The sequence below is a fragment of the Amphiura filiformis genome, chromosome 20 (assembly GCF_039555335.1).
Source record: "Amphiura filiformis chromosome 20, Afil_fr2py, whole genome shotgun sequence".
Taxonomy (NCBI): Eukaryota; Metazoa; Echinodermata; class Ophiuroidea; order Amphilepidida; family Amphiuridae; genus Amphiura; species Amphiura filiformis.
This window is the reverse complement of record NC_092647.1, coordinates 37,013,723-37,157,901: the sequence shown is the minus strand read 5'-3', so window position 1 is coordinate 37,157,901 and position 144,179 is coordinate 37,013,723. Positions and strand designations below refer to the sequence as shown.

General features: G+C 38.1%; 3 protein-coding genes across 9 annotated transcripts; 2 read left to right on the top strand and 1 right to left on the bottom strand.

Moving 5' to 3' along the window:
- The first annotated feature begins 18,801 nt into the window (after positions 1 to 18,801).
- On the top strand, positions 18,802 to 25,722 carry LOC140142783 (retinol dehydrogenase 12-like). The gene is made up of 7 exons (XM_072164781.1): positions 18,802 to 18,927; positions 19,171 to 19,229; positions 20,924 to 21,067; positions 21,302 to 21,493; positions 23,554 to 23,850; positions 24,621 to 24,834; positions 25,462 to 25,722. Exons 2-7 carry the CDS (start codon positions 19,193 to 19,195, stop codon positions 25,559 to 25,561), a joined length of 984 nt encoding a protein of 327 aa, XP_072020882.1. The 5' UTR covers positions 18,802 to 18,927; positions 19,171 to 19,192; the 3' UTR covers positions 25,562 to 25,722.
- A 10,370-nt stretch (positions 25,723 to 36,092) lies between these two features.
- Positions 36,093 to 64,663, bottom strand: LOC140142782 (translin-like). Its single transcript, XM_072164780.1, has 6 exons — positions 64,477 to 64,663; positions 46,188 to 46,281; positions 45,707 to 45,803; positions 42,610 to 42,725; positions 41,482 to 41,561; positions 36,093 to 39,835 (listed from the first exon to the last, which is right to left on the bottom strand). The coding sequence occupies exons 1-6, from the start codon at positions 64,543 to 64,545 to the stop codon at positions 39,596 to 39,598; spliced, it is 696 nt and encodes a 231-aa protein (XP_072020881.1). The 5' UTR covers positions 64,546 to 64,663; the 3' UTR covers positions 36,093 to 39,595.
- Positions 64,664 to 64,884: 221 nt separating this feature from the next.
- LOC140142780 (uncharacterized) lies at positions 64,885 to 143,738 on the top strand. Of its 7 annotated transcripts, none has more exons than XR_011857579.1 (7): positions 64,885 to 65,011; positions 76,729 to 76,866; positions 90,065 to 90,201; positions 112,784 to 112,921; positions 120,103 to 120,239; positions 136,336 to 136,880; positions 143,389 to 143,737. XR_011857579.1 is itself a non-coding variant. In XM_072164776.1 (3 exons), the coding sequence occupies exon 3, from the start codon at positions 90,341 to 90,343 to the stop codon at positions 91,946 to 91,948; it is 1,608 nt and encodes a 535-aa protein (XP_072020877.1). In that variant the 5' UTR covers positions 64,885 to 65,011; positions 76,729 to 76,866; positions 90,065 to 90,340; the 3' UTR covers positions 91,949 to 95,878. The 7 variants fall into 7 exon arrangements, 2 of the variants coding, with proteins under 2 accessions (XP_072020877.1, XP_072020878.1); XR_011857578.1 differs by having other exon boundaries at positions 136,336 to 136,522; positions 143,389 to 143,734; XR_011857582.1 differs by lacking the exon at positions 90,065 to 90,201 and having other exon boundaries at positions 136,336 to 136,522; positions 143,389 to 143,738.
- The last annotated feature ends 441 nt before the right edge of the window (positions 143,739 to 144,179 follow it).

Here is a 144,179-nt window from a genome sequence, read left to right as displayed (position 1 = left end):
TTTAAATGCTGATAAATCGTGGTTGGCTGCCCATATTATATGTTAAATTCAACTTGATGTTTTATGAATATAATTCTACCACGCCGAGGGGGTCACACAGCATAATTTCTCACTACACGATTTAGCTAGATTTGGAGCTCTGCACTTCAAATTCACGTCAATTTCAAAGTTTATACACTTAATATATTTAATATACTTATTTGTTTGTTATAACAAACTGGAACATGAACTATACTAGCTTATTACCTATACAGAAAGGGGATTTATACACATTCACTCAGCAATTTGACATGCCTGGCGCATCAAGACATTCTCTGTCTGGATAACATGACTGTCACCCTCAATACGTCTGGGCACAAATTTAAATAACAATACGCTATTTACATATGAATGCGGCCTCATGCTAATTTCTAGTGACGCTTCCAGGTATTGTTCTATGGAGTCATGTTATTGATCCCGCTATTTCAGCTGATTTGCAACATCTATATAAATAAAAGGAAGGTGTACCAAATTTTGGCTCCCTCTCGCAATAAAACCACGCTATTATTCAACTCCATACATTTTTTTCCATTTGTAGCTTAATATGACTTAAAATATAGGATACTTTATTTGTTATGAATTAAGGAGTAAGTCATTAATTAATTAAGTTTAATACAAAGGTCAGGGAACTTTATGAGTGTTAAAAGTTCATTGACAGAGTAACAAAAACTAAACATATCACTTCTCACATCAGACAGTTATACATGTATGTACATGTAGTGGGGTTTATAATATGTCAAACATAGGGGTATTCCCTGTTCTGCTTTTATAGTATATATAGATGGAATGTCAAATCAGAGTTGCTTAAAAAGGGACATTGGTCACGTTATACAAGACATATAAATCAGTTCTATTGCACAACCTTACAACATTGTCACTGATTATATCAGGAACAGGCCCATACTATTATTAAATGCATTGAACAACTACAGAACCAGGAATGTTGGTAACAGAGCTTTTAATATGTGGGTTATATGGTTATTCCTCCCAGATCACTACAGATTGCCCAACAAGTTGAAACAATAGAGGAAATTTTTGTTTTAGAGCAGGGATGTGAGTCAGAGTAGTTCCTTGTACTGAATAATTTAAAATGAGGGCAATCATTTTAACCCCAAAACAGTGATGTAGACAGGATCACAGTTTTCACTGGGGGGGGCGCAAGGGGGGTAATAAAATTTGTTTCAGAGGTGGCCTGGGCAAAGGGGGGGTGGGCAGAGAAATATTTTTTATATATTACATTACATTCCCCAGTATAGGCCTAAAATGAGGACAATCCTTTAGCCCCTACAGTTTTGTAGACAGGATCGTAGTGTTCAGAGGGGCCCCACAGCAGGGGGGGGGAATTAGGGATATATACATTTGTTTCAGAGGTGCCCCAGGGAGGGGGGGGCAAGGAAATATTTTTATTATTACATTATATAACCCAGTATTATTTTACATTTCAAATGTCGCACCTTGAATATAAAACAGTGACATGCACAATTGCACATGATGTGCGGTCGTAACTTCCAACATGGGGGTCTGGGCGAATTGAGGGAAGACCTTACGGGGGAAATTCTTAATTCTAAAAATGTCCAAGTAATAAAATTATTATAGGATAAATAATCTATCTACACCACCAAGACACAATCATTACCATCACCGTTTACCATAAACCACTCCCGTTTACTAACCGCTCCATTTCAATCAACTAGCGGGGACCCGCGCGAAGCGCGGGTCTCCCGCTAGTTATAAATATTGAAGTGGTAAAAACACAAAGGCTGTATTCTTTTATAAATCCTGTATTGATGGTACCTTTCAGATAGAAAAAAACCCTGCTTAAGGTTATACGAGGTATTGTTGGTCGAAGCAGCCAAAAAAAAAATCATTGTTGTTAATAAGTTATGTACGTTTTACAAAAGTGTTGTTGTTTCAGCCCTCTTTACAACATAACTCAAGAACCACAGGACCTACAAAAGTATATCTGTGATATTTGAATTCTTCTACACCATGTACACGCTCGCTATGAATTGAGCAATGCAATTTTTGCTAAAGCTCACTACCATTCGCAAAATGCTGTGAACTACATTTTTGTTGTTGTGAGAACAGTCATAAATTCATCAATACATTTTTTTTGCTGCTTCGACCAACAATACATCCTATATCCTTAAAATACGCTCATTCCTCAAAAGGGCAAATGCTGTTTAGGATATGTTTGGAAAATCTCTAGTCGCCCATCATCTAGCTTTTTTGACTCTGTAAACGCCATTAGTGAGATTCATTCTTGGAAAAGAACCGTTTTTCGAGTTTTTCTAGCCACGCATGAGCATAATATATGGCCCTGTTGTTGCTTGAGGAATGTTTGAACAATATTTTAGAATGCATACTTTCACGTTAACCCGAAGAGAAAGGTGTGAAAAATTAGAAAGATTAATTGATGGTTGATTTTATCAATTCATACCCAGTATAAGACTGAGAGTTTACTTTTGGTCATTCTAAACAACAATGCTCTGAAATGGTCCGAGAATGGTTCTATTTCTATCAGTGAAGCGTGAACGGATTTTGCTAATTTGTGCACCATTTCAAAGAAGAAACGTCATGGTTTTTGAATCTTTCAAAAAGTTTTAATTTTACTGACATCATTTTAAGTTAAATCCCCCAATTAACAGTGCCTATTTTTTTAGACACCCTGTATAGGCTACATCAATATATTTACGAGTCCAAATATGATAGCGACTTATTTGGCCATCATATTTGCCCTAACTCACGAATCATTTTGATTGATTATTCCTTTATTATCTATACATTTTGCAAGAATACAGTGAAAAACATAATATAAAAAAGCACAACAACATAACAATCTATACAGATAGAACAAGAACAATTAAATGAGAAAAAAAATCAACATGAATAAATGTGTTTTTACAAATCTCCATGGGCATTAGTAATATTATAGTGGGTATAGAGTTTGCAAAATCCATAGCAACATATGGCCTAGTGTAACATATACATTGCGAGTCCAAATATGATACCGACTTATTTGGCCGTCATATTGGCCCGATTCATTGGACCTACTGAACCATCATTATTTTGAATTTCATGATGGAGTACTAAGATGCACATAGACGTTTTGATTAAAACGCTTTGAATACAGCAAATGTCAAAGCAAGTTATAAAACAGGTTGTTGACCATGGACATGACCTTAAGGGAATCAATAGACGTTAATTACCTGAAAAATATCACTCATGCAAACTTAGGTAAATGACAAGACCAATGAACCTATCCTTCTAATGATTTATTGATAGTGTCAGTGTTCAATGTTTCACGTTACGAGTTGATTAGATTTGAACTGTATAAACAAAGGACTGGATGATGAAGAACGAAAGTTTCAAGAGATATTATAAACAAAATTTGCCGCATCGTCATTCACTTACATGATGGTTATCAGAAAGTACACGCTTAAAATTATTTTACTTAACATGAGTAAAAAGGTCACAACTCAACATAATGATTAAAAAATTACTCAAATTGAGGAAATATTACCCAACATTGAGCTCATATTGATAACCCAACATTGAGGGTATTGTTTTATTAATACGAGCTTAATGTTGGGTATTATTACCTCAATCTGAGTAACTTTTTACTCAATTTGTTTAGTTGTGATCTTTTTTACTCCTGTTCCTGGTGAGGAAATATTACCCAACATTGAGCTCATATTGATAACCCAACATTGAGGGTATTGTTTTATTAATACGAGTTTAATGTTGGGTATTATTACCTCAATCTGAGTAACTTTTTACTCAATTTGTTTAGTTGTGATCTTTTTTACTCCTGTTGAGTAAAATATTTTTAAGAGTGTATTAGACATCGATACAATCTCCTGGTAGTCTAATTGAGATTAATATTCTAAATATATCAATGCATGGAAAATACCAAATGGAGAAATGGCATTACAAAGTCATCTCCAATCTTTGCGGATGGATATTTACAATACTGTTCACTGACGCTAAGGCCAAAAAAATTGTTTGTTTGTCCATAGAGGCTTATGAAACAGTTGGGTCGGTAGGTCGGATTTTTTTTACAGATATTGCACTTGAAACTGACAATTTGAAGACTGGTAAATAAGTCAAAACACACAGCACTTTACTGGTTTAACTCCTAAGATGGTTCTGCATGTTATACTGTTCATTTTCTTTACATTTTCTTTCTTTAAATTTATACTAACCACTGTTTTACTAGCACATTCAACGCAAATTAAAAAAAAATTTCATTAAGTCACAATGTATCTGAAAAAATTCCTTTCACGATGTTTTCTGCACAAACACCACATGAACACCCTTATCACTATGAAATTTTTACACTGAAAATCACACTGATATCTGTAATGGACACTGAAACTTTAACACAATGAACAGCACCACTGAAAATAACACTGAAATAGTTCTTTTGTTATTCTGTATGCAAATAACCATTGTCCAACCACACTGAAAAAAGGACTGAAACACCTCTGAAAATCATTGGCCAGTCATAAATCCCACTGAAATTTATTTAATCCCACTAAAATGGATTTAATCACACTGAAATGAGCTGGCCTGTTCTATTGTTATGGAAATTAGTGCCCTAGATCCAAAGAGCTTTTAAATAGAAATAAGCTGTGTTCACACATGCACTTATTACCGGTAATATTTTATCTAGGCTTATGTCCGATCGAATTAAATATTTCCGCTAATCCCTTAGCGCGTCCACATTTGTCGGCAATAGCGCTATACGCTGTCGAAGTTACGTAATAATCGGATTAACTACCATAGCAATAGGTGAATCATGATGATTACTTGCACCTGTAAGATTAGTATCTTTGAAAAGACCAGTATTGTATTCAATCTATATGTTCAAAATTGTTTTCACCTATTGCTATGGTAATTAATCCGATAAATTGCGTAACTTCGCCAGCGTATGTCCGACGTGTTATGTCCGATAAGCCTATTACCGGTCATAAATCCCTCCTTTCTACATGAGCATCATCAGAAAATTTAACCCGATTTTAAATTTTTTCACTGAAAATTCACTTTCAATAAACGCCCCTCTGTAGAAAAAATTACAGACAATGCGGTAGGTATGTCATGTAAGAAAAATGCAAATTCAAAAGTTTCAAAATTCAGACCAATTTTGTATTTATATAGGTTCTATTATTATTATTATTATTATTATTATTATTATTATTATTATTATTATTATTATTATTATTATTATTATTATTATTATTATTAGTTTGACAAAGTAGTCCCATTTTACAGTAGACTTATATTAGCTCTATATCGAATTTTATACATGTAGGCCCTACATGGTGGACATCTTTGGAAAAAATGAAAAAATAAAAAAATAACAATGACTCCCATCATCATGCTATTTTTTTCTGGGTGGGGGGGTCCCAAATTTATAAAAAGTCGGTTTCAATAAAGATTTTATGACCCCCCCAACCGTTTGCACCCCCCCCTCCAACAGGCATCAGTCTTTTGGAATAAAATAAACACACTATCTGTAGTCATGTTGTGTTGTGACTCCCTTTTGGTCATCAAAAATCTTTTATGACACCCCCTATTTTTCTTTCCGTATATTTGGGACCCCCCTAATCATCTTATAAAATCCAATTACATGCCTTTCTGTTATCATGCTTATGGCTTAATAACTGTCATCTCCATCTACTTCCAGGGCCATACTGCCCCCCCTCCGAGCCCTCTGGAGGGTTTACATTTGCTACCCCACCCCCTAGAAACTCGTGTAGGTCATCCCGATAAGGATGGTCAATTGCTCCTCCGCCTGAACTTTTTACCCTATCATGGAAGGTGCGATGGAGAGTTTTCAGTGCCTTTATCTTAGCATGTATCTGCTCCCCGACCGTATGGGGAATCCCCCCTTGTCACGTAATAGCGTGGCTATCTCCTCCCAAATACTTTCCGTGTCTCTCCAAATGTTGAGGATAGCCAATGTTCCCTTGTCATTCCAATTGACCCCTCTATTGCGTTTATTTATATTAATATTTGCAGCTGCAGCCATGATGACATCACGCAGTAAATTACTCTGCTCAGTGGCGTAGATTTCTTTTTGACATTTGGGGGGATGGAGTTGGAAAACAAATTTCAAGTATAGTCAATCCAGCACCTTTTGGCGACAGAATAAGTTTTTGCTTTAATTGTGCGCGAAGCGCGCGAATAATTTTGCTATTTTGAAGCTAAACTGATGAAATAATGGTGTAAAAGTAGAATAAATGCGCGCGAAGTGCGCGAAAATTTGCACTTTTGGGGCAAAAAATGGGCAAATATGAGGTTAATTTGGTCAGAAACCCATTATGAGGCGTCAACATTGGGGGGGGGGGGGTGATTGTATGGATTTATCCCCCCATCCCCCCGGGATCTACGCCTATGACTCTGCTTAAAATTTTGCGCGAGTGATATACTCACAGTTATATCCGACAGCCCAATAGTGCTGCATGTCCACACGTAATTACTATTACCGGACGTAACGTTTCGATCGGTCTTAACAGCTCTTAACCCTGGTCATCTTCAGCCTTAAATTTTCGGATTTAAAACACATTACGTCGGATATAGTAATTTTTTTTATATCCGACGCTCATTCACACTGCCATTTATATCCGATACTATTACCGACGTAATTTAAGTCCGACTGTGTGAACAAATTGTCGGATTTAAAGCACATTACGTCGGATATAGTTATATCCGACGCTAATTCACACTGCCACTTATATCCGATACTATTACCGACGTAATTTAAGACCGGTAATAAGTGATTTAAGTCCGACTGTGTGAACACGACTTAAAGCAGACAGATTTACTACATGTGGTACATGTATATACATATAGGGAATGTGTGTGAGTATTACCTAATTATAATAGGGGCGTATCCAAAAATGAATTCACGCCCCTTTCAAATGTCGAGACAAAGTGCAGGCCCTATTAAATAAAAAGATATAATAAAGACAAGTAGATAAATAGAAATATGAGGAAAATGATGGGAATGAGAGAGGGAGGGTGAGAGGGGACAATGAGAGCGAGGGAGTGATAAAGTGTAGGCCTAGGAAAGAATAAGTACAGAGAAGGGAAAAGAAAGGAATGATGAATACATTTAATAATAATTATTAGGCCTATATAATAACTAAACACATAACAGCATGCACTGGGCAGCCATTCGATGATGTCAATGCCTTTATTCGTTATACGTAATTAAAACGCCCAGTCAGATGTATTTCACACCTACCAAACACAACTCGCCCAATTTCGCAAACTGGACGTTGAATGTACACTCTCATGAATATTGATTGGCGACATTTTCCAATATGTCAGCGCTCTAATCGGAAACAATAGAACAATAGACCCTGCAGAGCGTTGCCTAGATCATTGCTCATTATAGCAGACAATAACCACTTGATATACCACTGAAAAATACACTGAAATACCACTGAAAACCATTTCAGTCTAACAATTTCTTTTGTTCTGATGATTTTCAGTGATACCCTGTCATTTTCAGTGTGATTTTCAGTGTAAAAATTTCATAGTGTATAAGCTCTTATACCAGGTACCGCGAAAGTAGGTGAGGCGAATTTTAATTCAAATTTAAACAGTAAAGAAAATCAAACATTAATTGAACTTTCAACACATTTTGATTCAAAAAACAAACAAATTATGAAAATTGACACATACATACCTAATTCCGGGTGTTTGGAACACCATTATTACCTTATTAATAAAAACAAACAAACAAACAAACAAACAAACAAAAACAGGCTGGAAAATAGAGCATTCAATGATCTGCAATAAATTTTTATTCAGAAAAAAACATGAGCATAGTTTCTAACCATGTTCGATTGAATTTGTTATTTGAACAAACAAAATAAATTGTTAAAAGCGACACATCAATATTAAATAGGTAGAGTGCTTTTTACGCTCTGTTGTAAAGGATTACGTTATGGAAAAATCCTTGTGGAATGAACAATAGATGTAACCCTCTATACGCTATTATTTCTCTTTTATACAACATTAAATTATAAATATTTCCTTAAGGGATCTGGAATAAGCGTTTTGAGCGTTTCGGCAGTATTTTTGTGGGACATGAGAGCACATCAGACATATCGAATTTCTGATATCAAATCATTTTCATTTCTTGAAATTCACGATATAATACAAATTTAATGACAAATTTTGAAAATTTGATATTTTTCACATTTTTGATATATAACAGCCCTCGAAGTAAATTTTATAAATCTAATGACATATTCTTAAAGTGTATGTAGCTGGGACGAAAAGCCGACGATCAATTGAAAATTTTGACCTTTCATATTGAAGATATGGATTTTTTTCCCAAAAAGACCTAATATTTTTTGGTGTTTTGGGAAAAAAGTCCATATCTTCAATATGTAAGGTCAAAATTTTCAATTGATCGTCGGCTTTTCATCCCACCTACATACACTTTAAGTATATATCATCAGATTTATAAAGTTTACTTCAAGTACTGTTAAATATCAAAAATATCAATTTTTAATCATTTGCCATAAAATATGTATTACAATGCGAATTTCAAACAATCAAAATTATTTGATATCAGAAGGACATTCTTCGTATTCAGAATGCAATTCGATATGTTTGATGTGCTCTAATGTCCCACCATAAATACTGTCCAAACGTTCATACCCCATCCCTTAAGAAATACACCGTAGTTAAACCGGAAATATATGTATGGCTTCTGTCACCCCACTCGCACTTTGCATCATATATTTTAGAAACCATTCAAATCTGAGTAAACCGTTAAGTCATAGACACCAAGAATTGCGCAATAATTATTATCTTAAAATTGCTTTCTGATTGAAAAGCAATTGCTAAAATTCAAAATTTCTGTGGCAGATAAAAGAAGAGAACACTGCAACATACGAACATACGGTATAACCCTTTATTCTAGGTGTTCCTAAATGCCAGAAATAGTAACGTTGGGTACAGATAATGTTGACTAACTCTGTATTTAAATCGTCCTATTAAAATGTGCCGTCACGGAATAGCACTATAAGAAATAGCTGTATTGATTTGAGAATAATAGACATAAAGAAGATAATCTAGAATCTAGATATTTGAAATATGTTTGGAGTTATAACCAAAATATGAGAAAAGAATTTCGTAAGGCATGACAACATCTCTTAAGGGAAAAAGCAGGGAATCAAAAGAAAACCAGCGTAGGATTAAATAGGTTTGGAAATCAATTGTGAGTGTAAGGAAACGTTTATAGACCAAGAGACAAAAATAGGCACGGATTGAAGAAATGAGAGCAAGTTGACTTATCAGATGCAGCGATCACGTGAAAAACTGAAACCCATTTGGAACGGCCAAAGTTATTTGGTCTGTTTAAGGCAAGCCGGAGCCATCAGGTCGTATTTTCCCACTTTTGGTTACTTTGTTTAAATAAAATATTTCTGCAGAGTAAGACATTAATCATATTGGATATGAGCCACTGGTCACATTCAATATTTCGCCCAAAATTTGCAATTTGAAAGTGGCGTGTTGCTCCCAGATTAAATTTCTCTGAACAACTTCTGCGAGCAGTATGAACATTAGAAATATGCAATTCGAAAATATAGACTTTTGCTCCCAGATAAAGCGCTGTACAATTGCCAAGAAGAAGAATTAAAATTATCAAATATGAACATTGAAGGGGACAATGTGCACGAAATCTGCAATTTGTCGGCTAAAAGATTAGCCTATGTAGTCAGAAACACTCATTTGCATAACATAAAGGGGGGGGGGGGGGATTGCATGGACTAGCCCTACCCCCGGGGGCCTACCCCAGGTTCTTGATTCCTCAACTGACTTTTTACTGTATCTTATTTGCTTCCATGCAGAAATGTGCCCGATATAAGGCGAAATTTTTAAAACTTTACATTGAGTAGCCAAAATCAATTAGAGGTTTGGGTTCCGGGTGTGGGTGTATTCTTGCGTAAACGTTTCAAGCCTAATCTCATCGTTACATGTAGCGGCGAAATTTATCTTCCATTTGGAAGAGTGTTCCCGCCATTAAGCTGCATTCCCCTGGTTTCTCATGATCATTATGGCAAAAGCAGACAGTAACATAATTCAAGTGAAATATTTATTAGAAAGTGCGGATCAAAGGCTGTCTTGTATCGTTAATGAGCGTTTTTTTTTCTTTGTTTTTTACGGATCCGCTGCTTTCTTTTGAAAAGAGACATGGACCCATAAAAGGGAAGGAAAGTAGACCATAGTGGGCCCGTGAAAAAGCAAATAGAAGATACCATGAGCTCGTAGAGTAAAAAAGCTTAAAAAGCAAAGAAAAGATACCTTAATGGACACGTAAAAAGGTAAAAAGAAAGACACTAGAGGACCTCGGGCCCGGATGTAACGTACCCCCTTATCCCCCCTTGTCGGTGGCACTGCTTGGGACACGTATTGAACCCGTCCCTTTCCCTATGAATGTACATGGGCTTTAATATTCTCTATATTTTGAGCACAAACACCGCTAGCTCAGGCATCACTCGCCTTAAGGCATCTTTTCATTTGCAGAAGCCAAAGAAAAACAAAACTATTTACAGCATCTCACATTTAAAAACACCTTTATCAAATTGGGTCAACAAAATATGGTGAAAAAATGTCTGAAACTTTAACATCCTTTCTGGGTAGTACATGTAACTCGGTTATATTATCCTACACATCAAAAACGGCTACGCTTACATATAGCGGAACTCAGGGGTTATCTCAAGTCTATCTGTGACGTAAAAAAACCGGAATCAAGACTTCGCTATGATTTACGCTGATCATATTCAGTAATAAGTTGGAAATCAGATACTACTATCAGTAATAACAAGTTTTTACTACATGGTAACATCCATTAAGTTCACGCCTTATTTTATTTACCTTACAAAACAAAATTTTCACAAAAATTATTAGCAAGTTCAGCAAATGAGTCACAATCAGGGTGAATATTGTACCACCAACATTCATTATCTGCTTTATAGAGGTTGTGCATAATGACGTATCATCCCGTAAATATGGTGGACTTCTTAAATACATTCAACAAAGCATTGCAATCTACCGCGACAGTTCGTCTCACACACATAAACAAATGCACTACGATCAAATAGCTTGATGACAACATTTGATTGAATGGACTGCATTGATTACGGTGAAGGACACCGGTTCAAATCCTCTGTTTGGAGCCAATCGATAAAAGCATGCAGGGCCTCTATACATATCCTTAGAGCTATTATAGTCAACACATTTATTGTTATAGTATTGAGACTTTTTTTCAATAATGACATTAGAGCAGCACGCTTTGCATCTATGTACATGCATCTGGATAATTAGCATCCAAGCAGATCTTTCTCCAACGTCTTTCATAACTGGGACATATGGAAGAACAGGGGAATACTTAAATTTTGAATTTTGAAACCTGAATATGGACCCAGTATAAAGAAGAAATAAACAAACAACAAACAAACGACGTCTTTTAATCACATCATCATTGTGCCATTTGGGTTTTGTATCCCAAACACTTGACACGAATTATTATAACCTTTCATAAAATGTAAGGAATAGTTTATATTATTTGGCTAAATTAAATTTCAAATAAATGAAAATAGCGCCCTCAATTTTCACACAAAATACATTTTTGGATAAAAATTACCATAAAAACAGAAAAAGATGATTACTTTAATAAAGAAACAAAAAGCTATCTTTAAAATAGCTAAAAATATTAGCGTGGTAGCTGTTGGTATTGTCCAGGTCTAGAATACATTATATAATGTTTTGTAAGAAAATTTAATAAATGATCACATAACACAACCGTGACGATTGTCCACAGGGTAAAAAAAAAATTAAAAAATGCTCCGATTTTGATCAAAGTGGCCTTAAATTGTTTGGATTGGAACAACATTGTAAACAAAGAATAGTTTGCCATTGTTCAGGTGTTTTGTTTAATACCTGGGTAACATCACAAAATAGGTCAAGGTAAACGATTCAATGGAATTTATCTTTTTTGCCCTGTATAATATGTTAATATGGCCTGTTTTTTTTTAAAATTCTGTAAACAAGGAAAATTGCATGGGAAACCCATCTGTTCTTAATAAATACCTGTTTACATTACCTTCTTTTACACTTAGGTTTCGTAGGTGATAAAAATAAGCCAATTGTCGCTACAGGTCTTATGAAATTTGTTTACCCTTTTATAGCAATACCGAGTTGTTGCTCTTTTGAAATGTCACGTGTATATCCTATAGACTGATGCCATACCGTGTGGATCCTGTCAGCCTAGGGGGAAATATTTTTACTCATCATTTGAAAACATATCTGACTCAGAAATAGAACGCAAAACATTAGAAAGGCACGGATTGGACTATTCCAGGTGAAGCCCGTACACCCTCAGTGTAGTCTGGTGCCTAAGCCAAAAACCTAGAAGTAGCGTCCGCACAATGTTTTTTGGACCTACTGGTTCAGAATCTGGAGGAATCACCCTGGCATCCTTGAGGATTTTAAAATAAATGACCCCAAAATGACCCCATAAGGTTATAACGGGGTCAAAAATGGAAAGTGTTCAAACATCACTTCAAGGTATATCACATTATTCATCTAGACACAAGGATCACAAATATATATATTTTTCTCAATACGACCTTTGGTTCAGAAGTTATGTACCGCAACAGGTCAAGGGTCAATTTCCAATTTGAATAGGGGTCAAAAATTAAAGTTCCCAGCAAACACAAAAACGTTTTAAAAACATTTTAAATAAGTTATATTTTGGCTTTTGGTTTAGGTAAAAACGTTTTAATAACATTAAAATGTCGGGTCATAAGTTATATAAAGGTCATGATAACGTTTTTAAAACGTTATTGAAAATATTTTGGGCAAACATTTTTCGCAAAATATTTTTTTCATCCCCCAAATAACATTCTGTTTAGAATGTTTTGTATCAAGTTTTCAAGAATGTTTTTGGAATGTTATTAAAACGTTTTATACCCTTTATATAACCCGACATTTAAACGTTTTCTGTAAAACATTTTTGTTTGCTGAGCAGTAGATGATCAAAAAATGTTTTTTAAGGTTATGAAAACGTTTTATACTCTTAATATACCCTTTATATAACCCGACATTTAAACGTTTTCTGACAACCTTTTATAACCTTTTGCGAATGATGTCGAAAACGTTTTGTGTTTGCTGGGTTGCTCCGAATTTCGTGAGAGTTGTTGCAATTTGTTTGTATGAAAGGAATTAATAAACTTGATATAACTTGAAGTGATATTTGAACACTTTCAATTGTTGACCCCTGTATAACCATATGGGGTCATTTTGGGGACATTTATTTCAAAATCCTCAAGGGTGCCAGGGTGGCATCCCCGGGTGGCATCCGCCAGATTCTGAACCAGTAGGTCGCAGAGATATAGAAACCACCAAAAACGTGCGGACGCTACTTTTGAGTCAAGACCTATTTCAGCACCAGACTAGTGGAAAACATTACCTTAATCTCCCACACAGGGGGTATAGATTTCAAAAGAGTCACCAATTCAGGTAACCCATTTGAAATTCACACCCCCTGTGTGGAAGAGTAGTGTAAAGTCTTTCATAGGTGGTGTATGGAATTCAAATGGAATAGCATATTTTTTCCGGGATTGCGATATAAATATGATATGCTTTCTTTGATATTAGAATATTATGATATAACATTTGGTTGGATTTTTTTCCACAATGGAATTATAGTATACCTCTCTTGGAATTTGATTATGGGACCCTTTATCTTTCTATATTTATGCCAAATTAATCATAACGGCTTTGAATTAATAGAAATATATAAAACTGTTAGGATTAACCTAGATTTTTTCAACTAGATTCATGTAACAAATACATCTAATACGTGACACAATTATTACCGAAATACTAGTACATGGATGTTAAGTTGTAACATGTCTTGAAATCATGCAGAGTTGAAATGATACTTCAACGTACACTCTTTCCAGTTGCAAAATATTGTAAAATATATTCTACAGAAATAAGATATCTTATTTTTATTTCATCAAGTCTTGTGATTCCTGAAAATGTTGTTAAAAGAAGGAAAGAACGGGAAAAAAAAAATTAAAAAAAAAGTGGACAATTAATCTTAACTCCCTACCCCGATACTGTAATGCTTCTACCTTTGCAACTCTCTCGTCCTGTCGCGGCAAATGCTCATAAAAGAGCAGGCAGATTGGGAGAGAAGACTACGTTCCAGGCCCCAGAATATAAAGGCTGATATATAACCCCACCATCTTTTGAAGGGAGTGAGACCCGGAGACACGGACACACACAGAGGTCCTCGAGGAGATTACGAGGCTGGTGGCGCACCCCTATGTAACACTGTTCAATCTCACTTGACTAGGAAGTCAATGACCCTGTGCCCAGTAAGTAGATTCATGTCACTGCTACCGGGCACTGCTATTACGAATTCTAACTCCTAACACCCCCCCTCCTTTATGCCTTGCCCCAAATCCCGGTGGCTGTTCAAACTCACTAACACACCCCTGCTAAAAAACTGACGTATAATTTGATGCCACTTCAAAGTCACAAGATAGATGAAAACACAACTACAGAGATACATAATGCCAACAAAATGTCAATACGAGACAAGAAGTAAGCTAGCTTAGCCTAAGGTGAAGACAATCTGGGAGCAGGGCATTGGGATATACTCCTAGAAAAAGGCAGATGATTTGAGGTAGACACCGGGGTTTATGCGAAACTTACCTGACTGGTTCGTAGACACTCGAAACCAAGATGATAATACTACGGTATCCTTTTATCCATCAGAACAGATGGTATCGACAGAGATCTATAAGATTGTTCAGCTTGGTAAAATAAATGCACTCAAATAACGAAAATGTCACACTTACGGCGATGCTAGAAACTGTAAGCGAGTGCTCTGTTCTACTTCAAGTAGTGAACAAGATTCCGTCGGGCGGGGTTTTTAGAATATTGATAGAAAGACAGTGATGGGCAACATCTTCAAACGTTTCATGGGATGTTGTTAACTTTACAAACTATATATCAATTTACTTTGTGTTTGAAATAATGCACACCGAAATCTGAAGAAGGAATTTTCATTTTTAGTTTCTTACGTAATCTTCTGATCGCTATTATTCCTGGTTAGAAGTCAGTTTATCAAAGAAGACAAAATTAAAATAAAAAAATCCCGCAGTGCAATATTTGTGAGCAGAGAAAACTAACAGGTACAGCTACATTTGTAAGTTTGGTGTACATGATGAGAGCACAACGTAGATTAAGATTCAATGTCCAACTACATACATACATACATACATACATACAACGGATAGAATTACGAGTTGTTAATGACTCAATGCCAAAACACCTTTACCCCCAATTCACTTCAGAATTCACAACAAAACACGCTGTTTAATTAAGTTAACAATATCTGAATCTAATGAAAAGTATAATAATGATTTGTAATGATCTGATATATAAACATAAATACATGTACTTAAAATAATCAATCAACTACATAGGTTAGGAATGTTACTTAACCAACAGCCTTTTTCTTGTTGTTGATTACAAAGTGCTGACTCACTCCATGTGTTTGGACTACTGATGTATATCCTGATTCAGGATCCATGTCGACAGAAGAATATATTCCTTTCTTGGAAGAGGTACGCACTTTGACGTATTTCAGATATTCTCCGTTATTACTGAGAGTACTACATTGACTACATAAGATATGGTTCGCAATTATCTTTCTTTGAAGGCATATGGACTGTTAGCGTATATAACCTAGCCCAAAAATCATGTTTACATTGTCTTATATACTAAACACCAAAATTTTCCATTACATTAATAGCCCATTACTTCATTCACACTTTAACAACATGTGATGTAATCTGGAATTCTCAAGCCTATAGTTATAAACATTAACCTTTCACATTACAACACTTCAAGGGGAATTTATTTATCATATCCACTTTACATTCTAGGAAACACCCAATCCACATCTAGTCCTGACTCTGTTTACTGTGATTACATGGCAAAGGGGATTCCCAATTTTCATGAAATAGCTTAAATTGGAAGATAAATGATCAAATTAAATTACTCAGGGCACATAACAATAGGCTAACTCTATTCAGAACATTTCGATAACGGCATATTTCTCTAGCTTTCTAGCATTGTTAGCTCCAGTTTTCGTGATTTGTAATTACTATAAACAACAGAGACACCAAAACTGAGAACTTGAAAGGGCCCATTGTATTGTCTAATATTACAAATTATAATGGTTATACCAAAGTCAACCATAGATTCGTGTTAAACTGACGCCATCGCATATGCTTCTGGAACAATAGCCTTCTTCTTGTTGTTGATTACAAAGTGCTGACTCACTCCATGTGTTTGGACTACTGATGTATATCCTGATTCACTTGTCCTGCACAAATCACTGTTCAGCGAAGTCCAATGTTGACTTGAATATATCCTTTGCGTAAGAAATCCTCGCACAGATGATATTTTCCAAAATGGGGCAGCATTCACCAATCACTCCCTTTCTCCAGGAAACAGGCTTTTCCTTGTACTGATCCAATTTATTGACAGTTGTTTTGTTTCATAAACCAGATTTCAACAAGTCGATAGAAGAATAATTATATTCCTTTCTTGGAAAAGGTACGCACTTTGACGTATTTCAGATATTCTCCGTTATTACTGACAGTAGTACATTGACTACATAAAATATATCTGGTTCGCAATTATCTTTCTTTGAAGGCATATGGACTGTAAGCATATAAACTAGCCCAAAAATCATGTTTACATTGTCTTATATACTAAACACCAAAATGTCCCATTACATTGCTTCATTCACACTTTAACAACATGTGATGTAATCTGGAATTCTCTAGCCTAGTTATAAACATTAACCTTTCACATTACAACACTTCAAGGGGAATTTATTTATCATATCCACTTTACATTCTAGGAAACACCCAATCCACATCTAGTCCTGACTCTGTTTACTGTGATTACATGGCAAAGGGGATTCCCAATTTTCATGAAATAGCGTAAATTGGAAACAAAGATAAATGATCAAATTAAATTACTCAGGGCACATAACAATATGTTAACTCTGTTCAGAACATTTCGATTACGGTATATTTCCCCAGCTTTCCAGCATTGTTAGCTCCAGTCTCGTGATTTATAATTACTATAAACAACAGAGAAACCAAAACTGAAAACTTGAACTTGAAAGGGCGCATTGTATTGTCTGTATCACAAATTATAATGGTTATACCAAAGTCAACCATAGATTCGTGTTATTAAACTGACGCCATCGCATATGCTTCTGGAAGTAGTATGCTATCTTTGAAAGCTTAAATTTGGAGGGCGTTCATTATTATACCAAATTGGTCGTACGGGTAGGTGATGCAGCTTGCACAACCTAAGCATGTGGTTCTCTAATAGGCATGCAGAATCTGCAATAATTCTTTACTGTTCTTAATGTCAGGAACACTATTTGAGGGTTTCTTCCTGGAAAACACTTTAAGAACCATTTTGGAACCTTTTTACGGTATTGGGGACAGTGGTATAAGACAAAAGTGAACAAGTAACATATTTATCAGTATAATGTTTGATTATATCGACATCTTTTACATGTGTTTTAAAGTCAAATGGTATTTTTTCACGGCAGCTATCCCGTATCAAAACATTTAAAAAAAAAATAAAGATGTTACTCAAAAATGGTTAAGTGCACTCGGCACCCAAATGCAAAAAAATGGATAACAATAAAAAGAAGTATGGATTGATCGTTTCAAATGACTATTTTGTGCCGAAATTTTGACTTTCACCGCTTGGAGGGGGCGCCGAATTGATTGTTTTTTATCCGGCATTTCGGCGCCCTCTAAATGTGGCCCCCGCGCCGGGGCACGTTGCCCCCTTGCCCCCACGGCTCTTGAGCTAAATGCAATAACTCTACGGTCTCGTGCGATTATCTTGACTAATGCACTCTGCTCAGTGAATTATCCTTATCATCATCAAGTGCCGATCAAAGGTCTATGTCTACACAGACCACGGTCAACAAAATAGAATGCGTTAATCACATAATTAATACATAACTAGGCAAAGTATGTAACAAACAAGTTCAGTCAAAATCGTGTATTGGCACTCTCAAAAAGAAACAAGATTGAAGCGATAAGTGGTAACTGATGATCATTATACACTTTAATACTCAACCACTTGCATAGAACATGATGAACTGGTTTTATACAAACTCATTGCATAAACAACAATCAGGCAAATAGATAAATTAATTGAATTAATTAACCATTTTTTTTTTTATCCCGAAAGAATCTAAAACATCCTTATACAAGGAAACCCACTTGTTAGACTTGGTTGCTGAGGTTTACAACTATCTGTGTAATTATATGTGGTATTGTGGTTTTGCGCTTGTGTTGGTGTGCATTCTTGTTTTGTTACGCATGGCTGATCAAACCTTGACATAATGTTAGCTAATTTTTGCCCGGTTCATATACTTTTTATTCGTCGTCGAATATTCGATGCAATAAATATTCATTTTATTTTATCTTATCTTATGTTGATTCCAAAATATGGTTATGAAAATTTACAACCCTGAAATTTTAGATTTAAAGCAAAAATTGGAACTAAAAATTGTCGTCTGCAAGCTTTTGCAGTCGACACGATACGCGTGAAGAGAGAACAGTGAACTTTACAATTGAACCCGAATTGAACCACACAGGACGGTGGGTCATATCCTGCATGCATCATGTTGTTTTCTACACGGTTTAGCACATACAGTCTGCCGTAATCATGTTGGGTTTACATTTCTAGCTATTTCTATAATTATTAAATAATACTACATGTACTATATTTGTGACCGTACAGCACGAATGAGCCGTAAATGTCCTCAATTGTATTCTGAGTTACAGTGTAAAATGGGCATGAAGGTCATATTCATAGGTATTTCAATTTGGTGCTACGTGTATCTCATTAAATGAGGTACACGTAGCACCAAATTGAGGTACCTATGAATACGACCTTCATGCCCATTTTACACTGTAACTCAGAATACAATTGAGGACATTTACGGCTCATTCGTGCTGTACGGTCACATTTTGTATTTAGAAAAGAAATAATTATGAAGATTGTGGTTACTGCCATCAGCGTTGGAATAGGTAAGCCAAATTTCAAATTAAGGGCTAGATTAAATAAGCTTTCTTACCTTCACTCTCTTAAGGGCTGGGTAAAGGGCAAACTTTAAGTACTGTTCATGTTTGTTTTAAATTTTGGGGCGTTTTTTCCGAAATTTGATATTTTGGTGATATTTCAAGAAGGCGACATGCCAAAGACAAATCTTTTTGCACATACTTTGTTATTGCTAATACAACTCTTTTCTGCATACCTACGTTACAATTCGTTTTGGTGACTGCATTTTGGCGTTTTCGATGCGATTTTAGATTTACCGGGAATTAACGTTGATTTATGGTCCTCCTCCTTTTATAATTTTACTTTGATCGTCGGCTTTTGCAAATAACAGAATGTAGATTGGCTCTGAATAAGTATCGTAGTCCTCTCGGTGGGTTTTTTCATGATATAATGACTTTGAATTCCATGTAACAACCCAAAATTTACCTCTGAATTCAGGGTTCAAGGCTGCTTTCGGAACAGCCGTAGACTCAAAAAAGTGCACGAGTGGCGAATATGGTTTTATACTTCCCGCATTGATGATTGCGTCAACGCCTAATAATATACTTCTATGTCAATGACCTCTATATATTTATTCGGTTAGTATGACTTCAAGGGATAGACCCTTTATGCACCGTGCTTTTCTATTACGTAGGATCTTTACCTACAAGCATGTGTCCGACGTCTGGGGCATGTGCCAATATTGTGTAACGCTAGAGGTGAATATATTTCTTTGATATGGAGTAGGTTGTATGGTTCGGTGGCCGAGCGGTCTAAGGCGTTGTGATTTCTTAGTTGCTGTTCTGATCGTCGCTTGTTCGAAAACTTACTATATGCCATATTTTTTTTCTGATGCTGCTTTATTTATTTATTTATTTATTTATTTATTTATTTATTTATTTATTTATTTATTTATTTATTTATTTATTTATTTATTTATTTATTTATTTATTTCCATATTCATTCCCATATTCATTTACATAATGACGTTTTGGTGGTCGAGAGAACTGACATATTTCTTTCTTTCTTTCTTTATTATTTGAATGACGTGATGATTGAGTGAGTAGCTTGATCGATTGTTACTTTAGTAGGACATCATACATTAGTATTGATTTTTTCTGTTAAGCATTATCAAGGATTAATATCGAAGGTTGTAGAGCAGATATGAAGTTGGTTTAGTGGTATTATCCGGGCTTCAGAACCAGGAGGTACCGGGTTCGATTCCCACCTATGCCTAATTTTTTTAAAGACCAGGAAAATTACTACAGTAAGTTTATTTTGGCTCGCGATCTCGGTTATTCATTTTCTGATGACTGTGCCTCTTACAGACACCCACCCTCTGGAATCCAAACCACGGTTCGCTCTTCTCACATCCCTTAATGAATGAATTATTATCTGAGTGTAATTGTTCCTTGTTATTATATTTGTATGAACGGTGCGACGTAACAATAACACACAGTTTTACAAAAGTCTTCCAGTCACTGAATCACCATATTGCATTTTCAGCCATTTAGTTTAGACTCGGGGTGCATTTTCAGCCATTATGGTTTGTTGGTGGCCCTTATAATTTCAGGAAAATTTGGTTTGAGATAGTGCTGATATTTTATCGTTTTTAAGCGAAATTTGTGTCTGTTTTTGGTCACATTTAGTTTAAACCCCACCCGTTTGATTTTTACCGATGTAGTCGCTGTTTTAATGTATACATGGGGACAATTTACAGCAAGTTGTTGGTGTGACAGCAAAGCCAGATTAGACGGGAAAACGGTGATTGTGACCGGCTCGAACACAGGAATAGGCAAAGAGACAGCGAGAGACTTAGCCAGAAGAGGTATGTGATGGATATGGGTTAAAAATATGGGTTGCCATGGTAACGGAGCATGTTAAACAACAAACGTAGCTCAAAAACGTTTGTCAAAACTAGGGTTCATGGGCTAGAATAATTATGGCACAGGCCTATAAGACATATCGGCTATGTGGTGAAGTTGTGAAAATCAAAATGATCCCAAACATCTTCAACTGGATGTATGGCAATGACTGCATACTGATATCCTCTTCATTTCAGGAGCAAAGGTCATCTTAGCTTGCCGAAATATAACCAAAGCAGCAGCGGCAGCAGAAGACATCGAAAGATCCACATCCAATGGCAAGATTGTCGTTCAGAAACTGGACTTATCTTCGCTGGCGTCCGTGAGGGAATTTGCTAAGAAAATAAATCAGGAAGAGGAGAGACTGGATGTGCTTATCAATAATGCTGGTATGTATAGATATACAAGAAATGGCCTTGCCACACTCAACAAGAATTTATATAGGAGTGCCAATGTGATGCGATCAAGCAAAATTCGAAACTAGGCAATATTGATTTTGAGCTACTACACAAAAACTTTTCTCAGTCTTAAAAAAAAAAGGTTGTGAATATGCAAATGCAATACACTGACGAATACAGTTGTTATAGGTAAACTTGGTTTACATAGTTAATTTACAAATTAAAAACGATGATTATAAAACCATTAAGGATGAACTATTTCTTTGTGTTTTTGTCTCTTCAAAATACAAAGGAAATATTTCTCCCGGGATCTTTCCTTTTGTTTCCTGTAGTTTTGGCAACTCTTTTATTGCTCATATCTTTGGAACTGGTTGTTCAATTCCAATGGTGTTCTCGGCAAAATCCAGATTTGTAAATGCTTTTTACTATCCTATAAGAAAATGAAAATTTTATATTTCCGAGTTCCGACTGATTTTGCTTGATAGCATAACAAATATGGAACATTGCATAATATACCCTCCCAGGACAATAGCTGCTCTGGCCGGGTTGTTAATATCATTATCTTCTCACGCGGTGGTCGGCCTGGCTGGATAGGAAATCCACAAGATCAGAACAGTCTTATACACTGTCCCGTGCATGTCCTATCCTTTACTGTGTGAACTAATAACCTTCTTGTTGGTCAAATTTAATTCGATTGGACCCAGCCAATAATATTACACAGCCAATATCCAAAAACAAAGAGGAGAACACATATAGTCATCCATATTAGCCGTACAATTGATCTTTTCGGTAAACCCCATATTTACTTGCGTAAAACTCCAGATGTCGAATTAGGGATGAAATTAATACTCGACCGGTAGTTGACTGCCGGTTCCTTCAGGTTCCGCCCGGTTTCCATTGTTTAGTACAATAGAATCCGAATGGAACCGGACGGAACCGGTGGTCAACCGCCGGTCGAATTTTGATTTCATCCCTTATGGGATTTACCGAAAAGGTCACTTATGTCTTATTATGTTCAGTTTCCCATTAGATCACAACATGCTACTGCATAGCCAAGGTCAGACGCCTTATTTACTTTCCATTCCATATGGCGTTGTTCTGAGACTGCTGAGGAAGAGAGTGTAAAGGTACCTCTGTCTCTCTATGTCGGGCCCGGGATGTCAGGTATAGGTTCAGGCTCGCCAACAAAGGGGTGGATAACGGCCCACACAGGGTAACACACTCATTTCATACAAATGTTCTTTTAATGGATTATCTTGGTGTAAAAATATGGGTTAGTTCAAATGTTTAGCTGGATACATCCATGCACTATGCACATCAAACAAAAGAGAATGTAGGAGGTTCCCAAAGGAGCTAGCGACCTGAGAGGGGCAGACACATTTTATCGAACATGACTTCGTTTTATTTTCCCAAATGCACAATCTCTGTGGATATTTTCTCAACACAAAAGCGACTTTTCGAACATTTTGTTTGGTAGATAGTGTATCATCTGGCTGATTAAAGGATTCAATCGTGTTTCACTTTTGTTCATCACCGTTTAACAACGATGCGTCCTCGTCGTTTCTTTGCGAGGGCAGCTTCTAAAGTAAACCACGCAGACGAGCTGTTTAACAACTCGCGTCCGAGCAACGGTGAAGCATGATTGAATCCCTTTCAACAGCGAAAAGAAGCAATGAGATCGTTGAATTCATATCACTCTACTTGATACTCAACAATGTCAACATCACAAGAAGATCGATGATTTCAATATGAATTCAACACGTAAGCGCGTAATTCTACTATTCTACCTCGAAACTAAAAGAGCGTTTTAAAGTCACGTTGAGTGCATTTCCAGATAAATGGTAAAGAATGTTGTTATATCCGTGTAGTTTCAATGCAGTTCAAATCCTTTACAGCATTATTTTAATACCATGAAATTTGCACAGAGGGTGTAGATAGCACCTTGTAGCAGGAATCGACACTATCATATTTTCATGATCTTTTTCATGACCCTTTTTAGTTACAGCTGTCTTACATCGAGTTTTTCAATTTCATTATCTGAATATATACAGGTGTTGTTCAGAGTCCAAGAAAAGAAACAGAGGATGGTTTTGAAATGACATTTGGAACCAACCACTTAGGTCACTTCCTATTAACCAATCTCCTCCTAAATCTTCTGAAGAAATCGGCTTCTAGTCGTGTAATCAATGTGTCATCTGATGGCTACAAATTTGCTTGGTTATTCGATTATACGGGGATTCGGTTTGATGATATCCATCTCAAAAAAGACTTCAATATATGGTTTGCGTACGGTCAGAGTAAAACGGCCAATATCCTGTTTACGCTTGAATTAGGCAAGCGTCTAGAAGGTACTTTTTTAAAGCTTCAAGCTAGCTAAGTATTGAATTATTATACTCTCCCCTAAATTCATCTCTCACCATCACTATATGTTTCCCTTCTCATTGATATTAGTTTGACCTTGAGCAATAATTGGCCATTTGACCGGTCCCTTTATATTCCCCTACATGGGAAGAGGAAACTTACAGTATATCCAGCACCTCCTGAGAGATACTGAAGGGATGCTGCAGCCAAACAAAATGGTTTCGTTTGCCCAAGATCGCAATAGTTGAAGAAAGCTTGTAGTCGCCTTCTCCGCAGCCGACTGATGATGATGAGTCATGTTAGTGGCCTTAGAATAAGACAATCTTTTTTATCATATTTGTATTTGCCACGTTTCCCCGTTCCTCATTACTAATGTCAGCCTTTTTATAGAGGTTTGGTGCTGCACACAGTTGGTAAAGACTTTTTGATTTCGCCAGGATTTGCCATAATGACTGGACCATAATGCACGCACTTTCCATGGTTCTCCCTATTAGGATGTGCGCTTCTTAGCTGCAAGTCCCTTGGTTAATGGTTTGTGGAATGTGGAACGATATGGGAACGTAATGGTCAGCGACAACCCAAACTGTAAAGTGTGCTGGGGCTTGTTGATCTATGTCTAGACGTTGTGCCTGTGCGTAGCGCACTATAAATCACGCGTTTTTATGTTCAATTTCCTTGTCGGGCTTTAATTATTGTAAAATGTACAATCGCAATCTCTCTATAAATCTCAATGTTTCTCTAATTTGCACTATTATAGGAACTGGTGTTACCTCTTATTCGCTTCATCCGGGTACCATCAATACAGAAATTAATCGTCACGCCCACACATTCTATCCACTGCCAACGATCTCTGTACCAGTCGCCAATTTTCTTTTTAGGTTGCTGGGAAAAACGATAGTAGAAGGAGCTCAAACGACTATATATTGTGCTGTGGAAGAATCTATTGTTACATCATCCGGAAGCTTTTTCAGGTAAGGGATTGACTTTTTCAATATCTAATCACTAAAAACAAGTGTTAATATATTTCCACTATTTGAGAAATACTTTCTCACAAAACATTATTCGTCGTTCTGTACAAATCATACGAATAACTGTTTGACGCGGGGAATTCATACTATCATCAAATCCATATTTTGGTGACATACCTTGTTACAGTTTCATGCTCCTACACGGCACTTCATCAGCAATCGCTTACAGAAATAAATAAATCTGCTATTACAGAGCACGTTACACAAAACAACCATGTCATAGGTTGGGAGGACGCGATCCATGGAAGAACAACAGGATCAGACAGATTTGAGAGGCAATTTAGATCAGGCGACGAGGGCAAAACACCATGAACAGAGATGAAGGGAACTACATCTTTCTTAACGAATATTTTCAACCAGCTTCTAGTGCCGCCAACTGCAGCAACGTCAGGATGAAGAAGCAAGGTTACCAGTCTGATGAAGTGCTGCGTAGCACCATGGAACTATAACAAGGTATGTCACCAAAAATGGATTTGATAGTATGATTCCCATCAAACAGTTATTATTGACAATCTAGATGAACCTAATACAACATAACAAATATTTTCCTTGCATTCATTTTCATTACAGAGACTGCGCGCTTCAAGAAGTGTGGCCTCATGCCCAGGATCAGGATGTTGCAAAAAGACTTTGGGAGTTTAGTGCCGAATCAGTTGGGCTTGAAACGTAACTGTACTGATTTCCACTAGAGATGATACGTACACACTATGGGTCTTTTTATCTGTTTGGTTTCGGTTCCTGTTTCAGTTTTCGGTTTCAGATCTGAGCTTAAGCTGATTGGTACTTCAAACTTCAATGAATTCAAATTAAAGATCAACTCAGATAATCCCTAGCGTTTTCGTTTCTGCACAATAGAGCTCACGAGAACTGAAAAGGTAAAAAGACCCTTCGATGCTAGGCTATTTCACGAGCCACTCCCGCCTAGGCGGAAGTGACTATACACCAAACGCATATCAATTGAAACCGTACAACTTATCGCAAATTTAAGACTGTAGGTTTCATGTCAAAAATTAACATAACTCGACAAACCGAAAACAGAAATTCTCCTTGTTCAACTTTTTAGTGAGCAACAAAAGACTAGAATAAAAGGATTGTTCACACGTACCATGCTAACACTTCAAAATAACAATGAGATCCGAAACCGAAACCGAAACTGAAAAGATAAAAGTAGTCCTAGTCAAGTGATGAGACATTGACTGAAATAGTTTGTATATTTTGCTTATACGATTTAGGCGAACACGGTGCTATGATTTTTAACCTGTACATTGCAAATGGCAGCCATTTTGAATATTTCAAAGTCAAGTGATGAGACATTGGCTGAAATTAATCAGTTTGTATATTTTGCTTATACATTTAAGGTTGAGGTGCCATTTCCATCACATAATTAAGATGTCAAAATATGTTTCTAATGATTTTTAATCTGTACAGTACAAATGGCAGCCATTTTGAATATTTCAATGTCAAGTGATATGACATTGACTGAAATTAAAAAGTTTGTGTATTTTGCAGACATATGGATACATTTTATAGGCGAAAATTGAGGCCTTTGCTTTACACAAATATGCAAAAACAAGTTTTTATAATGATTTCTTGTACATTTGCTTATTTTGGGCGCCATCTTGGATTTAAAGAAAAAAACGAGGTGGCCCCTGGGCTTATTTTGTTTGTATCATCCCAAGTAACATATGTGCCAAGTTTGGTTCTGGTAGGATTTTGTGGTAATTTTTTCCTGTGATGTAACTGCATGTACCTGCCTACTATATGGCCATTGGCCATATGGCAAGTTCATGAACAAAGAGCAAATAAATAATACCTGAAAATGTCGTAGGCATCAACACTAAATTTGTGAAATTATGGACACAATTGCTACCCCTACCATATATTGGTGGGTGACAAGCTTGTCACAGGTTTTTTAAACTTAAAAGTGACTATGCGCTTAGTGAATGTAGTTGTAGTGGTAGAAGTAGTTGTAGTTCTTTCTTGGAAGATGACAAAATCACCTTGTTGCAGTCTAACTAACAAACAAATAAAATCAGCTTGTTACACTAGCAAGTGCCAAACCGTTGCAATGGTCCATCCGGGGTGATGTAAGGCAGCAGGCAGGACAAGTGTATAGCTATGAAAAGTGTCGATGAATTTTCATAGTATAGTGGGTCTCTGGACTTAGGACCAGACTTTGGCGGGTTAACCGGTTTATGAGCTCAACCTTCCCCATTCCCCCAGTGCACAGCGATGAGCTGTTGGAGGCAGTGTCTAGGATTGGTTTTTCCCCCTTTGGGACTCCTAAGGCAGCTAAACACTTGGTTAGTGATGTGTTATAGAAGCCTCTACTTCTACTGGGAAGTAAAACACAGTCCATCCTCTGTTTTCACATTCGGCTACCAGGTCTTCGTATTTACACTTTTTCTTGGCTTACGCATTGGCCAGGTTCTCCTCCGATGGTACTGTCAATTCTATGATGATAACATGTTTGGTGATGGCTGAATAGATCGTAATCAGGCCGCTTGCCATTTTTTGCTATTTCAGGAGGGAACACTATTGGCTTGTGCTCCTCATCCATCAGGAAGGTCCAGTCTCTACCCTTCTTCCGGATTTGTTTTTTACTTCTGTCTTTGGAGTGCGTAGAGCTGGGTTCCTGTATGTTGTGCCATCGGCTGTACGGAAAGCAATGGTAGGGATGAAGTCTGCTGTTGTTAGCCTCATCAATATATGGTACCAGGCCTGATGCTATTTTTCGTAGTGTGTGGTCATGACGCCAGTTGTACCTTCCATTCTCAAGCGAGTAGCTAGCTGCAACAATTCAGGATGTGGAGCAGAGTACAGTTACGGTAGTTGCAGAGTTGGCACAGTCCAATATTGGTTTTCCCCCACAGTTTCAGATTAGCAAATGATGGAAGTTGGTCATGGATGGCATTGATATGGAAAGACAGGAGCTATGGTGTCCAGACATATAGGAGCTTCTTCAATTCCATGAGGTGTCAGTCTGCATGGCGGCGTCCCATTTCAACTATTGTCCTTGTTTAGCACATCCGTAGAGGTAGACCAGCATATCTTCTTCATTCACTTCTTTCATCAGATTAGTGAGGCATTTTCTGTGCTCTTTCTGGCTCATGTCCATAAGCTTTTGGGTTTTCTTGAAACCCAGTCCTGCCCGGTCAGTTTGACTTCGGCTCATCTCATTTAAGATGAGGTTCGAGCTCTTTAACTCCATTCCACCTCTTCTTGGTTTTCTTATTTTCCAAACAATCTCTATAATAGTGTTTGGGTTTTTCCATCTCTGGAGTATTTGTTTACATGGTATTTGATGACCTGCATGCATTTGACAGCGGTGGTGAGTTATTTTTTCAGCTGTAGGCCATGTTTTCCTTTACTTCTGTACAATGCACTATTGGTGGTGTACCTGCTAATGCCGGCCCATCTCTTCAAGTACTTACTACAGGTTGCCTCCAGGTGCTCGATGTAGGTTTTTGGAAATTGTATATAGTGAACTCCCATGTCAATTTGGGGATAATCATATGCTTTCCTAGGAATCGCATTTGCTGGGTGTGAATATAGGTGATCATCTGTCCGTCTATTTGTAGCTGAGGATTGTAAGCTACGTATTGGGTCTTGTGGCCATTCAACTTCTGTTCTGCGTTTGGAATTACTTTCTTCATCGCATGAGATCTGCGTTTGGATGGTTTGGCCTTCATATTTCTTGTCCAGTTGAGGAAGTTGTTGACAATGTTAATAAGTTGCTGGCAACTTTCTGGGCTTCTTGCTACAAGGGTCAGATCATCTGCATATGCCTTGTTTGACGATGTAAGGTCTGGGCTACTCACGCGGTATCCAAGATGGCTGGATTGGTCGAGAAGATGCAGACACAGATGGAAGACTGCTAGGAATAAGATGCAAGATAATGGTCATCCTTGGAAGACACCAGTACAACATTTAATCCAGTCTGTGGTCCAATCTTCAGTTTTCACTCATCGTAATAATTGAAGATGGTCTTTCTAATGTGTTCTGGTACATGGTACCATTCCAATGCAAACTGTATAAGATTGTGTGGTACAGTGCCATATGCATTTTGCAAATCTAGTCAGGTTGTAACAATTGTCTTGCCGTTCCTTTTGGCATCTTAGAGCATTTCAGTGAGTGCTTCTGTGTGTTCTACACATCCTGATATCTTCTCCATAAAACCTGAACAGCATTGTCAATATATTTTGTTCTCTGTCAGGTACTCGACTGTCCTTTAAGAGAGCAAGAATACCCATTCCAAGGAATTCTTCAGAGTGATAGGTCTGAAGCATGATGGATCATTGGTTTTCTCTTCCTTGGAGATAAGAATGGTTTCACCTATTCTCCATGTAGTGGGTATTGATGTCACAGACAACTTCATGAAGGGAAACGGTTGGTTCCAGGAGCACTGTCATTTCTACGCTTTTGGAGATAGGCATTGAACTCTGACAGGCTTGGTGGTTTGGTCTTGAATTGTGTTGTTGGTTTTGGTGGTCTTTTTATGCCCTTCATAGGATGGTATTTGTATTCTCGCCTTTTGTCGTTGTTGACATCTTTGAAGTATTTCTCAGCAGCTATTTTACTGAAGGATGGAGTCCTGCGATCGTTTTACATATTGGTAAGGGTTTTGTCGGAATTGTTGTTGTGCTTTGCTTGTTGATTTCTTCTCTTGAAGTTTTAGCTCCAACTTTCTGACCTTGTTGTGTAACCTGACCAGCTTGAGAAAGTCCTTCTTAAGATTTGCAGCTTCTGTCTTGTCACCGTCTTTGAGGGCTATTTTGTATTGGTGTTTAGCGTCCTTTTCAGGCGTCTGAGTTTTCTTTGTTGTCTTGAGGCATGCTGTTTTTTGCCAGATAAGCCAATTAGATCATGACCTCTTTGATGGATATCAACTGGTATCATTATCAGCATGGAGGAATAGAGCAGGCATAGCGGTGGGAGGTGTTGGAATTCTAATGAGTACCAAGGCAAAGAAGACCCTTCTCTCCTGCAATTAATGCTTAACTCCAAGGATAATTAATGCTGCCTTTGGAGGAAGGCCCAATCTATATCTATACTATCATATAAGAAACTGAAAATTTCCGAGTTCCGACTGATTTTGCTTGATCGCATCACATATGGTACCAGGCCTGTTGCTATTTTTCTTAGTGTTTGGTCATGGCGCCAGTTGTACCTTCCATTCTCAAGCGAGTAGCTAGCTGCAACAATTCAGGATGTGGAGCAGAGTACAGTTACGGCAGTTGCAGAGTTGGCACAGTCCAAGATTGGTTTCCCCCCACAGTTTCAGATTAGCAAGTGAAGGAAGTTGGTAATGGATGGCATTGATATGGAAAGACAGGAGCTCTGGTGTCCAGACATATAGGAGCTTCTTCAATTCCATGAGGTGTTAGTCTGCATGGCGAAGTCCCATTTCAACCATTGTCCTTGTTTAGCACATCCGTAGAGGTAGACCAGCATATCTTGTTCATTCACTTCTTTCACCAGATTAGTGAGGCATTTTCTGTGCTCTTTCTGGCCCATGTCCTTAATAAGCTTTTGGGTTTTCTTGAAACCCAATCGAGTCCTGCCCGGTCAGTTTGACCTCGGCTCATCTCATTTAAGATGTGGTGGCGCTCTTTCTGTTCGAACTCTTTAACTCCATTCCACCTCTTCTTGGTTTTCTAATTTTCCAAACAATCTCTATATAGTGTTTGGGTCTTTCCATCTCTGGAGTATTTGTTTACATGGTATTTGATGACCTGCATGCATTTGACAGCGGTGGTGAGTTATTTTTTCAGCTGTAGGCCATGTTTTCCTTTACTTCTGTACAATGCACTATTGGTGGTGTACCTGCTAATGCCGGCCCATCTCTTCAAGTACTTACTACAGGTTGCCTCCAGGTGCTCGATGTAGGTTTTTGGAAATTGTATATAGTGAACTCCCATGTCAATTTGGGGATAATCATATGATTGGATATACACATTTTCATGATTCCATTCAGTTGACTTTTATCAGTAGTTTTTAGCATAGCTGACAGTTTCTGACTAATCATTTGTCTGATGCCATCATCCTTTAGATCTTCATAAATGAGCCTTCCTAGGAATCGCATTTGCTGGGTGTGAATATAGGTGATCATCTGTCCGTCTATTTGTAGCTGAGGATTGTTAGCTACGTATTGGGTCTTGTGGCCATTCAACTTCTGTTCTGCGTTTGGAATTACTTTCTTCATCGCATGAGATCTGCGTTTGGCTTTCATATTTCTTGTCCAGTTGAGGAAGTTGTTGGCAATGTTAATACGTTGCTGGCAACTTTCTGGGCTTCTTGCTAGAAGGGTCAGATCATCTGCATATGTCTTAGCTGACGATGTAAGGCCTGGGCTACTCATGCGGTATCCAAGATGGCTGGATTGGTCGAGAAGATCCAGACACAGATGGAAGACTGCTAGGAATAAGATAAAGATAATGGTCCTCGTTGGAAGACAGTGACACCATGTTTACAACATTTAATCCAGTCTGTGGTCCAATCTTCAGTTTTCACTCATCGTAATAATAATTGAAGATGGTCTTTCTAATGTGTTCTGGTATATGGTACCATTCCAATGCAAACTGTATAAGATTGTGTGGTACAGTGCCATATGCATTTTGCAAATCTAGCCAGGTTGTAACAATTGTCTTGCCGTTCCTTTTGGCATCTTAGAGCATTTCAGTGAGTGCTTCTGTGTGTTCTACACATCCTGATATCTTCTCCAGAAAACCTTTCTGAACAGCATTGTCAATATATTTTGTTCTCTGTCAGGTACTCGATTGTCCTTTAAGAGAGCAAGAATACCAATTCCAAGGAATTCTTCAGAGTGATAGGTCTGAAGCATGATGGATCATTGGTTTTCTCTTCCTTGGAGATAAGGATGGTTTCACCTATTCTCCATGTAGTGGGTATTGATGTCACAGACAACTTCATGAAGGGAAACGGTTGGTTCCAGGAGCACTGGTATTTCTACGGTTTTGGAGATAGGCATTGTACTCTGACAGGTTTGGTCTTGAATTATGTTGTTGGTTTTGGCGGTCTTTTTATGCCCTTCATAGGATGGTATTTGTATTCTCGCCTTTTGTCGTTGTTGACATCTTTGAAGTATTTCTCAGCAGCTATTTTACTGAAGGATGGAGTTCTGTAATCATTTTACATATTGGTAAGGGTTTTGTCGGAATTGTTGTTGTGCTTTGCTTGTTGATTTCTTGTCTTGAAGTTTTAGCTCCAACTTTCTGACCTTGTTGTGTAACCTGACCAGCTTGAGAAAGTCCTTCTTGAGATTTGCAGCTTGTCTTGTATTGGTGTTTAGCGTCCTTTTTCAGGCGTCTGAGTTTTCTTTGTTGTCTTGAGGCATGCTGTTTTTTGCCAGATGAGCCAATTAGATCATGACCGCTTTGATGGATATCAACTGGTATCATTATCAGCATGGAGGAATAAAGTAGGCATAGCGGTGGGAGGTGTTGGAATTCTAATGAGTACCAAGGCAAAGAAGACCCTTCTCTCCTGCAATTAATGCTTAACTCCAAAGATAATTAATGCTGCCTTTGGAGGAAGGCCCAATCTATATCTATACTATCATATAAGAAACTGAAAAACCACAATCATTGTGATTGCCAACTAATGTGTCGGACGAGAAAGAGTCAGAAGAACATTTTATGTACATGTATATGCTACTGGACAAAATCATCAAACAAGTTCCGGCTCACAACTTCATGACCGGCTTACTTCAATAAAGAGTCGGCAAAGAACACTACACGTTAATTTCCCTACAGAACTGGAAAATTGATGCACACACTGGCAATAGAGAATAATCTGGAAATAGCTAATGTGAGCTTCTACAAGACAAAATCGAGATTATGTACATATACGTTACCATCTGGTTTTAAGAGCCAATTTGCCTACATCCTTATACACAGAAAGTGGAGGAATAGCATTCTCATTGTTTCAAGTCATTCGCAAGCATTGGATCTGATCACCGTGTTGTTACAGCTAAAGTACGTCTCAGCTTGAGATCGAACAGCAAGGCATCCACACTGAACTTGAGATCAGGTACAACTGTGAGGTTTTGGCACAAGACACGCAACTACAAGACTTGCATGCTGTTATAAGTACAGAATATATTCAGTGCCCTGCAACAACATGAAAATGAGTGCGACGAAGATGCTACGTACATCCGCATATCAATGCTTCATACAGGCAAACAGGGAGGTTACAGAAGAACTGATACTTAAGGCCCCCAGACGCCATAAGGGCACAATCTTGACAGATTCCAGAATTGAGAGTGCCCGGAATGAAGTGCTTGAAGAATGCCCACGAATGCACTAGTGTATCAAGATCAGAACTGCAAACAAGGAAGAATAAATAAAATGAGACAAAGTAAATCAAGAAATCCTGGAACAAATGATCAGCCTGGTAGAGAGACAGAAACAAAATTGACAGCAGAAAACTTCCTGGGACCTAATATATTAGATCAGTGGAAGGAGAACTGCCAAGAAAGGCCAGATCAAAGAGGACACACAGACAGAGTGAGAGACTACATTAATCCAGTAGCTATTGGGAATCCACCAGTCATCACCAATGAGAATGAATTGATAGAGCAGGTGCATCTTGAATTTGACAAGTGAACAGATGCCCTCGATCAGAAAGAGTAAGAGGCAGCAAAGAACGTCATCAAAGAAGGAAAAAGTGTAGGCGACAATAAAATCTCACCAGATGTTGATGCAACCCTGATGATATCATACTCCCATTTGTAACGAGGTTTTGCTGCATAGTATGAAACCTGAGCAGTGGTCAATCTCATCCCAATTCCAAAAAGCGGTGATATCAGAGAGCGCAGGAACTACAGAGGCATCTGTTTATCCCTAGTGGTAAAGACCTACAACAGACGACAACTCAACAAAATTCGTCCTTTCCTGGATTATGTACTTAAGAATGAAACAAAATTGCTTTTGCCCTAGAAGGTCAACAATGTCACAAATAATGACCATGAGAATTATTGACGAGATAAACAACAACAATAACAAACAATAACAAACAGGTATTTAGGACGCTATTCACAAGGTACCATAGCGTTTACAACAAATAAATGAATTAAAATCGGGATTAAAATAGAAAACAATCTGCAAGCAGCCACTTGAAATTTGAGCACCAGAGAAACTCGTGGCGGCTATTGTACACGAATCAGTTGTAATAGCTCATTCGATACTGCTAACCAAATGATCTTGAGTTAGCCTTTAGCTATTAATATCTACCAAAAAACGTTTCAAAACGTAAAAAGGGGCCAAGTTTAAAAAATCTTTCCTGTGTGGCTTTTCACCCTTTCTTAAACTTGGTCCCATTCAGTAAAGTAGTACCATAATAACATGAAGAATGAGTCCTAATTTCTACATGCAACAATTAGGTTTAAGACTGTTCGAAAGCGGTGCAATATGATGTAGGCTATGTATTATCAAAAACATTTGAAGGTTTATGTTTCATTATATTGCGTGTTCATAAAGAGTAGTAGAGTATTATATATACTTAGAAAATTGACTGTCTGTCAACCTGTTACATATTATAGGCCCTACATCTGTACATAAGGCGCAGAATCGCACAAGACGATGAAGAATTTAACAAGTGAGTTAAAGTGAGTATTTGCTACTTTTGCTTAAATCAAAATACATTAAAACGTCTTTACGGAAAAACTTCAATCAAAATGAACACTGACAACTAAGAAAACAAACAAGTAGCCTAAAGATGACTTCGTATGGGTCTTTAGAAGCTTTCATAAATGGGACCAAGTTTAAAAAAGGGTAAAAAGCCACACAGGAAAGATTTTTTAAACTTGGCCCCTTTTTACGTTTTTATTTTATTGTTGTATGTATTTTCCTGTCATTTCCTGCAAACCTAATAAAGATATTTTGATAATTGAAAATAGTCTGTATCATAAATCGTAGAGGTTGAAAGAATCAACAAGCGTCAGAAATTATAATTTGCCATGGAACTTCGGTCATATTTTATCTGAAATATAACTGGATGTTAGGGTCTGCATGCATGGTATGCATAGTATGATGATATACAGACACTGACCTTTCCCTAAAACTATTAATAATCAGCTAGTAGTGTATCACACCCATCATGGGTTCGAACCCCATTAGTGTATTTTATTGTTAAACCTGAATAGCGTGATTACTTTTGAATGAGCGGCAGCACACATATTTCTCCTTTTTCACATCTATCTCCTTTTCCTCACATCTTCTCTGTTGTACAAAGCTGTCTTTTTATCTAGTGTTTAGACAATGTTTACTCAGCCATTGCTATCAATGGATGTTGCCATTTTTGACGACTATTTGCGGGGATATTTGGGCGCGATTACAAAAAATTACAAAATAAATGGGCACTTCTGGGTTGGGTATCTATAGAGGCCCTGCATGAAATTATTGATTGGCTCCCAACAAAGGATTTGAACCGGTGTCCTTCACCGTATGGCGGACTACAGTCCATTCAATCAAATGTTGTCATCAACATATTTGATCGTAGTGCAGGGTTATGTGTGTGAGACGAACTGTCACGGTAGATTGCAATCATGCTTTTGTTGAATGCATTTGAGTAGTCTGCCATATTTACGGGATGATACGTCACATGCAATGCCTCTATAGATTCTATAGAATTTAAGTATGATATATTTTCGATGGTAATATATTTTCGCTTTCAAAGTTTGTAGTTTTCATAATTGCAATTTCTGAATATTATATAAAAAGCACTAATAAGTCTATAAATGTAAGAGTATCGGATCATTTTGAATGTTAATAAATTCGAAACCCCGGCGGTAGACACCAGCGATATCAGGGATTGCCGCGATTCTTGCAGTAGCTTTTATGAATAGAATACAATAGTGGATACAATATCGAACAATAGAGCTCTCTTACGGGCAAATAAACCTCGTCGCGTTTTGCTAAATTTCACTTCTTTTTCATGAACTAACCGTTATTTCATTAAGTAGCCGTTATTTTTTAAACTTGGCAAAACCTTGACGCGAGGTTTTTAATTCGTTGGCGATTTGGCATAATCGAAGTATTAAAGTTAAACAATGAGTAAAGGTATGCAAGACCAGGTTGAGATTGTATTTGAACGTTATCATCCAGTTACAGAGACATCATTAATGATGTGTTTAAATATGAGTACACTTAAAAAAAGAGTCTATAACAGCAAGCTATAGGTGATGTTTCACTTTTTGCTTTATTTTGTAAATAAAAAAGTTTTTAAACCTTTCATGGTTTGAACAGACTCGATACACATTCAGAACTTAATGACTTTAGAATACACAGACTATGGATAGAAACTGATATATTTTTGTTGGTTTTAACGGTAAACAATTTTATTAAACCTAACTCAAACCAGTGAAATACTAGCCCAGCTTTTGAGACTAGATGAATCCTCAATTAACATGATTAAGTTATTATCTTTAAAACCATAATGAAGTTAAAACCATGATTAACCCTCTGTGAGGTGTACTGGATAACATCCAGCAGATAGTGCTCACTTACAAATATGTCATGATCAGGGGGATGGAGCAGTCTCCAGACTTCAGTGCCCAAGTCATTAGACTGGACTTAAGTCATATCATGAACACTCTAAAGAAGAGCTACCGGGGTATAACATGATGCATATCAAGTTTCATACGAGGTGGTGCATTGAAAGTACATCTATGTACCCAATGTTCAATATCATACCATATATGAGAATGAGAAACTCTGCAAAAGAGATCCTTCTACTGTTGAGAAAAATCCAATCATATGCTTCCACTGGCATTGTTGACATCTCCTGGAATCTCAATCAAACGAAACAAAGCAGACAAGCATATGCTTTATCCCAACCAAAAGAAACAAAGCAAGCAGACAAGCATATGCTTTATCCCAACCAAAAGAAACAAAGCAGACAAGCATTATGCTTTATCCGGATATCATTGACTTGTGAATACAAATTTTAGATATAAACTATAGTTAGTACAGAATGGGCTGCACATCGAAACCAAAACATGTTAATGTACAAACACCTCATACACTGAAACATGTACCCATACACATATAAAGATATATTGTACATACTCACAACCACATTCTTTACACTACATAGGATTACATCCTTTTGTTTTTGATCCATGCTTTCAAGTGCATGCAAAGAGATTAATTAGATTTAAGGAATCCAGACTCTGTCATAAGTGTATCGCTCATGGAAGCCTAAGGGGGCTTCAAGTTTGGTTTGGGTAGGGGTGTGTCGCTGAGAATTTGAAAGCATCAATATACCGATTTTTCAAGAAATTTGAACCCATCGATATACCAAAAGTCAACAATTACAGCCAAATTTAAAACAAATTGTCTTAGTTTTTCAAATTTTTTCCCTCAAATTTTGAAAAACTTGAAAAAAGGACCCATCCATATACCAAGATTTGAGTAGAAAAGGGGGTCATTGATATACCAAAAGGATGAAAATGCTACCCATGTTTGCGGTACGTCCCTGTATGGTCATTTGCACTGAGTACCCCCTCTGGAGGCTAAATAGTGTACCTTTTGATAGTTTGCTTTGATATAAAGTACTGTATAAGTGATAATTTTTACAAAGGTTTTAAATATAGGTTAACCCTAATGCTGAAAGGGCCTTTTGGTCCTGAGAAAAAAAGGAGAAGTAAGTTTTAAAGAAAAAATATGAACAAAGAAAAGTTGTTTGTTTCCCCCAGGATTCCAACCCCATACCACTGGGTGCCAAGTACGCCATCAGCGACTGGTAGCCATGGTTGTTTACTGGCCTGGCCAACAAAACCGTGTGTATGACTTAGTGTGATTGCATCATCACATCATGTGTGATGTATGCAAACAGAGTTTTGTAAGATTTTACAGCATTCAGGTTATAACAAATGGGTATCACTTGATTAGTGAGATATTGGACTCAATAATGAATGTCACTGTGATGTTGATGTGCAGGGCTCGTACATTGGATGCATCAACATCCAGCCCAATGAATTATTGTGTCCAATTGCTCAAGCGTCAAGGAATCTGCAAGTGCCATTTCATACAAGACAAAGTATTCTATTTCTGCTAATTTTTTATAACAAACAAAATACTAAAAATATTGAAAAAGTTGAGCAATATCAATTCACCCACCTTCAAGAAAAATGAATCAATCCTGCAAGATGTGAACGCACAGTACATATGTGACCCTACAGCACGAATGAGCCGTAAATTCCCTAAATTGTATTCTGAGTTACAGTGTAAAACGTGTAATGAAGGTCGTATTCATCGGTAACTTAAGCTGGCCCGACATCTGTCTCATTTTGATAGTCGAACACCAATCAATAATCCTATTATTGAAATGGATAATAAGCTTCTACCTTAGATGGCTATAGAATTTTTAATAGCGCTGGTCTTTGTTTGTTTTGGCTAAATCCTGTTCAAGTGGTGGGTTAACAGGCAACGTATTTGTATAGGTATGAGCTGGTATGTATAACCAACAATTAACAATGAGAGAACTTTCGTAAACCACGTTGACTTGGGGATGATTTGAAATGACCGCCAATTATGACTGTTTGATATTTATTGCCAGCAATGTGGAAAAAGAGACACATGTAGAAACGAAAGAAGCTACCATTTTGTTGAAGGAGGAAAGTTTAACAAACCATAACCCCGCTTCTTGATATCGTTTGAAGTTAAATGATATACCATTTTAAAGCTTATGATGTGTATTTTCTAAACACAAAATAAAACAAAATTGACCGGGGGAGGAATTAATGGCTCATTCGCCGTGTCGGGTCACATATAGCATGTGAGTGCAATTATACAATATTTATGCTCTCCACATATTTTCTGATTGGCTATATGGATCTAAGAGTGTATGAAGTGATTATTTTCCCAAATATTGTGAAAGGAGTTCCACCCGCGATATTAACTCCTTGCGAAAATATGTAATAATGTATATAGTAGGTATAGGGCAGGATTGGGCAATTAGGAAAATAACAAATTCCTAAACGTCTCTCTCACTCCGAATCACAATCAGAATTTCAGCGACAATCCAAGAATCGATTCTTGTAAAGATTCTCGTAAACAGAGTTGCGTGAATCAATGTTGATTATTGCAAACTTTTGTAGTGTACACAGAAGTTGATCCCACAAATTGCGTCTGCAAGAATCAAGATTGATTCCCGCACAATGGAACAAAATTCTGACCCTGATAACTACGCAAAAATTATCACTTATTCAGTACCGGCATATGTGCGTGCTCTATTAAAGAGCTGCACGCATAAACCTTAGTTTAAAAACGGCAAATTAGCACTATAGAAAATATTTAACTTGTGTACATCGTGGAACATTCAACTATGCTTGTTACTGCGCGACTAATCATGCTAATACACAAGCGTACAACGCTATTCTACGCGTCCATATTAGTGAGGTTATCTGCGTACAACAGCTTACTATGCACAGCCACGCAAAGAGTATGTTCCACGATGTACACAAATTAAATAATTTTTCTACAGTTTTGGGCTTTTGAGGATGTATGCTGAAGGTACACTATTTTAGTCTCCATGTGTGACAAACCAACATGGCAGATTTACCAAAGTGTTACACACTACACTATTTGGAGTCCGGACTCTTCAAATCTTCTCTCTTTGAGTACATCACATCAGATAATAGGCCTATACATCTACTGTCCACTTTTGAGGCCTATAACATCTACTGTCCACCTTCTGCCTGCTCTACTTTGGCACTTGGTTTCAGTCCTCTAATTGTTATGTCATAAACAACCTCTTCAACTTTCTTGATATCATACTTGAGTCCATCAAATCTTTTCCTGAGGTTATCGTTTTTGAGGTTGAGAAGACGAAACCCTGCATCTATTTCTCCCATGAAGTTTGAGATGCGAAGAGGTCTGGTGTAATCTCCTGCTGTGACACTGTTGACAGCCAATCGTGACTACGGTAAAAATACAACAAATCAAAAGAATTACAGGTAGTGAAATGTTATCATTATGAATTTTCTCAAACACAATTTTTACCAACTTTTGTGGTTCCAGGAACCCTTCCTTCATACAGTAATTGACACTACATTTTTCCGGGCATTTCTCTACAGAACTTATACAGACTATAGACTTAAAGTTAACACCAGAATGATTCAATTGGCTATGTACAAAATTGATGTTGTAGTTTGTAGCAGCAGTAAAAACAACAATTCTCCAAAATTTCTTTGATATAATTTTTAAACAGAGAGAATAGATTCCTCTGGCACAGTGACCATGTCTGATCAAGTTCATGCTAAAATGGTGGATAAAATACAAATACCCTTTTAACAGTTCTGACTTTACAGCTTTCAATAAGTATGACATTAAGTCATGACAGATAATGTGTGGGAAGAATTAATTCAGCTGGTACGATATGTCTTCATATACCAATTCTTCAACAATAGCTTCAGGCAACTTCTATTTAATTTCATGCAGAGCCAAGACATTGGAAAAAGCCAAGACTTTCTATGCTGCCATGAGCAATATTATGTCTTTTCATCAACTCTGTTTATACACAACACAAAAAGGAAGTCTTTATATGTAACCTGTCACAAATCTGCACCTGAGCATGTTATGACAATTTATTTGATAAGGTCATGTGCAGAAACTTGTTAGCTCCAATTTGGGATAGTTGACAGGGGCTCATTGTGGGTAAACGATCACACCTGACAGTGTGACCACTTAATTTGCAACTTTTGAAAATGCACCAAATTTCAAACACTGGAATCAATCTTTGTTAGAGCTTTTGTAAGCAATGCGGTATCAAATTGGAGCTAACAAGATACTGCACACGATTGTATCAATTAAATTCACCCAAAATAGTTTTAGTAACTGTCTGCCACACCTGTTCCTGATGCTACATGTAGTGGCATGGCTAGAGATACCAGTGTCAGGGTGACTGATCACTGTAAGACAATCTTCAGCAAATTCTGACAAGTCTGAATTATAGTAACAAGCTTGTGTTGGGGCCCTTCTTTGACATTTACTCAAGAACTGCAAAACTTACAACATAAGTGCAGCATTTCAATTCTTTAAAAGACTACATTTTTGTACAACTCATATACACAACCCTGTGGTTCTGAGAACTTTTAAGTCTATATACTCACCAGAACTCTGTACACATATGTAGACCTGAATATGAGCTTAATCCAAATTCTAGCCTAACACTAGTTCTAACATTCAACTTCAAACACAGTTCAAACCTACCTGTTGCCTGACAATTGAAACACGTACAATTGAAGACCGAATGAAAAACGACTAGTTTGTGTCTGATGTCATGGCAACCTGACCAAAAATCCCGTACTGCGCAGATCAGCAACCAATCGCCGTGCTGTTGCCCTGATGTCAGATGCAAACTAGTCTTTTTAATTGGGTCTTCAATTAGAACCTGCATATGGTTTTGAGCATCCTGTACTAACCAGGTGCAGGTGCTAACAGTCTATCTCTGGTGTGAAGTTGGCCTACAAGTCTAGCTAGCTTCCTCAATCCTCATCCTATTGTAAGAAACATGACGCTTACTGGGCAAGTAGGTACATGGAGGTTAAGGTACTATGCTACTTACCAACTCATTGGCCATGGTCAGAAGTCCTTGCAGATAGTCATCCAAGTCAATGTGAAACCCATCCTCTCTCTTCACAGAAACTAAATTGGGGAAGAATAAATACCAAATATATAGGTATGAGTAATTTCAGAAATACAGTTAGTGGTTCATTGATATAATTGAGGTCATGATATATGGTTGATCTCCTGAATCAGGCTTAGTGTTCTCCTGTCCATTTATTTATTTGTTTGAATCAGTTTATGAGTGAATGCCAATGGATTTACGGGGAGGGGGCTGGTGTGATTTGGTAGTTCAACTGTCATATCATATTTTCATCAAGTGTCACAGTGTAATAGCTTGAGTTTTTCTGCAATTAGTATAGGAGTGTATCAGTGGATGGGGGTGGGTGGGGGTGTGTGGTATGGTGTTACAGTGAGTGCGATTTAGTATGAACTAAAATTTGAATTTTGGTTTTGATAGTATTCCACACACAGAGTTTGTATCATGCAATGCAGCTTGTCATCTTCCCTCTTTCAGTAACTTGCCTGCAATAGTTATCTTTTTATGTATCTTATTATTATTTGACTATCTTTATGAATTTGAATGTAAATCACAGTGTAATTTAGCTATTTTGGCTGCTACTGCTAAAATATAATGACCAAATGTTGGAAAAAAGGTGGAAAGGAAAAATAAAAACAGAGATAGAAAAAAGAGAACAAGTAACATGACAAATATAAATAAATGTATTCTTATGTCATAGGGTAGGGAGGATCCATGTGACTCAGGGGTGCTACTGCCAGTAATGTGAGCCTGAAATTTAACAGCAGGTCCCCCTCTTAAAAAAAACATGGATCCGCATCTGACAACATGTACAGTGTGAGTGATGATCCAACATAATGAATTATTCATGATGCAAGTTTTAGGGTACAAAATAATGTAACATTTCTTGGAGTAAAATTGTCAGGGCCCTGATCAGTGGCAGGCAGATGTGACAAGGCACCACCTCAATTTATGTGGTTTGTTAATATTAGAGAAATTTGACACAAAACCTACACATAGTTTGGCCAGCACAATTCTTGGCAGATGCCCACATATTTCCAACCTTATGGCCCTGAAAATTAACCTTCAATTATCACACCCAATGCTTACTTCCTAAGATCTGTGCAACTTCTTCTCTTGAGATAAGCTGTTCTGTTTCCAGGTACACAATGAGAGCTGAGAGGAACACCAAACGCTGACTCACGAATCTCCAATGGTCATGGAATCTTCATGTGAGAAAAAAAATAACACAAAGTTTTTTATTAAATCAGCCAGTTTATTCTCATTAATTACATATACAAAGACAAATAATATTACATGAATAAAATAAATATAGCAACAATAAAATACATATAAAGAAATACAAACTGGCAGTGAAAAATCTAGGACACGGAGATACCCGACCAGCGAGTCTCCGGCAAGATAAAATTAAAAAAACAAAACACAATTGAGTATGTATGCTAAAAGCATACAATGTATGCTAAAAGCAACAATATCGATTCTGAGGAGTATCACACAGCAAATGCACCCTGTACAAGATTTGTTGTTTAGAAGCATTTTCTCTCCCTTCTGCTGCAAAGTGTTACTTTCTGAAATTGACTGACTCATTACACGTCATCAGTCAGTCAACATAAAATTGAATTGGTTCTGAACTTTGCTATTGGATGAGCCATAATTTGCACCTAAGACCATAATTGTTTCATTTCATTACATATTTTATAATATATTTATATACCCCATACCATATTGTCTCTAATAAACACCCCGTGACGTTGCATTTCTCCAAAGGGTGGGTGTCTGTCTATTAGAGGCAAATTTTCAATGACAAAACTCCACACGTAAGCTTATAAATATACCCTGAAATGATGAGGTAACATGACATGTGGCTGTACTTCCTTTGGCTATCTGATCGCGATCGGTAAGCCTATTTACTCCAGGAAGCATGAACATTTCTGCATTTTTAAAGCATTTTGGTCGAAAAATGAGAGGGCGTTTATTAAAGGGGGAGTGTTTATTAAAGGGGGAAGTTTAATAGAGACAATATGGTATACAGATTCCTGTCATCTGATTGGCTAAAAGTGGGGGGGTTAACTATATGCCCCATATTTGAGAGAATTTCATCAAAATTAATTAATTGCGTAAAAATCCATCGGATTTGATGATCTATATGACATTGTTAAATAGAGCACATTGGCTGCATGGCCTCCTTACTGTCTCCCCACTTTTCAAATGCATATGGTCACGCGTTTTAAACTCGCCACCCAAAAAAGGGTGGAGATGTTACGCTTTTTGGTATCAAGCTGCAGTTAATCTCATATATTTTCATAATTACAAAAGCTAGATCAATGCATGTGGTCTCATTTGAAAGCTGTATTATTATGTCATATTCCTGCAAAGTGGCATTGTCATAGTCCATCCAGAAGTGAAGATATACCTTTTTGTAGCTTGAAGTACAGGGGTGGAGGCGGTGGCGGCGCCGGCGGTGGCGGCGCCGCCTGTACAAACTATATGGGTAATTGACAACTTTAGAACAATTTTTGCAGAAACGTTGATATTTTTGTCAAATCTTTGTGTATGGCTATAAATTTGGTACCAAAAGAAAGCTAACATATTCTACTTTATTATTTTATGATTGACAAGTAGGTAAATGAATGTATAGTATGGACAAACTGGGTGATAATAAAGAAAATAATAATAACATCGTGATTTTGTGACAATTATAAACTTGCAAATCGGTAGGAAAATTATTTTTAAAATAATATTTCATGTCCATTGATTTATTTTATTTTAAAAAGCCGAATAATGTTAACTGTTGGGCCTATACTTTCCAGTAATTAAGAGTGTACTTTTTTGTTTTATTTTAAGTCAATTAATGTCAGCATGATGCTAAAGACCTTTTTGCATCCAATAAATCGGTAAATCCATGAAAATGAAGATGAATTTGGACTTCAAGATCAGTATTCTCCATGAACTAAAGGTCATCAATGGATACTATTAAAAAGTACTATCTGCAGCAGCACAACATTCAGGCAATCCACATCACTACAAAGCCAATCCAATTGATGCTATCATACCTAAAGACTGTGTATCATATTTTGGCATCAAAACATGCCATCGGACACAACCTGCATGGACTATGTGGATGTAATGTGTGCAATTGCACTCTTTAGATACTTTTTACATAGTCTATGAAGTTAAAATCCTAATATTTGTGTATGTATGTTAGAAAGAATCAGCCTGTTTTCATGGGACATAGATAAATTTCATGTACTATCTTTAAGATGCATTGCCATCGACATATTTAATTACTCGGAACGCATAAGTTGTTTATCAGGTATGTTAATGTTTTTTAAGTCAACTATGATGACTTGTTTCAGTGATTCTTCCTGCCACAAAAGCATGTTGGAATGTGTAATAGTTAGTCTGATATAAATAGATAGGTTTTTGGGTGATAATGGGCAATTAAGACACTTACATGTACATGGACTCGGTGAGAAGATTAAATTTCCGATATAATTTTGCACCAAATTGGGATGGAAATATTTATTTTGAATTAATCATGAACCCCATGCAATTTTATATTGTTGTAAGGGCCTAAGTGTGCTCTGCAAGAAAATAGCATTATTTTTGCTATAGGGTTACCACAGAAAATGTTATTGTAAAAAACATTGAATGACTAAAAATATATAAAAAATCATATTTCAGTCAATGTTTCCTTTTTATCTTACACCTAGTGTCAATTCTGAGTGCATATTTGGATTCTTTGGGCAATTTCCTTTCAGAAAATGTATACTTTTACTACCATAGGGGGTATACTTCAGCAAATATGAATTTGTAAAGGTAAAATCATGTCGCGAAAGCAAAAATCACCATGTAACGCGAAAGGAGGCGACCTTAAAACGCACGACCATATATAATAACCAGGGTTCCTTCATCTTGAAGCCTTTAAAATTCAAGGACTTTTCAAGGACTTTGAAGGTCCAAAAGCATGATTTTCAAGGACTTACCACAACACAAAAATCATAATGCGGCTCTCCATGGGCAAATATTAACATAAGTGACAGCTCGGATCCTCTCCACCCCCCAAATTTTGTCATTTGTGCAAATTTCCAGGACATTCAAGGCCTTGAAAAGGTGTTTTTAAATTCAAGGACTTTCAAAGACCGTGGGATCTCCGAATAACAACTTTCATCAGCCTATCTCTCACCTGTAGTATTGGTCTGCGGGAAACTTCTCCTTGAGTTGTGCATACTGTATTCTTACAGTTTCAAACATGCCTCTGGCTTTCTGGCAAATACCTGGAACTGTAAAAGCAATAATGTATAGTATATTATTCATTTGCATTCTAAATTTATTATTTACTCCATTATACTCTATTTGTATTCTGTTAATGTTGAGATCTCTTCTTAATAAAACATTGCTTTTTTATGCATCACAGTATGAATTACAAACAGGAAAAACATTTTCACAACATTTTGGTGTATTTTAAACCAAATGTTAAAATTTAAAAAAAAGAGTCCCTATTTTTTTTCCAGATTTTTTGTGTCGCTTGAAAAAGGCCAATATAATTTTTTTTTTTTTTTTGGGGGAGCTTAATAACCTGACCAGTGTCCACCCAAACTTCAAAATACTTTGATTTGACTGCCTAATTTGTGTGGACGAGCAAGCCAATTCCTATGAGGTCTTACCATCTTTCAGTCCAGCTGGTTGGTGAACACCTTGCACTGTGGTCATTATCTCACGAGCTGTTTGTTCAAGGCATCGCACTGTGGTCCGTATTTCCTGAAATCAAAAATCAAAGAAATTTATATATATGCATAAATTGTATAAACACCCACACCCATGCATGTACCATTTAGAGGTTATTGCCTGTGTATCAGTTGTTTTGAGGGTACCGGTACTGTGAAATATCTAAACTGAAACATGGTGCTTTAACCGAGGAATATCCCGATGGGCACAGCCGCAAGGGATATACCCATTCTCACAGAAAAATACAGCACTACATGTAATTAAGTTTTGGGGATTAAAAAAATATCATCAAGTTCTGCCAAATGAAACATAGCTCAATCCTAATCATTTATTTAGTCCTAATTTTCCAAAGACCCCTTTCTTTCGGACCAATAGTTGACCTTGTTGACAGTTGAAACATGAATTGAAATTTACTGCCATGAACCATTATGAATGAGACCTACCCAGAAACAAAATTTCAGCTTTGTTTTCCTGTGTTTTTAAATGTAGATAAAATGTAGATATTTATATATAGCGCTTTATGCCGTAAACAGCCTCAAAGCGCTTTACATTTATTCCGCCGTTATTAGAATATGTCGGAACCACGTTTGCTGCCTACAAATGGCGCAGGGTTCATCAGTACAACGACTGTGACTACCCCTAACAGCTTCCTATTGCACCTGGGTGGGGTGAAGCAAGCGAGACAAAGCGCCTTGCCCAAGGGCGCAACAAGGTGGCGTGACGGGGACTCAAACCCACGCACGTAAAGCAAGCTCTCAGATTATGAGTCCAAGGCCGTAACCACTGAGCTTGCAAAAAACCCCAATTCACTCCCGAGCTTGCTAAAAACCATGGGGTAAAAATTAAATCTCGGGGTGAAAAATATTTTGCAGTGTAGTCGGGGTAGGAGTAAGGTCCAAAAGTAGAGGGTCAGAGCTCACCCCGAGCTTGCACATATTCTCAATATAGAGGGTGAAAAATTGATATGTTTTTAATGTAGGGGGTCATTCACCCCCGATCGGGGTTAACGCTACCCTGGCTTTGGTACTCAACTCCATCATATAGTTAGACAGCAGCTTGAAAATAGGGTGGACAACCTGCTATTTCTTGTCTACATGTAAGGTTGTTGAATTCAGCAACCCTAACAATAACATTTGCAAAAGTTTTTTCACAAGTTACCTCAAGTGTCATACATGTATGAAATATGTTCTGGGTGTGTTTTAGAGGCTAACACATCTAAAGTGGTCTGTACGACCCAAAAATATACATACTTAGACAAATTTGGCATATTTTGTTACTATGGGATGGCTGCCGAATCCAACACAAGAAATAACAGGTTTTCCTCCCTGTTTTCAAGATGCCATTTTGAATATATTTTCCAAATCTTGTGCATTTGATTACAAATGCTACAATTAATGGCACTTTACATTTTAAAATTAAGCAATTTATTAAATACAACTTTTTAACACCCTGGCCTGTAGGCCTATAACATTGGGCTTAACAAATATGGTGCAAACTATTAATGAAAGGGCTAATTATGTACATTCCAAATATCAAGTTCATTTTCCAATTTACTATGTAGAAATATTGGAGTGGTAAAGAAATGTTATTTTTTTTTACGTTCTTTTCAATGGAATCACCCTGTATATATTTTGGGCACACCCTGTATATCCATTCAAACTTTACAGATTTGCAATCCTGACAATATGCTTTCTAAAAACATATACCTATATACATAGTTTAAAGTTAATTTTTTAATTACTTCCTTAGTCCGGGTACGCGCTGATCATGCTGATGAATTGCGATCGCGTAGAAGTGACAAGGTCGCCTACTACGCCGCGCCGACGACCAATGGGTCAACTGGCTTGTTGTCAAGTGTGTTGATCAGCCAATCAGCATTATTGTAATTGTTAATTTCTTCTGTGTGTACGCTCGTCTATGCTTGGCGCACAGCTTGGACAACGGAAGTACTAACAAATTAACTTTAGCTTAAGGTGAAAACTGTTTGAAATAATCAGATACAAAAAAAGCCTAATAAGGAGTTGATTTTTGACAAATTGCAAGATGTGACACAATTGGGTCCCACCTCAAAAACATGACCCTATCATGGAGATTGCACAGTAAAGCCTCCAGCATACTTTCCTGCCGCTTGCCGCTGCGGCGGCAAGCGGCAGGGCGTTTCAACCAATGACTAGGTATGCTAGGTGAATTCAAATTTGCCATCAAACTGCATCATTTTATATCAAATTAAAGCCGGACTTGAGTAAACAAAGCCAAAACTGAAAACCTTTTTTTCATAGCACTTTCCATAGTAAAGTTACATCTTGTCAAAGATTGACTTTCATCAAAAAGATTCAGCTAGCAAAATTCCCCAAAGCGGCATTTCGGGGGTGTTTCTAGATCTTAGTCTCATTATGATAGCAGCTTTTTTTAATGGAACTGCTATCAAAATCCCTCTAAAATTCATGTGCGATTGTCTTACTCTTATCACCATAAAAAATCATATATTTGGGTCAAGTGAAGTATGTATAGAAAACATGTAGGTTTCCTTCTTGACCAGTTGTTTTAAATTTCTTTGTAAATTTGCATTGGCATTTTTGGCGAATTTGGCAGACTAGCAAATGTGTTAACTTAATTACTAAGGTAGTCAGGCTCATATCACACACTATAGGTGGCGCTATTCGTCCATAGGGAAGTGGAATGTGCCTGTACAGTCCAAAAATGGCTTTACTGTGGGGCTCAATGGAAAAAATTACTAAAAATTAATTTTGACAACCAAAACCTAGGCTAAGTGATGTTGACTTATGTTGGTACTGGCATGATACAGTGCCGTACTATTACGCTGACTTTCGTATTCGGCGAGGAGGACGATTTCGACCTCCTGGTTTGTTTACAAACAGAGAGGTAGACAAAAAACCGTTCCACTTGTCCAAACACTCAAGTATCAGAAGGATGGTCCACAAAAGCGTGATTCACGTAACCTGAATAGGGATTAAAAAGCTGTCACGTAGAACCATGTGCTTCTATTGTCCAATTTGCCATCAAGATTTCATATATGGAAACAGTTCAGACCCAGTACACGATCATGTCAGAAATTAATATTTTGTTCTGGGTCTGATTATTCGGACTAGGCATGATACTGGATTCATAAACTATCACATTGTGCAATCCATGTTCCACCAAGTTGACACTCGATTTAGCTCAAAAGCAATTTGTGTGTAAATCAAGACCATCCAAAACAGCTTTCTTACAGTAAAGAATAGGAGGTCATCTGGGGTCACATACATGTACAGTAGTGTACATTTGTACATGTGCCTGCTGTCACAATTTCACACACAAAATTTTGGTCAATTTGGTTACACTATTTTTGTCTGTAACTTCAAAAGTATATGTACTAGAAACATGATTGACCCTTATTGTAGGTAATTTGATTCTCTTTCAAATGAAAGAACTTTCAGCTAAAAATATTGAACTTCAAAATTTTATGAACATATAGGTTCTAACCATAGATTTTAAATGTGTTAAAATCTATGGTCTAACTAAGGTTTGCCTGGGATACCTACAAGTACAAAGACAAGCCTTGATTGTGTCCGTTTGTCTGCAATACGCGTGCGCCACTAGTTCACCACGTAAACTTGTATGGCTCAAAATTCGGGCCGCTCGCCATTAAGTTTACTGCTTTCTGTGTTTTTAAATTTGTTGACGTTTTAATGATCCCCGATTTCCGGTCGATTATTTTAGCTGTGCCGCGTCACGTGCATGACGCTAGTGGGTACCAGCCAAACTTCAGAAAAAAAAATCATGATCGCCGATAACGATGTGATATGGGACTTACATAGGATTACACAAAGATATTTCTTGCCAAAATTTGACCATTTCTAGGTAGCTTTGCCCTACTTTGTCTGTGTTATATGAAAAAGGACAGTCTTAAGTAAGTAAATGTGCAACGCTTTTGATGTTTTGGGAGACTGGGAGGATCAGAACAAAAAATGATGGAGCCTATTCTTGACTGTGTAATATTCCTTCAGCACATTATCGTACGGTAATAGCCTTATATAGGTATAATACAAAAAAACTTGAACTTTTTTTGATTCTCATCAAAGTAATCTCATATTAAAGAGCTAAATGAAAGAAAACGGATGAGGCATAAATGAATGTCATGTATTTACGACATGTGGTTGCGGAGATATGCTAATTTGTCTAAAATTTTCAGCCAATTTCCTGTATAAACTTTTTGTGCATGCACATATTAAAATGCTTATAGGCCTATACTGTGCATTGTGAGTACACAATTTTAAGAAACAAGCACTTGCTATTTACCAGTACTGAACTGTAAATGTAATCCTAGAATGTGAACATAAGGGCCTATCATTTTCTTTTGGAAGAAGGGGGGGTGTCATACTTTTTGGAAAGAAAAATAGGGTGGGGGTCATAACATTTTGATGACCAAAATGTAGGGAGTCGCAAGATGACCACAGATAGTGTGTTAAATTCAAAAGACTGAATACAATTTTAGCCTCTTCAGGGGATACATGTAAGCTGTATCAGTGGGTGGTGGGGGAGAGGGTCATAAAATTTTGTGGCCGAAATAGGGGGTTGCAGTTTTATTGATGCTGACTTTTTGTAAATTTGGGAGACCCCTTCCGCAGAAAATGATAGCCCACTAATATACAAATGAACATGTATGAGTAACATTTTGTTTTATTTCTGTTTTCTGATGCAGATTCCAGCTTTTACAGAGGATGGAAACCAGGGACTGTCTTTTAGAATTTGCAGGAGAGCATTAAATAGCTCTTCAAGAGCTGTTTAGAACATTTACAATAAAATGTAATGAGAGAATGGTCAACTAAATCACTCTCCTATATCCGATTTAAGGAGAGCAGTGGAGAGCGATTGCTCTCGCTCTCCTCAAAAGGCAGTCCCTGGGAAACCGCAGTGAGGGCCAACACCAAATGCAAAAATAAAGAAAAACTTATTCAAAACGATGAAATTTGTGTTCAAGTGTCTTATTTTTATTTTTTGTCATTGAAAAACTCACGGTTTTGATACTACCCACCCGAGTATACCTTTTCACTGACTACAAGGGCGGGGGGGGGGGGGGCAATTTGTTTGAGGGGGCACCCTTTAAAATGTTTAATTATTATAAGCACTAGCTGATGCATTGACACCCCTCCCCAGGAAAATGTTTTGAGCAGGCACCCTTTGGAGCACTGGCTGGCGATGCTCCCTATTCCAAAGATCATTGCGAAACTCGAGGGCCAGTAATTCACTTGATCATCAGAATGGGGTCACTCCTGCTCAAGTATGAACCCCCTGCCCCTTCCCCCAGCTGCTCAAGTATGAACCCCCTGCCCCTTCCCCAGCGTAAGTTTTGTCTTGAGCAGGCACCCTTTGGAGCACTGGCTGGCGCATGCTCCCTATTCCGAAGATCATTGCGGAAACTCGAGGGTCAGTTCACTTGATCATCAGAATGGGGTCACTCCTGCTCAAGTATGAGCCCCCTGCCCCTTCCCCCAGCTGATCAAGTATGAACCCCCCTGCCCCTTCCCCCAGCGTAAGTTTTGTCTTGAGCAGGCACCCTTTGGAGCACTGGCTGGCGCATGCTCCCTATTCCTAAGATCATTGCGGAAACTCGAGGGCCAGTTCACTTGATCATCAGAATGGGGCCACTCCTGCTCAAGCCCCCCATGACGAAGGTCATAGGAGTACCCCCCATCAATTTGAACTTAGGAAATCAAATATGAAAATGGCCAAAAACGGCCTGTGTCCCCCGCCATCATACCCGATGTGCCCACCCCAGTCATTTACCCGGTACTAGTCATTCAGCATCTATCATAGCAAAATAGTCCCAAACAAAAATGTTTGGTAGACTCATAACCGGTGCGATCTTACCTTTCCGATATTGATTAATATACTTCTTTCTTCGATCCCGAGATGCGGAAAAAAACCAATAGTCATTTTGTCCCACATAAATGAATAAATAACAAAAAACCCCCGATCCCCCGAGTGGACTCACCCATTCGGTGACGTCACACACGATAATCATCCCTTATCCGACTTGGGCAGCCCCTACTCGCCAAACTTGTAGGGGCGGCGGGGTCGGATAATCAACATCGAAAGGTAAGATCGCGACCGGTTATGAGTCTACCAAACATTTTTGTTTGGGACTAGACTCAGTACACCGGTCGATCTTACCGCTTCCGATGTTGATTAAGATACTTCTTGCATCAACATCTGAAAGATCGATCTAGCAAGTAACCGACGGATGGAGGTACAAGATTGGCCAGCATCTGATAAGGATCGGGAGAGTGGGTAGCATGGTAATCGCGAGGTCAAACTATTTCCCCCCCTCACGGCCGGGAAACAGAAAGACTACGTGAACAGACAAAAAAACCCCTGAACTGAAAGTTCAGTGGTTAAGAATAGAAACACTGGTTCTTACCATGTTGGAATTCTGATTGTCCGCAAAACACCTGATACCCAACCACCATATTATCTCCGCAGAATAGCCCTGGAGAACTTATCGCCTGGTCGTTGGTTTACGTTTTTATAGTAAACCGTGGAAAAGGACGACGGGTTCTTCCAAGACACAGCCTGACAAATCTCTTCTATGGGGACCCCCCTATGGTAGGCCCACGAAGATGAGATAGATCTGGTTGAGTGGGCCTTGGGGCGAGCGTCTTTTGCCGCCCCCGAGTCCACCAACACCTGGACCAGCCACCGTGCCCGAGTCTGTTTAGCGGCTGGACCGTGCGGTTCTGCGTGAGTGATAAATAAGCGGTCATGAGCCCCTCTTAAGGTTTGTGTTCGGCCAAGGTAGTGCTGTAGCGCCCTCACCGGGCACCACAACCTGTCTTCGGCTATTGACGAACCCTGCCCAATACTGGGGAGGAAGAGGGGCGAGTGTCGGAATGTACTTCGCTCATTTTTTGCAAGGAAATCCGGGCGAAGAAACAGCGTCGCTCCGTTGTTAGTAAATACGGAGGCTGACTGCGAGACTGCGTGCAACTCTGAGCAGCGCCGTCCCGAAGCCAACGCCAGAAGGCCGCCTTAAGAGTGACGTATTTAAGGGTCGCTTTTGACAGGGGCTCAAAAGGGGACCCTTAATATACTCCAAGACTGTGTTGAGGTCCCATGGAGGGACCACCTTCCTTTCCGGCGGGCGCCCGTTGAACATACCGTCGAGAAGAAGACTTAGGGACCCATCTGAATTGATAGTCGACCCGTCTTCAAATCCCCGATGAATCGAGAGAATGGCTGACTTATAGTTGGCTATCGTTGCCTGCTGAAGTCCTGACCTGAACTTTTCTGTCAGAAAATCTGCCACTAGAGGCACAGAGGCTCTAGTGGGAGATGTATTTCTCTCATCGCACCATGCGTAGTAGGGAGCCAAACGCTGACTATACGTGCGGAGGGTAGACTCGTCTACCCCGGCGATGAGAGAAGCAGCTTCTGATGAAAAGCCTCCCTCCGCCGCACGCGTCCTGATAAGGGCCATGCAGCTAACTGCAGGTGCTCTAGTGGTAGACTTGGTACCTCTCCTCCGGGCATCCGGAGTAGATTTGGTAACTTTCGGGAGTACTCGCGGCTGTGCCGCTAGTAGATCCACCATCGGTCGAAACCACAGGAGTTTCGGCCAGAACGGTGCTATCAGAATGACGTTGCAATCCTCCCTCCCGATCTTGGTCACCACCCTTGCGAGTAGTGAGATCGGGGGGAAAGCGTAAGCAGTCATTCCTCCCCAGTCTACGGACAGAGCGTCCACGGCAAATGCCTGTGGGTCTGCGACCCTCGAGCAGTACACCGGCAGCTGATGATTGCGATGAGATGCGAACAAATCTATCGAGGGGTGGTACATCACCTCGAAGATCGTCTGGGCGACCTGCGGAGCAAGGGACCATTCTGTAGGTCCCGACACCTTTCCTCGTGACAGATCGTCCGCGAGGATGTTGGTGACTCCGCTATGTGCATCGCTCTCAACGTAATCTGCCTGGCCTTGCACCTCCCTATCTGGCGTAGTGCGTGCAGGCACAACCGTGGTGACCTTGTGCCCCTTGTCTGTTGAGGTAGGCCACCACGGTTGTGTTGTCCGCTTGGACAACGATATGAGATCCACGATCACCTTCTCGAAATGCTGGAGAGTTCTCTCCACTGCCCAAAGTTCGAGAAGGTTGATATGGAACTCCGTCTCCGTGGCCGACCATAGGCCCGAGACTGAGTCCCGGGATGTGGCCCCCAGCCCAGTTTTGACGCTGGCCGGTCGTCACTACGTGGCGCACCGCTGGTGCAGGGAACCTGACACCTTGAGTCAAATTGGGCTGATGGGTCCACCACCAGAGTTCCTCTCGCGATCTCCGACATCGGAACCGCGAGGGATATTGGGTGACGACTGGGCCTGTAAAAGGCTAGAAGGTGTAGTTGTATAGGCCTCATGTGAAAGCGGCAGATGCGGTGCGAGGTCTACCATACTGGCCATAAGGCCCAAAACCTTCATCCATGCCACAGCGGGTGCTCCCTCTGACTCGCCAAGAGTCGGGCACACCTCGCCATGTTCGTCACCCTCTCGGGTGAGGGCGCCCGCGATCCCTCCTTGAGGTTGATCTGGGCCCCTAAGAATAGTGGTGTCTCGCGTCGGGACCAAATTGGATTTCTTGACGTTGATCAGAAATCCCAGGTCACGCACCGTAAGGACTACTAACTCCACGAGACACTGTGTCTCCAGTGGGGTGCGTCCGTAAATGAACCAATCGTCCAGGTAGCAACACATGTTGACTCCCCTGCGCTTCAGGTACGCTGCCACCGCCCTGACCAGGAGTGTAAACACTCTGGGGGTGGTGGACAAGCCGAATGGCAGGCATCGAAACTGGTAAGTTTGACCCTGTACCTTGAAGCGTAGAAACCTCTGATCTTGAGGTGCGATCGAACATGCAGATATGCGTCCGAGAGATCTAGCGATGCCGCCCACATACCCTTGATGGGGCAGGCTAGCACCGAGCGAGAGTCTCCATTCTGAACCTCTTGGGCCTGATGAACTGCTCAATGGCTTGAGGTTCAGAATGGCCTCAGTCGCCGGTCTTCTTTGGAGCCAGAAAAAGTGCTCCAAAACCCCTTGGTGAAAGGGGGTAGACCGGGACAATCGCTTGCTTCGTGAGAAGCTGAGTGACCTCTGACAGTAGTGCCCGACGCTGGGGGCCGTCTGGCGGCACTACCGTGGACCTCTGAATCGTGCAGGCGCACGAGGGGTGGCTGGTAAATTCCAGTCTGTAACCCCACTGACCACTGACAATACCCAGGCGCCCGGTGAGATGGCATGCCATCTCTGGGCGTAATGCACAGCGGCCGCCCACAGGGGAATCCTGTGGGAAGTCCAAACCTGCCGGCATGGACTGTCGACCGCCGTGCCCTCAGGACCGATCTGGTTTGCCACCCTTAGAAGAACGGCTCTTCTTAGGGGCTTGCCATACTGATCCAGCACTACTCTTGCGCTTCCCAGATTTTTTGGGAGGTGCTGGGTAGCCTCGGCTCGGTGTAGTCTGTGGTGCGCGTCCTGCTGAAGCCGGAGCTGGCGCTGAAGAACGCTTAGAAGACTTCTTCTTCTTGTGCTTCTTCTTCGCCTTACTGCCCTTCCCTTGGTCAGGGCAGCCTCTGACTTCTTCAGAGTGCTCTCATTGGTGGCCTTTTTCGCCTGGTCCTCCACCGTAGCGCAAAAGGCCTGTCCAAAGAGTAGCCCCTGTCCCACCGAGTCTGACTTCTTCATTGCTTCAGCAAAGTCGGAGCCGTAAGTTGACTGGAGGGACAGACAGGCATTCTCCCGGCGGCGCGATGACATCCTATGGGCTAGGCCCATAGAACTCTCGTTGAGGTTAGCTGTTAGCACCGCTAACAGATTAACCTCGCGGAAGAGTTCCGACGTTTCTCCGTGGTCGTTCGCTACCTTCCTACCGAGGTGCTCGTCACGCGTGGTAGCGACGCTAGAGACTCTGATAAGCGGCGTGCTCGCTTATCGATGAGCTTTAGCTCCTCCTCCCACTGGGTGGCGAACGACCCGTGTGCCTTGGCCGCTAGCGGCAGGCGCTGCAACGCGTCTGGATCCATGTCAGGGACCCTGAGGTAGGTTTCAGAGTCCTCCTGCGAAACACGCAGTGGAAGCGTGCAAGCACGCGGCGTCGAAGCTCCAGCGAGCCTGACAGCCCCACTGAAACCTACCCTTGAGGTCCGCCGGGGAATGCAAGTGCGGGCGACCCTTGTGTGGACGCCGCTAGCTGGGCATCCTACTGAAAGATGCCCTGGTCCTCCTGAACGGACTCCTCCTGAGAGAAAGCCAGGCCCAAACCTTGGGCCACACGGCTCATCACCTCAGCGGTGTCCGCAGGCAGACCATTGCTAGCGAGTTCCTCACGGGGAAGCGGGGGAAGGATACCTGAAGCTAGCTGCACAGTCTCATCAGACTGTGAGTCGCTACTGGTTTCATCTTCCGACTCCTTTCCCTCGCCTTCAGACTCTGACTCACTCTCTGATGAGGAAGAGATCTGACGACGGGCATCTGAAGGTGGACAGGGAGGTGTCGCCACCGTGTGGCTAGCCAACTGAACACCAGCAGGAGAGGGAGTACTCCCGCTAGACCCCGAGATGCTAGCTATAGCACCCGGGATCCGCCGACGCTCTCGCTGCTGTCGCCCTAGCCATAGCAGTGTGCGGCCTACCCTGAGCTGTATCAGGGTTAGCTACTCGCCGCCCGGGTTGGGTAACAACTGGTGGTACTGCTTGCCCAACGCTAGGCGGCACTTGCCACGGTGCTAGACCGTGGAAGAAACCACCCTGCGGCGGATACCACGGGCATACCCTGTTGGTAGCTGACCCTGAAAGGATCCGCCACCAGGGAAACCCCATGGAACGGTAGTACCAGTACCGCCTCCCCCTGTTGCCACAGAGACTGTGGTAACCAGGACGAAATGGCTGCGGTACCTGCGTGGTTGTAGCGTAGGTGCCCGGTAGGGCTCCCGCCGGCGTACCCCTGTACCCATGCCTCACAGCGTTCCCCGCTAGAGGATCAAGCCGTGGGTATGGGTCCCCCGCTATACTGGCTGTCCCTTGGCTAAAAGGAGCTTGCCTAGTATCACGGGTAGCTGAGCGTGTATACACTCGATCAGTCACCTCGCTACCTGAATAGGCAGTATCAATCAATGGAGCCATGCTCCGCTGAATAGATAGTGATCGATCATAAGAGGGTAATTGACCCATTGACTGTAATGGATCACCCACGCTCTGCTGGCTCTCGAGGACATAAGTGGGTTGTTGATCAGCCAGGCTGTTCAAACTACCTACCCTAACCTCTTGAGCCTCGCCCAAGGTCGCTGTGTGTGGCGGACCACTCACGGCAGCTATGGGCGCGTGCATAGTGGCTACCACTGAAGTCAAGCCGTAGCTCGTCTCGGTAGCTGCCACTGTTTGCACTTGGGTCGCTGTCCCGTGAGAGCCTGCGAGCCCAACCCCGGCATAGCCGCTAGCCAGTCCCGGAGGACAGCCGGCAGCCATTCCAAGGCCCAGGGAATCACTCGGCGGTCCCACCATGGAACGCTGCCGTGACAACCCCAGTTGGTTCTGCTGAGACTACACCCGAAGCGTTAGCCCCGGTATCGTCTCTGCTAAACCCATGCACGTTTTCATTCGACCCTTGCGGGGAACGAAAGGCGTGCTGCGTGTCGTGGATCAACCCAGGCAAGCCCGGGTTCCACTGGCACGCTGCGTGCTACAGACCGCCGAGGCAAGTCCGCTGCACGCTGTATGCTAGGATTCAACCCAGGCAAGCCCGGGTACCCTTGGCATACTGTCCGTCGCCGGCTACTTCGCGGTGCTAGACCCGCTGCTAAGCCAGCAATAGACGGGTGTCCACCTGCAAGAAGCTCGCTAGAGATCTCACTGGTAGACTGGTACTCGCCTGTTAGGGCAAGTACCGCCCTGCTGCCTGCTACTAGCTTAGACGTTAAGTCAGTGCTTTCGCTGGCTGCTAGGCCTTCGGGCTCGCTAGCAGTCCCCGGAGGGTCCGCCTGCTTGCCCGGGACCGGAGCCCCAGAGGTTACCTTAGCGTCGCCCTTCCCCGCCGCGCTAGTACCTACCATATCAATCTTACCTGTAGGCTTCTGTTTCTTAGTCTTCGTCTTCTGTCTGTGTCGAAGACCTAAACGAGCGCTACTTTCTAAATCCTCGAAGTGGATGTCCGATAAGCCTATGCAAAAGGAAGCACACTTATTTGATTTAGAGCAATCCCTGTGGGTGTAGCAGAGTGGATGCGGTCCCACTCTGCCACAAGGGAAGGGCATGATTGACAAGGCCTGGACATTGTAGTAATCGGGGAGCGTACAGCACTACCCCCCCGAACACAAGCTCAAGCCCAATAAACAGACCCACACGCACAGTGGCTGACGCTGATGTAGTGGTATGATATAAAAAAATATATACAAAGGGATGAAAAACTGAAAACCTTTTGGGGAAGATTTGTCAGGCTGGTCCCTTCGGAAACCCACCGAACTCTTAGCAGTAACTCGTCATCAGACGCGTACTGAAAGATATAACGATAGAGCACACCATAAACATAGCGATAATCACTCACCATACATGTATACACAGTACTGTACAAACATCTATTGTAACTTACTAGTCTGCTATAGTTGTTTTACGTGAGAACAAAAATAAAATGGCGTCCTAAGGCGGCCATTTTGAAAACGTGTGTCCCGTATATGAACGGAAACACACATACAAGCTAAGTTTTTGGATCGTTTTGTCACTTTTCTAGCGAAAAATGTCGTCAAAACTATCTCCCTAGCGACTATACTGGTTGGTTTTTACCTCAGTGTAACAAACAAACTGTATATCTCAAATCCTTTGGTTCGTAATGATACTTAGCGTTGGTAAAGAAAAATCCACACGCCTATCTCATCTAGAAACCAAGGAGGATAAGGGATGATTATCGTGTGTGACGTCACCGAATGGGTGAGTCCACTCGGGGGATCGGGGTTTTTTTGTTATTTATTCATTTATGTGGGACAAAATGACTATTGGTTTTTTCCGCATCTCGGGATCGATGCAAGAAGTATCTTAATCAACATCGGAAACGGTAAGATCGACCGGTGTACTGAGTCTCTGCTAGCGCTATGCATGATGGGATAGGAATAGGAAAGGTCCAAATTTGCTTCTTCCCCCGACTCATAGTCGGCGCAGAATGAGAATCTATCCCAGCATCCACAGCATGAGCCCATTCAAGTACCGTATACGCAAACCATGCCGGGTTAAACATGTTCACTCACTGGCAAAAGTCGCCAATTGCAGTACTACACAAAGTCCCCAGGTTATTCACTTTTTGCGCAAGCCATCCATCCAATCTCATCAAACCAAACATTTTTATGTACAAAAAACTACCTTTATATACCGCTTTGAAGATGGTTTTACTTCACTGCGCAATCTCGCCAAAAACGCTAGCGGTGACCAGCGGCAAGCCGATATATCGATCACTCCACCGCTTTGCCGCGGCGGCAGCATCGCTTAGTCACGATTATCGCACTTTCAGTTTCCCACCGCTTTGAACGGAATTGGATTGCGTTTTTTCGATGTCTAGTGAGCAAATTTTTTCAATATTTTGAGAAATGATGTCAAATTTTCTATTCTGTATTGTTTGGTAATAATAGTGATAGGCTGTATAAGGGTGTAGTTGCAAACAGCTTAGGGTACCAGCTTATTTGATGCAGCTTGTTGTTCTGAGTAATTTGACACCAATTTCATTGAAATCGGCCAAAAATTGAGACAGTGCCGGCCAAATAACGACACACAAGGGGGGGGGGCAGATTTGTCCCTTATTTTCTAGTTTTAAGGGAATTTTATCACATTAAGGATATGTTTCATGCATTTTTGGTATCTACTTACATAGTTTTAGGTCCAGGAAGGTCATTTATGCACTTTGTGTCAAATGAAATCTTTTAGTGTCCTTAAAATTAACGGTTTTGGGTACAATTAGGCCGTGAGGGCGCTTTACCTTTTAGCGACCCATTTCGCAACTATTTTGGATTTTTAAGTTAATCATACTAGAGATAATCATCAATCATCCATATTCTGAAATTTTCAGCCATTTATCACATTTGGTGTGGCCGTGGCACTAATTTTTAATACAGGGTAACCTGCCCATAGCAATATACAGGGGTCAACGAACTTTGTATCACATGTAAGTCAATGGAGCGTCTCTACACATATTCAAATGGGTACCACGCACAAGTGAAATAAGGTTGAGAGTTCAAATTTGGACAAAAGATGTTATTTATCAGTAACATTGATTTGATAATAAGAAATGATAAAATTTTAGTAGGGGGGATACGTAACAGCTATTAGGCTGAACAGCGCCTCACATCCTAAATTGGCTCTTAAACGTGCATCAAAACATACGATTTGTGTAAAAATTGCATAAATATATCCAGGGGACCCAAAATTATGTAAATAATCATTAGAATCCAACAAACAGCAAAGAAAATGCCCATAATTGTCAAAATAGTGAAAAATAGGGGGGTCCCAAGAAATCCCCCTTATGCGTCGTTTTTTTGCCGGCACTGTCTCATTTTTCAACCGATTTTTTTTAAAAAGGTGTCAAAATGCTCAGGAGGATTAGCTGCTTCAATTCAGCTGGTACCCTAAGCTAGGTATAATACAAAAAAATTTGAACTTTTTTTGATTCTCATCAAAGTAATCTCATATTAAAGAAAAATGAAAGAAAACTGATGAGGCATAAATGAATGTCATACGACATGTGGTTGCGGAGATATGCTAATTTGAATGTCTCAATTTTTCAGCCAATTTCCTGTACAAACTTTTTGTGCATGCACATATTAAAATGCTTATAGGCCTATACTGTGCATTGTGAGTACACAAGTTTTTAGAAACAAGCACTTGTCATTTACCGGTACTGACTGTAAATGTAATCCTAGATTGATTGAATTTGTATTGATGTGAACATAAGGGCCTGGATCATTTTCTTTGGAAGGGGGGGCAAATATACACGGGGGTCGGGGTCCTTTTTTTTTTTTTTGAAAAATAGGGGGGGCATACAATTTTTGATGACCAAAATGTAGGGAGTCTCAAGATGACCACAGATAGTGTGTTTATCTTATTCAAAAAGACTGAATACAATTTTAGCCTCATCATGGGGTACATAGGCCCTAAGGTGTATCAGTGGGTGGTGGGGGAGGGGGTCATAAAATTTTGTTGCCGAAATAGGGGGGACTTTTTGTAAATTTGGGAGCACCCTTCCGCAGAAAATGATATCCCCCTAATATACAAATGAACATGTATGAGTAACATTTTGTTTTATTTCTGTTTTCTGATGCAGATTCCAGCTTTGATAGAGGATGGTAACCAGGGACTGTCTTTTGGAATTTGCAGGAGAGCATTAAATTAAGGGGGTACTACACCCCTGCCCAATCGTGTGCCTATTTTTGCATTTTTCTCAAAAATTAGAGCGCATTGGTGACAAGTAAGATATGTATATTATAGGGGCAAGGACTACAACTACTGCACTGGAAATTTTATTTCAGCACAGACAACAGTTGTGGAGTTACAGTCAAAAATGAGGGGAAACCAATATTTGATCAATAAATCAATAACTACTTGCCTTGAGTTGCTGAATTTTCAGTACAGTAGTTGTAGTCTTTGCCCCTATAATATACATATCTTACCTGTCACCAATGCGATATAATTTTTGAGAAAAATGCAAAAATAGGCACAAAATTGGCCAGGGGTGTAGTACCCCCTTAAAGAGCAGTAGAGAGCGATTGCTCTCCCTCTCCTCAAAAGGCAGTCCCTGGGAAACCACAGAGAGGGCCAACATCATGCAAAAATAAAGAAAACTGAAATTTGTGTTCAAGTGTCTTATTTTGTTTTTGTTTTGTCATTGAAAAAACTCACGGTTTTGATACTACCCACCCGAGTACACCTTTTCACTGATACAAGGGGGGGTGGGGTAATCAATTATTATAAGCACTAGCTGATGCATTCAGCCCCCCTCCCCCAGGAAAATGTTTTTGAGCAGGCACCCTTTGGAGCACTGGTTGGCGCATGCTCCCTATTCCGAAGACCATTGCGGAAACTCAAGGGCCAGTTCACTTGATCATCAGAATGGGGTCACTCCTGCTCAAGTATGAACCCCATTGCCCCTTCCCCAGCTTAAGTTTTGTCTTTGAGCAGGCACCCTTTGGAGCACTGGCTGGCGCATGCTCCCTATTCCGAAGATCATTGCGGAAACTCGAGGTCCAGTTCACTTGACCATCAGAATGGGGTCACTCCTGCTCAAGTATGAACCCCCCGCCCCCTTCCCCCAGCTTAAGTTTTGTCTTTGAGCACGCACCCTTTGGAGCACTGGCTGGCGCCTGCTCCCTATTCCGAAGATCATTGCGGAAACTCGAGGGCCAGTTCACTTGATCATCAGAATGGGGTCACTCCTGCTCAAGTATGAACCCCCTGCCCCTTCCCCAGCTTAAGTTTTGTCTTTGAGCAGGCACCCTTTGGAGCACTGGCTGGCGCAAGCTCCCTATTCCAAGATCATTGCGGAAACTTCGAGGGCCAGTTCACTTGATCATGAGAATGGGGTCACTCCTGCTCAAGTTACCCCCCATGACGTGGCGCCATAGGAGTACGTCCCCCATCAATTTGAACATTTAGAAAATCAAATAGGAAAATGGCCAAAAACGGCCTGTGTTCACCCCCCCGCCATCATACCCGATGTGCCCACCCCAGTCATTCAGCATCTATCATAGCAAAAATCTGCTAGCGCTATGCATGATGGGATAGGAATAGGAAAGGTCCAAATTTGCTTCTTCCCCTGACTCATAGTCGGCACAGAATGAGAATCTATCCCAGCATTCACAGCATGAGCCCATTCAATTAGTATACGCAAACCATGCCGGGTTAAACATGTTCACTCACTGGCAAAAGTCGCGAGTTTGTACTACACAGAGTCCCCAGTTCACTCACTTTTTGCGCAAGGCATCCATCAAATCTCATCAAACCAAACATTATAATGTACAAAAAAATACTTTTATTCACCGCGTGCTCCATTTAACTTACCGCTCAATTCCGTTATTTAGATATTTGGAGAGTAATTTCCGAAAAAAATTAGATTGAAATCGTCACTTTCAAACCCACTAGAAAGTCGCCAAAATTTGCCGCGACCACGTGCGAATCATCGGACCTCTTCCGGGTTATGATCAAGTTTAACCTTTTGACTTGGCCTTGTAAGCTTTGGAACTGTTTCTAACTCTATCTAATTCCCCCCAAAAATATTTTCAAAAACATCGCCGTAAAATTTACTACCGGTAATGAATTTCCAAAATGGCGCCGGGTGCGCGATTTCCCTATGCTGAGAGAGGCTGAATATTGCGCATGCTCAGGTAAGGAATGCTCACATACCTACCTAAGCTTTTTGAAACATCACCCTTTTTTTTGGGCTGTACAGCCTATCACTAGTATTAGTAGTAATAATGTCTTTTGCCAATAGTATGTTTAAAGTTGTAGTTTTGCGTTTTTGATCGCAAAGATCGGATATTTTCGTTCCGATTCAATTCTGAACCCTTCGCAAGGGTGCCGATTTCAGCAGAACTTTGACGATAATTTTGCCTTTTGGACACTAAAATGCTTTCGATCCTTAATTTTGTTTCAATCGAGTCTTAAATTAGCAAGCACAATACGGTTGGTACCACTTTTATATACATTGATGAAATTTTAAAGATTTTTTTTCAAGTTTCTAACCGGCGCAAATCGTTAAGTGTGTATTTCCCATTGACATCCAAAATGGCGTAAGCCAGTCCTCAATATACATAGGTACGGCGTATATAGGACTGGCAAGCGAGTCTAGCATCGCTGGGAGTTGAATTCAAGTCAACTCGGAGTGGTGCCGCTCTGACGTATGAGAACAAAATACGATTTTGGAGCGGTGCTGAGCGGCAAGAGTGGCTTTCAGAGTCATGCCGCTGCCGCTCAGCGGTGTGCCGCTCCGCTTGCAGAAAAGTACAAGCGGCATGATGAAGCGTCATGCCGCTCAGCGGCAAGCGGCAGAAAGTATGAAACCAGCTTTAGCCATTTACTGTGAGCTACGTACTGTGGTCACAATTTTTGAGATGAAGGGAGCCCTCTATATAATAAGCAATGTGCACATGTCAAAACCAAAATAATATTTGGCAAATTTGCAAACATGCAAATGAAGCCTCATAAATTTACCTCTCTCACGTCCTGATCTTTAGTCAGGTATTCGTTGAAGTCAGCAAACGTTGAAGTAAGACTTGACATCTTGGAATAATAGCTATCTTATTACAAACTTGATTTCTGGTAATGTCTGGCAGAACTTTAAGCTGTCGAATTCTTCACTTCCACTGACCTTCGCAAAATGAAAACAATCACACGTGTTTTGCAATTCAGACATTAGAGTTTCTAGAGCATATTGGATAAAGTGGCTAAAATCGTTTTCTTTTGGGATTGCAATTTCATGTAAAATTTAAATTAAGTGTAAAAACAAAAGTAAAATATAAAACATAAAATCACATGTGAAATTGGTACTTTTTGCCCAGAAACTGATTATATATATATTTTTTTTTTTTTTGAAAATGAAAAACCAGATCGTGTCAGAGTTGCCAGTGTCAGAGGTTACAGATCGCGGGATAAAATTATTTCCGGGGATTGTTTGCCGTTTCTAAGGCTATAATTAGCTGCCCATTTTCAATTATTTGATACGCAAATGCTTATTAGATTATTTCGGGTAAGTTTTCATCTTAATACCAAAATATTCAGGAAAATAGTACAGTTCTTTAAGACTTTACAAATCATTAAATGGGAAACAGGACGGTTCGCACCCTTTCAATTTCGGACCCGTGCACTTTCGCCCCCTTTCAATTTCGCACCCGTGCACTTTCGCCCCCTTTTTAAACCGCGGGTAATGTGCTGCTGTTGATTGATGATGCACGATCGATCGCTTCAACTCCCGGCGGTACAGTGGGGTGTTGTATGTGTATAGTATTGGTTGACTGTTTAGTGTTGATTGTCTGTGTTTGCAGTACGGTACCGGTACTGAGTCCAGCGTGTACAAAAGCAAATAGTATGTTTACCCGGGATGTTGATGGACTCTCAGGTTCGATTGAATTTAATAGGTCTATATTATTACATTAAATGTGCTTCGACTGAAGATTGGTATTCATTATGTTTTTGATTTGTTATTTTATTTTACTTAGGCCTATTTATTTTATTTCTTTTCTATTTTATTTTATTTTATGCCTATTTATTATTTTTATATAATTATTATTATTAATATTATTATTATTATTATTATTATTATTATTATTATTATTATTATTATTATTATTATTATTATTATTATTATTATCATCATCATTATTATTTATATTAGGCCAAATAAAAAAATAAACATGTTTCACGTCCCCTCCCGCTTCCTTTTTTGAGGTGTTCTCAAATAAATTTTTATTTTTTGAAATTCAGTTATAACTTTTCAAAAAATATGTCTAGGAAGTTGGGATGCTTTCTATAGCCTTGTTAAAATACAAGAAACATTTTAGGAAGGTTTTGTGATCATTAGAGGGGTGTAACTCTAAGAACAACAAATAAAAAAGGGCCTCCTCCTTTTTCCAGGCATTATTGTACATACGGATTGTACGCTAAAACAGCTCTAAGTATGGGTATTTACACCAATTTTGCAATAAAAAATAGAAAATAAAAAGCCCCTCTTCCTCCTTTTTTCGAAAACCCGGACGTGAAACATATTTTATTTTTTACTTAGCCTTATATTATATTATTATTATTATTATTAGAATTATGTTACCTTATTAGTACTTTATTAATAGCTATATAATTTAGTGTTAAATTATTTATGGCCTATAAAATTTATAGGGCCTAATATTGATATGGCCAAAAATTTGATGGCTTATAATTTATAATTTTATCCTATCTTTATGTTGCCGAATTGATCTTCTTTGACATGAAACTAATGGGTAAAAATATTTAGCAAATTTCTCAAACACAAAATGCGCACAAGCAAAACAAACGCCTGACAGCAGCTTTGCGATAATGCTGTGCAGACTTTCGCCACCTCTCTTCAACGCGAGTATTAGCTGCCACTAGTACTCGAAAGCGCCGGGCGTGACATGGGTTCAATCAATGCAATGGTAGCCTACGATATATACGGTGACTAGGCAGTAGCACGCATATATATTCGTCCCAGAACATACCCGTACCGGATCGATTGCTTGACAAGTCTCCAGGCCACGCGGCCGCGTGACTGTATACGTATAAGGTGTGACTTCTTCAACCCATATGTAATGAATGACTTACGGGAAAGCGCCGGGTATGGTGTGGGTTCAATCAATGGTACCGTAAACCAGAGAAGATGAGAACTCATCTTCTCTGCGTAAACAGACACGCAAAAGTGCCATATGCCTAGTGTCGATTGCTTGACAAGCCCCGGGCCCCGCGGCGCGTGCGGTATAAACTTGTCAAGAAATACATGCATACAAAGATATTTATTTACTGAACAATATGTTACGATTGCACATTGAGAAATATTACAATTGCATCCATATTCTTTGCCAAATATAAAATATTATTAATCAGGAAAGTTTTCTGTTCGTTTTAATGAGAAATGTAAATAATGGACCAAATGTTTTAACTTTTATGTCTTAATGAATGATATATTTTGTCTGTGTTCTTAATTAATTTAATATATATATTTCTACAAGTGTTACGTAAATTGTATAAAACAAAGAAATGTAAATACTTTTAATGAATTTTGATATATTTGATTTACGATTTTTTGATGTTTATGTTTTTAAAAAATTCTTACATATATAGGGCCTATGTATAATTCTACAAATTGTTATGTATATTGTTTTCATGACACAGGGCCCCTGTAATAGCAGATTTATCTGAAGGGTAACCCTGTATAAATATGGTTTTAATAAATAACATAAGTAAATAAACAAATTTGTGGAAAAAATGCTATCCAATTCTGCATTGTAAATGATTGACATTTTTGTGTTCATGATTCATTTTGTTTACCGGCCTGTCAATCACGGACTCATTATGACGATGCTTCATTAACACCACGGCATATCTTACGCGGTATCTTAATCCACTAAATACTTTATGCCGACAATTTTAAGGCAGGATGTTTGAACTCGAAGATGTCAATAATGTAATTTAGCATTTTTAGATATTAATAAAGAAGATCGTGTAAAGGGGATGACTTTCTTTCTTTTTTTTAAATTTTTTTATAGTGCCTTTTTTTCCTTTTTATCAAGAAAGCTGCTTTGTCTTTTGAAACATATCTTGTTTTTGGATGTTGCTGCACATAATAATTTATTTCTATCAATTAAGATTTGTTCAGTTCATCGTAATTTCTTTGTATTTAGTTTTTTTTCTTTTTTACCTTTCTTTCTTTCTTTCTTTCTTTCTTTCTTTCTTTCTTTCTTTCTTTCTTTCTTTCTTTCTTTCTTTCTTTCTTTCTTTCTTTCTTTCTTTCTTCTGTATGCCTTTTAAATAAAAACGCTCTAAAAATGCTTAGGAAAACAGTACGGAAACGCTTTAATATGCAAATTTTCCTGCTCGCTGCGCTCGCAACATAATTATATCTAGACCATTTAAGGTTTGAAAATTGGGATCCCAACAATTTGGCATGTGTAAGGGGGGAGCAAAGATTTTTTATGGGCCGAGAGGGGGGGCAAGCGATTTTTGGCGGGCCGTTCGGAAATTAACCCCCAGGGGGGGGGAATAATTATTGCACAGCCCCTTATTATGATTGTTGTTATTATTATTATTATTCTTAATATTATCATATTATTATTATTATCATCATATTATATTTTTAAATTAACTTTTTTATATTATTATCATTATCACAAATTTCCCTGTTTTTATACATATTATAATTAATAATTAAATATAAATTTATTATTATTACTATTTATTATTATTACTATTTTATCATTGAATTCTAATTATTTCATTATTTTGGGTAAGCCTGCTGCTAAAATATCTGGCCTGTAAATATATTCTGAGAAAAAAATCGTTCCTCTAGTTTGTTTTAAAATATCCTTTCTTTCCTTCCTTCCCGGGTTGATCAAGGATTCTCGAGTACTAATATACTATAGGATAAGCCACTCGTTTGCGCAAATGAAGTCAGTCATTCAGCCTATGCGCCTTCATGCATGTGATGGCCTAGCTGGGCCCGATGCGTGTAGGAGTGTATAACCTGTGGAAGAGATGATGCAATGTTTACGTCATCGTTTCCAAAAAAATTAAATGGCGAAAAACGGCGAACATTTGGTCGAATCTTTCCATTACTATCATATCGTGAAAAACCAAATAGCTGAGGAGTTAGCTCAATATGCTAGGAAAATATTATAACCGAGGACCCCATGACGAGACTGGCTAAATAAGCTGTATTTTTGCTTTTTTGTGTCCGAATAATTGGCAGTCGATGGTCGCCATCTTGGAAAAATTTGGTGTACTGAAAATGCCCAGCAACTGTCAATCAAATACGAACTTGTCAATTGAAGATGGGCTAAGTCTGTTCCACTTTAGCATAAAACGCTAACGCGTTGTTGTGCGAACGCGCGTAAATTTTAGGCTAATGTGCCTGAGCGTTACCAGGACGTTACTAGGTGTACTGAAAAAGCCTAGCAACTGTCACTCAAACTGCCGATATGTCAATTAAACTGCCGTAAAGTGACTTCACTTTTTATACAGGGTTTGAATACGAGTGTCACGGCCCTGGGTTTATCATGACTTAATAAGTGCATGCCCGACGCCCAGTACTATAAACATACTACGCCGCATCGCCGGGAGTACAAGCAATCGATCGTGCACCAATCAACAGCATGACAGCAGCACAATACCAGCGGTATAAAAAGGGGCGAAAGTGCACGGGTGCGAAATAGAAAGGCGGCGCAAGTGCACGGGTCCGAAATTGAAAGGGTGCGAACCGTCCAGCATTCATTAAATGCATAGCCATACATCATCATGATCAATTGATCATGTACAAGCATGCACGTACACTGCAAGATTCTCATCTGTGTGACGCCGATGTCACCAGAATGTCACTCCATCGGAAACTACACCTCGGTTTTCCATATCGCCGGTCCGAAATAGCCGGGTAGCCAGCCTCCTAGGTTTCTACAGAGTGACTTCGCGGTGTGGTGACTTCGCAGGAGAGTCACACCGGTGTGACTACGCGACTGGGCCTGGTGCTCAGTACCGGCGTTTGGGTTGCCGGTTTTGCTTTTATTGCCATATTTTTTATATTCTCTTGATTTATTCAAATAATATTCTTTATTTCTTGCTTTTTTTTAGGGGATTAGGGAGGGGAAATTGCAAACTGGACTTTAAAAATAAGGGAAATATTAGATGAATAAAATAAATTTGTTAGTAGAAATAAACATGATCAGTAAACAAAGTATAATTCAATAAACTAATATGATGAATAAAATACATATTTGTTAATTTGAATAACTAAATAAATAAAAAGTTAAGAAATAAATAAACAGGAAGAAACCAATAAACGAAGAATGGAAGAAACAAAGAAACACTTCGAAAGAAAACAACTTGAGAAAAATTGCAAATAAAGAAGTTAAAAGTAGGAATATTATAAGAAGCATGTAGGCCTATTGATGAATTAAAATATTAAATGTGTAAAATAAATAAATAATTATAACAATAATAATTCATAACAAGCATTAATATTTGCGTGATAAAAAAATTTCAAACAAACATTGCAACAGGCCTATATTGATGTGACACCGATTTATAGGCATAATTTGATAACGTAAAAAAAATCAACATGAAAAACAAATCAAACTAATATAGGCCTATAAAAACACCATTTTGAAAAACAGAAAAAGAAAATAGCACAGGCCAAAGTTTTGCATAAACTTACGGCAGTAAAAGTATAAATTTGCAGTAGACCTTTCAGGAAAGTGACAAGAAGTAAAACGAAATGCATGCTAGGCCTATAAATCAATTTTAAATATAACAGAAAAATTCTTGCTTCAAAATAAGTTTTGGCAAATCAAAATGTATAAATTGAAAATGCTAGGCCTATAATAGGCATACTTTGCGAACTTCGCTGAAAATTAATATCTCTTTTAAAACATTTAAAAACACAAATCGTTAAAAAAAAAAGTTTCAATAGGCCTATATAACGTTATCATGCAAAATATAAAAAATAGGCCTAATTTGATAGCAAAACATGTCATCTAACCACTGAAGTAAACAAAGCAATGATATAAGTTTTGTGGGAAAACAAGCAAACAAATAAACAAAATAAAAATGTTTGAAATGAAACAACTTACAAATAAACCAAGAACAAGAACTGCAAATAAAACACACACAGTTGATGAGATTGTTAAACAGGCAGCACGAAAAGAATTAAAATATTATAATAGAGAACAATAAATAAATGAAACAAAATGAATCGGAAGTCTCACAGTTGAAATATAAATGATAAAGAATGCAAAAGCACGATAAAAACAAAACAAAAAACAAAGACGGCAGTAGAACTGCAGACCCACTGTACAGCATGCATCAATCAATCAATCAATTATAAAACCAACTCATTCCATTCATGAGCGTATACAAGCAGTAAACAAGCATGATACGCGTATTTGTCATCATCAGCGCCAGATTTGGTAGATATACGCCGCCCCCAGAGTGTTCGAACTCATAACAGGGTGCGGTCAACGACCTTTCGGCAGCGTAGTCACCTTGAAGTTCGCCGACTGGGCACCGAGCAGGCGACGCATGGGGCACTGGCTACGGAAGTCACTTTGATGTGACTACAAGATGTGGACCACTGTCGGAATCTAGTCGGTGGTGTACATCATGAGTCGCCGATCGCGGCATCGAGCAGGTAACACATCGGAGGCTAGCAGTTGTAGTCACTACGTGATAACACTGCTGCATAGTACCCTACTGCCTTGTTTCCGATGTAGTCACTCGCATGTAGTGACTCTGTCGGCCACCATAGGGTAGGTTATTCTGGAGTGACGGCGTAGTGACTTCCGAGTTCCAGTGCGATGTAGTCACTCTGTCGCCAGGAATTTTGCAGTGTACATCATTACATGACTACATGTATCACTGCATGCACTGCGCCTGATAGGGTGGTGCAAGTCCAGGCAGATTACGGTGAGAGCGATGCGCATAGCGGGCGGCGCTGGGGCCGGGGAGGGATGACTGCTTACGCTTTCTTCCCCCCGATCTCACTGCTCGCGAGGGTAGTGACCAAGATCGGGAGGGAGGACTGCAACGTCATTCTGATAGCACCGTTCTGGCCGAAACACCTGTGGTTTCGTCCGATGGTGGATCCCGAGTTACCAGATCTACTCCGGATGCCCGGAGGAGAGGTACCAAGTCTACCACTACTACTAGAGCACCTGCAGTTAGCTGCATGGCCCTTAATATCAGGGAACGTGCGGCGGAGGGAGGCTTTTCATCAGAAGCTGCTTCTCTCATCGCCGGGGGTAGACGGAAGTCTACCCTCCGTACGTATAGTCAGCATCTGGCTCCCTACTACGCTTGGTGCGATGCCCGATGAGAGAGATACATCTCCCACTAGAGCCTCTGTGCCTCTAGTGGCAGAGTTTGACAGTAAAGTTCAGGTCAGGACTTCAGCAGGCTACAGTAGCCAACTATACGTCCAGCCATTCTCTCGATTCACCGAGGTTTTGAGGACGGGTCGACCATTAACTCAGATGGTCCCTAGCTCTTCTTCTCGACGGTATGTAAGTATGTCACCCTTAAGACGGCTTTTCTTCTGGCGTTGGCTTCGGGACGGCGGTGCTCAGAGTTGCACGCGGTCTCGAAGTCGGCTTCCGTGTTTACCAACAACGGAGCGACGCTGTTTCTACGCCCTGATTTTTTAGCAAAAAATGAGCGTAGTACATTCCGACACTCGCCCCTCTTCCTACATGTACCCAAAATTGGGCAAGGTTCGTCAGTAGCAGAAGACAGGTTGTGGTGCCCGGTGAGGGCGCTGCAGCACTACCTCTTCCGAACGCAGACCTTAAGAGGGACTCATGACCGCATATTTATCACCCACGCAGAACCCCACGGTCCAGCTGCTAAGCAGACCCTAGCACGGTGGCTGGTCCAGGTGTTGGGGGACTCGGGGGCGGCAAAAGATGCTCGCCCCAAGGCCCACTCAACTAGGTCAATCTCATCATCATGGGCCTACCATAGGGGGGTCCCATGGGAGATTTGTCAGGCTGTGTCCTGGAAGAACCCATCGTCGTTCTTGTCAGTTTACTACAAAAACGTAAACCAGTCCAGAGACCGGGCGACAAGTTCACCAGGGCCGTTCTGGGGCGATAATATGGTGGTGGGGTACCAGGTGTTTTTCAGACGGTCAGAATTACAACATGGTAAGAACCAGTGTTTAGAACTATTCTTAACCACTGCACTTTAGTTCAGAGGTTTTTGTCTGTTTATGTGGTCTTTATGTTTCTCGGCCGAGGAGGGGGAAATATTTTGACCTTGGGAAAACCGTGCTACCCACTTCCGATCCTTATCAGATGCTGGCCAATCTTGTACAGTCTCCATCCGTCGGTTACTTGCTAGATCGATCTTTCAGATGTTGATGCAAGAAGTATCTTAATCAACATCGAACGGTAAGATCGACCGGTGTACTGAGTCTAGTCCCAAACAGAAATGTTTGGTAGACTCATAACCGTGCGATCTTACCTTTCCGATGTTGATTATCCCGACCCTGGCCGCCACCTACAAGTTTGGCCGAGTAGGGGTGCCCAAGTCGGATAAGGGATGATTATCGGTGTGACGTCACCGAATGGGTGAGTCCACTCGGGGATCGGGTTTTTGTTATTTATTCATTTGGACAAAATGACTATTGGTTTTTTTTTCATCTCGGGATCGATTTAAGAAGTATCTTATTATCAACATCGGAAAGGTAAGATTGCACCGGTTATGAGTCTACCAAACATTTCTGTTTGGGACTAATTTTTATTAAGAAACATTAAAGAAAAGCTATAACTTAACTGAAAGACCCAGGGTTGTTTGATTTAAGTCACTGATTTAAATCGCGATTTCAATCACTTCATTGTTTTATAGAAATTAGTAATTTAAATCTTTTGTTATTTGTAAAAATTATGAACAAATTAAAGCTGTTTTGGTTAATTGATCATCTTCTTACAAGCACTTAGAGTGCCCAAGCCTGGGTAGGTCAAATACCTAATTTGGATTTTATCATGTGAAAGTACTCAATTTACCTCCAATTTCTACATAATTTATTCAAGATTTTACCTTTTATCATTTTTGTCTCGCCTGATAAGGCAGGAGACTATATAATCACTTTTCCGTATGTATGTGTGTATGTGTGTATGTGTGTAGGGGTGGGGGTGTGTATGTGACAAATTTGGTTAAAGTTTTGGTTAAAGTTTGCCTTCCGCCTATTTTCTCGGAGACTATGAGTCGCATACGCCTCAAACTTGGTGGGTGGGTGCATCTTGACCCGAGACAGAACCGGTTTGTATTGGTTAGTGCGCCAAGGTCACTGAGGTCATGTAGGGGTCATCTGAGGTCAAATTAGTAAAAACTGTCGTATGGGCATGAAACTTGGTTGGTTCAGTCAACATTTAAAGCCAAATTTTGGAAGGTCATTTCAAGGTCACCAGGGTCATCTGAGGTCAAATTAGTAAAAACTGTTGTATGGGCATGAAACTTGGTTGGTACAGTCAACATTTGAAGCCAAATTTTTGGAAGGTCATTTCAAGGTCACCAGGGTCATCTGAGGTCAAATTAGTAAAAACTGTCGTATGGGCATGAAACTTGGTGGGTACAGTCAACATTTAAAGCCAAATTTTTGGAAGGTCATTTCAAGGTCACCAGGGTCATCTGAGGTCAAATTAGTCAAAACTGTTGTACGGGCATGAAACTTGCTGGGTACAGTCAACATTTAAAGCCAAATTTTTGGAAGGTCATTTCGAGGTCACTAGGGGTCATCTGAGGTCAAATGAGTAAAACTGTTGTCTGGGCATGAAACTTGGTGGGTACGGTCAACATTTAAAGCCCAATTTTTGGAAGGTCATTTCAAGGTCACCAGGGTCATCTGAGGTCAAATTTAGTACAAACTGTTGTACGGGCATGAAACTTGGTGGGTACAGTCAACATTTAAAGCCCAATTTTTGGAAGGTCATTTCGAGGTCACCAGGGGTCATCTGAGGTCAAATTAGTAAAAACTGTTGGTCGGGCATGAATCTTGGTGGGTACAGTCAACATTTCAAGCCAAATTTTTTGAAGGTCATTTCGAGGTCACCGGGGTCATCTGAGGTCAAATTAGTAAAAACTGTTGTACGGGCATGAAACTTGGTGGGTACAGTCAACATTTAAAGCCAAATTTTTGGAAGGTCATTTCGAGGCCACCAGGGGTCATCTGAGGTCAAATTAGTAAAAACTTTCAGATAGGCATGAAATTCGGTGGGTACAGTCAACATTTAAAGCCAAATTTTTGGAAGGTCATTTCAGGGTCATCTGAGGTCAAATTAATAAAACCTGTTGCATGGGCATGAAACTTAATGGGTACGGTCACCATCAGCCAGATAATCGTGCCCAGCCGATAACCACCAAATTCATTTACCTCTACGAAAAGTAATCGCGAAAGGAGGCGAGACTCGTGGTTCGAGAACCGCCTTGTTTTCATTTTAATGCATTTGTTTTTTTAATTACATAATTGAAATGGGCAACTCTTAAGCATTGTGCTGAACTAGTTTGGTTGGTTTCTAGGGTGCTAGTGGTTGGAAAGAAACAAAATTAAAAAAAATACAAAAAATCTGATTTAAATCAAATAAATCTGATTATTTAAAAAATAAAATAAATAAACAATAAGGTTATGCAACTACCCAAGAAAATATGAAATGTGACAAGTGAAAAACCTAAGAAAAACCTAATTTATAAAACAAGGTATTCTTTTTTATTTAAATCTACATGAAACCACACCCCCACACACACACCCCTACAGAGAATGTAAATTAACTCATAAAAATATAACACAATATAAAATTAAGGTTACATTTAACACCTATGGTCGTTTAGCTCCAAGAAATCAATTTTCATTGTCTTCATGCATAGTTGAATAGAATTGTATACATTAGAACCGTTGCATTGGCATACAACAATACATGTAAGTATAGGCCTACAAACTTTAAAATGGCTGGCTTAATTTATGTTAATTGTATCATTGATCTATAAGGGTTGTTTTATGATGAAAACTCAAATCAACACTATTTGCGATTTAACCAGGCCCAAAGCCAGGGTTGATTTAGAGGGTGGGGGGGTGGTGGTGCTTAAACCAAAAAAGTGGACCTTTTTATCTTCAAAGTGGATCTTTTTGGACCTTATCCCCTAGAAATAACCCTATTTTGGTCAACTTTTAGTCACAAAGAAGCCCACTTGACCTTCAAAAACCTCAAAATCTACAAACCAAAAGTGGCACTTAAGACTCCCCATTACGTCCAATAAAATACTAATGCCTCAATTAACATCAAAGCTGCTTAGTATTCATGAATAAGAGATCGCTTTTGACCAATTGGTACTAAGCTTCCTCCTTTAGTAATAAGGTGGGACTATACTCAAGCGTCAGTACGGTAGTTCTAAATATATACAAACAATTAAAAAGATATGATTATTATTTATTGCACTTCATAATAGGTACAACTCACAACATCCTGAGACCAGTAATTTTCACAACTTCGATGTTGCAATTTGTATTATATCATCAGTCAGTTGTCAAAACCTATTCTACTGCCTGGAAGGGGAATTGGAATGTGATTTAATTCTGAAGACATGTCAAATTGCACAATATGTTTAGAGGTTATTCACTGCGTATCAATTGTTTTGAGGGAATTGTGAACAATTAATCTGAACATTTTGCTTTTGGAACTGAGGAATCTATATAATATATTCAAACTTTTTATATAGCCTACCAAATATTTGTCTGGTCATAAGGATTCAGAAAATAGAAATACTTAAATTTGACTTTAATACCAGTCTGACCAATCAAAAAGGTCAGAGGTCAATATGTGGGCTGTGATATACAGTTAAAAATCCACTGAATTGGATGAAAATGATCTATTGCTAAATGGTTCCTTTGTATAACAGTAAAAAAAGATTAGTTTGCACTATGTAGGACATTTTGTTACCTAGGTTAATTATCGTTGTTTCCTTGTTAAAATGTCCTACATAGTGCAAACTATTCTTTTTTTACTGTTTACAAAATGTGTTAAAGTCATATGCTTCTGAAAAGAAGCATGAGGTTCATGAAGAACTGAGTGTACTACAGTGTACATGTAGGTCTATATTTTTTAGCAGAGACAAATTCATATGGCAGTAATAATGGCACCTCAATCAATCGCTCACTCACCCCACTCACTCTCTTACAATTTGTGTCTTCCTGCTTTCCTACAGATCCCAGCAAGCCAATGGTTCACAATTTGCAACTTTAGTTGAGAAGAAACACTTACCTACCACATAACAAGACTTCAAACAGCCTTACGTGACCCAGACCAACAGAGCCTGTGATACGGAGAGAATTGCCATACAAAGGTAGCAGAATTGTTTGATGTGCAAATCATTCCACATAAAAAGAATTATTATTTGTAGAACTTTGTAGTGTAAATCTGATTTGAGTGTGCTAAGACCCATGTTTGTGCTGCTACTAATTTGACTTCTAGAACAAGATGGCAACATTCAAACAAGATCAGTGTGTTCATCGTGTGGGAAATCAATCCCACTTGTCTCGTCTATCCTCAGGACTTAACCAGTTGAGACAGCAGGCAGCCTTCTGTGATGTCAACATCATTGTTGGTGATGAAAGATTCCCTGCTCACAAAGCAGTACTAAGCTGTACAAGTGACTACTTTCAAGGAATGTTCTCATCAGGGTTTCAAGAAAGCACAATGAGCGAGATATCTGTTCCTGGCACAGAAGAAAGCTTTGCCCAAATCTTGGATTTTGCATATACTGGATACTTGACTCTCTCCATACAAACAGTCACAGGCATTCTCCAAATGGCTTGTTACATGGTTGTAACTGAAGCAATGAATTTATGTGCTGAATATCTGAGAGAAGTCAAGGATAATTTCACAATTGAAGACTGTTTTGAGATATGGTCAATTACAAGCATGCATAGCACTCTTAAGGACATAGCACAATTGTACAGAAGTCACCTTGCACAGAATTTCTCCAAGTGTGTTCAATCCGAAGTGTTTCTTGAAAATTCTTCAGCAAGTGTCATGCTAGAGATTCTGAGTGATGAAGAAATCGAGACAGACACCACAACAGAAGAACAGATTCTGCAAGCAACATTGATTTGGCTCAAGTTTCATTGGGAGCAGCGCAGAGTCCATGCAGTTGACCTCCTGAAGAAGATCCGTCTTGGTCTGGTGCCAGTTGACCGACTCAGAGAGGTCCTTGATGATGAGTTACTAGCCATACCAGAGTGTAAGGTCATGGTGGATGAGGTTGTCAAGTTGAGTGCTACCAAGAATACAGCTTCACCACTATTGATCAAAAGTCAGCCAGAATTGTTTGCTACTAGAAACACTATTACAGCTGGATTGGTAGATGAGTGTACTGATTATAGTACCCGTGCTCCCATAATTGTATTTTCATGCAAAACTAAAACTGCATGTTATAAGATCACTAATTTGGCTCATGTTCCTAATAGATATCCCTATTCTAGATCGAAAGTAAGTATGGCTGAACCATTTGTCAGCAATGAGAATCAATTATATGCTCCAATTTGTATTATATATAGAGGGCAGGATCATGAAGATAAAAAAAGTCATCGCCAATGGCTTTCAGAAAATAACTTTTTCCAGTACATGCCTGAGAAGAATGAATGGATCTTGCTCCCACCAATGCCTGAAATACCCAACTATCCTAGAATGTTTCATATAAAAGAATATATATACATGATTGGTGATGTTTGTGGCAAGCACAAGAGTGTGATTCAACGATTCAGTATTCTTAGCAAATCATGGGAATTGCTTATAGATGACATATTAATGTTTTTAACATTGGATGCTATATTACTACCAACGGGACATATATTAGTCAAAGGGGAGCAACGTAGAGCAGGTCCCACTCATGATGACGGTGATGGTGGATTCAGGGCTGTCATCTTTATGTTGTATAAACCCACCACCAATGAATTACTGGATGTGTCTGTTGATATCACATTAGAGGAGAATTCATACTTGATGGAGTATAATAATACCTACTACCTTGTTACTGGAGGCAATAACAAAGAACAAGACCAAGTACACAGAGTTATTTGTGACTTCGACAGTGATAGGCCTACAATAGTAATTGCAGATGAGGTTGAAGGTGAAACAATAGATACAAGAAAGCAGTTTTATCCAGAATTTACCTTTGACAAGCGCAAACTTGGGTTGGTTCAAGTGCCGTGTGTGTGAATCCCATGTAAAGAGAAGTGAAGCAATGGAGTAGGTACATTATGACATGTGAATGTGGGGAAATTGTAAACTTTGTGCAACAGATGACATTTTTGTAATTTATTTCAAATACTTGTTCCAAACACTGTATAGGTTAGTGATGACTAGGAAATGTACGTTTGTGAAGATTATCATTCATCCAGGTAGTAAATAATCAATTATTTTGAACTACAATCTAGGCAACTGGACTTACGCTTTTGAGTGGGAAATTTTCACGTTCTATCCTGAACGCATCATCAGCCCGACTGATCTTCTGGCGGTAAAAGTTCATTGACTTGTGAAGCGGATGTTGTTGTATCACAGGTCACCTTCGAGTTCAACCTGAGAGGGATCTTCCTAATTGCTGAACTGTAGGCCCCGGCCAAGTTGTGACGTAGGCCGCCTCCCCTGATTATTCCCTCCCCTTTGGGGGCGATTAACGGAAGAATAAACGCCCCTGTTAAATACTCTTAAAGGATGATGTACTGATTAGCTTCATTCATCCCATTGCTTCTCTAGCTATCAATCATGGATATTTGGTACCAATGGAAACCTTAAAATTTGTTTTCCTCACTTCATGCAAACTTGGGGCCAAAATATGTTTCATATAATTTCAGCAAAATGCATATATATATATATATTCCCTACCAACAGTCGAAATAGATAAGAAATTTCACTACTCATAGGCACACTCTGCCCAAAACATTGCTTGCCTGTTCTTTCCCAACCTACCTAATCTTGGAAAATAGTGAAAGTTAAACTGTACAAAAAAGAATATTGACCCTAATTTTCAAAATTCCAGATAAAATACTTCATGATCTATTGCTAAGAAAACAGATTGGAAACAATGATTGTAATATGACTTGTCTGCACCTCTAAATGATGTGTGTTATATAATTATCACTAAAAAACATTCCCATCAGAAATATATTATTTTATTATCTTCAAAACTACTTTTTCTTTGCTATCTTCAGTAGACGGCAATTTATGTAATTTCATTTCTCTATTTTATAGTAAACAGCTATACTTGCATTCATAATATAATGCATAATTTGCAATATAGAGAAGAAAGCAACATGACATTTATAATTTCATGTAAGTATAATGGTAAACATGTAAACATGCAAAACACATGTCCATAACCTTGGCCCAGTGTAATCCCTATAGCATTAATTTTAGTCAGCTTCATGCCATAGTGGCGTTGTCGACTATGGAATGAAGCGATGTTTTTCATTTGTAGATATTTCTTAGTTAATTATTATAAAATGTGTTTAAAAGTGGTGTAAGGTGGGTATGCCATGTGCTGTGGAAAAGACAAAATATCACTTTGTAACCATACGCTAAATTCAATTTAGTTATTGAGTAATTAATTAGCTACTACTAGGAGAGCACCTGTGTTTCACAGTTTATAAATGCATAGAGTTTGGATTTGATTGATAGCAAGCTTTACATGAAATCTTTGCATGTTGTGACCATTGGAAGCTGAGCTTTCAGTGCTTGTAAAACTAATTAACTTAATTTGACACCCTTAACATAAGCAAATTTGATGTTTTATTGGGTTGCGGACAGTCTTTGCCTTGCAAAAGTCTGTTTTCCAAAAAAACGTAAACTGTAAAGGGTATGGCTTGCTATAATTTACAGTACTTACATGTAGGAAATAAGTTGTACAAGCCTTTTTTTATCTACAGTAAACAGCAAGTTGTATACCTTACCTTGATATTTATAGGTAGCAACTTCTATATGTTACTATCTACAGTAGACAGCAAGTTTTATGTCTTGCTATTTAAGTAGCATGGTGTAGACCGCACGTTGTATGCCTTGCTATCTACAGTAGACAGCAACTTACATGCCTTAAAATATCTTCAGCAGACAGCAGATTGTATACCTTGTTATTTTCAATAGACATAAAGTTGTATGATTTGCTATCTACATTAGACAGCAATTTGTTTGGCTTGCCATCATTATGTAGAATTTGGGTTGAACTTTTGACCGGTCAAAACCTGTTTTGTCCACGAAGCAGTTAAAACCAGGTTTAAACCGGTCAAAACCCGTCAAATCTGGTCCAAACTTGCATTTAAAGTTTTGATAATTAGGCTAATGGATTTAAACTCTAGCATAGCCACTACATGGAATAAACAAAAAGTAATGTTACAGCCTGGCATAGTTATATCAATTTGTTTGTTTGTTGCACTTGTATGATACTGGCAACATTTTTGAGTGTGTGTATTTTAAATGTCAAGTGATGTAAATGTTCAGTCTTTTTCCTTTATTTTATTTGATTTTGTAGCTTCAAAATTGTTTTGACCAGTTTTGACCACTTTTTAGCGGTCAAAACTAGGCGGTTTAAACCTGGTTTAAACCGGCCAACCCTGATGTAGATATTTAACCTGTTGCATGCCTTGTTATAACTCAGTAGACAACAAGTTGTATGGCTTGCCATCATTAAGTAGACTTATTATTTATAACATGTATTATTGTTGTGCTTATGCAGCATTTGTATCAAGATTGTGATTGCTAATTCCTCATGTATTTGAATTAATGGTATATGGTCATTTTCACAGTAAAGGGTGTAACTTTTGATTTTTAGGGTCAAAATTTCAAACCACTTAAATATGTTTCTGTTTACTGAAATCATGCATAGAAGCAACTTAAATTCCAGTAAAATAATGTTTCAAGGCTTAAACCTTTTGATTTCTAATAAAAATTTGACATTTGCATAACATTTTGGTTAAAATGTAAGAAAAATGTATTTTACATAACCTCAGAAAATTATGACATGAAAGCTGGAATACATGTGAAATCCCATTCCAAAGTAAGTCAACAGATATAAGTTAAATTTTATACCATGTTTTGCTATTTGCTTAAAAAGTTACCTTTTTCAGAGTCATCATTGAGCAGCGACGTAGCTTGCGACACCATCACAGCGTCTTCATTCAGCGTAGTGATGTATTGTTTACAATCCTCCGGTCACATGACCACCCGATGGGTGGTTAAGTGTCAGCAGATCATTGTAGATGGCGGGCAGGTCGTATCCGGCATCCCTGTTGAGATCGCAAGGAAACAACCGGACAGTATGAGCGAAAAATCAATGTTCCGCTGCCATACATCAAAGGACTTTCTGAGAAACTATCCTATGTTTTCCGTGACCACGGGGTCAACGCTTACCACAAACCGGTCAATTACCATCAGATCTTTCCTAGTACATCCAAAGGACAAAACCCCAAAACCAAACAAATGTGGTGTAATCTACAAAATCAGTTGCCCCGATTGTGACAGCACTTATGTTGGTGAGACAAGTAGATCTCTCGGCACCCGTTTCAAAGAACATACTAGAACCACCACCCCCCGAACAACAGTCGGTGACCACAAAGCTGACCATAAACATGATATCAGTATTGAAGATGTGGAAGTTATCGGCAGGGAAGACCATTTTTGGAACAGGAAGATCAGGGAAGCAATAGAGATAAAGACACAAAAGCCCACGCTCAACAGGGATGCCGGATACGACCTGCCCGCCATCTACAATGATCTGTTGACACTTGACCACCCATCGGGTGGTCATGTGACCGGAGGATTGTAAACAATACATCACTACGCTGAATGAAGACGCCGTGATGGTGTCGCAAGCTACGCCGCTGCTCAATGATGACTCTGAAAAAGGTAACTTTTTAAGCAAATGTCAAACATGACAGAGTCCAATATCAGTATCCATGCTGCTATGTTTTGCTATGTTTGTAATTGCAGTTTTGAAAATTTTTAACATCAAGTGTCATTTACAATGGAAATTTCCAAACCTTAAACATATTTTTAAAGTTTTAATTGGGTTCCTAAAATAATTTGAATGTCTAACTTCATGTACAAATACTACTTGATGAAAGGAACCTCCCAGCCAAGTTTCACAGAAATTGGAGTTATATTTTAGAATTGGCAATTCAAGTGATTTGTGTTTCGGAGGCTTCAGTTAACAACACAGGTGATCATATAAGTAAAATATTTGGCTAACTACTACAAGTTGACATAAAAAAATAGGTAAAAAATATCACAATTACCAATTTTCATGCTTTGCTTCTAAGTATTGAATTTCAGTTGTGACAAAAATTAGATTATCACAGCAAGTCATTTTTTTTGTTTCGGAGGCTTCATGTTAACAATTGTTAAACATTGCAGAAGTAGTTTTTTTGAAAACAACAGTGTTGGGATCATCTAAGCTGTTATTTTCTTGTGTGTATTGAATCAATGATTCTATATGCGGCAGATATTGTAGATTTATCACATGTTAATTTTTTCACCCATTTGTTAAGTATGGTGTTTTTTGCATGTGAAGCCTCCGAAACAGGCTTTTTTGGGTACATTAACCATAATGTCAATTTTGTTTTTAATTCATGACATTCTGCACATATCAAGTAATAATTACAATGCAGAGTATGAAACACACCAATTTAGATATGCATAGAGATGATAATTAATCTTATTGTTGTTTCGGAGGCTTCATTTGTTTCGGAGGCTTCAATTGTTAAAGGAAGTGTCCGGCAATCACAACATTAGGTCTTACATGTATGTGTTAGAAAAATAATTATCAAGCACGAATCACATGGTTTTATTTCAATCAAACTCATATTAACCATAAAAACTAATAAAAACAGCCGTCTCTCAACACGCGATATTCAAAATTCCCGCGCCGAAATGTTCTAGAGCAGTGACGTCATGGTTATTTGTGCTCATTTGTCGACATGCTTCATTGAACTATGTGGACGCCACTGCTCTAGGCAATTTCGTGGCGAATTTTGAATATCGCGTGTTGAGAGATGGCTGTTTTATTCGCTTTTATGATTAATATGAGTTTGTTTGAAATAAAACCATGTGATTCGTGCTTGATAATTATTTTTCTAACATATAAGGCTTAATGTTGTGATTACCGGACACTTCCTTTAACGGAAAGTTTGTATTGGGTCCCATTTTCAAACAGTGATATATATTAAATAAAAGAGTTCTGGTGCAGATCCAATAAAAATGAAAGTACTCACTAGATATACTTCAGTTCCTATCAGGAACCTTGTTCACTCTGCAATGACTGTAGTGTTTCTAGATGTCGGCAGTCCTTGGTGGCAGTGATGGTGTTGCCACATTTGTAGGTTGATATATATCTCCACGATTTAAAAACATGTGACTTGAGGATCTACTTTGATACATTTTGATAAATAGACTTGATGAGTTCTTTTATTTATATTTGCACAAGCTTGCTGAACAGTTTGTTTCGGAGGCTTCAAAAAAGTTAACGGAAAAACGGCTCTTTGAAGTCAAGATTTTATAAAAATTTTAAAAGCTTGCAAATCGACTAATTTTTGTTACCCATTTCAAGTTAAGATAACAACTGTTATGAATCAAGAAGAAGTGAAGAAATAACCAAGAATTATGAACCAAAGCTACACCCACAAAGTTTGTTAACAATTGTTAACGGAAAATGCGGCCTCCGAAACGACAAATATCGAAGTCCGGTTCTCAAAGATACAGGGCTGTTCACAATTAAATCTAATGTGGCAGTGTTTACTGAACATATGACTGTACTTTCAGGATAAGAAAAATTATCCATGAACTAAATGAAGAAAACACAGGGTTTTACAAAAATGTTACTGTTTTTTATAGTTTTTCAAAATGGCAATATTAAGTACATTTAAGCCTGCTAAAACTGAACGCAGTAACTCCCAAAGCTGATTATGCTACCCAAGGTAGCTGCTAACTAGATGACTTATGTGGCCAAAAATCATGGAATTCTGTGGCTTTATTAGAACACTACAGATTAAAATGTTAAAAATCCAAAGTTACACCCTTTACCGTGAAAATGACCATATATGATTGCTTGTGGAGACAATTTGTACACAGAAACCACATAAGATGCCACTTCGTTTGAACTGTAGTTTTCTTGTTCAGTGTTCACTGTTCATTTCTCTTTGATGGGTTTTGTGTATTTACTGGTTTTTTTTAAGTGTTCAATATTAGCTTATTTTATTGGTTTGTTTTTAATGCTGGAGTGGGCCAATCTTTTGGGAGCCATGTGGGGGATAGGTCTTTTGGGGCGGGTTTGAGTATTGAAAAAGCTGTGAATAGAGGAATTGTGTTTCAAACTTTCAACCCTCCCAAAGTTGTTTCATTTGCAAAAAAGATTTTTCTTGGTCAAAAATAATCACATTTTCCAAAAATGATGCTTTCAGAAAAGTTGCACTTTTTAACATTATGTACAAAATGTTCTTAACTACAGTAGGAATATTAAGGTTGATTTATATCTTGGTTTTTCCTTCACTTTTCTGTCTCTGATCCTTCAGGCACCCATGCAACCATCATTCAGTGCAAAACAACGATTTGGTGAACTTAATTTTGATGTAAAATGAGGTTTTTTTATGCCTCCACCGCGAGGCATACTGTTTTTGCAATGTCCGTCCTTCCGTCCTTCCGTGCTTCCGAGCTTCCGTGCTTCCGTCCGGACGCTATATCTCGGGCATGCATGGGCGGATTGACTTCAGATTTTCAGGATAGGTGGGTCATGGTCAAAAACTCTGGCTACTTTTTTTTGGGTGAGGTTCAAGGTCAGATACTGAGGTTAAAGGTCATTTGAGGTCAGGGGGCCCATTTTCCTTATTTACCTCTTTTCTCAGAGGCTAGGGGTCGCACATTCCTCAAACTTGGTGGGTGGGTGCATCTGGACCCCAGGCAGAACAAGTTTGTATTGGTTAGTGGGTCAAGGTCACCTGAGGTCACCCAGGGGTCATCTGAGGTCAAATGAGCAAAAACTGTTGTATGGCCATGATACTTGGTACATACAATCAACATTTAGAGCCAAATTTTTGGAAGGTCATTTTGGGGTCATCTGGGGTCACCCAGGGGTCATCTGAGGTCAAATAAGTAAAAACTGTCGTATGGGCATGAAACTTGGTGGGTACAGTCAACATTTAGAGCGAAATTTTTGAAGGTCATTTTGAGGTCATCCAGGGGTCATCTGAGGTCAAATTAGTGCCACATCGCTCCCTTTGGTGGAGGCATCACGGTCGACGCTGTGCGTCGAAAACCGCGACATCCGAGAACCGCGGTCCATCTAGTTTTGTTTGTTTTTTAAATTTTTAATCAGCAGTTGTTTCAAAATGATAAAATACACTAGGGGGGAGAAAATGAGTTCTCCATGCATTTGATCAAAAGGGTGAACATTTACAATGTACCTGTAATGGGTAGCTTGAAACATCTTGCATTTTGATTTAAAATGATGGCTATCTTGGATAAAGGTGTAGGGCTTAGCACTCATGATATGTGGGCAACAAGAGATTGGCTGCATGCAGTTAATTGGCTGGATTCTGACTTCCAACCTCTTAATTCATCCAATCTCTGTTGGCCATTTCTTCTTTATCTTGTACGCCTTTCTTTGCAAGTGTAACTTCAGTCTACCATTTGCATGTAAATTTTTCATCTCTTTGCGAAAGAACTAAGCATCACACTACAAATCTTATTTCTACTCCTATAGTGATTTTACCATCTTTGAATCACCGACTGAAAAACCCATTTATGTCAACGAATCTGTGTTTTATATTGAAAGGTGATTGCATGGGTGACTGAGTAATTGGACACATGAAATTAAAGAAAACAAATTCACAATTAAATCAATCAAAAAATTGATCACATTGACATCAAGAACATTTTGTATGCTAGGATTTTGAAAAGTGCAACTTTTCTGAAAGCATCATTTTTGGAAAATGTGATTATTTTTGACCAACAAAAAATGATTTTGAAAAGAAAGAATATTAGGAGAGTAGCAAAAAGATTCCTCTATTCACATATTTTTAAATTTTTCAAATCAACTAAATTTATGTATGTCAAGTTATGCAAATAAATGTTTTGTAATTTTAGGGAGAGGGGAGTTATTATTTTTAGTTTTATGCCTTGCTATCTACAGTAGACAGCTAGTTGCATACACTGTACATGTCTTGCTCTATTCAGTATATAAGCTGAGGGAGGAGCACTCACATAATCACATTTCCCAGCTATACGGGTATGTGCCGCGGTGACGACCCCCTTTTTCAGAGCCGCTAATCGTTCCCTAGACCCCCTGAATTCATTAATAGAGGCCATCAGCCTTTCGCTATCTTGTGGGTACAAATGATCTGCGTGTTCATGCGTCGGACACTACGCACAGGGTGCCTTTTGACACGCTCCTTACTAGTGGCAACACTGGACCATTTTGTAAACAATACAGTGAAAATTGCTGTCTCTTTCAACTTCAGCCGATGACCATTTTGCTGGAAATAAATAATTTTGAGATCTCCTTTGGGAATAAAATTGGAAGCAAATGAGCAAATGTTAGGAAAAGTACCTCAAATAATTATGTGCACGTCCTTGAGTTGACCATAACAATATTGGCACACCCCCACCAAAAAAAAAGTGAGCCCCCCCCGATATGAGTTAGTTGTTTACCTTGCTATCTACAGTAGTGTACAGCTAGTTGTATTTATACCTTGTTCTCTTCAGTACATGAATATAGCTTGTTTTATGCCTTGCTCTCCTATCTACATTAGACAACAAGTCTACAGTTTGTTGGTAGTTCATCCCTGAAATGCCAATCTAATACCATGTCCAGAGATGACTAAGGGATCACAGACTTTCAGGCCTCATGAATAGCCTTTCCTGTCATTTCTTCACTCTCACAAATTATCTTACTATTTACATGTAGGGCCTACTATTAATAACATTATGCATGTATTTCTCATGTGGCTATGATGAGTGAAAAAGTAATAAATGAATGAATGAAACATTAGATTTATATAGTGCAGTGTGTTATGTTTTGGAGTATTCTTTTGTTACATTATTGGAACCAATTAATGTTTTAGTCCAATAATGATCTTTGATTCCTTGTGGGACCCAAAGGGAGCATAGAAAAAATGAAACCAGCCCTAGTTTTATCATTTGAAAAAAGATGTCAAAATATAATAAACATAAAAAGAAGTAGTATTTCTATTTTCTGAATCCTTATGACCAGACAAATATTTGGTAGGCTAGAAGGCTTGAATATATTACCGGTATATAGATTCCTCAGTTTCATGAGCAAAATGTTCAGATTAATTGTTCACAATTCCTTAAAACAATTGATGCACAGTGAATAACCTCTAAACATAGCCATCAAAGATAAAGTCAACTGTGTAACTTTTAAAAAGCATTCTTTATACATGTATATATATTTTTTATTGTCTTAAGGGGTGGGGTATGAACATTTATGAACAAAAGTCGAAGATCAATTGAAAATTTTGACCTTTCGTATTGAAGATATGAATTTAAAAAAACTAAAATGGTCACATACTCACATTATCTTAAATAAATAATGTGTTGAACTTGTGTAAAAAGGTCACCGGATCTCCATCGACTGTTTCATGTAAACATAGTATGAAAGTTGTAATCTGTAAACAGTAAATCTGTGAGGCAATGAAAAAAAACACCTATTTTATGGGTGGACAGACCTTTCAAGTACGGTCTGTTGGTCAGGCATACATATACACTAAAATCACAAATTCTGTATATAAAACACTTTTCTCTTTGCTTGTGTATAATTTATCAAAATATACTTTTGCTCAAACAGCCATTTTTGACCAAAAAGCGACTGATTATACAGAAAATTGAAAAAAAAATACCCCTAAAAAACAACAAAAAACCCAAAAAAAATGTATATCATGGATGGTGGAGTCAGTAGATAAAAAGGGTTGATTTTTTTTCTGTTGCCTCTTGCAAGATTTGGAGAATTTCAGTATGGTTAAGGGCTCTGGTATGAACGTTTGACAGTATTTTTGTGGGTTATGAGAGCAACATCAGACATATCAAATTGAATTCTGAATACGAGGAATGTCCTTCTGATATCAAATAATTTTGACCTTTCATATTGAAGATATACATGTTTTCCCCCCAAAAGACCAAATTTTTTCATGTTTTAGGAAAAAAATTCATACGAAAGGTCAAAATTTTCAATTGATCTTCGACTTTTGTTCATAAATGTTCATACCCCACCCCTTAAGACAATAAAAAATATATAGGATATAAAGAATGCTTTTTGAATGTTACACAGTTGACTTTATCTTTGATGGCTATGTTCAGAGGTTATTCACTGTGCATCAATTGTTTTAAGGGAATTGTGAACAATTAATCTGAACATTTTGCTCATGAAACTGAGGAATCTATATACCGGTAATATATTCAAGCCTTCTAGCCTACCAAAAATTTGTCTGGTCATAAGGATTCAGAAAATAGAAATACTACTTCTTTTTTATGTTTGACTTACCAGTCTGACCAATCAAAAAGGTCAGAGGTCAATATTTGGGCTGTGATATACAGGTAAAAAAAATCCACTGAATTTGGATAAAAAAGATATGTTATTGGTTCCTCTGTTATAAAAGTAAAAAAAAGATTAGTATACAAATATTGACTGCTATGAGGGGCATGGTTAAAATTATAGGCCCGCGGTGATCTCAAAACCATGACTATGCCCCGAGGCGTAATTATAGGCCCGCTGTGATCTCAAAACCATGACTATGCCCCGAGGCGTGGCCGGGCATAGTCAAATTTGAGATCACCATGGGCCTATAATTTTAACCATGCCCGAATAAAAAGCAGTAAATATTTGTTTTATATACCAAATCTTAAGATTCTTGTCATCTGTTTGGTTTTAAAAAGCATCGATTTTGGGAAGAGAAATTAATAGTTTCAATGCGAACGGCACACAGATTACAATCTGCGATTTCTGCGTAATTATAGCGCGTGAAAACATTAACGCGTGTGTAATATCATTTTACGCTGGGAAAAACGCAGCAGTTTGATCGTGACCGGTCCATAGTTCATTTCCATGGACCGGTCCATAGTTCATTTTGCGGGCATAGTTAATTCAATGACTGCACTTTCAACCAATCAGATGACAGGAATCTATATATGAGGTATATAATTTGCACTCTGTAGGACATTTTGTATCACAGCGAGTCAGTCTTATTGATTATCGTGGTTTCCTTGTTAACAAAATGTCCTACATAGTGCAAACTATTCTTTTTTATTGTTATATATCAAGACAAAGAGTTGAGACCATTTTAATGAAAAAAATGTACACCACAGGCTTAAAAGTCTAAGCCTAAAAATCGGAATATGCTTCTGAAAAGAATCATGAGGTTCATGGAGAACAGAGTGTAGGTCTTATTTTTAGCAGAGTCAAAATCATATGGCACTCACTCACTCAATCAATCACTCACTCACCCCACTCACTCTCTTACAATTTGTGTCTTTCTGCTTTCCTACAGATCTCAGCAAGTCAATGGTTCACAATTTGCAACTGTAGTTGAGAAGAACCCCGTTCCTACTACATAACAAGACCTTAACAGCCTTACGTGACCCAGACCAACAGAGCCTGTGATACGGAGAGAATTGCCATACCAAGGTAGCAGAATTGTTTGATGTGCAAATCATTCCACATACAAAGAATTATTATTTGTAGAACTTTGTAGTGTAAATCTGATTTCAGTGTGCTAAGACCCATGTTTGCGCTGTTAGCCTACTAATTTGACTTTTAGAACAAGATGGCAACATTCAAACAAGATCAGTGTGTACAACATGTGGGAAATCAATCCCACTTGTCTCGTCTATCCTCAGGACTTAACCTGTTGAGACAGCAGGCAGCCTTCTGTGATGTCAATATCATTGTTGGTGATCATAGATTCCCTGCACACAAAGCAGTTCTAAGCTGTACAAGTGACTACTTTCAAGGAATGTTTTTATCAGGGTTTCAAGAAAGCACAATGGGTGAGATAACTGTTCCTGGATCTGAAGAAAGCTTTGCCCAAATCTTGGACTTTGCTTATACGGGATACTTCACTCTCTCCTTACGAACAGTCACAGGCATTCTCCAAATGGCTTGCTACATGGTTGTAACTGAAGCAATGGATTTATGTGCTGAATATCTGAGAGAAGTCAAGGATAATTTCCCAATTGAAGACTGTTTTGAGATATGGTCAATTGCAAGCAATCATAGCAATCTGTCAGATGTTGCACAATTGTACAGAAGTCACCTTGTGCAGAACTTCTACAAGTGTGTTCAATCCAAAGTGTTTTTGGAAAATTCTTCAACAAGTGTAATGCTAGAGATTCTGAGTGATGAAGAAATTGAGACGGACACCATGACAGAAGAACAGATTCTGCAAGCAGCATTGATTTGGCTCAAGTTTGATTGGGAGCAGCGGAAAGTTCATGCATTTGACCTCCTGAAGAAGATTCGTCTTGGTCTGGTGCCAGTTGACAGCCTCAGAGATATCCTTGGTGATGAGATACTAGCCATACCAGAGTGTAAGGTCATGATGGAGGAGGTTGTCATGTTGAGTTTTGCCATGGATACAGCTTCACCACCATTAATCAACAGTCACCCAGAGTGGTTTGCTACTAGAAACACTATTACAGCTGGATTGGTAGATGACTGCAGTGATTTTAGTAGCTCTGCACCCATAATTCAATTAACATGCAAAACTAAAACTGCATGTTATAAGATGACTAATTTGGCTGATATTCCTAATCGATATCCCTATTCTAGACTGAAAGTAAGTATGGCTAAACCATTTGTCAGCAATGAGAATCAATTATATGCCACAATTTATATTGCATATAGTGGGCAGGATGATGAAGATAAAGAAAATCATCACCAATGGTTTTTGAAAAATAACTTTTTCCAGTACATATCTGAGAAGAATGAATGGATCATGCTGCCACCAAGGCCAGAGATACTGGAATATCCTAGAATGTTAATGTTTCAAATAAAAGAATATATATACTTGATTGGTAATGTTTGTGATGAGCACAAGAGTGCAATTCAACGATTCAGTATTCTCAGTAAATCATGGGAATTGGTATTAAATGACATATTGTTTCGGACATCGGATGCTATTTTACTACCAGCGGGACAGATATTAGTTACCGGGGAGCAACTTAGAGCAGGTCCCACTCAGGATTGTGGGGTTGGTGATGATGGTGGATTCAGTGCTGTCATAGTTGCTCTATATAAACCTGCCACCAATGAATTACTGGATGTGTCTGTTGATACCACATTAGAGAAGAATTCATACTTCATGGAGTATAATAATACCTACTACCTCATTACTGATGAAGAACAAGACCAAGTAAAGCGAAGTTATCTGTGACTTTGACAGTGATAAGCCTACAATTGTAATTGCAGATGTTGTTGAAGATGAAACAATAGACACAGGAAAGCAGTTTTATCCAGAATTTACCTTTGACAAGCGCAAACTTGGGTTGGTTCAAGTGCCGTGTGTGTGTGAATCCCATGTGGAGAATAGTGAAACAAAGCTGGAGTAGGTACATTGTACAGCAGATATACCTTCTTAGATCACTTGTGAAAGTGGGGAAATGGTAAACTTTGTGCAACAGATGACATTTTTGTTATTTGTTTCAAATACTGGTACCAAACACTGTATACAATACATGTATACCAGGTTTGTGGTGACTAGAAATGTACTGCAGCTGCACCTACTATGGACCATGCTGGATCTGAAAAGTGAAAAAATAAGCGTAAATAGTTGTATAGATGGCATACAATTCACCTAGGTTTGGCATACTTGTGTTGGATATTATATATATGAGACAAACAAAATTTATTGCAGAGCTGTTTTAACTAGTAATTTTTGTAGTATACACAGAATATACATACAGATTGGCTGATTCATCCCATTGCTTCTCTTGCTATCAATCATGGATATTTGATTCTTGCTATCAATCATGGATATTTGATAGGCCTACCACTACCAGTGGAAACCTTAAATATGTTTTCCTCACTATTCATGCAAACTTAGGGCCAAAATATGTTTCATATTTCAGTAAAATGCATATATTCCTACCTACAGTCGACAGCCACATAATAAGAAATGTCAGTACCCATGGGCCTACTCTGTCCAAAACACTGCTTGCCTGTTCTTTCCCAACCTACCCTAATCTTGAAAATATGGAAAAGTTTTACTGAAAAAAATTCTTCATGATCTATTGCTAAGAAAACAGATTGGAAACAGTGATTGTAATATGACTTGTCTACACCTCCAAATGATGATGTGTGTTATATATAATTTAAATCATATATCCAATACCTGATACTGGTTATACATTTCCATCAGAAATATATTATTTTCAAAATTACTTTCTCTTTGCTATCTTCAGTAGACAGCAATTAATGTAATTTCATTTCTCTATATAAACAGCTACTTGCATTCATAACATTTTAAATAATACATAATTCACAAAAGTGCTAAACCTGCAAAAACAACAAGGATAAAGTAACCTGGAGCAGACAAACAAAACCAAAGTAAAACTATAGCATTACTTTTAGTCGACTTCATGATCATGCCATAATGGCGTATTGTCGACTATGGAATGAAGCGAAGGTGATACGCCATTTTGCCTTGCAATGTTTTTCATTTGTAGATTTTTCTTGTTTAAAACTATTATAAAATGTATTTAAAAGTGGCATAAGGTGGATATGCCATGTGCTGAGGAAAAGACAAAATATCACTTTGTAACAATACGCCAAATTAAATTTAGTTATTGAGTAATTAATTAGCTACTACTAGGAGATCACCTGTGTTTCACGGTTTGTAAATGCATAGAGTTTGCATTTGATTGATAGCAAGCTTTAAGAAATCTTTGCATGTTGTGACCATTGGAAGATGAGCTTTCAGTGCTTTTAAAACTAATTAACTTAATTTGACACCCTTAACATAAGCAAATTTGATGTTTTATTGGGGTGCGGACAGCCTTGTTCTTTGCCTTGTAAAAGTCTGTTTTCCAAAAAACGTAAACTGTAAAGGGTATGCCTTGCTATTTACAGTACATGTAGGAAATAAGTTGTAAACAGCAAGTTGTGTACCTTACCTTGATATTTACAGGTGGCAACTTCTATATGTTGCTATCTACAGTAGACAGCAAGTTAAATGTCTTGCTATTTAAGTAGCAAGGTGTAGACAGCATGTTATATGCCTTGCTATCTACAGTAGACAGCAATTTGTTTGGCTTGCCATCACATGTAGATTTAACCTGTTGCATGCCTTGTTATAACTCAGTAGACAACAAGTTGTATGGCTTGCCATCATTAAGTAGACTTATTATTTATAACATGTATTATTGTTGTGCTTATGCAGCATTTGTATCAAGATTGTGATTGCTAATTCCTCATGTATTTGAATTAATGGTACATAATGATTGCTTGTGGAGACAATTTGTACACAGAAACCACATAAGATGCCACTTCGTTTGAACTGTAGTTTTCTTGTTCAGTGTTCATTTCTCTTTGATGGGTTTTGTGTAATTACTGTTTTTTTAGTGTTCAATATTAGCTTATTTTATTGGTTTGTTTTTAATGCTGAAGTGGGCCACTCTTTTGGGAGCCATGAAAAATTGAAAAAGCTGTGAATAGAGGAATAGAGGAGTTTCAACCCTCCCAAAGTTGTTTCATTTGCAAAAAAGAATTTGTTTGGTCAAAAATAATCACATTTTCCAAAATGATGCTTTCAGAAAAAGTTGCACTTTTCAACATTATGTACAAAACGTTCTTGGTATGAATGTTAAGGTTGATTTATTATCTTTATTTTTCCTTCACTTTTTCTGTCTCTGATCCTTCAGGCACCCATGCAACCATCATTCAGTGCAAAAATCAGCAGTTAATTCAAAATGATAAAATTACTAGGGAGGAAAAATGAGTTTTCCACGCATACATTTGACCAAAAGGGTGAACATTTACCTGTAATGGGTAGGTTGAAACATCTTGCATTTTGATTTAAAATGATGGCTTTCTTGGATAAAGGTGTAGTAGCACTCATGATGTGGGCCACAAGAGATTAGCTGCATGCTGATAATTGGCTGGATTCTGACTTCCAACCTCTTAATTCATCCAATCTCTGTTGGCCGTTTCTTCTTTATCTTGTACGGCTTTATTCAAGAGAACCATTGCTTTTATCTTTGCAACTGTTTCAGTGTACCATTTGCAAAAGAAAGAACTAATCATCACACTACAAACCTTATATCTACTCCTATAGTGATTTTACCATCTTTGAATCACCGACTGAAAACCCCATTCATGTCAATGAATCTTTGTTTGACATGTATATTGAAAGATGATTGCATGGGTGACTGAGTAATCGGACACATAAAATTAAAGAAACTCAATCAAAAATTGATCATGTTGACATCAAGAACATTTTGTATAATAGGATTTTGAAAAGTTCAACTTTTTCTGAAAGCATCATTTTTGGAAAATGTGATTATTTTTGACCAACAAAAATGATTTGGAAAAGACAGAATATTGGGAGAGTAGCAAAAAGATTCTCTATTCACATATTTTTAAATTTTTCAAATCAACTAAATTTATGTATGTCAAGTTATGCAAAGAAATGTTTTGTAATTTTAGGGAGAGGGAGTTATTTTTGAAGGTTCCCTTTTGTTGTATGCCTTGCTATCTACAGTAGACAGCTAGTTGCATACATGTCTTGCTCTCGATCTTCAGTATATAAGCTGAGGGAGGGGCGCTCACATTTCCCAGCTATACGTGTATGTGCAGCGGTGACGACCCCCTTTCAGAGCTGCTAAAGCCCAAAAGCTACTTTTGCAAGCCCAAGAGCTGCAAAAGGGATTTTCCATCATTTTCTTCCCCAATAAAACGCATTGTAAGGAATGAGGTGAATTTTGGGCTCCTTACTAGTGGCAACACTGGGCCATTTTGTAAACAATACAGTGAAAATTGCTGTCTCTTTCAGCCGATGACCATTTTGCTGGAAATAAATCATTTTGAGATTTCCTTTGGGAATAAAATTGGAAGCAAATGTTAGGAAAAGTACCTCAAAGAATTATGTGCACATCCTTGAGTTGACCATAACAGTATTGGCACACCCCCACCAAAAAAAGTGAGCCTCCCCGATATAAGTTAGTTGTTTACCTTGCTATCTACAGTAGTGTACAGCTAGTTGTATTTATACCTTGTTCTTATTCAATGGGTGCGTCTTGTAAAGAATTCACGTAATTTGATTGGTTTTCTGGTGTATAATATCTCACAATAGTTGATAGTGATATTAGTCAGGTAGCTGGCGCCATACCGCATTGCAATGGCGGCACGCTTGTTGCTCCTCAATGATCGCGCGATAATGCGTTAGCGTAATACACGGCGAGAACTAAGAACGCGATTCGGCGGCTTAGAGGTTCGTGATGGTTTCGTTCATTTAAAACAACGGGGATGTCCTCACAAAAGAAACTTTATTTTTTTCTGAAAAAAGGCAGTTTTTCTCGCAAATATTACATTAAAACTGAATAAGAATGAGAATAAATGATAGGATTTTGTCTTTTGCCTATCCAATATCGTGTCATAATGGATAGGCTGGCCAATATTTTTATCGTAGTGGATACCGGCTGCGCCGGCATCCACTACTCAAAATATTGGCCAGCCCATCCATTATGACACGATATTGAAGGCAAAAGACAAAAATCTATCATTTATTCTCTAACTATCTTCAGTACATGAATATAGCTTGTTTTATGCCTTGCTCTCCTATCTACATTAGATAACAAGTCTACAGTTTGTTGGTAGCTCACCCCTGAAATGCCAATCTACTGCCATGTCCAGAGATGACTTAAAGGGATCACAGCCTCATGAATAGCCTTTCCTGTCATTCCTTCACTCTCTCAAATGATCTTACTATGTACTATTAATAACATTATACATGTATTTCTCATATGTGGCTATGATGAGCGAAAAAGTAATAAATGAATGAATGAAACATTAGATTTATATAGTGCATTGTGTTATGTTTTGGAGTACTTTTTGTTACATTATTGGAACTAATTAATGTTATATTTTGACATCTTTTTCCAACTCAAATGATAAAGCTAGGGATGGTTTCATTTTGTCTATGCTCCCTTTGGGTCCCACAAGGGGTCAAAGATAATTATCGGACTAAACTAAAACTAAAATGGTCACATTATGTTGTATTCTATTACCCCCACGACCCATTATTCAAAATCGCGCACTGTGATTTGTTGGAACGCGTCACGTGACAGACCATTAATTAGCGATAAAGTGTCAAGGGCAACAAACTTTATGTTCGTAGGCCTATATCATCACAGCGCACAGCAAAGCGCACAACACACCTGCTTATGTAGGGGAGAATGGAATGCCAGGGTGTGTTTGTGCGCATACCTGCTTTAGGGGAGAATGGAATGTTAGGTTGTGTTATTGGAATGTGCATACGCTTTGGCGAATGCGAGACGTCTCACCCCGAAACCTATTCGCCCCAAAAAAGTTCACCCAATACACATTACATACCACGACCAGTTCGCCCCAATTGACTCACCGTGTATAACGTTGCCGTAGCGTGCATAGTACTAGTAGTGTTAAACATGATGTAAATTACTTATAAATCTCCAGTGTAATAATTTATATAATATATGGCAAAACAAAACATTATATAAAAGAAAATAAAAACAACAAAAAACTCTTACTCTTGCGAGTTTTGTGTATTTTTATTTTACCGACTCAAACTCAGTTAAAATAAGTTTGAGATGTTCAAAACTTTCAAAACTTGCAGTCCTATAAACATATTAAATCAGAGAAGATCTTCTTTGACATAATGAAACTATTAAAAGGACTGAAAAAAAAATATATTTGGCAATTTTGCGTACAACTAGCAAAACAAACGCCAGCAGCAGCTTTGAGATGTTTTGTGGGTTCCGTGCTGTGCACCCGGGATGTGCACTGACTTTTGCCCGCTTTTTGCACCGCGTGTAAGCGGCGGATATTTGCTGCCACTTCCGCGAAAACGCCGGGTGTGATATGTGTTCAATCCTGGTTCAATCAATGGTACCGTGACCAAAGCACGCAAAAGTGCCAGAACACACCGACGGCGTACCTTGCTTGACAAGTCCCCGGCCCCGCGGCCGTGTGCCTTACACACTGATGTACGATCGATTGCTTGACAAGTAGGCCTAGTATGCTCTCAATTTGATTAAGACCCGGAGGTAGTGCCACAAAGAAGAAAAATGCAATGATTTTGTTTGCAAAACTGGTTAAAGTCCAGTAGGCCTATTAATACGATTTCTGTCAAATTTTAATTTGGTTATTCTTTGCCAAATATTATTATAGTAACAACTGTCAGGAAAGTTTTCTGGTCATTCTAAACTGTGATGTTCTAAAATAATCAAAGATATAACAATTTTAAATATTAGTCTCAGATAATTATATATTCATCCTCATATAGCTTGATATGCGCGTTACAACTCTTTACAATAACTTATTATTATATATATCTTTAATTGAAATGCTATTATTTTAATTATATAATCATAATTTTATAATGTTTCAGATATATTGTAATTGACAGTTATCATGATTCATTTTGTTCTTAATTTCTGCAACTTGCCTGTCAATCACAGACTAATTATGATTGATTTAAACACCACGGGACATCTTACATTGTACGATGTGTCTTAATCCTCTCAATATGCCAACAATTTTAAGGCGGGATGTTTTAACTCGATGATGTTAATACAATTTTTATTATTTTATTGATTTATATCATACGCTAATACATAAGCTGGCATAATTATTCCCGAAATATCATGATTATATCGTTATGAACACGACAGAGTGCCGAATACGCAAAATTGCTGTTCTGAGTAAACGCCGCGGCGTTTGAAAATCTTGGTACCATGCTCGACCAATGGGCTCAATCGATCCAATTTTATATCACAATTTTGCCCCCGAAATACCAATGACCGCAATTTTTGGCAAGCTGAGAGGGGAGCAAGCAATTTTTGGCACGAATTCATGGGGCGCCTTTTTAATAAAACGCTTAAAAATGCAAATTGTCCTGCTCGCTGCGCTCGCAACATACATCTAGACCATTTAAGGTTTGCAATTTGGGATCCCACAAATTTGACATGTTCAAGGGGGGTAAAGAATTTTGGCGAGCCGAGAGGGGGGGGCAAGCGATTTTGGCGGGCCGAGAGGGGGGGCAAGCGATTTTTGGTGAGCCGTTTGGAAATTTTACCCCGGGGGGCTCATAATTATTGCACAGCACCTAAACACGTTACACAAAATTGTTCCATTAATTGGATTTTTTACCCATGGTAGCTCAAATATCTTAAAAACATAATTAATTTGGCAGAGTTCAATGTAAGCTTTGACATTTTTAAACATTAAATAGGATATCGCCCTTTTTTTACATTTTTAAAGTAAAAACAAAATTGAAGAAGAAAAAGTTTGTTCTCAGAGAATAAATAAATTGAATATCTCTTGTGTGAAATATTGTATTAGGCCTATATTAAAGCCACGATTTCTCCGTGATACGGAAAAACGGAAAAATTCACGGAAATCGGGGTTTGCCCACGGAAATTTGAAAATGCCACAAAATTGTAAAAAACTGTGTAAAATGTCTAACTGTTGTGTTGATTTGCAAAATAAAACAAAGAAAAGTGATTATTTGGCAGTAATCAACCATTAAACAACCCATTTTAGCATTAATTCTAGGCCTACTACAGTAAAGGGTAATACAAAATACACTTATAAAACATGTTTGTTTTCAATTTTCAGTGCTTTATAATTATTGGAAAACGGAAAATCACGGAAATCGTCCAATTTGTAACACGGAATTTTAATTTCGTAACATAGAGAAATCGTGGCTTTAGCCTATATTATGTTGTAAAAGAATTAAATGGGAAATATTTTCCATTTCGAATTATAGCGGAAAGAAAACACATTCGGTTTATGCGCGCAAAAGTAACATTTTCCAATTCCGCGCTCAATTCTTTTATTCTGTTCAATACTGTTCATGAAGGTGTGCGTTGTGTAACTTGGGGTGGGGGGGGTGTATAAAAATAGTTGTTTTTAAAAGGTTTAGTATGCCTACAACGTCAGAAATCCCATTCTTGCATGAAAAGTAGCCTATACATTACCGGATACATTACCATGCATGAAGATATAATAATGTCTATAATACATGCTGCATGCATGGAAGACACCATTTAATATCATGAGTAGGCCTAATGTTGGAAACTCCATTCTTCCATACCAGAAGTTCAGCTTTTCCTCTGGTCTTAAATTAAAATAAATATCTTGTTGTTTTCTTTGGTTTTAGATTTCAATAACATTTGTCAAAGTGTCAAAGTGATTTTCCATTTCTGCGCCAAATTTCAAGTTTGAGTATATGGGTGACCGATCATGACGATGTGTGTTGTGTGTGTGGGGTGTGGGGGGGTGGGGGGGTATACCGGGTGTGGTTGTATAGAGAATAGCTAACCAAGCAAAGAAACAAAATTATTTGGGAAAGATTTTCCATTTTGAATTATTGGAGAAAGAAAACTCAAATTCAGATTTATGTGCGCAAAAGTGACATTTTCCATTTCCGCTAGTATTTCAGTGTGTTTATACTGCTGAATGAAGGTGAGCTTCAGTATGTGGGGGGGGGGGGGGCGTGTGGGCGGGGCAGGGTGTGGAGGGGTGTTATTGTTAAACGTTATATGCCTAGAGCGTCAAAAATCCCACTCCTACATTAAAAGTATACAGTACCATGCATGATGATATATAATAATGTATGTACGTTAAAACGCATGCTGCATGCACTGCAAGACACCATTAAATCTTTTGGCTGCCTGCAGATCTGAACATAATAATTATAGGACTTATAGGAGCAAAAATTTGCCTTTTGCGTGAAAAAAAGAAGGACGGGTCTTTGGATGTGGGTAAAGGAGCTCGTTACTAATAACCAAATTAAAATTTGACCGAAATCGTATTAAAGGGGCATTTCGTGATCCACAGCCTCATCCCCACTTTTCTCAAAAAAGTTGAGATTTTTATATCACTGGAAACCTCTGGCTACATAATGTACAAAATATTTCTTGCAGATTAATTCGTTTTGCAAAGATATCGTGAAATTTGAATTTCGTTCTGGTGCACCAGAACGAAATTACAACGCATTGTCTATATGGAGCAGTGTAATACACATAATCGTGCATAACTCGCAAACGCAAAATCGGAATCAACTGAAATTTTGGGAATAGGCTTTTTTCGTGGATATCTACTGAATAATGTCATAAAAAGAGATTGCTAGGATCACGAAACACTCCTTTAATAGGCCTACTGGGCTTTAATCAGTTTTGCAAACAAAATCCCAACTTTTTCTTCTTCGCGTGCCTCCCAATATAGGCCTACGTCACAATTTCAAAACACGGCCCGTAATTCTCGGGGTCGTAAAAACATACTCGATAAAATAGATAAGTAACAAAAACCCATATGGATGGAAAAGTACATGATCAAAAATAAAATGTTTTCATAACATAAACATAGTCAGCTCAACTGAATCTCGGGGCTGAATCACAAGGGTTTCTAAACAAATTCATAGCATTACACGTTTATATATATCACCACCCAGCAAACACAAAACGTTTTCGACATCATTCGCAAAAGGTTATAATAGGTTGTCAGAAAACGTTTAAATGTCGGGTTATATAAAGGGTATATTAAGAGTATAAAACGTTTTCATAACCTTAAAACACATTTTTTGATAATGTACTGCTCAGCAAACAAAAATGTTTTACAGAAAACGTTTAAATGTCGGGTTATATAAAGGGTATAAAAACGTTTTAATAACATTCCAAAAACATTCTTGAAAACTTGATACAAAACATTCTAAACAGAATGTTATTTTGGGGAGTTGAAAAAATATTTTGCGAAAAATGTTTGCCCAAAATATTTTCAATAACGTTTTAAAAACGTTTTCATGACCTTTATATAACCCGACATTTAAATGTTATTAAAACGTTTTGAAAAAAACATTTTAAGAACATTTTGTGTTTGCTGGGTTCAAATATTTTAACATAATGTTATTTAAGTATTGACACAATATTTGTAAAAATGTTTGCAAAAATAGTTTACAATAACATTTTTTGAAAACATTTAAAAATATTGTTGTAGTGTGTTTTCATACAAAACGTTTTAAAACGTTGTCATGACCTTTATATAACCCGACATTTTAATGTTATTAAAACGTTTTTACCTAAACCAAAAGCCAAAATATAACTTATTTAAAACGTTTTTAAAACGTTTTTGTGTTTGCTGGGCAGCCAAATTGTTACAAATACTCAACATTTATTTAAAAACAGCACTGCATACTGTCTACTGAAAATACAAATTGTATTAGTTACGAACAATGGATTGTAAAAACATGACTAATTCATAAAATACAAAAATACATTTTAATGGCATAAAATTCATAGGACACCGTCAAATTTGTTTACAAAGACATAGGCCTACAGTAAATAAACAAATTAAACAACACAATGTAAAGTGATTCAATAATATAATAATAATTAAGATATGATTAATATATACTAGTACTATTAATAATATTAAAATGATAGTTATTTTTATTGTTATCATAAGAAAATAATAATAATACTATAATTTTTACTATAATACCGTATTAATTATTATTATATGAATAGGTCGTATTGATTATTCCATAATACATGAATATAAATGCAAACAATTGGAAGTTGTATTGATTGGCCATATGACCGCATGCACTGCATTCACGGCACTTTACAGTTTACACAGTGAGTCAATTGGGGCGAACTTGTCGTGGTATGTACGTGTATTGGGGCGAACTGGTCGCGGTATGTACGTGTATTGGGGCGAACTGGTAGTGGTATGTACTGGTGTGGGGCGAAACGTCCTGACACCGCTTTGGCTACGTGTAGGCGCTACACCTTGAGGTAAACAACTTGAAAATTTTGGGCAAAAAATGTGATATTTTCTCTTTAAATCGCACTATTTTGTGGTAATAGAATAGAAATAAAGGGTGCAGCATTATCCTTTACACGCAAATAATGTGTCCTCGGCAGTAAAATCGTTTAAATAATGGGTTCGGCTGCGCCTCACCCATTATTTACGTTTTACTGCCTCGACACATTATTTTCGTGTAAAGGATCATGCATTACCCTTTATTTCTTAAATAAAAAATGTGTTGAACTTGTGTAAAAATTTAAGGCCACCAGATCTCCATTAGCTGTTCCATGTAAACAGCCGTGAGGCAATGAAAAAAAACCCACTATTTTATGGGCGGTCTGTTAATTGGTCAGTTATAAAATCACAAAATCTATAAATCACTTTCCTCTTTGCTTTGATTGTGTATTTAATATCAAATTTAATTACATGCATTCAGCAATTTCCACCAAACTTGATCCATTTTTTACCCAAAAGCGACTGATTATACAAAAAAAAAAAAAAAAGCAACAAAAAAAACAAGCAAAAACAAACAGAAACAAAATGTACACTAGAGCAACTGTGCCCTTTGCAAGGGCACGAGGTAAGTTAGGCGTATGACTGTGATGACATCATCACGCAGCAATACTGTGCAACGTTAAATTTGACCCGACCTTTGTCTTCGGTTGACCTTTTCGGTTTCATATTCTGAGCAACGTTAAATTTGACCTCGGATTACCTTTTCGGTTTTACACTCCCCAAGTGTTAGGGATCATTTGCCGCAAGTTGCAGCCTGATCGGAGCAACTTTAAATTTGACCTGACCTTTGAACTTGGATGACCTTTCCAGTTTCATACTTAGTGTCAGGGATTATTTCCCCCGAATTGCAGCCCAATCAGAGCAACTTTAAATTTTACCTGACCTTTGACCTCGGATGACCTTTGCGGTTTAATAATTCCCACGTGTCAGGGATCATTTCCCCCGACTTACAGCCCAATTGGACCAATGTCAAATTTGACCTGACCTTTGACCTCACATGACCTTTGCGGTTTCATACTCCCCAAGTGTCAGGGATCATTTTCCCCAATTGCAGCCCAATCAGAGCAACTTTAAATTTGACCTGACCTTTGACCTCGAATGACCTTTGCGGTTTAATACTTCCCAGGGATCATTTCCCCGACTTACAGCCCAATTGGAGCAACTTCAAATTTGCCCTGACCTTTGACCTCACATGACCGTTGTGGTTTTACACTCCCCAAGTGTCAGGGATCATTTCCCCGACTTACAGCCCAATTGGAGCAACTTTAAATTTGACCTGACCTTTGACCTCACATGACCTTTGTGGTTTTATACTCCCCAAGTGTCAGGGATCATTTGCCCCGACTTACAGCCTAATTGGAGCAACTTCAAATTTGACCTGACCTTTGACCTCACTTGACCTTTGTGGTTTTATACTCCCAAAGTGTCAGAGATCATTTTCCCCGACTTACAGCCTAATTGGAGCAACTTCAAAATTGACCTGACCTTTGACCTCACTTGACCTTTGTGGTTTTATACTCCCAAAGTGTCAGGGATCATTTTCCCCGACTTACATCCTCATTGGAGCAACTTCAAATTTGACCTGACCTTTGACCTCACATGACCTTTGTGGTTTTATACTCCCAAAGTGTCAGGGATCATTTTCCCCGACTTACAGCCTAATTGGAGCAACTTCAAATTTGACCTGACCTTTGACCTCACTTGACCTTTGTGGTTTTATACTCCCCAGGTGTCAGGGATCATTTCCCCCGACTTACAGCCCAATTGGAGCAACTTTAAATTTGACCTGACCTTTGACCTCACATGACCTTTGTGGTTTTATACTCCCAAAGTGTCAGGGATCATTTTCCCCGACTTACAGCCTAATTGGAGCAACTTCAAATTTGACCTGACCTTTGACCTCACTTGACCTTTGCGGTTTCATACTCCCTAAGTGTCAGGGATCATTTTCCCCGAGTTACAGCCCAGTCGGAGCAACTTGTAATTTGACCTGACCTTTGACCTCACATGACCTTTGCGGTTTCATACTCCCCAAGTGTCAGGGATCATTTTCCCCCGAGTTACAGCTCAATCGGAGCAACTTTAAATTTGACCTGACCTTTGACCTCACATGACCTTTGTGGTTTAATGCGGTCATATTTCAACATTTTACTTACCCCTCACCCCCTTATTCACCATTATTGCGTCATCTGTAGAAACTATATAGTGGGATTATTGATTTTCATAAATGCATCATGGGAAGGCGTGATGCAGTTTTAGCCAAGATATCACCCCCCCCCCCCACCACAAACACACACACCCTATAGCCATCAGTGGAAATGATGTAGCTGTTTATATCTAGCATACAGGCATCACATCACAAGTTACACTCAAGATATGTAACGAAATTGGCATCTGAACATACCTCAGTTTGTTTCGTGTGAATCGCCCACTTGGGGTTTCATACACCCCAACTGGGCTGTTCCAGTTGAAATTCATACAACCTCTCCGGAAGACATTATCTTAATCTCCCACACAGGGCGTGTGAATTTCTAATGGGCCTACCTCAATGGGTGACTCCGTTTGTAATATTCACTCCCTGTGTGGACGATTCCAGTCATGTCTTGCATGAAGGGTGTATGGATTGCAGTTGGAATAGCCAAAATTTACACGTTTTGATGTATGGACTGCAATAGGCAGCGACTGGTATGATAGAGCCGGCAACTTGTGAAACCGCCCGGCCGTATGACATTTTCCACACGGTTGACGATGGAAATTTACTGAATTTAGAGAATGCACGGCACTCACCACCTGGCAATAGACGAATCCAGACGAAATTGTACACGTTTTGAAGCACAGACAGCAGAACCATTGCCTGTGGTTATCTCTTGTTTATCAAAACACTAGACTAGATGTCTCCATGTTTTGCCCCTAATTATAATGGGGGTGCGGCACATATGAGGCAAAAATGACCATTTTTGACCCCTGTGACCCCCTGGATGACCTCCGATATTAAAACATTTTAAGACTTTTGTAGCCACTTACCCAATACGGCTTGGCTATGCGTTTGGTCCACATCCGATCATGGATGTAGCACTAGTAGTCAATTGTGAGAAAGAAAGAAAGAAAGAAAGAAAGAACTAGAGCCACTGTGCCCTTTGCAAGGGCACGAGGTAAGTTAGGCGTATGACTGTGATGACATCATCACGCAGCAATACTGTGCAACGTTAAATTTGACCCGACCTTTGTCTTCGGTTGACCTTTTCGGGTTCATATTCTGAGCAACGAATATATTTGACCTCGGATGACCTTTTCGGTTTTACACTCCCCAAATGTTAGGGATCATTTGCCGCAAGTTGCAGCCTGATCGGAGCAACTTTAAATTTGACCTGACCTTTGAACTTGGATGACCTTTCCAGTTTCATACTTCTCAAGTGTCAGGGATTATTTTCCCCGAATTGCAGCCCAATCAGAGCAACTTTAAATTTTACCTGACCTTTGACCTCGGATGACCTTTGCGGTTTCATACTCCCCAAGTGTCAGGGATCATTTTCCCCGAATTGCAGCCCAATCAGAGCAACTTTAAATTTGACCTGACCTTTGACCTCGAATGACCTTTGCGGTTTAATACTTCCCAGGGATCATTTCTCCCGACTTACAGCCCAATTGGAGCAACTTCAAATTTGCCCTGACCTTTGACCTCACATGACCGTTGTGGTTTTATACTCCCCAAGTGTCAGGGATCATTTTCCCCGACTTACAGCCTAATTGGAGCAACTTCAAATTTGACCTGACCTTTGACCTCACTTGACCTTTGTGGTTTTATACTCCCAAAGTGTCAGGGATCATTTTCCCCGACTTACAGCCTAATTGGAGCAACTTCAAAATTGACCTGACCTTTGACCTCACTTGACCTTTGTGGTTTTATACTCCCAAAGTGTCAGGGATCATTTTCCCCGACTTACAGCCTCATTGGAGCAACTTCAAATTTGACCTGACCTTTGACCTCACATGACCTTTGTAGTTTTATACTCCCAAAGTGTCAGGGATCATTTTCCCCGACTTACAGCCTAATTGGAGCAACTTCAAATTTGACCTGACCTTTGACCTCACTTGACCTTTGTGGTTTTATACTCCCCAGGTGTCAGGGATCATTTCCCCCGACTTACAGCCCAATTGGAGCAACTTTAAATTTGACCTGACCTTTGACCTCACATGACCTTTGTGGTTTTATACTCCCAAAGTGTCAGGGATCATTTTCCCCGATTTACAGCCTAATTGGAGCAACTTCAAATTTTACCTGACCTTTGACCTCACTTGACCTTTGCGGTTTCATACTCCCTAAGTGTCAGGGATCATTTTCCCCGAGTTACAGCCCAATCGGAGCAACTTGTAATTTGACCTGACCTTTGACCTCACATGACCTTTGCGGTTTCATACTCCCCAAGTGTCAGGGATCATTTTCCCCGAGTTACAACCCAATCGGAGCAACTTTCAATTTGACCTGACCTTTGACCTCACATGACCTTTGTGGTTTAATGCGGTCATATTTCAACATTTTACTTACCCCTCACCCCCTTATTCACCATTATTGCGTCATCTGTAGAAACTATATAGTGGGATTATTGATTTTCATAAATGCATCATGGGAAGGCGTGATGCAGTTTTAGCCAAGATATCACCCCCCCCCCCACACACACACACACACCCCCCACCCTATAGCCATCAGTGGAAATGATGTAGCTGTTTATATCTAGCATACAGGCATCACATCACAAGTTACACTCAAGATATGTAACGAAATTGGCATCTGAACATACCTCAGTTTCTTTCGTGTGAATCGCCCACTTGGGGTTTCATACACCCCAACTGGGCTGTTCCAGTTGAAATTCATACAACCTCTCCGGAAGACATTATCTTAATCTCCCACACAGGGCATGTGAATTTCGAATGGGCCTACCTCAATGGGTGACTCCGTTTGTAATATTCACTCCCTGTGTGGACGATTCCAGTCATGTCTTGCATGAAGGGTGTATGGATTGCAGTTGGAATAGCCAAAATTTACACGTTTTGATGTATGGATTGCAGCTGCAATAGCCAGGCGTCGACTGGTATGATAGAGCCGGCAACTTGTGAAACCGCCCGGCCGTATGACATTTTCCACACGGTTGACGATGGAAATTTACTGAATTTAGAGAATGCACGGCACTCACCACCTGGCAATAGACGAATCCAGACGAAATTTTACACGTTTTGAAGCACAGACAGCAGAACCATTGCCTGTGGTTATCTCTTGTTTATCAAAACACTAGACTAGATGTCTCCATGTTTTGCCCCTAATTATAATGGGGGTGCGGCACATATGAGGCAAAATGACCATTTTGACCCCTGTGACCCCCTGGATGACCTCCGATATTAAAACATTTTTAAGACTTTTGTAGCCACTTACCCAATACGGCTTGGCTATGCGTTTGGTCCACATCCGATCACGGATGTAGCACAAGTAGTCAATTGTGAGAAAGAAAGAAAGAAAGAACTAGAGCAACTGTGCCTTTGCAAGGGCACGAGGTAAGATTAGGCGTATGACTGTGATGACATCATCACGCAGCAATACTGTGCAACGTTAAATTTGACCCGACCTTTGTCTTCGGTTGACCTTTTCGGTTATTCTGAGCAACGTTAAATTTGACCTCGGATGACCTTTTGGGTTTTACACTCCCCAAGTGTTAGGGATCATTTGCCGCAAGTTGCAGCCTGATCGGAGCAACTTTAAATTTGACCTGACCTTTGACCTCACATGACCTTTGCGGTTTCATACTCCCCAAGTGTCAGGGATCATTTTCCCCGAATTGCAGCCCAATCAGAGCAACTTTAAATTTGACCTGACCTTTGACCTCGAATGACCTTTGCGGTTAAATACTTCCCAGGGATCATTTCTCCCGACTTACAGCCCAATTGGAGCAACTTCAAATTTGCCCTGACCTTTGACCTCACATGACCGTTGTGGTTTTATACCCCCCAAGTGTCAGGGATCATTTCCCCCGACTTACAGCCCAATTGGAGCAACTTTAAATTTGACCTGACCTTTGACCTCACATGACCTTTGTGGTTTTATACTCCCCAAGTGTCAGGGATCATTTTCCCCGACTTACAGCCTAATTGGAGCAACTTCAAATTTGACCTGACCTTTGACCTCACTTGACCTTTGTGGTTTTATACTCCCAAAGTGTCAGGGATCATTTTCCCCGAGTTACAGCCTAATTGGAGCAACTTCAAAATTGACCTGACCTTTGACCTCACTTGACCTTTGTGGTTTTATACTCCCAAAGTGTCGGGGATCATTTTCCCCGACTTACAGCCTCATTGGAGCAACTTCAAATTTGACCTGACCTTTGACCTCACATGACCTTTGTGGTTTTATACTCCCAAAGTGTCAGGGATCATTTTCCCCGACTTACAGCCTAATTGGAGCAACTTCAAATTTGACCTGACCTTTGACCTCACTTGACCTTTGTGGTTTTATACTCCCAAAGTGTCAGGGATCATTTTCCCCGACTTACAGCCTAATTGGAGCAACCTCAAATTTGACCTGACCTTTGACCTCACTTGACCTTTGTGGTGTTATACTCCCTAAGTGTCAGGGATCATTTTCCCCGAGTTACAGCCCAATCGGAGCAACTTGTACTTTGACCTGACCTTTGACCTCACATGACCTTTGCGGTTTCATACTCCCCCAAGTGTCAGGGATCATTTTCCCCAGTTACAGCCCAATCGGAGCAACTTTAAATTTGACCTGACCTTTGACCTCACATGACCTTTGTGGTTTAATGCGGCCATATTTCAACATTTTACTTACCCTCACCCCTTATTCACCATTATTGCGTCATCTGTAGAAACTATATAGTGGTATTATTGATTTTCATAAATGCATCATGGGAAGGCGTGATGCAGTTTTAGCCAAGAGATCACCCACACACACACACACCCCCCACCCTAAAGCCATCAGTGGAAATGATGTAGCTGTTTATATCTAGCATACAGGCATCACATCACAAGTTACACTCAAGATATGTAACAAAATTGGCATCTGAACATACCTCAGTTTCTTTCAGTGTGAATCGCCCACTTGGGGTTTCATACACCCCAACTGGGCTGTTCCAGTTGAAATTCATACAACCTCTCCGGAAGACATTATCTTAATCTCCCACACAGGGCGTGTGAATTTCGAATGGGCCTACCTCAATGGGTGACTCCATTTGTAATATTCACTCCCTGTGTGGACGATTCCAGTCATGTCTTGCATGAAGGGTGTATGGATTGCAGTTGGAATAGCTAAAATTTACACGTTTTGATGTATGGATTGCAGCTGCAATAGCCAGGCGGCGACTGGTATGATAGAGCCGGCAACTTGTGAAACCGCCCGGCCGTATGACATTTTCCACACGGTTGACGATGGAAATATACTGAATTTAGAGAATGCACGGCACTCACCACCTGGCAATAGACGAATCCAGACGAAGTTTTACACGTTTTGAAGCACAGACAGCAGAACCATTGCTTGTTTATCAAAACACTAGACTAGATGTCTCCATGTTTTGCCCCTAATTATAATGGGGAGTGCGGCACATATGAGGCAAAAATGACAATTTTTGACCCCTGTGACCCCCTGGATGACCTCCGATATTAAAACATTTTAAGACTTTTGTAGCCACTTACCCAATACGGCTTGGCTATGCGTTTGGTCCACATCCGATCACGGATGTAGCACTAGTAGTCAATTGTGAGAAAGAAAGAAAGAAAGAACTAGAGCAACTGTGCCCTTTGCAAGGGCACGAGGTAAGTTAGGCGGATGACTGTGATGATCTGATCAAGCAGCAACACTCAGTGCTGTGTTGGATAGTATTAATTTTAATAAGATTGTTTCATTAATTGCCGTTTTGATAAACCTTAATCGTGGAAAGCTGGCATTTTGAAAACTTGACCTGTGACCTCTGTATGGCCCCTTAATGACCTGAAATGAATTTTAAAATATTTAAAACATGTTAAGAATGTCATAAGGATCATTGCATTCAAATTTCAGCTCAATTGAAGCATTTTGAAAACTTGACCTTTGACCCCGTTATTGCCCCTTAATGACCTTAAATGAATTTTGAAATATTTTCAACATGTTGAAAATGTCATAAGGATCATTGCATTCAAATTTCAGCTCAATTGGAGCATTTTGGAACACTTGACCTTTGACCCCTTTATGACCCCTTAATGACCTAAAATAAATTTTAAAATGTTTTAAAAATGTTTAGAATGTCATAAGGATCATTGCATTGAAATTTCAGCTCAATTGGAACATTTTTAAAAACTTGACCTTTGACCCCTTTATTACCCCTTAATGACCTTAAATGAATTTCAAAATATTTTTTTAATGTTTCAAATATCATAAGGATCATTGCATTTAAATTTAAGCTCAATTGGAGCATTTTGAAAAACTTGACCTTTGACCCCTTTATGGGCCCCTTAATGACCTTAAATAAATTTTTAAAATATTTTAAACATGTTTAGAATGTCATAAGGATCATTGCATTTAAATTTCAGCTCAATCGGAGCATTTTCGATTAAAATGACCTTTTTTGACCCCTGTGACCCCTTGGATGACCTCTGACGTTAAACAACCCATGATGTTTGTAGCCAGCTACCCAATACTGCTTGTGACCGAGTTTGGTCGAAATCCGATCCAGGATGTGGAAGTAGTAGCAAATTGTGAGAAGAAGAAGAAAGAAAGAAAGAAAGAAGAAAGAAATGGCAAGAAAGAAATAAGTTAGGCTGCACGCCTAACTTAAAGAAACAAACAGCAAGAAAAAAATAAGTTAGGCTGCACGCCTAACTTAAAGAAACAAACAGCAAGAAAAAAATAAGTTAGGCTGCACGCCTAACTTAATCATGGATGGTGGAGTCAGTAGATAAAGGGTTGATTTTTTTTCTTTTGCCCGATTGTAAGATTTAGAGAATTTCAGTATGGTTACATGTACAATGTATAAGGGCTCTGATATGAATGTTTCGACAGTATTTTTCGTGGGACATGAGAGCACATCAGACATATCAAATTGAATTCTGAATATGAGGAATGTCCTGCTGATATCAAATAATTTTGACCTTTCATATTGAAGATATATACATTTTTTCCCCATAAGACCAAATTTTTTGGTGTGGGGGGAATTCATATCTTCAATACGAGAGGTCAAAATTTTCAATTGATCTATGGCTTTTCATCCCATACACTTTAAGTACAAATGTACATACATGTATCATTAGATTTATAGTTTACTTTGATTACTGTTTAATATCAAAAATATCAATTTTTAATCATTTGCCATATCATATTGCGAATTAAAAAAAAAATCAAAATTATTTGATATCAGAAGGACATTCTTTGTGTTCAGAATGCAATTTGATATCTGATGTGCTCTCTTGTCCCACAAAAAATAATGTCCAAACTTTCATACCCCACCCCTTAAGACAATAAAAATTGTATAGGATATATAGAAAGCTTTCTGAAACTTACACAGTTGACTTTATCTTTGATGGCTATGAGGTTATTCACTGCATATCAATTGTTTTGAGGGAATTGTGAACAATTAATCTGAACATTTTGCTTTTGGAACTGAGGGATCTATATAATATATTCAAGCTTTCTATATATAGCCTACCAAATATCTGTCTGGTCATAAGGATTCAGAAAATAGAAATACTTAAAATTGACTTTAATACCAGTCTGACCAATCAAAAAGGTCAGAGGTCAATATGTGGGCTGTGATATACAGGTAAAAAAATCCACTGATTTGGATGAAAATGATCTATTGCTGCTAATTGGTTCCTTATAACAGTAAAAAAAGATTAGTTTGCACTATGTAGGACATTTTGTAACCTAGGTTGATTATCACTGTTTCCTTCTTAAAATGTCCTACATAGTGGAAACTATTATTTTTATTATATCAAGACAAAGAGTTGAGACCATTTAAAAAAAAAGGGACACTACATGCTTACAAAAATGTCGTAAGCCTAATGCTTCTGAAAAGAAGCATGAGGTTCATGAAGAACTGAGTGTACTATACTGTAGGTCTATTTTTTAGCAGAGACAAATTCAAATGCACCTCAATCAATCACTCAGTCACCCCACTCACTCTCTTACAATTTGTGTCTTCCTGCTTTCCTACAGATCTCAGCAAGTCAATGGTTCACAATTTGCAACTTTAGTTGAGAAGAAACCCTTACCTACCACATAACAAGACTTCAAACAGCCTTACGTGACCCAGACCAACAGAGCCTGTGATACAGAGAGAATTGCCATACCAAGGTAGCAGAATTGTTTGATGTGCAAATCATTCCACATACAAAGAATTATTATTTGTAGAACTTTGTTTTATAGTGTAAATCTGATTTGAGTGTGCTAAGACCCATGTTTGTGCTGCTACTAATTTGACTTGTAGAACAAGATGGCAACATTCAAACAAGATCAGTGTGTTCATCGTGTGGGGAATCAATCCCACTTGTCTCGTCTATCCTCAGGACTTAACCAGTTGAGACAGCAGGCAGCCTTCTGTGATGTCAACCTCATTGTTGGTGATAAAAGATTCCCTGCACACAAAGCAGTTCTAAGCTGTACAAGTGACTACTTCCAAGGAATGTTCTCATTAGGGTTTCAAGAAAGCACAATGAGCGAGATATCTGTTCCTGGAACAGAAGAAAGCTTTTCCCAAATCTTGGATTTTGCATATACTGGATACTTGACTCTGTCCCTACGAACAGTTACAGGCATTCTCCAAATGGCTTGCTACATGGTTGTAACTGAAGCAATGAATTTATGTGCTGAATATCTGAGAGAAGTCAAGGATAATGTCACAATTGAAGACTGTTTTGAGATATGGTCAATTACAAGCAATCATAGCAATCTGTCAGATATTGCACAATTGTACAGAAGTCACCTTATTCAGAACTTCTCCAGGTGTGTTCAATCCCAAGTGTTTTTGGAAAATTCTTCAGCAAGTGTCATGCTAGAGATTCTGAGTGATGAAGAAATTGAGACGGACACCATGACAGAAGAACAGATTCTGCAAGCGGCATTGATTTGGCTCAAGTTTGATTGGGAGCAGCGCAAAGTTCATGCAGTTGACCTCCTGAAGAAGATCCGTCTTGGTCTGGTTCCAGGTGGCAGACTCGAGAGATCCTTGGTAACAAGTTACTTGCCATAGAAGAGTGTAAGATCATGATGGAGGAGGTTGTTAGGTTAAGTGCTGCAAAGGATACTACTTCACCATTGATCAAAAGTCACCCACAGTTGTTTGCTACTAGAAATACCATCACAGCTAGATTGGAAGATGACATCAACAATGACGAATCCAGCTCTGCTCCCATTGTTGCATTAACATGCAAAACTAAAACAGCATGTTATAAGATCACTAATTTGGCTGATATTCCAAACCGATATCCATATTCTGATGACAAAATGTCTTTCGTTACAATATTTGTCAGCAATGAGAATCAATTATATCTTGCAATTGATGTTTCATATTACAGTCTGGATGGTGAAGATATTGAAAATCACTCCCAATGGCGTTTGAAAAATAACTTTTTCCAGTATGTGTCCGAGAAGAATGAGTGGATCTTACTCCCGCCAATGCCTAAAAGATTGGACTCTCCTAGAATGTTTCAATATAAAGAATATATATATTTGATTGGTGATGTTCTTGACAAGTTCAAGAGTGTGATTAAACGATTCAGTATTCTCAGCAAATCATGGGAATTGCTTGTAGATGACATATTGTTTCAAACATCGTATGCTCTTGCACTACCAACAGGACAGATATTAATCAAAGGGGAGCAACGTAGAGCAGGTCCCAATCCTGATGGACCGTATGGACGCCATGCTCATGGTGGATTCAGGGCTGTCATAGTTGCTCTGTATAAACCAGCCACCAATGAATTACTGGATGTCTCTGTTGATACCACATTAGATATACATTCATTCTTCGTGGAGCATGATAATAACTGCTACCTGGTTACCAGAGTCAAAGAGGAAGAGTCAGACCAAGTAAGCAGAGTTATATGTGACTTTGACAGTGATATGCCTACAATAGTAATTGGAGATGTCATTGAAGATGAAACATTAGATATAGAAAAGCAGTTTTATTCAGAATTTACTTTTGACAAGCGCAAATTTGGGTTGGTTCAAGTGCCGTGTGAGTGTGAATCCCATGAAGAAGAACAGTGAAACAAAACAAAACAAGAGTAGGTACATTGTAGAGTAGCAGTGCACCTTCTTAATTTCTTAATTTGGGAATGTGTAGAAACTTTGTTATACTTCTACCAAATACTGTATACCTACACCAATCCGAAGCGTTTAATTTGGCCCTCTATTGAAGGAACCACAGATATACCAGTGCGGAGATTTAATTTGTTCACTACAATTCTGTATAGTACACTAAGGAGTAAATGATGGAACCCTCGACCTTGGGACACCGCAGTTTTATGTCGGGGACACCGCAGTAATGTCGTTTTCGGATTGGTGTATATACATGTACCAGGTTAGTGGTGACTACATAGTTTTCTTGATATGAAAAGTGATAAATTGCAGAAACTAGCTGTACACAGGTTCGCATACTTTTTAGAAAATCAAAACTTACCCAGAAATTGTTACTACCGTAAAAAGTATGATCTATTGCTAAGAAGCAAATTTGGAAACAATCTTACTATAAATAGGGGAATGTTGTATGTATCTATGTATGTATGTATCTATCTATGTATGTGTATAAAGGCTCCGTCAGTTTCGATCCAAATGTCACCAAATTCATACGGGACATTGAGGCATATACCGAGATGGTTATGCAAAACTGTAAAGGGCACATTGTATGCCTTGCTATTTACAGTAGATGTAGGAAATAAGTTGTACAAGCCTTTTTTCTATCTACCAGTCAACATTAATAGGTAAATTTTCACGGGAAAATTTTCTGGACACGTGACCAATGCGTATCAATGTGAGTGTAACCTCGAGCCTGATCTCTGACCCCGGCGGTGACCTCGCTATTCAAGTCTTAGTAATTTTGAATTGGAATAGTATTTTTGACCGCAATTTTAATAGAAATTTGTGCATTGCAAATTTATTAAATATTATGTTATCTTAATTTCTTCACAATATCATCAAAACGTAATTTCAAAAATATCTATCTACGGAAAAAATATTTATCTACGGAAACTCTTACCATAATATTATTAACTTGCGACAAGTAACTTATTTTGCATCAAAGGAGGAATTCTTCCTATTCAAATACATTGGAAGAACACCCGCTGTGCTCGGGGTCACATTCCATAATGCTAATATGTCTGCGCCCATGGGTGTCACATGTCCAAAAAAATTTCCCGTGAAAATTTACCTATTAATTCTGACTGTCTATACAGTAAACAGCAAGTTGTATACCTACCTTGATATTTACAGGTAGCAACTTCTATGTTACTCTCTACAGTAGACAGCAAGTTTTATGTCTTAAGTAGCAAGGTGTAGACAGCACGCTGTATGCCTTGCTATCTACAGTAGACAGCAACTTACATGCCTTAAAATATCTTCAGCAGACAGCAGATTGTATACCTTGTTATCTTCAATAGACATAAAGTTGTATGATTTGCTATCTACATTAGACATCAATTTGTTGGCTTGCCATCATACGTAGAAATTTAACCTGTTGCATGACTTGTTATTTTCAGTAGACAACAAGTTGTATGGGGTGCCATCATTAAGTAGACTTATTATTTATAACATGTATTATTATTGTGCTTATGCAGCATTTGTATCAAGATTGTGATTGCTAATTCCTCATGTATTTGAATTAATGGTACATAATGATTGCTTGTGGAGACAATTTGTACACAGAAACCACACAAGATGCCACTTCGTTTGAACTGTAGTTTTCTTGTTCAGTGTTCATTTCTCTTTGATGGGTTTTGTGTAATTACTGGTTTTTTTAGTGTTTAATATTAGCTTATTTTATTGGTTTGTTTTTAATGCTGAAGTGGGCCACTCTTTTGGGAGCCATGAAAAATTGAAAAAGCTGTGAATAGAGGAATAGAGGAGTTACAACCTTCCCAAAGTTGTTTCATTTGCAAAAAAGAATTTGTTTGGTCAAAAATAATCACATTTTCCAAAATGATGCTTTCAGAAAAAGTTGCACTTTTCAACATTATGTACAAAACGTTCTTGGTATGAATGTTAAGGTTGATTTATTATCTTTGTTTTTTCCTTCACTTTTTCTGTCTCTGATCCATCAGGCACCCATGCAACCATCATTCAGTGCAAAAATCAGCAGTTAATTCAAAATGATAAAATTACTAGGGAGGAGAAATGAGTTTTCCACGCATACATTTGACCAAAAGGGTGAACATTTACCTGTAATGGTTAGGTTGTTGAAACATCTTGCATTTTGATTTAAAATGACGGCTTTCTTGGATAAAGGTGTAGTAGCACTCATGATGTGGGCCACAAGAGATTAGCTGCATGCTGATAATTGGCTGGATTCTGACTTCCAACCTCTTAATTCATCCAATCTCTGTTGGCCGTTTCTTCTTTATCTTGTACGGCTTTATTCAAGAGAACCATTGCTTTTATCTTTACCATTTGCAAAAGAAAGAACTAATCATCACACTACAAACCTTATATCTACTCCTATAGTGATTTTACCATCTTTGAATCACAGACTGAAAACCCCATTCATGTCAATGAATCTTTTTTTTACATGTATATTGAAAGATGATTGCATGGGTGACTGAGTAATCGGACACATAAAATTAAAGAAACTCAATCAAAATTGATCATGTTGACATCAAGAACATTTTGTATGTATAGGATTTTGAAAAGTTCAACTTTTTCTGAAAGCATCATTTTTGGAAAATGTGATTATTTTTGACCAACAAAAAATGATTTGGAAAAGACAGAATATTGGGAGAGTAGCAAAAAGATTCCTCTATTCACATATTTTTAAATTTTTCAAATCAACTAAATTTATGTATGTCAAGTTATGCAAAGAAATGTTTTGTAATTTTAGGGAGAGGGAGTTATTTTTTTTTTTTTTTTTTTTGTTGTATGCCTTGCTATCTACAGTAGACAGCTGGTTGCATACATGTCTTGCTCTCTTCAGTATATAAGCTGAGGGAGGGGCACTCACATTTCCCAGCTATACGTGTATGTGCCGCGGTGACGACCCCCTTTCAGAGCTGCTAATCGTTCCCTAGACCTGCCGAATTCATTAATTGTCGATGCCTCGTACATTTCTAGCCGTTCCTCAGACTCATAGAATTTGTCAATCTCCACTCTCATTGACATCTGGAACGGCATGATATCTATGCTAAGCCCAAAAGCTACTTTTGCAAGCCCAAAAGCTTCAAAAGGGATTTTCCATCATTTTCTTCCCCAATAAAACACATTGTAAGGAATGAGGTGAATTTTGGGCTCCTTACTAGTGGCAACACTGGGCCATTTTGTAAATAATACAGTGAAAATTGCTGTCTCTTTCAGCCGATGACCATTTTGCTGGAAATAAATCATTTTGAGATTTCCTTTGGGAATAAAATTGGAAGCAAATGTTAGGAAAAGTACCTCAAAGAATTATGTGCACATCCTTAGTTGACCATAACAGTATTGGCACACCCCACCAAAAAAAAAAAAGTGAGCCTCCCCGATATAAGTTAGTTGTTTACCTTGCTATCTACAGTAGTGTACAGCTAGTTGTATTTATACCTTGCTATCTTCAGTACATGAATATAGCTTGTTTTATGCCTTGCTCTCCTATCTACATTAGATAACAAGTCTACAGTTTGTTGGTAGCTCACCCCTGAAATGCCAATCTACTGCCATGTCCAGAGATGACTTAAAGGGATCACAGCCTCATGAATAGCCTTTCCTGTCATTCCTTCACTCTCTCAAATTATCTTACTCTGTACTATTAATAACATTATACATGTATTTCTCATATGTGGCTATGATGAGTGAAAAAGTAATAAATGAATGAATGAAACATTAGATTTATATAGTGCATTGTGTTATGTTTTGGAGTATTCTTTTGTTACATTATTGGAACCAATTAATGTTATATTTTGGCATCTTTTTCCAACTCAAATGATAAAAACTAGGGCTGGTTTCATTTTGTCTATGCTCCCTTTGGGTCCCAAGGGGTCAAAGATAATTATCGGACTAAACTAAAACTAAAATGGTCACATTATGTTGTAATAAAAAATGTGTTGAACTTGTGTAAAAAAAAGCACCGGATCGTGATCGACTGTTTCATGATATGGTATGAAAGTTGTAATCTGTAAACAGCAGTGACGCAATGAAAAAAACCCTATTTTATGGGTGGACAGACCTTTCAAGTACGGTCTGTTGGTCAGGCATATGACACTGAAATCACAAATTCTTTTTAATAAAACACTTTTCTCTTTGCTTTGCTTGTGTACATTATATCAAAATATACTTTTGCTCAAACAACCATTTTTGACCAAACAGAGACTGATAATACAAAAAAAACACCTAAATGTACATCATGGATGCTACATTTTGATTTTTTTTTCTGTTGCCTTATTGCCATATTGCAAGATTTAGAGAATTTCAGTATGGTTAAGGGCTCTGGTATGACCGTTTCGACAGTATTTTTTGTGGGATATGAGAGCACATCAGACATCAAATTGAATTCTGAATACGAGGAATGTCCTGATATCAAATAATTTAGACCTTTCATATTGAAGATATATACATTTTTTTTTTTTTTTTTCCAAATTGTTTGGTGATTTGGGGAAAAATTCATATCTTCAATACGAAAGGTCAAAATTTTCAATTGATCTTTGGCTTTTCATCCCAGCTACATACACTTCAAGTACACATCATTAGATTTATAGTTTACTTTTAAATATAAATAGTTTTAAATAGTTTACTGTTAAATATCAAAAATATCAATTTTTAATCATTTGCCATAAAATGTGTATCATCTATCAAATTTCAAAAAATCTAAATTATTTGATATCATCAGGACATTCTTCGTACATTCAGAATGCAATTCGATAAAAATGTCCCACAAAAATTTCTGTCCAAATGTTCATACCCCACCTCTTAAGATAATAAAAAAAGGATATAGAATGCTTTCTGAAACTTGCACAGTTGACTTTATCTTTAATGGCTACATGTTTAGAGGTTATTCACTGCGCATCGATTATTTTGAGGGAATTGTGAACAATTAATCTGAACATTTTGCTTTTGGAACTGAGGAATCTATATAATATATTCAAACCTTCTATATAGATATAGCCTACCAAATATTTGTCTGGTCATAAGGATTCAGAAAATAGTAATATTACTTTGAAAAGAATCACAAGGTTCATGGAGAACTGAGTGTAGATCTATTTTTAGCAGACAAATTGATATGGTGCTTACTGCTTGCTGACTCGCTCACTCACTCACCCCACTCACTCTCTTATAATTTGTGTCTTCCTGCTTTCCTACAGATCTCAGCAAGTCAATGGTTCACAATTTGCAACTGTAGTTGAGAAGAACCCCGTTCCTACCACATAACAAGACCTTAACAGCCTTACGTGACCCAGACTAACAGAGCCTGTGATACGGAGAGAATTGTCATACCAAGGTAGCAGAATTGTTTGATGTGCAAATCATTCCGCATTATACAAAGAATTATTATTTGTAGAACTTTGTAGTGTAAATCCGATTTGAGTGTGCTAAGACCCATGTTTATGCTGTTTCTAGACTTTTAGAACAAGATGGCAACATTCAAACAAGATCAGTGTGTTCATCGTGTGGGAAATCAATCCCACTTGTCTCGTCTATCCTCAGGACTTAACCAGTTGAGACAGCAGGCAGCCTTCTGTGATGTCAACATCATTGTTGGTGATAAAAGATTCCCTGCTCATAAAGCAGTACTAAGCTGTACAAGTGACTACTTCCAAGGAATGTTCTCATCAGGGTTTCAAGAAAGCACAATGAGCGAGATATCTGTTCCTGGCACAGAAGAAAGCTTTGCCCAAATCTTGGATTTTGTGTATACAGGATACTTGACTCTCTCCTTACAAACTGTCACAAGCATTCTCCAAATGGCTTGTTACATGCCCTTACCGAAATGAAAGCCTTCATTAGGCAGTTATTAGGCAGTCTGTTAAGCAGTTAATACAGGCAGTCACTTGAAGCTGTTGATATATGAAGCTCTATATAGACCTGAAAGCACATAGGCAGTACCTAGACATGTAAAATGGGCAAAATGAAGCACTATAGGCAGTTCTTAGACCTTCACCTTCAGCTCTAATTTAGGCAGTTCACCTCAAATGAAGCTCTAATTTAGGCAGTCGTCGACCTCAAAAGAAGCACTAATTTAGGCAGTTGACTGCCTAAAATGAAGCTCTAATTTAGGCAGTCAACAGTCTCTAATGAAGCTCTAATTTAGGCAGTTGACTGCCTCAGATGAAGCTCTAATCCAAGCAGTTGCAGGGACATGCCTTTTGAGGAGAATGAGAGCAATCACTCTAGCTGCTCTCCTTAAATCCGATATAGGAGAGTGATTTTAGCTCTCCTTAGTTTACCATTTTCTCCTTACATTCCATTGTAAATGCACTGTAAAAGAGCTCTCCTTAAAGGCTCCATCAGACCCAAACGTTCTCCTGCAATTCCAAAAAGACAGTCCTTGCAGTCGTCAACTGCCTCAAATAAAACGGAAGCTTGTGATTTTACAGGAAGATCGCTGGACATCTCCCGAGGAGCAAAAAATTATTTTGATGATGCATGAGATTTTACTCATTTTCCAGCGTTTTGCGTGAGATTTAGTACCTATAGGAGTGAGATTATACTACCTTGGCGTGAGACCGTGAGAAAGTGACCCAATGCGTGAGACTCGCGACCAATGCGTGTGTGCACCGCGTGCGAAACCAGGAGTTGAGTGGTTACAATACAAACACAGGAATTCGAGGAGGTTAGACCCAAAAAGCAGTAATTCAAGGATCTTCTAAAAGTGGAGAACCCTAGGAGGGTTAGGACGTCTTTTTCGGCATTTCCTTCAATTCGAGGAGATCCATAATTGTATTTGTGCTAAGTTTTCCTCACACACCTCCTCATATTCCTGTGAAAACTCCTCGTTTTGTATGTAAAGTGTGCACAGTTTAATACACTTCACACACTATGCTTTTCTGTCTCCTCGTTTAGACTGCGCTACGAGTGTAGGTGTGAGAGTTGACAGCCCTGTTCCTGATTAAACACTAAATGATTTTGAGTCCCAAGCATAAATTGTACATAATGACATGATAAAATGCAAAACTAAACTAAAAGGCCCGAACAATTTTGTTTAACAATTAAAGTTTCAGATTCCTAGCCCGATTCCTAGGTGCCCATCAGTACACCACATGCTATATACTTTGCGGCATATTGTACCACTATACCTCCGATCCCCAACCTTTTAGATGTATCAGTTATTGCCAATGATATGAATCCAATTTGCAGTTGCTAGAAAGCAAGGTTATCACAGAAAACTAATTTTGGATACATGCAAGTGCATACTGCAAAATTCAGCAGCCTGTGAACACATTATCTGTACATGCAGTTGATAAGCTTACAACATTTATACTCCTTGCAATGCAACCCTGCAAACCTTTAATTTACCTGTGCATCAAAAGGTGTATAGTCATCTGTAGTATAAAATTCCCCATAACTGAATGATTTGTGTGAAGAGACCATTAAAACACCACCATCTAAAGAACAGCTTGTTGAATCCAACAGCAAATTTGAAATGGCAGTTGGTGATCATGTGACCGGGTCATGACTTATGCAAATTAGCTTCTGACTGTCTATTAGGTCTGACTGCCTATTAGAGCTTCATTTAGAGCTTCATTTTGAAGATGAAAAAATCATAAGTATTAGAGCTTCATTTTGATTATAGATAAAAAAATCAAAGTATTAGAGCTTCAAATAGTGACTGCCTATTATAGACCTTCATATCTATCAAGCTCGTTGACTGCCTAAGTCACAGGCCTTCAACTGCCTAATTTTCCAGCAACTTCTTGTTGATAGTTTGATTAGGCAGTCATTTGTCTTCAACTGCCTATGAACTGCCTATTAACTGTCTATTAGGCAGTTGTGTTTGGTAAGGGTGGTTGTAACTGAAGCAATGGATTTATGTGCTGAATATCTGAGAGAAGTCAAGGATAATTTCACAATTGAAGACTGTTTTGAGATATGGTCAATTACAAGAGATCATAGCAATCTGTCAGATATTGCGCAGTTATACAGAAGTCACCTTATGCAGAACTTCTCCAAGTGTGTACAATCCAATGTGTTTCTTGAAAATTGTTCAGCAAGTGTCATGCTAGAGATTCTGAGTGAAGAAGAAATTGAGACGGACACCATGACAGAAGAACAGATTCTGCAAGCGGCATTGATTTGGCTCAAGTTTGATTGGGAGCAGCGCAGAGTCCATGCAGTTGATCTCCTGAAGAAGATCTGTCTTGGTCTGGTGCCAGTTGACCGACTCAGAGATATCCTTGGGGATGAGTTACTTGCTATAGAAGAGTGTAAGGTCATGGTGGACGAGGTTGTCAAGTTGAGTGTTACCATGGATACAGCTTCACCACCATTGATTAAAAGTCATCCAAACTGGTTTGCTACTAGAAACACTATTACAGCTGGATTGGATGAAGACTATGATGATTCCAGTTCTGCTCAATAATAATATTAACATGCAAAACTAAAACAGCATGTTATAAGATCACCAATTTGGCTGATATCCTAATCGATATCCATATTCTGGAGAGAAAGTAAGTGTGGTTAAAGCATTTGTCAGCAATGAAAATCAATTATATGCTGCTATTGATATTGGATATAATGGGAAGGATCAGGAAGATAGTAAAAGTCATGACAAATGGCTTTTGAAAAATAACTTTTTTCAGTACAAGTCTGAGGAGAATGAATGGATCTCACTTCCACCAAGGATGGAAATACTGACTTCTTCAAGTTCTTGTAGAATGTTTCACCTAGAAGAATATGTATATTTGATTTCTAGTGATTTTGGCAATTCTGCGAGTATGATTCAACGATTCAGTATTCTCAGCAAATCATGGGAATTGCTTGTAGACGATATACTGTTCCAAACATCGTTTGCTATTTTACTATCAACAGGACAAATATTAATCACAGGGGAGGAACATAGAGCAGGTCCCAATACTGATGGTGGTTATGGTGGATTCTGGGCTGCTGTAGTTGCTCTGTATAAACCAACCACCAATGAATTACTGGATGTCTCTTTTGAAAGTTTTGATACCACATTAGATGACGATTCATTCTTTGTGGAACATGATAGTAACTGCTACCTGGTTACCAGAGGCAAAAAGGAAGAGCCAGACCAAGTAAACCGAGTTATCTGTGACTTTGACAGTGATATGCCTACAATGTTAATTGGAGATATCGTTGAAGATGAAACAATAGATACAGAAAAGCAGTTTTATCCAGAATTTACTTTTGACAAGCGCAAACTTGGGTTGGTTCAAGTGCCGTGTGTGTGTGAATCCCATGTGAAGAGAAGTGAAGCAAAGCTGGAGTAGGTATAAGTAGCAGTGCATCTTCTTAATTTGGGAGTATGTGGAAACTTTGCGCAACATATGCCATTTGTTTTATTTTATTATACCTGTACCAAACACTGTATATATTACCAGGTTAGTGGCGACAACATAGTTTTCTTGATCTGAAAAGTGAAAAAAAGAGAGGTTCAACGTACTTATATCCAGATATGGTTTTACCAAGAAAAATATTTTACGAAAAGCAAATCTTATCCAGATATGATTTTACCAAGAAAACTATTTTATGATCTTTTGCTAAGATTGTAATATGACTTGTCTGTACCTCCAAATGTTGATGTGTGTCATATAATTATCATATATCCAATCTTACTATAAATAGGGGAATGTTGTATCTATGTATGTATCTATGTATCTATGTATGTATCTATCTGTGTATGCCTATAAAGGCTCCGTCAGTTTCGATCCAAATGTCGCCAAATTCATACTGGAGATCGATGAATATACGGCAACGTGTTTAAACTTTATTTGGTTGAAAACGGTCAAGAATTGGCTGCAAAAACAGTGAAAATATGGGTAAAAACGGGTTTTTGTTATGAAAATCGGTTACCAGCCTACGCGTCACTGCAGCTGGCCAGCAGCGCGTCGGCGCCGCGTGCGTAATGCGCGAAGCGCGGGTATCCCGCTAGTACTGGTTAAAACATTCTAATCGGAAATATATTATTTGAATAATCTTCAAAATTTCTTTGTCTTTGCTATCTTCAGTAGACAGCATTTAATGTAAATATTTCTCTATTGTAAACATCTACTTGCAATTGCATTCATAATATAAATAATTCATAATTTGCAATCTAGAGAAGAGAGCAAAATTATATTAATTTCATTTCAATTTGCATAATTTCCGTCTGGAATGGACATACAGTGCAGTTTATAGTATACTTTAAAATATGATATTTTTGTGGTATTAATTTTTCGCAATTTGGTCTGTTCAGATCAGTTTTTTAGGTTTCTTGTATTCATGATAACATTTACAAAGTTAAATTTGTGGTCCTGAAACTACATATAACTGCCAAAAACACAAAAATAAAAACCTTGCTTTTAAAATATCTGCAGTAAACAGCAAGTTTATGCCTTGCTACAGACAACATATATATGGTCGAATCCAACGAAAAGTGTACACGGCATGTTCAGGGCCATAACTTAAAAGTATTAATCAATTGGCATTCGTTTTTTGTATTGTGTTTATTCGCTTGATCACACGCTTAGCCATATATAATAAGACCCCTTCTGTGAAAAACTTAGACACAGAGACCCCAAAACATGCTATTTTTACCCATTTTTTCAAAATATTTCTTAAAGTATTTTTAAAAACATCTAAATCATTTATGAAAAGAAGTCATTGGATTGAATCTAAATTGATTTCCTGAAAGGTATGTATTCAAAGATTGCCTGTTCAATTTTTCACATATTTGTACATAATTATGAATTTTTTGTGATCATTTTTTGAGTGGTATTTTTTTACATTACCTACGAATACAATTTTTCATAGCACTAGATATATCTTTAAAAAATGGAAATCACTAATAAATGCGCAGTTGATACAAGCTTTGATATATCCAATACTGAAATGCATTGCATTCGGACATCTTTATTATTGTGTTTAGCTGCCAGAAATTCTAAATGGCACAAAGGTAGGTTTGGTAAAAAATATGCATTACCTCCGAATACATGTTAAAAGCTGTGCCATTTCCACAAAGTGAGAGAATAGTAAACAATAGTTAAGCAATAGGTGCAGGGTAATACACTCTTTATTTCTACCAAGTTTCAATAACCTGCGTTTAAATATTTCTGAGATGTCAACAATAAAAGCAAGTATTAGTAGGTAAATTTCGGTAACCGAATGTTACCTACGAATACACTTTGACATCATGACAGTATTGTGAAACACCGCCATTCATGCCAATGCCCATATTGGTACATAACGAAGGCCTGTATGTTTGCTATCAAATCATATGTCAATGAAAGTTGCGAATTCACATACATGCCCACCATGCAAAACTAAATACGGCTTAATTGGTGAAAAATATGTACTGAAATAGACGACGGTCTGCTCATTTGAAAGAAAAATCAGATTCAAAGAAGATTAGAAGGGGATAAATACTTGGATTTGTCAACTGTCATGTGTGCTTCATTTTAAATGTTTACCGACCTTCTGGTTTCTGAGTAATTTGTGTCCAAATTGATTTATTCAAGGTAACTTTTGACGTTTTCGCTAAGGTTACCTACGAATACCATGGAAAAAACGACTGTTCTCATTGTCTCATGATCTAGACAACACATTGATGGACCCTGGTATAAAGCTAATTGTAGTTGCCCTCAAATGAAAGGCCACAAGACGTAACTGACTCCAAGATGGACTTCACAAGTCTGCAATAACGGTTTTAAGCGATTTGTGTGCAATTAAGCAAATTAAAGTCACTTTAGTGCCTTTGTTTCTTACTTCAATCCTCTTTCAACCGCTGTGAACCGACATTATTAATACATGATAGGGTCTAAAGTATCAATAAACGCACATAAAGAAAATAATACATTCAAAGTGCTTTATAAAATGAAGTTTTGATTACGATATCCACCAAAAGTCTAATGCTTACCTACAAATACTGAAATGTTACTTACGAATACAGCATAATACATGACATGTGTAATGAAGTGTCCCTACCAATGGAAATTAATTGTCAAAACTTTAAGCGGTACCCCAGCACACTATTATTACCCATATACGGATTCATTCAACAATTATTTATTATGTAAAATTGCTGATTAACTACTTGTATATCAAAATGAAGTGGTCAAAATCTTGCTAAAAGCATCAAAAAATTTTGATCTAAGGTAATAGCATTTATTCATTTGGACGTACCATCTGAAAGAAATCTAAAACTACCATTTTATTAATTCATTACCATAATAGCAAAATTTAAACCTATAAACTCAATATAGATATTGTTAAATCGCTCATGTTACCTACGAATACCCGGGTTTGTTCACCTTTTCATTGTATAAAGCGTTAGGTGTATGCTTATAATTCCTAATATTCTTGAAAACATATATCATACTCGTTCTTATACAAAGTGTAAATTGATTCATACTCATTTGATAAATAAAATACAGAAACTGACCTAAACTTCATTTTCAAAAATAAACTAGCATAAATTGACTAATATCATATTGATCGCGTTATAAAAATAAAAACAAATATTTTCTGGTTGAGTTAGCATTTTCCTGACACCCTGTGGTCTACATTACACGAAAAAAGCGTTAAATGGGAATATTCCATTTGTTTTAGGTTGATTAGTATTGCGATAGTGAAAGCATCCTAGTGGTATTCGTAGGTATAACATTGGGTTTTGATATCACATTTACTATCACACGTCCCTGGATTTATTTTTCAAGATTAGTAATGGCACTTTTGGTTCCTATAAGGCCAATATGTCATCAATCAATGGGCAAAAGGAAAAAATTGTGGAGACATCTTTATTTCGGACTTTTATTTTTGGCCCGTGGACACTTTTGGTTGGATTCGACCATATAAGTTTTATGTATTGCTTTCTACAGTAGAAAACAGGTTTTATGCCTATGATATTTTCAGTACCGTATATGGCAAGTTGTATGCCTGTGATATTTACAGTATACATATCGCAGTTGTAGGCCTACATACCTTGCTATCTACTGTAGAAAACAAGTTCATGCCTTAATATCTTTAGTGGACAGCAGATTGTAATTTATCTTCAATAGACATCAAGTTGTATGCTTTGCTACATGTATCTACAGAAGACAGCAATATGTGTGGCTTGCCATCATGCGTATGTAGTATTTAACAAGTTGCATGCCTTGCTATTTTCAAGTTGTATGGCTTGCCACCATTTAGTAAATTACATGTATACATTTAAGTTGCATGCCTATCTGCACTCTGCAGTAGACAGCAGGCTGTATGATTCTGTTCTGTGATGACTCATCAATCTTATTATAATAAACTGGCCTCAAAAAGAAACTTTTTTACAAGGTCCTACTGTATCTTAAAATCCTGTCCATAAAAATTAACAAAAATTAACAAAAATTACTCACACCTTGTGAAAACTTATTAAAGTAAATAAATAGTAATAATAATAATAAATTTATATTTAATTATTAATTATAATATGTATAAAAACATCAAGTTGATTTAATTAAAATCTAGTCAACTGGACTTACTATTTATTGACTGGCGACGTTTCACATCCTATCCTGGATGCTTCCTCAAGCCGTCTGATTTTTCGGTGGCGATTGGTCAGTGACCCGTGACGGGTCACAGAACTGAGAAACGCCGCCAGTCAATAAATAGTAAGTCCAGTTGACTAGATTTTAATTAAATCAACTTGATATTTTATTTACCTGGATGACTGAGAATATACACAAATATATGTATAAAAACAGTGAAAATGTGTTCCAACTGACGACCAAAGGATGGATCCAAAAGGATACAAGTGTCAACAAGCAATGGATAAAATTAAAAACAATGAAAGTATGACACAACATCCAATGGGGGAGTAACACAAAACATATAAACAAAGTTAATTTAATAATATAATATGATGATAATAATAATAATATGATGATAATAATAATAATAATAACAATGTTAATAATATAAACAAAGTTTATTTAATAATATAATATAATGATAATAATATGATAATAATAATAAGAAGAAGAAGAATAACAATGATATGAGGATGAATGCAGATTATTTTTATCATATTCATTTATTATAAATTTTTTGTCTCTTAGTGAAATATTGTATTAGTCTATGTACATTTTTGCATTATAATTATCTTTACAAACTTTTATATTTTATATTTTAGTAATGTTTTAATATCCACACGGACATGTGGAAGATCAATATTGTATTGAACATGTTTTACCGTGTATAAATAAAGTTATTATTATTATTATTATTATTATTATTATTATTATTATTATTATTATTATTATTATTATTATTATTATTATTATCCCCTCACTTTTCTCAAAAAAATTGAGATTTTTATACCACTGGAAAGTAACCTCTGGCTACATAATGTTTATGTCCAAAAAATAATTCTTGCAGATTTAATTCGTCTAGCAAAAATATCGTCAATTTTGAATTACGTTCTGGTGTACCAGAACGAAATTACAACAGTGGCCTATGGAGCAGTGTAATACACATAGTCATGCATAACTCGCATAATGCAAAATCGAATCAACTGAAATTTTGGGAATAAGATTTTTTCAAGCATAGGCCTATCTACCATGTCTACAAAAAATGCCATAAAAAGATGATACTAGGATCACGAAATACTCCTTTAAGATAGATGTCATTTATGCGTCGGACCCCTATATCCTGATCATGCAAACGAAAAAAGAAAGAAAGGAAATAAAGAAAGAAAGGGAAAGAAAAAACGAAATCCAAAGAAATTAAGATGAACTGAACAAATCTAATTGATAGAAATAAATTGATTGTTTAAAACTGTTTATTATGTGCAGCAACATCCAAAAACAAAACAGGGTTCAAAAGACAAAGCAGCTTTCTTGATTAAAAAAAATAAGAAAAAAGGCACTATAAAAACAAACAAAAAAAGGAAAAAGAAAGAAAAATAAAGAAAGAAATTCATCTCCTTTACACGATCTTTATTATCTAAGAAATAGATGCTATATTACATTATTGACATCTTGAGTTCAAACATCCCGCCTTAAAATTGTCGGCATATTTAGCAGATTAAGATATAAGATGTGCCGTGGTGTTAATAAAGCATCGTCATAATGAGTCCGTGATTGACAGGCCAGTAAACAAAATGAATCATGAACACATAAATGTCAATCATTTACAATGCAGAATTGGATAGCATTTTTTCCACAAATTTGTTTATTTACTTTATGTTATTAATTAAAACCATATTTATACAGGGCTACCTTTCAGATAAATCTGCTATTACAGGGGCTCTGTGTCATAAAAACAATATACATAACAATTTGTAGAATTATACATAAGCCCTATATATGTAAGAATTTTTTAAAAACATAAAAATGCATAAACATCAAAAAATCATACATCAAATATATCAAAATTCATTAAAAAGTATTTACATTTCTTTGTTTTATACAATTTACGTAACACTTGTAGAAATATATATTAAATTAATTAAGAACACAGACAAAATACATCATTCATTAAAAGACATACAAGTTAAAACATTTGGTTCATTATTTACATTTCTCATTAAAACGAACAGAAAACTTTCCTGATTAATAATATTTTACGATCGTGCGTCAAGAGGCATATGGCACTTTTATGTGTCTGTTTACGGTACCCTACCATTGATTGGACCCACACCATACCCGGCGCTTTCGCGTAAGTCATTCATTACATAATGGGTTGAAGGAGTCACACTTTATACAATCACGTGGCCGGAGACTTGTCAAGCAATCGATCCGATGCGGTGTGTTCTGGGCCCGGGTTCTGGGACGAATATATGCGTGCTACTGCCTAGTCACGGTAGGCTACCATTGCATTGATTGAACCCATGTCACGCCCGGTAACTTTTCGGCGTACTAGTGGCAGCTAATACTCATGGTGAGAAAGGTGGTGAAAGTCGGCACAGCATTATCGCAAAAGCTGCTGCAGGCATTTGTTTTGCTTGTGCGCATTTGTCTTTGAGAAATTTGCTAAATATTTTTTTTCCATTAGTGTCATGTCAAAGAAGATCAATTCGCAACATAAAGATGGGATAAAATTATAAATTATAAGCCATCATATTTTTGGCCATATCAATATTAGGCCCTATAAATTTGATACTTTAGGCCATAAATAATTGAATACTAAATTATATAGCCTATTATAAAGTACTAAAAAGGTAACATAATTCTAATAACAATAATATAATAATAATTAATATAATAATAATAGGCTAATAATAATAATAATATAATAAAAATAATTAATAGGCTTAAAATAAAATAAAATAGAAATGAAATAAAATAAAATAGGCCTAAGTAAAACAAAATAACAAATCAAAAACATAATGAATACCAATTTTTAGTCGAAGCACATTTAATATATCGTAATAATATAGGCCTATTAAATTCAATCGAACCGGAGAGTCCATCAACATACTATTTGCTTTTGTACACGCTGGACCCAGTACCGGTACTGCAAACACAGACAATCAACACTCAAAAGTCAACCAATACTATACACATACAACACCCCACTGTACCGCCGGGAGTTGAAGCGATCGATCGTGCATCATCAATCAACAGCAGCACATTACCCGCGGTTTAAAAAGGGGGCGAAAGTGCACGGGTGCGAAATTGAAAGTGGGCGAAAGTGCACGGGTCCGAAATTGAAAGGGTGCGAACCGTCCTGTTTCCATTCCATGCACTTACATGTGTAATTTTGTTGTATTCCCCACGAAAATATCATTTTCCGTTTGCGCCGCCATCATGTATAGTGTAAATCCCTCCTTTTAATAGGAGCACCATCGGGAAATTTAACATGATTTTTAAGCTTTTTTCACTGACAATTCACTTCCAATAAACGCCCCCCTTTTGGAAAAATGCAATGCCCCCGGGGCGTTTATTGCAAACAATACGGTAAGCAAAAATGTATTTTACACAAGCTCAGAAAATTATGACATGAAAGCTGGAATACATGTGAAATCCCATTCCAAAGTAAGTCAACAGATATAAGTTAAATTTTATACTATGTTTTGCTATGTTTGTAATTGCAGTTTTGAAAATTTTTAACATCAAGTGTCATTTACAATGGAAATTTCCCAACCTTAAACATATTTTAGTTAAGTTTTAATTGGGTTCCTAAAATAATTTGAATGTCTAACTTCATGTACAAATACTACTTGATGAAAGGAACCTCCCAGCCAAGTTTCACAGAAATTGGAATTATTTTTTAGAATTGGCAATTCAAGCGATTTGTGTTTCGGAGGCTTCAGTTAACAACACAGGTGATCATAAAAGTAAAATATTTGGCTAAGCTACTACAATGTACAAGTTGACATGAAAAAATAGGTAAAACATATCACAATTACCAATTTTCATGAAAAAATAGGTAAAACATATCACAATTACCAATTTTCATGCTTTGCTTCTAAGTATTGAATTTCAGTTGTGACAAAAATTAAATTATCACAGCAAGTCATTTTTTGTTTTGTTTCGGAGGCTTCATGTTAACAATGGTTAAACATTGCAGAAGTAGTTTTTTTGAAAACAACACTGTTGGAATTATCTAAGCTGTTATTTTCTTGTGTGTATTGAATCAATGATTCTATGCGGCAGATATTGTAGATCACATGTTAATTTTTTCACCCATTTGTTAAGTATGGTGTTAACTTGCAAGTGAAGCCTCCGAAACAGGCATTTTTGGGTATCAGTATATTTTTCAAACATTAACCATAATATCAACAATTTTTTTTTATTTATGACATTCTGCACATATCAAGTAACAATTACAATGCAGATATCAGTATGAAACCCACCAATTTAGATGCATATAGATGATAATTAATCTTAGGGCTCATATTGAAATTCCCTTACACAGGAAGGTGTGCGCCATCCTGCAGCTTTCCTGTGCTAGCCTACTTTTGTTAAAATCTTGGGCAGGGTGTATCACTGATGCATATAATCCATCCGTTTTATGACCGAGCTTTCCTGAGGCGCACGCTTACCGAGGGGAATCCTGCCTTCTTTCTGTGTGAAAACGTGGTAGGGTATTTCAATATGAACCCTTATTGTTGTTTTTGAGGCTTCATTTGTTTCTGAGGCTTCAATTGTTAATGGAAAGTTTGTATTGGTCCCATTTTCAAGTGGTGATATATATGTGCAACAATTAACTTGTATATCTACCTCTGTAAAGCAGACAACAAGTTGTATATTTATTAAAGTAGACAGCAAGTTGAATACCATTCTATCAAAAGTAGGCATGAAGTTGAATGCCTTGCTATAAATCTACAGTAGACAGCAACTTTACATGCCTTGCTAGCCACAGTAGACAACAAGTTCATGCCTTTAGTAGACAGCTAATTGTATACCTTGTTATCTTCAATATTAGACATCAAGTTGTACGATTTGCTATCTACAGTAGACAGTAATTTGTGTGGCTTTTAATTGCCATCATGCGTAGATATTTAGTTGCATGCCTTGTTATTTCTAGCAGTCAAGTTAGCTCAATCGTTAAGGCATTAGACTATGGTGCGAGAGGTTGCGGGTTCGAAACCTGGCGGTGCCTAGTACGCTCACGTGGAAAAATTGAGTTCTAAAGCTTGAAATTCCCTGGACAAGGAACTCACTGCTAATTTGTCGCGTTGTAACCCGTCTGAAACTCGGGAGCTGATCCTGGTTGCGATGGTTATTTGTGGAATGTCTAGGGTGTGTGCTCTTGTAGCATCTAAGTCCCTGAATTGTTGTTTTATGGTTTATGGAATGATGTGGGGCCATAGTGGTCAGCGACAACCTGTAAAGTGTGCTGAGGCTTGTGGATCAACGTCTAGGCGTTAATGCCTGTGCGTGGCGCACTATAAATCACTGCGCTTTTTTTTTTTTTTTTTTTTCAGTAGGGCTAGGCAACAAGTTGTATGGCTTGCCACCATTTAGTAGACTTATTATGCTTATGCAGCATTTGTATCAAGATTGTGTAATGCTAATTCTTCATGTATTTGAATTCATTGGTACATGTATGATTGCTTGTGGAAACATTTTGTTCTCTGAATTTCCTTACTGCACAAGATGCCATTTTGTTTGACCTATATTTTTCCTATTCGGTGTACAGTTTGATGGGTTTGTCACTGTGTGTGTAATTGTAATCCCTGTTATTAGTGTTCAATATTAGCTTATTTAATTGCTTTGTTTTTGATGGGGGAGTCAGCCACTCTTTGGAGAGCCATATGGGGATGGGTCTTTGGGGTTGGGGGTGTACAAAATGTACTCTTTGGAGTGAACTAGAAGAGACATTCATTTCTTTCAGAGTGAATTGTCTTTTGTGAGTGTAATTTTTGGTGTTGGAGACTTGCCCCTGATGTGGCTCTTCAGGGTGTGCCGTGTAGTTAAATTGCTCTTTTACATTAGAGATTGTGTGATGATCTGATCATTTTTAATTTGTAGGTTACAGGAAAAGCACTTTGTTGTGGATGTTATATGTTTTATTTAAGGCACTCTAAATCTGCAGACTTTCGGGCCTCAAGAATAGCCTTTCCTGTAATTCCTTCACTCTCTTGTTATTTATGTGTGCTATTATTAACATTATATTTCTATGTACTATGATTGACTGAAAATTAATAAATGAACAAATGAAACAGATTTATACTAGAGCATTGTGTTATGTTTTGGGGTATTTGTTTTTGTTAGATTATTGGAACCAATCTTATTTGGCATCTTTTTACAACTCAAATGATAAAACTAGGGCTGGTTTCATTTTTTCTATGCTCCCTTTGGGTCCCACAATGGTCATAAATCACGCGACAAAACTTAGAAATGGTCACATTTATATTGTAATATACTGGTATATCCATTTTTGTCATACAGTATGTTCTACAGTGCTCAATCCACACTAGCTTTCAGATAAGAACTGCACTCTTGCTCATTGACGCCTTTATGACATACACAGGGCTTTGTATTCTCTTCATGAGCACCACTCTGCGCTGAATGAAGCTTGATGCATAATTGGCTGTTTTACGATTGTAGGATGATTTTTTAATCAGCTAATCAGAACCCCACTTCTGTGTTTACGCTGTGTATGCCGAGCACGGACAAGAGAGTGTTGTTTATCTCTGAAAGCTAGTGTAGTGGTTATGAGTAATTTTTATAGGTTAAATGTCAAACCGGAGGTCAAATGTTAAAAGTGGTCTAATTTCTTCAAACATGGTCTCAAATATATAAGAAATCTCATACAGACTTTTGATTCATAATTATGGTACAATTTTTATTGTCATGCCCCACTGCAAATGTATTGTAGTACTGCAGCAAAACACCAATGGGTATTACACTGCCTTAAGCTATCGTCACTTGGATAGCCCGGTTTCCCTGAACTGAAAATTTGCATATATTACAAAGGTCATGAGACCTCCATCAGCTCTGTTTCATGTAAACATGGTATGAAAGTTGTAATTTATAAACAGCAGTGAAGTGATGAAAAAACAATTGTATGATGGGCGGATGGACCTTTTGGTTACAAAGTATGGATGATTGGTCGGGTGTTCTTGTTTTGTTTGTTTGTTTGTTTGTTTGTTTACCCAGGTTGGTCCGTGAGGGACACATGCTAATCCATGGAAAACAATGGACTGTTCCAAGCTCATACAAATGCACAAGCCTGGATAGCCAGTGTAGGCTAATAAATATGCATGCTGGCCTAGATAGCTTTGATAAACAAAGCAAGAAATGGAAGAAAACAGCTAGAGAAAAGAGAAGGCCACTCCCAAACACAATACATGTAGTACAATTTTACTCTCAGCCCCTACTTTGTGAGAAAGGTTTTGTTTTTACAAATGATACAGCAATCTGTATATGACTTGCAAATCCATTAAACATTTTCGTAATCAGCTTAAACAAAATATGATTTCAGTTTATAACTTTTTTTTCCTTTCCTTTTTTTTTTTTGGGGGGGGGCACAGTCCGTCTTGTCTTATTGGCCTTGCATGTCAAGTCTCATGTGATTTTGTTCTTGTTATTTTTGCAACAAATTTTGTTTTGTGGTTGGTTTATCCAGGCCTCATTTTCCTTCCGGTCAATTGTATTCTTTTGTTTGCTGTTTGTTTAGATGTACAATTTTGTATATGAAAATAAAATGGAAATAAATAAATTTGAATATGAATCACATTTGTTTTTCTTTGCTTTGCTCGTGTTTTTTAATTTTAAAAAAAGCCCAGTAATTTATAGTGCGCTATGCACAGGCACTATACCTAGATGTTCATCAACATTACATGTTCATGTCTAAAAATTGGAATGTGCATCTAAAAAGAAGCACAAGGTTCATGAAGAACTGCATGTCTATTTTTTTAGTAGCTCTAGACAAATTGGTGCTTACTGCTTGCTGACTCGCTCACTTACCTCCCTCACCCACTCTCTTACAATTTGTGTATTCTTGTTTTCCTACAGATCTCAGCAAGTACACAATTAGCACTGAACTAGTTGAGAAGAAATCCTTGCCCACCACATAACAACCCATTTAGTGTTGAGCAAACAGTAGCAATTACAACTAGACCAACTGTCTGAAGACATCCAACATACTTAAGTGACACCAGACCAGCAGAGCATGTTAAACTGACAGAATTGCCATACCAAGGTAGCAGAATTGTTTGATGTGCAAATCATTACACATACAAAGAATTGTTATTTGTAGAACTTTGTAGTGTAAATCGAATTTGAGTGTCCTAAGTCCCCTGTTTGCACTGCTACATACTAATTTGAGGATGATGACAGAAGTCAAACAAGATCAGTATGTACAGCGTGTGGGAAATCAATCCCACTTGTTTCGTCTATCTTCGGGACTTAACCAGTTGAGACAACAGGCAGCCTTCTGTGATATCAACATCATTGTTGGTGATCATAGATTCCCTGCGCATAAAGCAGTTATAAGCTGTACTAGTGACTACTTTCAACGAATGTTCTCATCAGGGTTTCAAGAAAGCACAATGGACAAGGTAAGTGTTCCTGGAACTGAAGAAAGCTTTGCCCAAATCTTGGAATTTCTGTATACAGGATACTTTACTCTCTCCTTACAAACTGTCACAGGCATTCTCCAAATGGCTTGTTACATGGTTGTAACTGAAGCAATGGATTTATGTGCTGAATATCTGAGAGAAGTCAAGGATAAGCTTACAATTGAAGACTGTTTTGAGATATGGTCAATTACAAGCGAACATAGCAATCTGTCAGATATTGCACAATTGTACAGAAGTCACCTTATTCAGAACTTCTCCAAGTGTGTTCAGTCCAAAGTGTTTCTGGAAAATTGTTCAGCAAGTGTCATGCTAGAGATTCTGAGTGATGAAGAAATTGAGACGGACACCATGACAGAAGAACAGATTCTGCAAGTGGCATTGACTTGGCTCAAGTTTGATTGGGAACAGCGCAAAGTTCATGCAGTTAACATCCTGAAGAAGATCCGGCTTGGTCTGGTACCAGTTGGTAGACTCAGGGAGATCCTTGGTGATGAGTTACTAGCCATGCCAGAGTGTAAGGTCATGGTAGAGGAGGTTGTCAAGTTGAGTGTTGCCATGGATACAGCTTCACCGCCATTGGTCAAAAGTCACCCAGAGTGGTTTGCTACTAGAAACACTATTACAGCCAGATTAGATGACTGTGGCTATGATGATTCCAGTTCTGCTCCAATTGTTTCGTTAATATGCCAAACTAAAACTGCATGTTATAAGATCACTAATTTGGGTGATATTCCTAATCAATATCCTTATTCTACAAGGAAAGAAAGTGTGGTGAAACTATTTGTCAGCAATGAGAATCAATTATATGCTGTAATTTATATTGAATATTGTGGGCAGGATTATAGAGATGAAGAAGATCACAACCAATGGCTTTTGAAAAATAACTTTTTTCAGTATGTGTCTGGGAAGAATGAATGGATCTTGCTCCCACCAATCCCTAAAATGTTATGCTGTCCTGGAATGTTGCAAATAAAAGAATATATTTACGTGATAGGTGATGTTGGGTGCCAGACTCCGAGTATCATTCAACGATTCAGTATTCTCAGCAAATCGTGGGAATTGCTTGTAGACGACATACCATTTCAAAGACCGTTTGCTTTTTTACTACCAACAGAACAGATATTAGTCACAGGGGAGCAATGTAGAGCAGGTCCCAATCCTGATGGCAGCCATTATGGATACCAGGCTGTCGTAGTTGCTCTGTATAAACCAGCTACCAATGAATTACTGGATGTCTCTGTTGATACCACATTAGCTAGATATTCGTTCTTTGTGGAGCATGGTAATAACTGCTGCCTGGTTACAAGAGGCCAAATGGAAGTGCCAGACCAAGTGAACAGGGTTACCTGTAACTTTGACAGTGATATGCCTACAATGGTAATTGGAGATGTTGTTAAAGACGGAATATTGGATATAAAAAAGCGCTTTTATCCAGAATATACTTTTGACAAGCGCAAACTTGGGTTGGTGGAAGTGCCTTGTGTGTCAACCCCATTTGAAGAAAAGTGAATCAAAGCTGGAGTAGGTACAGCAGCAATGTACATGTACCCTCCCTATAATTGTATCAGATTGACTACATTGTAACTTGTAAATGTGTGGAAATTGTACAGGGTGTCCCAAAAGTCTCGATACCTTTTTGAACCGTCATATCTTTCGCTATGATTGGCCGAAGGGAAATCAAAATACATATTTGGAAAGAGTACATTCATGCAATTATTTGGATACCACCCAACATGATACATTTTCCTTCATTAATAAGATATACATGACCAATGAACAATTCAACTCAAATGCGACATGTCAATACTGCACAAAAAATATCGTTACGTTGAGAATTATAAAATCGATTTTAAGACTTCGCTCTTCGCCTTCTTTTCTAGTAAAATTTTGAAGAAAAATCTTTTTTTATTCTGTTATGGTATGGTTGATGATGATACAAGGTGTCCCAGAATGATTTATACCGTGTTTGGACAAAATATCAAAAATATATAGTCAACAGTATATCTAATCTTAAAAAATGCAATACAATGCCACACATGTCTCCTACTTATTCTGTGACTTTCATGGAAATAGCTTGATTCGTTTTGGCGTGACATTGCTATTACTGAAAATGGACGAAAACTGCATGTGTAATTTACACTGCAAGGCATCATAACACGTGGATTCTTTAACCATCCTTCAGCCGCACTGTGCAATATATTGGAGAAATCTTACATTCTTTTATAGGAAATATATACACCAACTTTGGCACAGATGTAGAGCTTAAAATGCTAAATAATTCTTGATATGGGATTAAGTGAAACATTTCAATATGACATCAGATATTTAGGTTGATAAACATACTTTTTATGTGATTTCTACCAAAATTTTTACCCAAAAATGTCATTATCACAGAGGATATAACTTCCTCAAGGATCCTCCGCAGTAAATTTTAATCTTCTTCATTACGTATCTGTGGGTTTGCCCATATACTGTGGACATAAATGCATGCTGTGACACTAAGGACGAACCTTCTCTATACATTTATGAAAACTCCATCTCTGCCGGCATTTCAAATGATGAAACTCACACACCGCAATAATTGTCTTCAAAACTGCCGCCAAAGAAATAATAGTTTAAGGTCACTCATGCGTAGCAAATCCTTTATTCCATACAAGGATTGCTTCGTAACATCATAAATAAACGATAGATATCGACTATTTAGTAGAAGTAAGAACATTTTCAAATAACTTTCTGCTGAACGGTTAGTAATTTTACAGATTTTCAAAATAGGTTGCTTTGTCAAAACCTGGAATTCACAATTTTTACGCAATCCTCTCTAACTTCTACTAGAAACGTCCAATTTTTAAAATCTAAAAAATCTGAGAAAGCTAAATATATATAAAACTTAAAATGCAAAACAATATGACCAATAGATATGCCATTTATACCTAAATAATTCCATCTTTCTCGGTATAATTCATTCTGGGACACCCTGTATATTGAAATCATTTCTTCATAAAATTTTCAATCTAACAATGGTTATATACATGTATATTCAAATAGAAGTTTCAACCCTGGCCCTGATCACATGAAGCACCAATGAAGATCAAATGTGAAAATTCATGTTTAGAATATGCCTTGACTTTGGAACACTTGTAAAGGAAAACAACTGGTTGTTTCCTTGGGTTTTAATTACAAAATGAAGAGCGATACTTATATGTTGACCTCCCCATCTTTCATCATCCATCATGCGAATTAATGTCCTTACAGTCCTGGTGCAAGAATCGTGTGAGAGAGCAGCGAATTGAAGAATCCAATATTACACAACTTCAGAAGATAGCTTTTACTGCCTCAATTTCCTAATAAAATCAAAGCATAAGTACATATTTCTGGGTGTTATATATCATCTTGATAGTCTATTTTTATAATACGAGAAATATTTGATATATGCATTTGAATTGAATGGGGAACATTGGTCTAGAAGTTAAGAGGAGGTCGTGGATACTTGGGATCCGAAGATGTGCTGTAAACTTATTGTATAGTTTTGTGTGTAATATGCCCAACTGTTTCACCGTAGATTCTTTAATATGCTAGTGGCTTAAGTCAAATGTGGTGTCAAAACAATTGCCAGAGTTTCCTCTTTTCAACGATACCTTCACTTTTGTTGTCGGGTGCTGTATACTAGAGTTATGTACGTTTAAAATGGTATCGAGACTTTTGGGACACCCTGTAAATGCTGCATGCAACAGATGACATTTGTGTGAATATACTTGTTGCACATGTACCAAGTTATTCTATATGCAGTCAATGTAATATAAAAGCTGTATCCCTTGCTGTTTGTTACAAAGTTTTTTGGATCTGAAAGTACACATGGCACAAAATAATTTGCAATCTAGAAAAGAGAGTAAAGTAGAGAAAAATATTTAGCATTAATTTCACTTCAATTTAAATTCATTTCTATATAGATTTGACAGGATGTATATAATGCAATTTATAGTAAAGCGTGCAATTTTTGCGGTATTAATTTTTGTGTGATCTGATCTGTTTGGAGCAGTCATGCAGTTTATTATACCGGTATTAGCATTTGTGACACAATCTGGTCCATGGGGGCCAAAGAAGGCAAATTTGAAACTGAGATAAAGGTCAAAATATGGAGAAAAAAACAATAAAATACATTAGAAATAGACATCAAAAAACTTCATAACTTTATAACCAAGTATGCTAGACCTTGTGTTTTCAGTAAATGATAGCCTATTGTATATAGAATGTAATAATTACAATAACTCAATTTTCAAAAATGCCTGCTTTGGCCCACATGGACCAGATCGTGTCACATTTACAAACAGTTACACATTAAGGCTTATGAGTAAAAAAAAAAAAAAAAAAAAAAAAAGCAATTGGGAGCTTTTTAATTTGTGAACCTTCTGATATTAAACACAAAAATAAAAACCTCCCACTTTCAGTAGTGGGCAGCAATTTTGCATCCATTGCTTATTTATTTTCTATTATTAGAGATTCTCCTACTGGTACTGTAAATAGCAAGGTACACATGTGCTGTCTACTGTACATACCAATCACCAATGCATACAATTTCCTGTCTACTGTAGAAAGCAAGGCATACATTTACAACTTGCTGTCTACATACTGGTAATTAAATGCCTACTGAAGAGAGCAAGTTTTGAAAAGTACTCAAGTATAGACATCAGTGTATCCAAATAACTGCTTGGCTGAAAGTTGTATGTCTTTCTGTCTACAGTAGACAGCAACTTACATGCCTTGCTAGCTATGGGAGACAGCATATTGTATACTTTGCTATCTTCAATAGACATGTTGTATGGTTTGCTATCTACAAGAGACAGCAAGATATATGCTTGCCATCACAAGTTGCGTGCCTTGATATCTACACTAGACAGCAAATGGATGATTCTTTTATGCCATGAATCATAGGCTTATTTTTATAACATCTGTTTATTCTATTATCAGTGCATTTAATTTAAATTATGCAACATTTTTATCAAGAATCTGTAATGCTATTCTTCGTGTATTTGAATTCAATAGTATAATAATGAGGAAACATTTTGCACAGGCTATAGGACATCTTGTGCAGATGCCCTTAAAAAAAGCGCAGTGATTTATAGTGCGCTACGCACAGGCACAACGCCTAGACGTTGATCCACTAGCCTCAGCACACTTTACAGGTTGTCGCTGACCACTATGGCCCATATCATTCCATAAACCATTTAACAACAATTCAGGGACTTTGCTGCTTCAAGAGCGCACACCCTAGACATTCCACAAATAACCTTCACAACCAGGATCATCTCCCCGAGTTTCGTACGGGTTACAACGGGACAAATTAGCAGGGAGTTCCTTGTCCAGGGGAATTTCAAGCTAACTCAATTTTTCCACGAGAGCGTACTAGGCACCGCCAGGGTTCGAACTCGCAACCTCTCGCACCATAGTCGATTGAGCTATAACTTGACTGCTACAGCCTGCCATGTTTTGCTTTTTGTTCTTTCTGTTGTTTTCTTGTGCAGTGTTGAGTGTTCATGTTCATTCCAGTTGAATCTCTTTGATAAAATTACTGTATTTGGTATACAATATTAGCTTAGAGATGAAATCAAAACTTGACTGGCGGTTCCCTCTGGTTCCGTCCGGTTGCCATTGTTTAGAACAATAGCAACCGGACAGAACGGGCGGTCAACTGCCGGTCGAGTTTTGATTTCACCCCTAATTAGTTTTTTGTTAAGTTTGTATGTTGGGTTTCCTGTGGGCTACACTACACGTTGGGGAGCTATGTGTGGAACAGGTCTTTTGTGGTACGGGTTGTAAACTTTGGAGCGCACTAGAAGAGATATTCCTTTCTTTCAGAGTGAATTGTCTTTTGGGTGTGTGTGTTTTTCACTATGGGGGACTTGTCCCAGATTTTGGCTCTTCAGGATGTTGGTTTGCTCTTTTACATTAAAGAGATTGTGTGATCACTTTTTAATTTGTAGGTTACTGTAAAGTGCTTTATGAATATGCTTTTTTATGTAAGGCACTATAAATTGTTATTATTTTTATTATTCCTTGCTATCTATCTGTAAACAACAACAGGGTTTGCCTTTTATTAATACTTGAGCCAAATCAATGCAGCTTGCAGAATCTGTTCTTCTGTAACGGTATCAATCTCAATTTCTTCGTCACTCAGAATCTCTAGCATGACACTTGCTGGAGAATTTTCCAGAAACACATTGGATTGAAACACTTGGAGATTTTGCTTATGCCCACCAACCCAGCCAGCGCACTGGACACATAGCCAAACAAACATCTGTACACCATATCTGCAGTATATACACCATAAGCCTCACACAACACAGCTTGTTGTGGGGCAAGAATTAGTCACATCATGTTATGTCATGATAAGCAGAGACTTATGGTGCTTGCTCACCCTACCACCCACCCACTCAGTCAATCTCTCAACCCCTCACATGCCTCTTGCAATTTGTTTCTTGTTTTCCTGCAGATCTCAGCAAGTCAATGGTTCACAATTAGCTACTGTATTTGAGAGGAAACCCTTGCCCACCACATAACAACCCATCCAGCGTTGAACAATAAGTAGCAAGAATAAGTCTGAAGACATCAAACAGCCTTTATGTGACACCTAACCTGCAGAACCTGTGAGACGGAGAGAACTGCCATATATAACAGGTAGCAGAATTGTTTGATGTGCAAATCATTACACATACAAAGAATTAGTATTTTGTAGAACTTTGTAGTGTACATGTATATGATTTGAGTGTGCTAAGTCCCATGTTTGTGCTGCTACTAATTTGACTTTTAGAACAAGATGACAGCATTCAAACAAAATCAATGTGTTCAATGTGTGGAAATCAATCCCACTTGTCTCTCTCTCCTCAGGACTTAACCAATTGAGACAGCAGGCCACCTTCTGTGATGTCAACATCATTGTTGGTGATGAAAGATTTCCTGCACATAAAGCAGTGCTAAGCTGTACAAGTGACTACTTCCAAGTAATGTTCTCATCAGGGTTTCAAGAAAGCACAATGGATGAGATAACTGTTCCTGGATCTGAAGAAAGCTTTGCCCAAATCTTGGATTTTGCATATACTGGATACTTGACTCTCTCCTTACTGAACAGTCACAGGCATTCTCCAAATGGCTTGTTACATGGTTGTAACTGAAGCAATGGATTTATGTGCTGAATATCTGAGAGAAGTCAAGGATAAGCTTACAATTGAAGACTGTTTTGAGATATGGGCAATTACAAGCAATAGTAGTCTTACTGACATAGCA

What these genes read in the sequence shown, in the direction of transcription:
- LOC140142783 (XM_072164781.1), top strand. Translation starts at nt 19,193, where the DNA reads ATGAAGATTGTGGTTACTGCCATCAGCGTTGGAATAG. An exon ending in TGCCATCAGCGTTGGAATAG is followed by an intron (nt 19,230 to 20,923) that starts GTAAGCCAAATT and finishes TTACCGATGTAG; the next exon opens with TCGCTGTTTTAATGTATACA. An exon ending in TCATCCGGAAGCTTTTTCAG is followed by an intron (nt 24,835 to 25,461) that starts GTAAGGGATTGA and finishes TTTTCATTACAG; the next exon opens with AGACTGCGCGCTTCAAGAAG.
- LOC140142782 (XM_072164780.1), bottom strand. Translation starts at nt 64,545, where the DNA reads ATGTCAAGTCTTACTTCAACGTTTGCTGACTTCAACGAATACCTGACT. An exon ending in CCCGCAGACCAATACTACAG is followed by an intron (nt 42,726 to 45,706) that starts GTGAGAGATAGG and finishes TCTCACATGAAG; the next exon opens with ATTCCATGACCATTGGAGAT. An exon ending in AGTTGCACAGATCTTAGGAA is followed by an intron (nt 41,562 to 42,609) that starts GTAAGCATTGGG and finishes TCCCCAATTTAG; the next exon opens with TTTCTGTGAAGAGAGAGGAT.
- LOC140142780 (XM_072164776.1), top strand. Translation starts at nt 90,341, where the DNA reads ATGGCAACATTCAAACAAGATCAGTGTGTACAACATGTGGGAAATCAA.